At 36.8% G+C, this 144179-nt stretch overlaps 10 protein-coding genes, 1 long non-coding RNA gene and 2 pseudogenes across 14 annotated transcripts in view; 3 read left to right on the top strand and 10 right to left on the bottom strand.

Annotated features, from left to right (window-relative positions):
• Nucleotides 1–456, bottom strand: part of LOC137717914 (strigolactone esterase RMS3-like) — a 1508-nt gene extending 1052 nt beyond the window's left edge. Inside the window, exon 1 of the mRNA XM_068457419.2 lies at nt 1–456. This exon is cut by the window's left edge and continues 133 nt beyond it. Coding sequence (XP_068313520.1) covers nt 1–241 — 241 coding nt within the window. The 5' untranslated portion in view covers nt 242–456.
• Nucleotides 457–22687: 22231 nt separating this feature from the next.
• Nucleotides 22688–24404, bottom strand: LOC137717448 (putative strigolactone esterase DAD2). The gene is made up of 2 exons (XM_068456825.2): nt 23749–24404; nt 22688–23634 (listed from the first exon to the last, which is right to left on the bottom strand). The coding sequence occupies exons 1-2, from the start codon at nt 24120–24122 to the stop codon at nt 23178–23180; spliced, it is 831 nt and encodes a 276-aa protein (XP_068312926.1). The 5' UTR covers nt 24123–24404; the 3' UTR covers nt 22688–23177.
• Nucleotides 24405–28110: 3706 nt separating this feature from the next.
• On the bottom strand, nt 28111–30290 carry LOC148695240 (uncharacterized). Its single transcript, XR_015965781.1, has 4 exons — nt 29955–30290; nt 29750–29839; nt 29155–29221; nt 28111–28331 (listed from the first exon to the last, which is right to left on the bottom strand). It is a non-coding gene; the product is annotated as an uncharacterized LOC148695240 (long non-coding RNA).
• An 11181-nt stretch (nt 30291–41471) lies between these two features.
• Nucleotides 41472–47509, top strand: LOC137718473 (calcium-transporting ATPase 1). 2 transcript variants are annotated; one of them, XM_068458031.2, is made up of 8 exons: nt 41566–41874; nt 41973–42185; nt 43162–43216; nt 43339–45290; nt 45694–45852; nt 46294–46465; nt 46573–46871; nt 46997–47509. In XM_068458031.2, the coding sequence occupies exons 2-8, from the start codon at nt 42012–42014 to the stop codon at nt 47234–47236; spliced, it is 3051 nt and encodes a 1016-aa protein (XP_068314132.2). In that variant the 5' UTR covers nt 41566–41874; nt 41973–42011; the 3' UTR covers nt 47237–47509. The 2 variants fall into 2 exon arrangements, with proteins under 2 accessions (XP_068314131.2, XP_068314132.2); XM_068458030.2 differs by having other exon boundaries at nt 41472–42185.
• Nucleotides 47510–47805: 296 nt separating this feature from the next.
• Nucleotides 47806–49579, bottom strand: LOC137716931 (cyclin-D5-1-like). Its single transcript, XM_068456278.2, has 5 exons — nt 49154–49579; nt 48956–49042; nt 48568–48865; nt 48294–48427; nt 47806–48198 (listed from the first exon to the last, which is right to left on the bottom strand). The coding sequence occupies exons 1-5, from the start codon at nt 49331–49333 to the stop codon at nt 48070–48072; spliced, it is 828 nt and encodes a 275-aa protein (XP_068312379.2). The 5' UTR covers nt 49334–49579; the 3' UTR covers nt 47806–48069.
• Nucleotides 49580–50104: 525 nt separating this feature from the next.
• Nucleotides 50105–51689, bottom strand: LOC137716932 (cyclin-D5-1-like; annotated as a pseudogene). Its single transcript, XR_015965360.1, has 5 exons — nt 51404–51689; nt 51186–51272; nt 50778–51081; nt 50562–50695; nt 50105–50476 (listed from the first exon to the last, which is right to left on the bottom strand). The product of XR_015965360.1 is annotated as a cyclin-D5-1-like (transcript).
• Nucleotides 51690–54937: 3248 nt separating this feature from the next.
• On the top strand, nt 54938–58484 carry LOC137717632 (uncharacterized). Its single transcript, XM_068457053.2, has 13 exons — nt 54938–55341; nt 55670–55841; nt 55967–56047; nt 56160–56242; nt 56332–56447; nt 56563–56673; nt 56773–56882; nt 57071–57380; nt 57457–57534; nt 57631–57681; nt 57813–57902; nt 58025–58102; nt 58205–58484. Exons 1-13 carry the CDS (start codon nt 55332–55334, stop codon nt 58250–58252), a joined length of 1338 nt encoding a protein of 445 aa, XP_068313154.1. The 5' UTR covers nt 54938–55331; the 3' UTR covers nt 58253–58484.
• An 861-nt stretch (nt 58485–59345) lies between these two features.
• Nucleotides 59346–71400, bottom strand: LOC137716933 (uncharacterized). The gene is made up of 18 exons (XM_088698333.1): nt 70970–71400; nt 69809–70548; nt 68859–69126; nt 67593–68747; nt 66832–67489; nt 66648–66729; nt 66504–66551; nt 65855–66057; nt 65416–65441; nt 63545–64039; nt 63262–63421; nt 63106–63167; nt 62594–62688; nt 62387–62500; nt 62035–62100; nt 61526–61623; nt 60871–61289; nt 59346–60766 (listed from the first exon to the last, which is right to left on the bottom strand). Exons 1-18 carry the CDS (start codon nt 71268–71270, stop codon nt 59541–59543), a joined length of 6216 nt encoding a protein of 2071 aa, XP_088554459.1. The 5' UTR covers nt 71271–71400; the 3' UTR covers nt 59346–59540.
• Nucleotides 71401–74255: 2855 nt separating this feature from the next.
• Nucleotides 74256–75378, bottom strand: LOC148695239 (uncharacterized; annotated as a pseudogene).
• Nucleotides 75379–98389: 23011 nt separating this feature from the next.
• On the bottom strand, nt 98390–100435 carry LOC137716909 (uncharacterized). Its single transcript, XM_068456261.2, has 4 exons — nt 99737–100435; nt 99391–99639; nt 99161–99292; nt 98390–98563 (listed from the first exon to the last, which is right to left on the bottom strand). Exons 1-4 carry the CDS (start codon nt 100340–100342, stop codon nt 98468–98470), a joined length of 1083 nt encoding a protein of 360 aa, XP_068312362.2. The 5' UTR covers nt 100343–100435; the 3' UTR covers nt 98390–98467.
• A 13815-nt stretch (nt 100436–114250) lies between these two features.
• LOC137717271 (adenine phosphoribosyltransferase 1, chloroplastic) lies at nt 114251–117706 on the bottom strand. 2 transcript variants are annotated; one of them, XM_068456579.2, is made up of 7 exons: nt 117595–117706; nt 117286–117428; nt 116897–117007; nt 116447–116539; nt 114813–114962; nt 114676–114734; nt 114251–114564 (listed from the first exon to the last, which is right to left on the bottom strand). In XM_068456579.2, the coding sequence occupies exons 2-7, from the start codon at nt 117407–117409 to the stop codon at nt 114508–114510; spliced, it is 594 nt and encodes a 197-aa protein (XP_068312680.1). In that variant the 5' UTR covers nt 117410–117428; nt 117595–117706; the 3' UTR covers nt 114251–114507. The 2 variants fall into 2 exon arrangements, with proteins under 2 accessions (XP_068312680.1, XP_088555001.1); XM_088698875.1 differs by lacking the exons at nt 116447–116539; nt 117595–117706 and having other exon boundaries at nt 117286–117467.
• Nucleotides 117707–126938: 9232 nt separating this feature from the next.
• LOC137717270 (adenine phosphoribosyltransferase 1, chloroplastic) lies at nt 126939–130021 on the bottom strand. Its single transcript, XM_068456577.2, has 8 exons — nt 130003–130021; nt 129505–129609; nt 129080–129193; nt 128829–128939; nt 128446–128538; nt 127484–127633; nt 127335–127393; nt 126939–127222 (listed from the first exon to the last, which is right to left on the bottom strand). The coding sequence occupies exons 3-8, from the start codon at nt 129159–129161 to the stop codon at nt 127166–127168; spliced, it is 552 nt and encodes a 183-aa protein (XP_068312678.2). The 5' UTR covers nt 129162–129193; nt 129505–129609; nt 130003–130021; the 3' UTR covers nt 126939–127165.
• Nucleotides 130022–137571: 7550 nt separating this feature from the next.
• On the top strand, nt 137572–138676 carry LOC137717812 (zinc finger protein ZAT10). The gene has a single exon (XM_068457297.2). The coding sequence runs from the start codon at nt 137683–137685 to the stop codon at nt 138499–138501; it is 819 nt and encodes a 272-aa protein (XP_068313398.2). The 5' UTR covers nt 137572–137682; the 3' UTR covers nt 138502–138676.
• Nucleotides 138677–144179: the final 5503 nt, after the last annotated feature.

Below are 144179 nucleotides of genomic sequence, written 5' to 3'. Positions count from 1 at the left end.
TGAGGAGGTCGTCGACGTAGGCGTCGAGGGTGGTGTAGCGGCGGAAGTCGAAGTAGTCCGGGTTGACGCTGCCGGCGCAGACGAGGTCGTAGAGAATGACGCGGTAGTATGGCGTGAAGTACTGGAGAACGCGCTGCCAGGCGGACTGGTCGGTGCCGAAGCCGTGGGCGAAGACGACGTACTTATCGCCGGAGCCAACGACGCGGACGTTGAGAGCGTCGAGGATGGTGGTGCTGACCATGTTTGACTTTTAAATTTTTGGGGGAGGATTGAAGTCAATGGGAATTAGGTGGAGAGTGGCGAGTGGATTGTGGAGGAGTGTTGTGGTATTTATATTGGTAAGGGAGTATCAAAATCTTTGTTATGGAGGGAAGAAGATTGGCAACATTTGGTTGGTTTGGGTGAGAATTGTGATGGAGATTGTGACAGGTTTGTTTTTGTGTGCAGTGGAGCTTTGCGTTTTATGCAGGAGTGACTGGTGAGCATATATTGTTTTAGGACAAAAGATTTCTATCATGTGTGATAAGGCTTGGAGTGTGATGGTTCTCTCACTTAGTTGGCTTTAAAGAGGTGGCTCGTGTGATTTAGACAAGAGAAATTGGTTAAGGTGGTTTGGCTATAGAGATTTCGGTTAGAAGATGCGACCACGAGACGGAGGCTCAAGTTAAAAGTGATAAAGGAAGACCTAATAATACTTGGAGCTAACAGAATAGTTGGCACAAAACAGAGTGCAGTGGTGTTCTAGAATTCATATAGCAAATGCTACTTAGTGGGCTAAAGTTTGGTTGTTGTTGTTGTTTGTAATGAATATTCAAGTTAGGACGAACGAATCACGTGGTGGTATCGTTGGCAGTCTCAAAAACACGAAACACCTCACTCTTTCAACTTTACGGTCTCTCACTCTTTTGTGGGTTTAATTATATGGCACATGGTCCGTTCATTCTGACTTAAAATTTTCATGTAGCACAAGAGAAATAGGAAACATCAAACCTGAAACGAAAAAACATAAATGTGGACGGATGGCAAATTTGAAAATCACATTGTCATGAGCAGAAGCGAGAATATATAATTATGTGTGTATCTCACTCATCAAAAGATGAAGATATACAATAATGTGAATTCTATAATGTAAACACCAAATTACAGTAATATTGATATTGAGTAGAGAAAAAAGGTAATTACCAACTAAGTTGTATGTTTAGCATCGTATTTTGTGGATAATTTCTCACAAATATATGTGTGTAGTTCAACAAAAACCAAAAGCCAACTTTAATCATGAATGATATGACTCTTGATCATGTAGCAAAGGCATGCTTGTCTCTGGATAACAATTTGACATGTACCAGACCTCAAGCAACTAATCCAATTGGTAGTATTAGTTTATTCTAATCGGGGATTATCCTCATGGTGGACTTCTGATTAGAACTTGAGTTATTGGGTAATGATAAGTTTCATATGGATATTGTTGGTCAAAAGTAAACGTGAAATTAGCTAAAATGATGAAAACACAAATTTCAATCGCTGAAATAATTACTTTTTGAAAATTTGTTGAAATGTCATCAAAATTTAATTGATAACCTCATTAATATTCGATCAATATGCCGTTGTTATTTAATTTTGATTATTTTAACAAATCCTCATTTCGGCCAATTTTCCAAAGTACATCGCTTACCTACACCACACTAGCATTTTTCTATGTGGTCCAGCTTCCTAGTAGCAAAAGGTGTGAGAAAAATATGTCACAACTTGCAGAAAGAAACTTCATATGTTTTTACAGGCTTTATGGCATTGGCATATATGGCGACATCCTGAGAGAGATGGCATTTTGCTCATGCACTCGAAACACAAACCTACATTTCAGAAAAGATCAATAAAAAAATATAGGGTCGTTTGACAATTATACCGCAGTGCAATGGCAAAAATAAAATAAAAAATTATGTTTATGCACCATGATGCGAGTTTTTTCTACCAATCTCCCTCTTCCTAACAAGTAACAATTTAATCCGCTAGTGTCAGTGGCAAAGGCAGCATGGGTCATTGGTTGTATGTGACATCAACAATTAAAAAATTCCATGTATATTTGTGTATTGTATTTGACCCTATGAACAGTTAGGATCAACTAAATTACAAACTTCTCCTTCTACTTCTTCTATTTTTTTTTTATTTTTTATCATTCTTGTCTTTCCTTTCTTTCTTCTTGTGTGCAACTCTATTGTGCACACCAAATACTTGATAAAATGTCTCAGTTGACAAGCATTGTCAGTCTTCAACATTACTCCCTAGTTGTCCGATTGCCACCTTCAACAATCATTGAAGTTGTTTGCATATGTTAGCAAGAAAGTCTACCATGTGCTCAACAAAATGCTCCAAGCCTCCAATAAAGTTCTTTTTTTTTTTTTTAAATCGTGACACCATTATTAAAAAATCATGACTCCGCCCCAAACTAGCTAGCGTTATTCTTTGTCAGAGAAAAAAAAAAATCAAGTCATATATTAATCCATACGTAACAAAAAGGCTCTAAAGCTGTTCCAACATAGAGACTTGCCTTGCAAGCATTAATTACCCAAGTTATAGGATAAGTACAGGGAATGACAGAGTCGTGTGTACTTCTACGGAGCTCAACATCTAATTAAGAAGCTTAATCATGTGCCGATCGAAGTCTTCGTCGTGTGCCACATGGCGCTTCTGTTACCCTAGATCTATTGAATGCATGCCCTAGCATAGTACAATTACTGACAGCTGAAGTGACGTACGGACACCATGCATGATAACGATGCATCGGTGGAGGACTCCTCGGTGTGAAACACATTTGTTCGTGCACGAATTTTGGCTAGGAAGGGTTCTTGGTTCAAGCACGCAGCTTTTCGAGGAGTTGGTATTTTGGTTGTTTGTCGGCCTCCTGCTTGTCGGGATGCTGCAAGAGGATGACAAAGTTAGTTCTGAAATATACCTTTGTGGGGCTTTAGGTGCAAGCCTTGAGGCTCACAATCCAAACTAACTGAGTGCGAGGACGTGCCACTGCCATTTCTGTATGACAAACGTAGAACAAGTGTATTTAAGTCGATTACTTGCGTCCCAAGTTATTTTGACTTCTTGTTATCAAAGGATTATCGTGGACGGGTTAAGTCCACATTAAGTTCTTTTCTATGCCTTGAGACCAAGGAATTTTAGTTTGTTATCTTGTATGCTTAAAGGGTGAAGGTCCAGATCTGATTAAGTCATCAGTTTAATGTATTTCAATCTGCCTATGATGATAAAACCATTAAATGAACCAGATCTGAGAACTGATGAGGCTTTGAGTCATGAAAAGACTAGAAACAACTTGAATATAAACTGGGGAATGCATTATAACACCAAATCTATTAATTGAAAGACAAAAGGAAGAGAGTCAGGCAAGATTTCACCTTGTCGGGCAAGGTGGGTCTTTTCTCTTGGCAGTTATGAAAGGATTGCATGTTACAGGGGATGACTGGAAAAGAGTTTATACATGGGAGATCGATACTACAACATTTAGAAAAAGGTAGCAGAGCTTTTACATAGACAAAGGATGTCTTTCTAAGGAAATCTAAAGCTAAAAGGATACAGAGTCTGGATAAAGTGCGGCTCTCTGGGTATTTGCTTAACTGAGAGGCAAGTTGTATATTTGTTTGTTTGATTGGTTGAGTGTCCTTATCTTTGGGCCCTCTTCCTCCTTTTATAAACGAATTAGCCCGACTACCTGTAGCTTTGTTCTTACCCGAAAGCAATTGAAGGGTAGTGGCTTATTAGTATTTTACTTGTATTGCCACTGAAAAGTACTTTTGGGCTGAAAGTAGGTTGATTTCCATCAATTCACTTCTCTCGTAAGCACCTAGCATTAGCATTAATGGGGAAGCGCCAATTGGTCTTGAGATGGACAGTTTGGGCTTGGTGCGGGGCTCCGGGTAAAACCTCTTCTTATTGAACTCTTTTGAGCTTTCTCTCTTCTAAGCCCAAAGTTAAATATTAACCCAAACAACATTAACTAAATTCTGGATTAGAAGGGAAGATGTGCACATGAAACGGGCCTATCCGGATTGAAGTGTCTGTAACTAGCCAGGCAAGTATCACGCCTTGAGAATGACTCATGCATCAAGTTCATAGTTATTGTGATGTTTTGATGTAATAATGTAATGTTATCTGTAAGCTTTTTTTGCATGACATTAGATTGTTGGGTAGGAACTTCTCACGACGGTGAATTTATTTCATGCAAGTTGCTATTCAATGTTCTTGGTGATCACATGAATTATAACTAAAATAATTTTATCAACATACATTGTGGATATTACTTAGAGTCTTCCGACTCATCTTAGGAATACGAATAATGATTTTCACACGTCTATTTTTATGAGATACTGTAGATAGTACCAGAACTCTCACTTCTATCCTGCCATATGGATGAGATTGTAATGAGTGTCATGAGTCATCTGAAGCAAAGCCAGCGTCCTAGAACAATGGATGATGAACTGGTTTGATGTAGCTATATAGGGCTAGTTACCAAAGAATCTGATTCAATGGGGGGTAGCCTTCAACATAAAGAAAATAATACCATATTGAATGAGAAATGTGGTCCTTCTTTTTCACGTTGCCGCATCCAGAGTCTCCTCGGACTTCATTCAAGATATGAAATTTGGTTATGGCGAAGATCGAATGGTTAAAAAGAAATCACATATGATATTTGATCCATTGCAAGAAATAGAGAAATAACAAAAGTTGTGGATGCTATAGAGACACATGGCCAATAGGGGTATTTATTATTTATTACGTGTCTAGCTCACTAGATATGTTGAATCGGGCATGTGTGTTTTATTATTTTTATACATTTTGTCGTGTGTCAGAAAACTGAACTGGAAGTGTCGATTGTGTCGTAATCGTTATTCATCTGCATATATAAATGTTAATATGTAGTAATATTAAAAATTTGCCTAAAAGCTAGTACCGGTAAACATCGAAATGGCGTGTAACTTGTTAAAACTATAAAATCTTCTTCTTATTTGAGAATTTCATAGGATTCAAAGTCATATATATATATATATATATATATATATATATATATATATATATATATATATATATATATAATTTAAGTGCGTAGTTCAAGTAAAGTACATAAAATCCGGTAAGAAGATGAAATATCAATTACGGGAATTAAAGAGAAATTTTAGGTGACATATGATCCAGCTAATTAGCTTATCTAACTATCTATATGTGTAGCCTAAGAAATAAAGTAGGGTTCCATCAATTGGATGAAGGCATGTGAGCTAGAAAGTTTTGCAGGTAAAGACATAAAAAAAATTTTGGTCCCCAACTCCTTTTTTTTTTTTTTTTTTGGGTAAACGTCCCCCACTCCTTTGATACTTGACAATACAATGTTAATGATAGGAAGAGAGAGTAATGGAAGAAGAGAAGTGAGTACATATATGATGTATTTGTCAATTTGTTTCCTAGAGCTGTGAATTTTCTTCCTAACTTTAATTTTTGTCGATCATCTTTTTGAACTTTTACAATTAACTAATTTTCTCATAAACTTTAATTTTAGCCGATTATCTTTCTGAACTTATATAAGTAGCAAATCTTTCTTTTGGCGTTAGATTTTAAACCTTTCATCCATCCAATTTTTTCATCTTTTTTGCCCTCATACAGTTGTCATATGTTGTCCGCGTGATCAAGATGAATATAAAACCGACCGCATGATGCACGATGAACGAATTTGATTGGAAAATCCTCGGAATCCTCACAAAGAGAATCCGAAGAGGATCCTCTCTCATACTAGTTGTACGTGCAATATCTTTGGGGAAGGTCAAGTTTCTCAGCTTGAGATTGGTGGTGACGAGTCATAAAGCTTATCATCTTATCTAGTTCACTTTAGAGGCCTTTCTTTTCTATTCTCTACTTTGTTATATGTAGAATCTTCATGGTATTCTTGACTTGTCCGTGGCTAATTAGAAAGGGGTACCCTATGCAAGCACATGTACTTTACTTATTAATACTATAGCCTAAAATATAAGCTCGTCACTCACCCACTCTGGCCATAACCAATACTTTTTCCTATGTTCATACCTAAGAATGGATTTATCTAATGCCAAGAATCGAACAATCTCTTTATAAGACTGGATTCACCCATCTAGTAGTTGAAGAAGGTTGAGAGTACGAGTGTTTTTCTAAGATTTATACAGTCAACTCCACTTAGTGGGAGAAACTTTGTTGTTGTTGTTGTTGTTGTACCAAAAACCAACAGTCATTTTTGGCTGTTCTCCTCCGTTGCAAACCTGTTTCATCCAAATTCACCGACTTCACTCAAAGTTCACTAAAACTTGCCCACCAACAAAAAAATTTGGCCAAAAACACCACACCAAGCTTATATACATAAAAATTTTGAATTCTTCACTGCTTACATTGTTTAGCTAAAAGTATATTACTATTTTGGCTATGAATTATTTCATTTTAGTCAATGAGAAATCAATCGATATCTTTCTTAAGCTATCTTATATTCTTAGGCCATCAAAACTCAAAATTCAATGACGTTTATGTCAAGGGAATAGCCACTCATATCATTCATCGAAGTTGTAAGTTTTTGTTAAAGAAAAATATTATTATCTATCTCTACTAATTAATGAAAACATTTTTGTCAACCAAAAAAGAGTGAAAAGACAAATTATCACACAAAAAAACTGGTGGGCAATAATGTAATTTCATATATTCAAATTTTACTGTTTTTATTGAAGTCTCACCCACAGGTGATGTTAAAATACCTTCAATATTAAAAAAAAAAAAAAAAAAAAAAGCCATAAACAAAAACCTCCCATGTTCTCTCTCTCTCTCATTTTCTAAAAAAATGTGTTCATACACATAAAGTGTGTAGGCAAATGTTAGTACTATTATTAAGAAAACCCTCTTTGTCAACATTTTCCCCCTTTTTTCCTCTTTTGCCCTCACTTTTGATACACAATATTTACATTTGGACGGCAAAATAGTAATTTTGTATCTTTTGAGAAAATGATAATCATATCCTTAATTTTTCATACCCTCACTTTTGATACACAATATTTACATAAGATAAAAAATATGCACTTATTAAGAGAAATTGTCTACCATCATTTTTTCATACAGGTAAGTGAAATTATGATGTTTTTTGGATAGTTTGGATGAACTAAAGTGGTTGCGCTTGAGAAGAACGTGAGAGGAGGCAGGTAGTTGAAGAGGCTTTAATTTTGTACATTTTGACAAAATGACAATCATATCCCTATTTATCATATTTTACCCTCATTTTTTTAGAAAATGACAATCATATCCCTATTTTTCCTATAACAAAACAGTAATTATGTAATATTAAGAAAAAAAATATGCACTTATTAAGAGAAATTATCTCATCATCATTATTCCATACTCTTTTTAAAATTTTAAAAATTAATCACACTCCTTAATCAATAACAAAAACTAAAATGAAATTGTTCACACACACAGAGTATGTGCTCATCGGCTAGTTATTATTAAAGAGAAGGAGGACGGTTCAAAATTATTATATTAATTTAAGGGAAAAGAGAGTTTCGAATCTAGGACGCATGATCATAAATCCAACACCATAACCACTTAAATATTATACCACATTAAAGTTGTAATTAGGGTATTCGTCAATAACTAATGTTGGAATTTTGAAATTGTTTTTCTTTCCCACTAAGTTGGGTTTTATGTGACATGCCATCTTATAAACTAACACATCGTACTACCCATAACCACGTTCCCTCAATATTTCAAAAGTGAAAAGTAGCGTCCTTAATTATTGTTGAGCTGAAATATTACAAAAGAGAGGATTATGTATATACTTTTAACTTGTACAAGTCCATGAACCTAGTTTTTGTCATTGATTCCATGTCCACTAAAAAAGGCTGGTTTGGATAATCCATTTCTACTCTTTAGCTTTTCTTCCATTTGCATGGACCAACTTCATTCCACTTTTCAATCCCAACCCTCCAAACATATTTTGAGCAATTTTTGTGCACAATGAACACCTGTCATAGATATATATATATATATATATATTTACATGTTACAATATAAGTGAACGAGACAAAATTAATGCATTATATTTCTATATCAAAAAATAGAATTGAGCACAAAATCTCCCAACCTTTTTAGTGTCATTTTAAATTGATCTCAACTTTTTCAGCATTCCAAACAAGTACTCAATATATTGAAATGTCACATCTATTAGACCCTAGTTAAATTTCTGTTAAATAACTAGGTTTACATTGTCTCAAAAATCAATAAAAGGTTATGGAAGCATGGCCTCCACTAACTAACAGTCACCACCATTCCATTAGGCCATCACCTCCAAATCCAACTCCACCCAAAAACTCAAGCTGCCAACATTCAAAAGAAGGTCATGGGGTTTCGGTAATTGTAGGTTGAGCTTGGACGTGGCGAGACTTGATATTTTTGAATCTTCATTTTTGTTTTCCATTTTATTTGTGAATTTGTTTATTTATTTTGTCATCTTCATGTCTTTTTAAGGTATTTTTATTATTATTTTATTGTTTATGTAAGCTAAAAAGTGAGACTCATCGTTGCCACATAAACATTTAACGGAACAATTAATTGGAGATTAACAGATGTGACATTTCCAATAATTTGGGCAGGGCCAACCCTAAGAATTTGGAGGCCTTAGGCAAGCCTTCAAAAGGGGTCCTAAAGTTCTCTGACCCCCAACTCTTTGTACATTGATATGTATTAAAAAAATATATAAACAAAAATCGCTAAATACATGAAAAAGTCAATTTCTACATCAAATATCATTAAAATGTAATATCAAAATGGGAAAGATATACAAACATTACTTACATATTACCTGTCTTGTGTTTTTACACGCAAATGCAACAATCAACATTCAACTCAATATCCTAAAACAACAATTTGACAGAGAAACAAACTGAAAACACAAATTCCACCCATTACCCATATATTATATATTAATTTAAGCAAAGCATAGGCAATCAAGTAAACGATCAGATATTCAGATTCATCATAATAAAGAATCAAACCACGTTAACCAATCTATTCCACCCATTACGACATTACCCTAAATTTGAATCCATAAACCCCTAAAAGATTGAATCTCTAAATCCCTAAAATATTTCAAATCCTAAGTCCATATAGTAATGCAGAAACCCCTAAAGGATTAACTCTTTAAATTCCTAAAATATTTCAAATCCTAAATCCCCATAGGGAGCATGGAATCGAAAACCCTAATTCCATTTACAAACAAGCTTACAAATAAAATTATAGGAAAAAGAAGACGGAGAAGCTAGAGAAGCAGTGACCTGACTTGTAAGTAGGGAAAGGATAACCTTGCCAAGCTCGCCTGCCAGTCGCCACCAAGTGGGATCGAAAGAGGAGTTCCTACTCAGTACATCAGATCCCAATCATTTTTCTATTGTTACAGTGCTACTATTATGTTCAATAAATGAATGAATGTTTGGATTAACTGCATCTGACGGCTGGGAAAAATACTAGAGTGAAGAAGATAGTAATTTTGTATATGTATGTAAAACTATAGTTACATGTGGGTGCAGGAAAAGAAAAAAAAAATATTCTGTGAAAAATTATTTTATTGCCTATGATATTATTTTATTGGTATTTTTATTGAATTTGAATTGAAAAAATTTGGCGCCCCTCCGAAACGGGGGCCCTAGGTGGGTACTGTCACATCTCGGCCCTGGGCCCCACCTCCACCGTAGCACGATATTGTCCGTTTTGGGTCCCAACCACGCCCTCACAGTTTTGTTTCTGGGAACTCACACGAGAACTTCTAGTGGGTCATCCATCATGGGATTGCTCTCGCGGGTCACCTATTCTAAGATTGCTCTTACTCGAACTCGCTTAACTTCGGAGTTCCAATGAACTCCGAAGCCAGTGAGCTCCCAAAAGGCCTTGTGCTATATGGAGATGGGCATGTACATATAAGACACAACACTCCCTCTTCGTTGGTCGATGTGGGATGTTACAATCCACCCCCTTAGGGGCCCGACGTCCTCGTTGGCACACTTGCTCCACACAGCAGAGTGACTCTGATACCAAATTGTCACATCCCGGCCCCGGCCTCCACCACATCTTGGGCCCCGCCTCCGCCGTAGCATGATATTGTCCGCTTTGGGCACCGACCACGCCCTCATAGTTTTGTTTCTAGGAACTCACACGAGAACTTCTCAGTGGGTCACCCATTCTGGGATTGCTTTCACACGAACTCGCTTAACTTCGGAGTTCATCGTCCCAAAAGGCCTCGTTCTATATAGAGGTGGGCATGTACATATAAGGCATATCACCCCCTCTCCGTTGGTCAATGTGGGATGTTACAGGCACCTACTTCGGCTACCATCAAGGTCAATCTTGAAGTTGAATACTTGTTTGGAATGTTTAAAAAGGTTGAAACCAATTTGGAATAACACTAAAAGATTAGAAGAATTGAGATACTTATCCTAAAAAGTGTATATACACATATATTAATTCGAATGAAATAGTATGTTAATTATGAGTATCCCATATACTAAAAAATCACTAACAATAAAGAAGTTTTGAACAGATTTCATTTTTCTCAGAGAGCACGCGTGTGCATGAATCTGCCTCCCACTGATCTATTGGTTTCCCATGCTAGAATGCGACTTTGTGTTTTGCTTTTGCATCTTCGGTTTTTATCACTTAGATTAGATTAGATTTGATGTACCTGGATAAGGTGGACAACAACGTACGATCGACCAATTTCCTCCTATTTCACAATTTAGAAGATCATCATGCATCAACTCCAAAAGATTTTGAGTGTCTTGATAGCATTGTTCACAGCGTGTTATTAATTTTACATGTTATAATTATACATGAACAAAATAAAAAATTTATACTTTAAATTATAACAAGTTGTATATAATTAATAATTTAATACAAATTGATTGGTATCAGGTGGTGGGATTATGGTCTTACGAAAAATTTCAACCACATGCCCTAACTTCTCTATTATGAATTTTCACGCTCATTTTTTTCTACTCCATCACTCGTCTTTCTTTATTTTTATTTTTTATTTCTAAATTATTATTGTCAAGGAAAAAAGGAGGATTTAGACCTATTACAATAATTTGAGGAGAGAGCATTTTCACATCCAAAACACACTGGTTGAAATTCAACATCTTTTTCACTAAAACGTTGGATCACACACATTTTTTGACTTGATGAACTGTGATATTGGAGTATTATATTATATACAAAATTGTAAAATGAAGAACCAAGTGGAAAGATCGAGAAAGTGAAATGGTTTTGGACCCTTTTGGTTAAGTCTTCCATGGATGTTAATGGTCATGCACGTGTGGTACTTTTGTTATATCCTCTGTCGCACTTTCAAGATCAAACGAGGAGGTCCTTCTCATCGTTACATAGTTCTATTGTATATAGTGGGTTAGCTTTGATATCACATCGGTAACATAAAACTTTTCATAAGAGTTTGAATAATCTTAGAGTTCTATATCGCTAGTAAATTAATTTTAAGTTAAATATTCACATTTTGACACACACGTAGATTATATTAATCTAGTATATTACAAAGAGACAAGGATCTGAATTCTTCTAGCTTCTTCTTTTTTTTTTTCTTTTTTTTTTTTATAATTAAAAAAGATGACCATTTGGTGGTGGAGCCACAACAATCCACTATTTTAAACGTTGAAAAGACTCACAGATACATTTCAGTTTCTTCTGACCACTATCACGCGATTCACCAACGCCAAAAATCGAACTTACGACGAGCCGTGTAAAATACAGACATGAAATTTGCCTCAACCATTGAGCCGCCAGTGGTGGTTTCTAGCTAATATATAAAGTGCTATAATTTGTAGTGTGATTAGATTAGATATGGTGCGCACGCACGCGTGCATTGGAAACAAATGTAGGTCCACACATTTTTGGATATGTAATTGTAAGATTGTTGGATTTCCAAGTTGTTGTCTGCTTAGTGTTTTTGTTACTGTTCTATCTATTACGTGACGATTTCATCTCAAATCTCTATGACATAGTATATAGGTGCCCCTAAAAATGTTATATTTCGTTCGGTATATTTGAAAATTAATAAAATCGGGCCGTGGGCCTTGAGCTAGAATTTTGAAACCCATGAAATCAGAGTCCATGAGTGTTTGAACCCTTTTTAATTTTGGGCCTCTTGGCCTCAATTGAAAAGCACCGTTTCAATGGCCCAAATCTTTGTTACTGCACTTTAACGTTGTGCTTTCATGTGGGGAGCCAATAGGAATCGAGAAGTAGTGGGCGGTGATTCCGGCGAAGAGGCCACCGGAGATGTTATACCGAACATGGGAGTAGTGGTGTCTAAAAACACCATTCCGGTGTAAACAAATTTTCCTTTGAGCTAAATACCAAACCAATCTTCGTGTTTTTACCTCTTTAACCAATTTAGAAACCGTATTAAGGCTATTTCGTAAGGAATGTGCTATCCAAATCTCTTTTTACTTCATACATACCCTTTTAATTTGTGGCTATCGGATTGGCTGAATTGAAGAAGATCAAAGGATAATAATTAATAAGTGTGTGAGAAGTAAAAAGGTGTGTGTGGATAGCACACCCCTTTCGTAAATGCAGTTCATTAAGACCTATCCTAAATTTTCAACCATGATGCAAAATTGGGAACTCATTAAAACGCTTTTACTAGTGCACAATAAAACTACACAACCAATTTGTACAATTGAATAAAAACCATTAGATCAATTAATCTAACGGTTTTTATTCAATTTTGCATATTAATTTTGTTACATATGTCCAACTTGTCTAGAAACTTAGAGAATTTTTCACTAGAAACTGCTTTAGTAAGAATGTCAGCTATTTGATCTTTTGTTCTGATTGGAGGCACTTCAATTATTTTACCTCCTAGCTTTTCTTTAATAAAGAATTTGTCAACCTTTACATGTTTAGTTCTATCATGTTGCACAGGATTATGAGAGCAACCTTATTATCACAAAACTACTTCATCGGTTGACTATGTTTGACACCCAAATCTTGTCGTAGTAGTTTAAGCCATAAAATCTTACAAATACCAAGGGCCATACTTATGTATTCCGCTTCTGCACTCGACCTTTAACACACCCCGACCAGAATCAAGACATGTTGACCGACACCCGAAGGTGACGTAGCCATAAGATAAGTTATGTGTAAATGTGGATAAATTTAAAACAAAGCTAGAATTTATTTAAGCTAAGAAAGAGTGTGCGCAGTAGTAGGAAGAACCCATAAAGCGTAAGTAGTCAAAGCATAGATAACAGTACGACACAAGTAGAGCAATCAAAAATAGTTAAGGTACTTATTACATAACCAGAAATAAGCTCCTGCATTTATTTGGGAGAATGTCAGAATCGCCAAAGATTCCTCATGTGCCACTGAAGATTCATCTATTTAAGTCCTTGAGGGGTGAAAAACAAAAGGTTTATGAAACACATTTCTTTTTCGAACATACTAACCCCTCGCCGTAAATTAAGTATAGTTTCCAGAAAATCATACTACGTATAAGTATGAAATCAAAGGTATTTCAACAATAATTCAAGGACCATTCAAATCATAATATCTCAACTGCGGTATAAGAAAATCAAGTTCTCATCAGTAAAATCAAGTGCTCATCAGTCTATGCTAACACATGATTTCATGCACAGAAATTCTGACATGGACATGACTGGGTAAAATCATGATATTACGCTCTAGTACTACAATCACGTAAAGACTAGCGCTATGCGTATCACATACGAGTTCTAGTTGCCTATTGCAACCTAGGACAGGACTGGCACCTACAATGGATCCAAGGTGAGCATATGGTGTGATGTGAACATACACGTGAAGCCTCGACCCTTTTTCGACGTATCGAAACCGTGTGTTTTCACATTGGCTTAACTTCAAACTTAGGCTAGGGACATCGGGGAGTTGTGTAGTAGCTTCTAAACTTTCCAAAACCTTGTAACTCGAACGGAAAGTCGTCAGAGAATTTACACCCGAGTCGGAGCTTCGAGTTGAACATTCAAAACTTGGTTACTTTTGAATATGTTCGTATGGATGGACTAGTGGGGATGAGAGGAACACGATGATGGTGATTTGAAGTTCGATCTGCTATGTTTGATGATGGTGTTTAGGTTGCAGAGAAAAGAAGAGAGAAGGAGTGAGAGAAAATGTCTGAATGATGAGGAGTGAGTGTCTGATTGCTATAAAAAAAAATTAAATTAATGATTGCTGATAGAAATAATGGGATGAGTCTTCGGTTAGTGTGGTAGGTAGGGTGGATTTCTGACCGATTTTTAAAGTTGGAAAGGATCCAACTTTCATGATTTGAAAATACAAAAATTTAACCCATTAATACACTACACTGTTAATTAATACTGCATAATTTGTACATCCATGTACAATTTTATCTGTTGTTAACATACTTTAACTAAGCGTAACTTTTTCGTTACAAACCCGATTTGGGTTTAGTTAGCCCTCACGCGTCCGTCATAACGAGTAATATTTAATTACGATAATCTAAAAAATAAAGTAAATGCCGAATGACAACGTCCACGTCAGATTTCACTTTGCCAACAAGGGTATAATTGTCATTTTACATACTCGAGATGGAAATTACATAGAAAATTAGGGACGGGTCGTCATAACCTTGCTACTACTCCCTGCTTCTTGATTCTCCAAGTAAGCAGATTTCCACCAACAAAGGTGAAGTAACCTGATGTTGAGCGCATATCATCACTCGAACCGACCCAGTCATCATCCGTATACCCTTCAATACTAAAGTGATTATTCTTCTTAAATAAAATCCATTTCCCCAGACTTCCTTTCAAATAACTCAATATTCTTATAAATGCATTCATGTGTTATTCTCCTAGATCATGCATGTATTGACTAATGACACTCAAGTCATGGGCAAGGTCTGGTCTACTATGTGTCAAATACATTAATCTTCCCACTAACCGTTGATACCTCCCTTTATCTACCTGTACTTGGTTTAAATCAATTCTTAGCTTCATTCCTTCTGCCAACGGAGTAGTCACAAGTTTGCAAGTTAACATACCAATTTCTTTTAACAGGTCAATAATATACTTTCTCTGTGATAGGAAGATTCTTGAGTTACTTCTTGATACCTCAATCTCAAGAAAATATTTCAGAAACCCAAGATCATTCGTCTCGAATTCTGTATTTAAATATTTCTGCAAGGCTACACGTTCAAAGGAATAATTACCGGTAACTACCATGTCATCCACATATACAATGAGTGTTGTAAGCTTTCCATTCTGACGTTTCAAGAACAACGTGTGATCACAGTTACTTTGCTTATATCCAAATGCTTTCATAGACTTGGTAAATCTACCGAACCACGCTTTTGGGACTGCTTCAACCCATACAATGATTTTTGAAGCCTGCACACCTTTTGTCTATGCATATCTGGAAAGTTACTCCCTGGTGGGAGTTCCATGTAAATCTCTTATGTCAAATCCCCATGCAAGAAAGCATTATTCACATCGAACTGCTGTAATGGCCAATTAAGATTTGCAGCCAATGACAACAAAACATGGACTGTATTGATCTTAGCCCCATGGACAAATGTATCTATATAGTCAATTCCATATTTGTGGGTGTATCATTTTGCTACTAGTCTTGCCTTGAAGCGATCCATCGCCCCATCAGCTTTGTACTTCACCGTACAGACCCATTTGCATCCCACAGGTTTTTTGCCAGCTGGCAAGTTTGTGATCTCCCAGGTAGCACTCTTCTTCAAAGACTTCAACTCTTTATTCATTGTTGTTTGCCAATGTGGATCAGCTAAAGCCTCATGCATACTATTAGGAGAAGATCCAGTAGATAATTGATGCACAAATGACTTATTTGATTCTGACAGGTGACTGGTAAACGCATAATTACTTAACAGGTATAACACATTAGACTCAGGGTTGTCCTCGTGCAAAAATATGGTTAGTATAATGGCACAAGTAAGGGTGTCGAACCACAAGAACTGATTGGACCTTTATACATTACTAACTTTGAAAGAACCCTAACTAAAAATGAAAGTAACCAATTGAGAGTAGTTTTTGTGCTGTAAACTTAATTAAATTAAAATGCAATAATGTACCAGCGAATAATATATTGATGTAGAAGCAATGGAGATGAGGCCATGGTTTCGAATTCAACATTACAAAACCAATTCCATGTTTATAAAGTTATGCCATATTCAGCTACCAATCTGCTTCCTGAGCTCGTCTTACATAAATATGATCAACCATATGATGTGTGGTTTTGATCAAATTCTCCTAATATGCAACCTAATTGTGATGTTCAATTTCGGTTCCTAATTAAGAGTCTTTAGCATGCAAGAAAACGTTAAAGAACCAAAGAAAATACACGGCATGATGTTTGCATAGCATTCTCTTCATTCATTCACATGTCTACCAAGATTAAGCATGATGTTTATTATAATCTTGATTAGATGATTTGTAGTTAACCCCAATGGTGATCAAACATTAAAATCAACAAACAAATTTAATAATAGATTCAGTGAATGAAACAAGAAGCATATTGATAAACTGAATACTTTATCTTAAAAACATGGATCAATTGCAAGGCTACATCGAAATCTCTAGTTATGAACTTAGTTACACATCATGTTCACAGAAATTAAAACGAAAATACACAACATGAGTGAAAATAAATTCAGGAGAGGAAACCCTTAAAGCAATTCTGATGTAGAACTTCTCCAAGAACAGCTTTCTACGATGAGTCTTTAATAGTGGTGGAAGTGTATGGAATGGCTAGGTTTTTTAAGAGTGAATGAAAAAGAGAGGGAAAACAGGTAATCAGAATTGTGTAATTCGCCCAAAATAAAAAGGGCATGTAAAAGTGGCTAAAAGGCAAGGTTTTATGGGGTAAAAAAGGCTAGAAGATATTCCAAAGTGATCTCAACAACTTAGCCTTTATTTTGCACGTTTTTGCCTTATTTGGCACCTCCAAATCAGGCTAGATATCCTAATTCCTTTCCCATTATGTTCCTGATCTTTTAACAAGCCAGATTCGTCTTGGATTCTTTATTTGGACTTCAAAACAAGTAACAACTTTATTTGGGCTCCAAAACAGTCCACTAAACTGCTCTCCACGTTTGAATTAGGATCAGCTCCAAAAGGGGCATGTTTTCACTTCCTTTGCCTTCAAATTGATCCTAAAGTACATGTAACTGCACACTAACACAAAATAGGGTAAAATGCAGCTAGTTTAACTCAAAAACATCACAAAGAGACTAGAAATGGATGGTATAAATGCATGAAATATATGAGTTATCAGGTTGGGATTACTCATCGGATACCTAGTTTTGCATTTAGGGGCAACTTCATAAATAAGTTTAGGAATACCTTGGTTAACGCGATCAGGGAGACGACATGGTGGTGGTGCATCCAAGATCAAAGACGATTGATTATGCTTATTGGGACTCAAGATCAACTGTGAGGTAGCTGGCGACACATGACTGTCCGATGGTGAAGAAACTGACAGTGAGTTATCTGGCGACGTCGACTCGTCCTTTTCAAGGTTTTCAACACTGTTTCCATGTGAATGATCACCACTTGTCTCCAAGACATTACCACTTAGTTCAAATTCATTCACATCATTATTTTCATGTGAATGATCACCACTTATTTTCAAGACATCACTACTTAAATCCAAATCATTCACACTATCTATATCTGGAATAATATAATCAAGAGTTTGAACTTCTGCTTGATTCTCCTCTTGAAGTGAAGCCTTAGGATTGGCAAAGTACATATCATTCTCATGAAACGAAACATCCATAATGACAAACAATTTTTTCCTCAGAGGGTGATAACAACGATACCCATTTTAATTTGAGGCATACCTCACAAACACACGTTGTAATGCCCGAGGTTCAAGTTTACTTCTATGTTGTTTATGAAGATGAACAAAAGCCATACCTCCAAACACGTGAGGTGGAAGATTAGGAATTGTATGAGCATCAACATATGAAGAGAAAGTCTGGAGCGGTGTCTGAAAGTCGACTAATCGGGATGGAACACGATTCATGAAATATGCAGCTGAGGTGAGAGCATCTCCCCAAAAAGATAACAGTAGACGCGCCTCTAGCAAAGAAGCACAAACAACCTCTAGAAGCTAACGATTCTTGCGTTTTGCAACACCATTTTGTTGTGAAGTATATGGACATGTAGTCTAATGAACAATACCATGATGATCAAGAAAGACACGAAGTTCAGAGTTTACATATTTGCCGCCATTGTCACTCTTGAGAACCTGTATTTGTGACTTATATTGTACTTATACCATTTTGTAAAACTACTAAAACAAAGAAGTAACTTCACTTTTGGACTTCATTAAACAAACTCAAGTCATACATGTGCAGTCATCAATAAAAGTAACAAACCAATTAGCACCACCAAGTGTAGCAGTTTTAAATGGTCCCAAACATCAGAATGAATTATCATAAACGAGATTGAACTTTTATTCAAACTAGGCGAAAACGAAGTATGATGACTTTTAGCCATTTCACAAACACCACATTTAAAGTTAAAAATATCATGCTTAAAAAATAGGCTAGGAAACAACCTCTGAATATAGCCGAACGAAGCATGTCCAAGTCGACGATGCCACAACCAAATCTACAAAGCTTTATTCCTATCACCCTGATTTCCTTCCACTGCAAGAGCTTGAGTCAACATTCGGGAACTGTTCAATGTCAGCTCAAAGTAGTAAAGCTTCCTCTTCCCAATACTATAACTAATCGTCTTGCGAGTCCGAATGTCCTTAAAAACACAAAAAAAAAAAGCCAAAAATTCACAAGACAATGTAGGACGACTGTTATTTGAGCAACATATAATAAATTATAGTCAATAGAAGAAACAACGAGTACATAATCAAGATTCAGGGCATTAGAAAGTGAGACATCGCCTTCCCCGATAATAAGGGCAACATTACCATTGACAACACTCATAACAGTTTTGGGGGATGATTTTAGCATTTGTACCTGTCTAGAATCACAAGTTATACGTTCAATATCATCATAATCAATTATCCATGTATTATTTGTAACCGATGCAGAAACCTTTAAAGATTTAACTGTATGTTCAGAATGTAAATTAGTTTCAACAATTAATGCACGCGACTTATTACAACAGGGATCATGAGTCTTGTCCCAATTAACAGGATAGCCAATAAGTTTGAAACAACAATCTTTTGAATCCCCTTTAAAACTACAGTGAGAGCACTTGTTGGGTGGACAGTAGAACGAACCAAGAGTCGAAATATCTTCCTTTGGTTTGATCTCATTGCAGGCCTTTAAATTGTAGCGTAAAGAATGGTGAATAACGTGGCTTCAAGAGGAAGGTGGGACAACCTTCTACGTTGCAAAAGAAAAAACCCATTTTTTTCTTCATCCTGGGGTTTTCAAAACAAGCGCAAGTGCAGATGGGAAGCAGTAGCGGGTTCAATTTCAATTTCAGACTGCGGCGGTAGGCGCGGATTTAGATCAAGATGGTGACGTGGGTCAAATTGATTTCAGTCAGATAAGTTTGTGCATCAATGATTTCAGGCGAGGTGTTCTCGTCGATTCAGCAGTAGAAGCAGCGGATCGACAACTGGGTTGGCGTTGGTATTGCAGCAGCGATGATTCGATGTCGGTTCGTGAGCTACGGGGCACGCGAGCTTTGATCTGGGCTTGATGCAACAATGGATCGTGATGTATACGGGATTGGGGTGGTGGACTCGGGTCAACAACGACGGCGACGCACGCTGGTTGTACGGCATAGCACAACTGGCGCGTGACTATAAGTTCTGTTCTACGCACAGCGCGTAGCATTTTTTTTTTTTTTTTTTTTAACCTAGGCTCTGGTGCTAGAGGATTCTTTGAATGATATGTTTATCATTCTCATGAAAAGGTATAATATATAATATTAATCCTGATCAAATAGGAAAGAATAATTACAGGAGATTACAAAGAGATTTCTTCCAAATTACACGGAATCCATCTTAAACTAGGAAATCCTAAATTATAAGAAACTATACAAGTCGACATAGATATTTGAAAGAAAACAAAATTCAATTAGTTATAATATAACAGTTGATATACTGTGCTGTATTCCCATTACACCGAAAATTTGACCTAAAACATGAGCTCAAGGAGAAGCCAACTAGTTCCATCACATCACCATTTGCTTGCACGTTCGGTTCCTTGTGACGAAGAAGCTTTCACATCACATCACTTCACTAAGTCGTCCATCTCTATGCAGCCTGGACCTGGATCTCTTTCGGATTCAAAGGAATTGAACTTAAAGATCAAATAATTTGGATAATTGAAATTTAATCCAACGGTTACAATTATTATAACTTTAAAAGGGTCTTCTATTTGTAGCCGTTGAATCAAATTTCAATGGTCCGGATTATTTGATCCTTAGGCTCAGTTCCTATGAATCCAGAGGAGATCCGGTTACATGCAGCCTAACTAATCATAATTTCCAATTTCGTTTTCATACCCAAAAATAATTAAGTTGGACCAGCATTTTTGAGAAAATTGGGTGTGACGTTCCTTTTTTTTTTGGTGGTTTATTTGTTTGCACCACTGGGCTCATGGGTGGTTCGAAACTGACCAGGTCTTGCTCGAGTCATCCGAGGGTGTGAGGATCTGTGCCCTCTACTTCGCTATTTCTACCCACCCACTCTTTAAAAAATTGGGGTCAAATGAGATTCTGTTAGAAAATTTTATGTGTGTTAGGAATACAAGCATATACGTAATATGTCATTATATAAGTATATGAATATTTAAAAAAAAATTCTTCTACTTGTATAATAACAAATAACTTTACGCGCTAAGTCCCGGACCCCATTAAAAAATTTCTCCACTTTTGGCACCTTTTTTTTTTTTTTTGAAAACTCTTGGCACCCAATTTTGACCACACAAAAGCTCCAGCTTATAAGATCATAATTAACTTGTGTTTTATTCTGTTTTCGACAAGCTATTCTGTATTAGTAGATGTTAATCATGATTAGTAGGTTAATTAGTTGACTTTGGTTACTCCTCTAAGCTTCCCATTAACTTTGCACGTACAAGTTACATCGTTCAATTGTCAAATGCTTAATCAAATTTGATGTGCGGGGGTATAAAAAAAAAATAATAAAAAATAAAAAAAAAGCTTGGTTAAAGCCGTGAAATATTTCTAAATTTGGGCAGGGGACCATCTAATTTTTCGATAATATTTTATGTTATAATAGTTTCAGATACAAAGTCATCTTATTTTTATTGACAAATGAACAAAACGGTCTTTTTTTTAATAAACGATATTATATACACTAACAAAGAGGAGATGAGCTTAGCCTCACAAGGGGCTAACAATAATGTGGTTCAAATTCGCATTTGATGAGAATCGAACCTAAGACCTCTCACTTACAAAGTAAAGATGAATTCTACTAAATTGTAGTACTAAATGACATGAACAAAATGGTGTTACATCTTAAGTAATTGAAAATCAGTTTTTTTATATGCAAACAACAATTTTCATTACTGAAATATATTGGTTAGATTCCTTGTATTGAGCATATTTTTTGGGTCGTGTTGTCACACACTCATTTTTACTTCTCAGACACCTTTCTCAAATTTCGATCGTTTGATTGGTTGAATTGAAGGAGATCATTGTCCAATCCCAAATGACCCCAAAATGAAATGAGAACTAATTTTCACACATCCTTTTGAGCTTATCATACACCCCTCTTGTTTAAAATCATTGGAGGGAATAAATTAAATTAAGCAACCATTGAAAGTACGTAAGATGCTGAAAAGCGTGTGTGTTTATTGTTTTTAATGAAAAAATAAAAGAAAAAATAATTAGTTGGGTGGAGACTTTGGTAAACGGCAAACCCAACAGGATAACGCAACAATTAGATGGCTTTCACAACCACACCTCGTGGACTGGGTTAATTTGTCTGTGGAAACTCCAAGACTGGGCTCTGACTACAAGTGATGCTCTTACACGTGAAAAATTACAAATAAAAGCCCGAAAGGAAAAACGAGCCTAAGAATATTAACAGGATACGAACAAGATGGGTTGGGTTATTATTTTGATACAAGAAATATTGGGCGAGGAGAAATGAATTCGGAACATCGAGTGTAAGAATAATGATCTTAAGCTGCTAAACTACAAGTCCCCCGCAATGAAATTGTGTTCTTTCTTCCCATTATTAGCTTCATTGGAACGAATTTTGTATATGAAGAACAGATACGCACAATTCGATGCTCATCGTATCATCTTCTCTATAGCTCCATTCGATCTTGTAAGGACTTGCTTCACATATAGTGGAGTTGCTGGTCAGTTGATTCGTGTTTAAGAGGAAAAAATAATGGTGGCGGATAACCTTACTCATAATCTCTAGTTATCATGTATAATTTAGGTAGATAGATCTAATTACTTATTGTATCAATATTTCACTTGTCTTCGTTCTTCTTATACAAATGAAACTAGGGAAATGAGAAATCTTTGGAATTTCAAGTGCATAACCACTTCAGCTACAAATTTCTTTCGCAAATTGTTACTCTCAATCATGTCAACGACATCTTTCCGTTAACCAATCATATTCCTCAAGACGAAACACAATCATATTTTGGAGCAAAGAGAACATATTTTTAAAAGTGAAAAGGAAAAAACTGGATATAAGAAGTCGAGTACAATTGCAGAATTAAAGCAAAGATTCCAACCCAATGAAGAAATATCGTAAAGCACAAGAACAATGGAAGAAGAAAAGGAGGAGAATTGGGCCATCGCCAATTGACAAAAGAGGGCTACGTCATCACGTGATATTCACGTGGAGATTCTTATCCTTCCAAAGCTAGTTTCGCTCCAAAAGAACTAATGTCCACAGGTATTGGACCACGTGTCGCTATCTCCATGCGAATTACCTCGCCCTCTTGTACCCGTCTTGCAGGAAAGATTTTTCAATGCGATTGATCGGTACACGAAATAATATTTCACGTATCATTATACAAATAGTAAAACATGTGTGGTAAAAAGTTAATAATTTAAAAAATAAAATTTGTTATCACGTGGTCCCACTTGGATTCCCGTCGGAGTGAAAAAAACTTCGCCTCGCAGCTAGTCCTCCCCTCCGGCCGGCCCCACCTTCGACGCAAGGGCGTGGCGAAGCTTCCGAGCCAGCATACCCGGGGCGCTCAGATGGGGCAAGTGCCCTTCCGTCTCCAGAATCACCACCGTGTTCCGACCGCCCAGGTGGTCCCTCAGGTAGTTAGCCACCGACGCGGGCACGGACACGTCCCTCGCCGTCTGGATTATCCAGCACGGTACTCGGACCAGCCCCAAAACACCCCTCAGATCGCTGTTGAACACGGTCCGAGAGACGAAAAGCGAGATGTCGGGTCGCATGTTGAACAGGGTGCGGCTGAATTCTCGGACCGCTGTCGGGACGTCGGCCCCAACTGCCAGCGGCGCGAAGCCGTTGACCCATGCCTCGTAATTGGCCTCCATTGCCGAAAAGACCTTCTCAATCTCCTCCTGCTCGAATCCTCCATGGTAATCTCGATCGTTCAGAAACCTAAATAAAAAAATTAAACAATTGGGTTCTTCAATTCGGATGAAATATCCAATTGGGTATTAACAATTGAAGAAATTTCTAGCTTTTGAGAAAATGTGCGAATTTTAATTTTACCTCGGGGAAGCGCCGATGAGTACGAGCTTGGAGAAGAGTTCGGGGCGGCGGATGGAGGCTAGGATGCCGATCATCGCAGAGACGGAGTGGCCAACATAGGCGCAGCGGTTGACGCCGAGGGCATCGAGAATGTTGAGGAGGTCGTCGACGTAGGCGTCGAGGGTGGTGTAGCGGCGGAAGTCGAAGTAGTCCGGGTTGACGCTGCCGGCGCAGACGAGGTCGTAAAGAATGACGCGGTAGTATGGCGTGAAGTACTGGAGAATGAGCTGCCAGGCCGACTGGTCGGTGCCGGAGCCGTGGGCGAAGACGACGTACTTGTCGCCGGAGCCAACGACCCGGACGTTAAGAGCGTCGAGGATGGTGGTGCCGACCATGTTTGACTGTTAAATTTTTGGGGGAGGATTGAAGTCGATGGGAATTAGGTGGAGAGTGGTGAGTGGATTGTGGAGGGGTGTTGTGGTATTTATATTGGTAAGGGATTATCAAAATCTTTGTGTGGAGGGAAGAAGATTGGCAGCATTTTGTTGGTTTGGGTGAGAAATGTGATGGAAATTGTGAAAGGTTTGTTTTTGTGTGCGATGGAGCTTTGCGTTTTATGCAGGACTGACTGGCGAGCATATGTTGTTTTAGGACAATAGATTTCTATCATGTGTGATAAGGCTTGGAGTGTGATGGTTCTCTCATTTAGTTGGCATTAACGAGGTGGCCCGTGTGTTCTTAGAAGAAAAAAAATCGGTTAAGGTGATTTAGATACCTGAGCTTAAGACCTATAGAGGCTTCAATTAGAAGATACGATTATGAGACAAAGACTCAAGTCAAAAGGGATAAAGGAAGATCTGAGAAGACTTGGAAAAAGACATAAGAAAATATATGAAGCTAACGGAAAACTTGACGCAAAATAGTGCGCAGTGGCATTCTAGGATTCATACAAAACCAAATCCACCTAGTGGGATGAAGCTTTGTTGTTGTTGTTGTTTGTTTGTAATGAATATTCTTAAGTCAGGACGAACAAATCACGTGGTGGTATCGTTGAAGTCTCAAAAACACTAAACACATCACTCTTTCAACTTTACAATCTCTCACTCTTTTGTGGGTTTAATTATATGGTCACATGGTCCGTTCATTCTGATTTAAAAACTTCACGTAGCACAAGAGAAGTAGGAAACATCAAACATGAAACGAAAAAACATAAATGTGGAAGGATGACAAATTTGAAAATCACATTGCCATGAGCAGAAGCGAGAATATATAATTATGTGCGTATCTCACTCACCAAAAAATGAAGATATACAATTGGTGAATTCTATAACGTAAACACCAAATTACACTAATATTGATATTGAGTAGAGAAAAAAAGGTAATTACCACCTAAGGAATATGTTTAGCATGGTGTTTTGTGGATGATTTTTCACAAATATATGTGTAGTTTCAACAAAAACCAAAAGCCAACTTTAATCATGGCTGATATGACTCCTGATCATGTAGCAACGGCATGCTTGTCTCTGGATAACACTTTGACATGTACCTGACCTCAAGCAACTAATCCAATTGGTAGTATTAGTTTATCCAATTGGGGATTATCCTCATGGCTGACTTCTGATTAGAACTTGAGTTATTGGGTAATGGTATGTTTCATATGGATATTGTTGGTCAAAATTAAACGTGAAATTAGCTGAAATGATGAAAACACAAATCTGAATCACTGAAATAATTATTTTTCAAAATTTTATTGAAATGTCATCAAAATCTAATCGATAACCTCATTAATATTCGATCAATATGTCGTTGTTATTTAATTTTGATTATTTTAACAAATCCTCATTTCGGCCACATTTTTACATTAAAAAGTCAATCCTGGTACTATTCACTTTACCCTTTATTTTATCTTTATCGTTAAAACTCAAAGTTTTCAAACTTTTTTCATTAGTTTTTTGTTTTTGTTTTTTCTATGTAGTCCAGCTTCCTTGTAGCAAAAGCTGTGAGGAAAATATGTCACAACTTGCAGAAAGAAACTTCATATGTTTTTACAGGCTTTATGGCATTGGCATATATGGCGACATAAAGATGGCATTTTGCTCATGCACTCGAAACACAAACCTAAATTTCAGAAACTATCAATAAAAAAATATAGGGTCGTTTGACAATTATACCACAGTGCAATGACGAAAAAGAATCATATTTATATATCATGATGTGAGTTTTTTCTACCGATCTCCCTCTTATTAACAAGTAACAATTTAACCCGTTAGCACCAGTGGCGAAGACAGCATGGGTCACTAGTTGTATGTGATCTCAACAACTTAAAAAACTCCATGTATATTTGTGTATTGTATTTGACCCTATGAACAGTTAGAACAAACTAAATTACAAACTTCTCCTCTTGCTTCTTCTATTATTTTTTTTATCATCCTTGTCTTTCCCTTCTTTCTTCTTGTGTGCAACTCTATTGTGCACACTAAATACTTGATAAAATGTTTCAGTTGACAAACATTGTCAGTCTTCAACATTACTCTATAATTATCCGATTGCCACCTTCAACAATCATTGAAGTTATTGGCATATATTAGCAAGAATCGACAAGTCTACCATGTGCTCAACAAAATGCTCCAATAAAGTTCTTTTTTTTTTTATTAAAATCATGACATCATTATTAAAAAATCATGACTCTGCCACAAACAAGCTAATGATATTGTTTGTCAAAAAAAAAAAAAAAATCAAGTGATATATTAATCCATACGTAATAGAAAGGCTCCAAAGTTGTTCCAACCTTGCCTGGCAAACATTAATTACCCAAGTTATAGGATAAATACAGGGAATGACAGAGTCGTGTGTACTTCTACGGAGCTCAATATCTGATTAACAAGCTTAATCATGTACCGATCGAAGTCTTCGTCGTGTGCCACATGGCGCTTCTATTACCCTAGATGGCTAAATCTATTGAATGCATGCCCTAGCATAGTACAATTGTTGACAGTTGAAGTGACGTACAGACACCATGCATGATAACGATGCATCGGTGGGGGACTCCTAGGTGCGATACACATTAACTAAATTCGGGATTAGATTGAAGGGAAGATGTGCACATGAAACGGGCCTATCCAGACTGAAGTGTCTGGAACTAGCCAGGCAAGTATCGCGCTTGAAAATGACTTATGCATTGAGTTCATAGTTATTGTGATGTTTTGATGTAATAATATAATGTTATTTGTAAGTTTTTTTTTTTGGTATGACATTAGATTGTTGGGCAGGAAAGTAGCTATTCAATATTTTTGGTGATCACATGGATTATAACTAAAATAATTCTATCAACATACGTTGTGGATATTACTTAGAGTTTTCCGACTCATCTTAGGAATACGAATAAGGGTGTGCTATCCACACATCATTTTTTACTTCTCACACATGTTTTGTTGATTTATGTCTATTGATTTTCTTCAATTCATTTGATCCAATGGCCGAAAATTAAGAGGGTGTGAATATCACACCCCATACGAATAATGATTTTCACACGTCTATTTTTATGAGATATTGTAGATAGTACCAGAACTCTCAATTCTATCCTAGTATATGGATGAGATTGTAATGAGTGTCATGAGTCATCTGAAGCAAAGCTAGCGTCCAAGAACAATGGATGATGAAATGGTTTGATGTAGCTATAAAGGGCTGGTTACAGAAGCATCTGATTCAATGGGGTTAGCCTTCAACATAAAGAAAATATACACCATATTGAATGAGAAATATGGTCCTTTTTCATGTTGCCGCATCCAGCAGTCTCCTCGGACTTGGTTCGAGATATGAAGTTTGGTTATGACGAAGATCGAATGATTTCCAGAGAAACAATGTTGATCATTCCGTCTTCATAAAAAGAAATCACATGTCATATTTGATCCATTGCAAGAAATAGAGAAATAACAAAAGTTGTGGATGCTATAGAGACACATGGCCAATAGGGATATTTATTATTTACTATGTGTCTAGCTTGTTAGATATGTTGAATCAGGCATGTGTGTTTTATTATTTTTATACATTTATCGTGTGTTAGAAAACCAAACTGGAAGTGTCGATTGTGTCATAATCGCTATTCATCTGTATATATAAATGTTAATATGTAGTAATATTAAAATTTTGCCTAAAAGCTAGTACCGGTAAACATCAAAAAAGCGTGTAACATGTTAAAACTATAACATCTTCTTCTTATTTGAGAATTTCGTAGGATTCAAAGTCCTATATTTATATACAAAAAATTTAGGATAAAATATAAAAAACTACCTCAACTATTAGTATCACGACTGACACACCCCGACCGAGATCAGGGCATGCTGGCCGTCACACGAAGGTGACGTAGCCATGTGCGCGTGCGGAAGCTAATAAGATAGTAATATAAAAGTACTAATAATTAAAAACCTAATAGCATACAAAGTACTAGTGTATGTGAGACACAATTCAGAGCAAGTCTACAACAGTCCAAAAGGAAAAGATACGACATATTTACACCCGAAGGTGACCCTACAATGGTGAATGTCTGTCAGAAATGCCGGGACGCCCTCTGGGATAAACCACCGAACTTGCTAGACCACTAGAACCTGGAGGGGCGCAAAAACAAAAGCGTGAGTGGGCAAAAACAAAGTTCTTTGAAAACTCTTTAGCAAAATACATTCTAACCCCTCGCCGTAAAACCTGTATACTTCCCAGAAAATGAACATATATACGTATGTATAGATATGTCAATCATGCTCCATGATATGCCATTCATGCTCCATAATATGCCACAACATAATCTCATAATCAAATATAAATGCTCAAGCGTAATTCACATCAATAACATATAATCTGACAGCCTGGAGTCACCTAACGTGACATGTACGGCTGCATCTAGAGCTCCACTCTCAATTCAATAACTGAATCTGCACACAAGTCGGAACCACCTAACGTGGTCTGTACGACAGGCTGGGTGTAATATATATATGTATGCTCTAGTGCTACGATCACGTGAAGCTGTGCGATAAATCGCGGGTCACCTACAAGTCGGAACCACCTAATGTGGTCTGTACGACAGGCTTGCACCTAACTTGGATCCAAGACGAGCATGCGGTGCTGGTGAACATACACGTGAAGGCTGTGCCCTGGCCCTGGACGGGAGCACTAACACCGGGGGTGCAGATTATGAGCTCTCTAAACATCTCAAACTACCATTGCATAACAACATGAATACCGCTTACCTGGCACTTACCTGTGCGTCCACAACACCAAATACACATATATATATATGTATGCCACTACTAATACATGCAATGATGCGTAAACAACATTTATATGATGCATGGCATAAAACAAATAACCTTTTCTATTTAATTTCTGGGAATTAATATGTATATAGGTATATACGGAAAACAAAAGCCCACTCACTGGTAATTAGAAGGGTCGTAGCCCCCCTGCCTCGAGTGTGTACGCTCGTCCTCGGAATACGAATCACCTAAACGCGACAAAGTTACGAAAACGTTAATTTAAAAGCACCTAAGCAACTTCTCGTAATAACTTCTCATACATTGCTCAAATTGGACAATTGAATATACTAACGTGACCTACACAACCTCAGGATCACACCCATATTTTTAGAAAAATTTTTGGACCACGCACGCGCCCCCACGCGCCTGAACAGGCACGGACCTACGCGCCCCCCACGCGCGGCCACGTGCACTGCACACTGACGGCGTCAACAGACGCCGTCAGGAATATTCCGTTAACTGACGGAATATTCCGTCAAATCTAACCGGTTACCGTTAACGGCGTCAGGAATATTCCGTCAACTTTGACGGAATATTCCGTCTCCTTCTCCAATCCGTTCCCGATGCCGGCGCCGGCGACCGTCGCCGGAAACCTGCAAATCACTATATCTCTCTCGTTTTTCCACCTTTTTCCACGTTTCTTGCACCAAAATGAACCCTAAAGCTAGTAGAACATGACCCAACAAGTTTTAAGGCCTAAAATGTCGAGATTATACCTGTCCAAATCTCCAAAACTCGGCCAACTTCGAACCTAGCCTTCCCGATGTCCAAACTCGTCCAACGAACTACTCCCAAGCTCCTGGGAACTTCACAAACACAACTACAAGCTTAGAATCTCCTAAAACAAGCTAGATTAGGTTTGCATGAACAGTGCATAATTCGGACCACTTCGAAACGACGTGAAAATGGTAGTTTTCTTACCTGGAATTGGTTTGGTTGTGCTCCTCACAACCTCACGAGTTCAATGGTGCAATTTGTTTCCTCGATGGTTGATGTTTTGAGTGTGTTTGTGTGTGGTCCGTAAGTTTGCAGAAGGAAGAAGAAGAAGATGGACTCGGGGAGAGAGAGAGAGAGACTGAGAGACAGAGTGACAGAAAGTGAGGGAATGAGGGAGGGAATCCCGGGAGAAAAGAAAACGTATGAGTGTGTGTGGTCCCACAACCCACACAACACAACACTAACGTGTAAACGAACAAATTAGGGGTAAAATGGTAATTTCAAATGTACGTTTCGTTAGTTTCGGGACGGGATGTTACAACGACACTTTTATACCTCATCTTTTAAAATTGACAATGTCATACCTCATCTTTAGAATTTGTGCTAATGTTATACATTTCGTTAGCTTGCCGTGAATTTCTCAATTAAATGCTGATGTGGCTTGATCTGTGACCCATTTTCTATTGAAAAATTATTAAAAACTAAAAAAAATCATTTAATATTTTTTAAATATTAAAATAATAAATAAAAGTTGTATATAAAAATATAAATAAAATTTAAAAAAAAAAAAAAACCAACACTCAGTTCGTCCCCTTTCCCCCCTTCTCTCTCTTCTCCCCATCTTCATCTTCTTCCCCCTTCCTGCAACTGTAACCTAGAAAAAAGAAGAGGAAAAAAAAAAAACCAATTTGTCTTCCCCGCTCCTCACCCCCTCTTCTCCCCGCACCCAACCTCCCCACCTTCGCACCCACTCTCTGCACCCAACCTCACACCCACTACCTGCAACCCAAATCCCATTGAGGTGGAATTGGGAAACCTTCGCCAGGCCGATTCCGAAGGTTAAGAACCTGGGCACGGAGAAAATGGGGGGAATGGGTGTGGAAGGAAGAGGGTGGTTGCCCCCGGGGGGGGGGTGGGGGTGGGAAGGACGAACTAGGTTCCTTTTTCTTTTTTTTTTCTTTTTTTCCCCTTCTCTCTCTCTCTTCTTCTTATGCAGGTTGGGTGGGGGGGACGGACGAACTGGGTTTTTTATTTTTTTGGGTTGCTGTAGTGAGTACGAGGGTGGGTGCGGGTTTAGGGAAGACGGAAGGGGGAAGAAAGGAAGGGGGGGTCGGGGAAAATCGCGAGTGGGGGGAGGGGAAGATAAATTGGTTTTTTTTTTTTTCTTCTTCTTTTTTCTGGGTTGTTGGAAGGGGAAGAAGATGAAGATGGGGGAGAAAAGAGAGACCCCGGGGGGGGGGGGGGTTGGGGGAAGGGGACGTGAGGGGTTTTTTTTATAATTATTTTAATATTTAAAAATTATTAAATGATTTTTTTTTAGTTTTTAATAATTTTTTAATAGAAAATGGGTCTAGATCAAGTCACGTCAGCATTTAACTGAAAAATAAACGGCAAAGTTAATGGAAGGTATAACATTGACACAAATTTTAAAGATGAGGTATGACATTGTTGATTTAAAAAAATGAGATATGAAAATATCGTGACACCAATAATTGAGGTAATTTTTTGTACTTTACCTAAAAATTTATGTGCGTAGTTGAAGTAAACTACATAAAATCAGGCAAGAAGATAAAAAAGATCAATTACGGGAATTAGAATTAGCTTATCTAACTAACTAACTATATATATATATATATATATATAAAGTAGGGTGTTTTCCCAAAAAAAAAAAAGAAATAAAGTAGGGTTCCATCAATTGGATGAAGGCATGTGTGCTGGAAAGTTTTGCAGGTAAGGACATAAAAAATTTGGGTCCCCCACTCCTTTGATACTTGACAATACAAAGTTAATGTTAGGAAGAGAGGGTAATGGAAGAAGAGAAGTAAGTAAATATATGATGTATTTGTTGATTTGTTTCCGATTCTGTATAGAGCTGTGATTTTCTCTCTAATTTTAATTTTAGTCGATTATTCTTTTGAATTTTTACAATTAACTAATTTTTTCATAAATTTTAATTTTATCCGATTATTTTTCTGAATTTTTATAAATGGCCAATCTTTCTTCTGGCTTCAGGTTTTAAATCTTTCATCCATCCAATTTTTTCATTTTTTTTTTTTTTGCCTTTATACAGTTGTTATATGTTGTCTGCGTGACTAAGATGGATAAAAAATTGGATGTATTTTTTAAAAACTTGGTGCAGGGGAATATCGGCTAAAGTTAAAGCTCAATGAGCAAATTGGACAATTATAGAAGTTCAGGGGGTTATCAGCTAAAATTAAAGTTCAAATAAAAATTTGACATTTCCATATAAGTTTGGAGAACAAATCGAAAAATATGCACATATATATGGTAGTAGAAGGCCTTTAATGAGCAATCCCTATATATATATATATATTCATAAAAATGGGGATTAGTTGTGGGTCCCACACCATGATCCGAATAGTCTATTTTTTAAGTTTCAGCTCATAGATCATCATTGCATAATATTAGCCAAATCGGAAATATTCGAGGCATCTAATTGAGTTCAAAGAAATTGACGAAACTTTATTCTAAGAAAACATTGAAATTTCATTATGTTAATTGAATAGGCAAATGATTTCGGATTGGATTGAATTTTTGCAAGAATGTATGAATCGAAACTTATAGAATAACCGGTTCAATTCGTTGAAGTTCGATGTGGAGTAAATCTCACAACTAATTCCCGTTTTTGAATAAAAAAGGAACCCTTTCCCTTAATGGGCATGTGTGGTAGTATACTAGTTGAGTGAGGATCCTCGTCGAATCCTTTTTGTGAGGATCTTGGGGATCCTCAAATGATATTCGTTTATCGTACATCATGTGATCAGAATTTATTGTAAATTATTTTATTTAAAATTAAATATAAATAATACATGACGAAAACTAGTCGTACAATCCACAATAAATGAATATAATTAAAAAATTTTAAAGATCTTTACAAAAAGAATCCGACGAGAATCTTCTAGTTGTAAGTGCAATATCTTTGGGGAAGGTAAAGTTTCTCGGCTTGAGATTGGTGGTGATGAGTCATAAAGCTTATCATCTTATCTAGTTCACTTTCTAGGCCTTTCTTTTCTATTCTCTACTTTGTTATAGGTTAGAATCTTCATGGTATTCTTGACGTGTCCATGGCTAATTAGAAAGGGATACCCTATGCAAGCACATGTACTTTAATTATTAATATTATAGCCTAAAATATAAACTCGTCACTCATTCATTCTGATCATAACCAATACTTTTTCCTATATTCATACCTAAGAGTGGATTTATTTAATGCCAACGATCAAACAATCTCTTTATAAGATTAGATTAACCCAACTAGTAGTTGAAGAAGGTTGAGAGTACGAGTGTTTTTTTAAGATTTATACAGTTAATTCTACTTAATAGGATAAGTTTTTTTGTTGTTATTGTTGTACCAAAAACCAACAATCACTTTTTGTTGTTCTCCTCTGTTGCAAACCTGTTTCATCCAAATTCATCGACTTCACTCAAAGTTTGCTAAAACTTGACCACCAACAAAAAAAACTTGACCAAAAACACTAAACCAAGCTTATATACATAAAATTTCTGAATTATTCACTGCTTAGTGTAGCTAAAAGTATATTACTATTTTGGCTATGAATTATTTCATTTTAGTCAATGAGAAATCAATCAATATCTTTCTTAAGCTATCTTATATTATTAGGCCATCAAAACTCAAAATTCAATGACGTTTATGTCAAAGGAATAGCCACTCATATCATTCATCGAAATTGTAAGTTTTTGTTAAAAAAAAATTATTATTATTATTATTATTATTATTAAAGAGAAGAATGACGGTTCAAAATTATTGTATTAATTTAAGAAATGAGAGTTTTGAACTCGAAACATATGATCATAAATCCAACACCATGACCACTAAAATGTTAGACCACATTAAAGTTGTAATTAGGGTATACATCAATAACTAATGTTGGAATTTTGAAATTGTTTTTCTTTCCCACTAAGTTGGGTTTTATGTTACATGCCATCTTATAAACTAACACACGGTACTACCAATAACCACGTTCCCTCGATATTTCAAAAGTGAAAAGTAGCGTCCTTAATTATCGTTGCGCTGAAATATTGTAAAAGAGGATTATGTATATACTTCTAACTTGTATAAGTCCATGAACCTAGTTTTTGTCATTGATTCCATGTCCACTAAAAAAAAGATGGTTTGGATAATCCATTTCTACTTTTTAGCTTTTCTTCCATTTGCATGGATCAACTTCATTCCACTTTTCAATCCCAACCCTCCAAACATATTTTGAGCAATTTTGTGTACAATAAACACTTGTCACATGATATATATATTATATATATATTTACATGTTACAATATAAGTGAACGACAAAATTGATACATTATATTTCTATATCGAAAAATAGAATTGAGCATAAAATCTCCCAACTTTTTTAGTGTCATTTTAAATTGGTCTCAATCTTTTTAAACATTCCAAACAAGTACTCAATGTATTGAAATGTCACATCTGTTAGACCCCAGTTAAATTTATGTTAAACAACTAGGTTTACATTGTCTAAAAAATCAATAAAAGGTTATGAAAACATGGCCTCCACCAACTAACAATTATCACCATTCCATCAGGCCATCACCTCCAAATCCAACTCCACCCAAAAACTCAAGCTGCCAACATTCAAAAGAAGGTCTTGGGGTTTCGGTAGTTGTAGGTTGAGCTTGAAGGTGGCGAGACTTGATATTTCTCAATATTCATTTTTGTTTTTCATTTTATTTGTGAATTTGTTTATTTATTTTGTCATCTTCACGTCTTTTTTAAGTTATTTTTATTTTTATTTTATTGTTCATGTAAGCTAAAAAGTGAGACTCATCGTCGCCACATAAATATTTAACAGAACAATTAATTGGAGCTTAATAGATGTGACATATCCAATAATTTGGGCAGGGCCGGCCCTAAGAATTTGGAGGCCTTATGCGAGCCTTCGAAGGGGGTCCTAGAGTTCTCTGACCTCCAACTCTTTTTACATTGATATGTATTAAAAAAAAATTCGCTAAATACATGAAAATGTCAACTTCTATGTCAAATATCATTAAAAATTAATATCAAAAGGAGAAAGATGTACAAATATTATTTACATATTACCCGTCTCGTGTTTTTACACTCAAATGCAACAATCAACATTCAACTCAATATCCTAAAACAACAAATTAACAGAGAAGCAACTGAAAACTCAAATTCCAGTCATTACCCATATATTATATATTAATATAAGCAAAGCATAGGCAATCAAGTAATCGATCAGATATTCAGATTCACCAGAATAAAGAATCAAACCACATTAACCACTCTATTCCACCCATTACGACATTACCCTAAAATTGAATCCATAAACCCCTAAAAGATTGAATCTCTAAATCCCTAAAATATTTCAAGTCCTAAATCCATATAGTACTCCAGAAACCCCTAAGGGATTCAATCTCTAAATGCCTAAAATATTTCAAATCCTAAATCCCTAAAGGTAGCATGGATTCGAAAACCATAAGTCCATTTACAAACAAGCTTACAAATAAAATTATAGGAAAAAGAAGAGGATGGAGAGCTAGAGAAGCAGTGACCTGACTTGTAAGTAGGGAAAGGATATCGCCTTGCCAAGCTCGCCTGCTAGTCACCACCAAGTGGGACCGAAAGAGGAGTCCCTACTCAGTACGCCAGATTCCAATCAATTTTCTATTGTTACAATGTTAATATTATGTTCAATAAATGAATGAACGTTCAGATTAACTGCATCTAACGGCTAGGAAAAATGCTAGAGCGAAGAGGATAGTAATTTCGTATATGTTTGTAAAACTATATTTACATGTGGGTGCGGAAAAAGAAAAAAAAATATTTTGTGAAAAAATATTTTATTGCCTATGATATTATTTTTTGATATTTTTATTGAATTTGAATTGAAAAAATTTGGGCCCCTCTGAAACGGGAGTCCTGAGCGGGTACCTACTTTTTGGCTACCCTGAGGTCAGTCTTGAAGTTGATTACTTGTTTGGAATGTTTAAAAAAGTTGAGATCAATTTAGAATAACACTAAAAGATTAGAAGTATATACACATATATTAATTGGAATGAAATAGTATGTTAATTATGAGTATCCTATATACTAAAAAATCACTAACAATAAAGAAGTTTTGAACAGATTTCATTTTTCTCAGAGAGCACGCGTGTGCATGAATCTGCCTCCCACTGATCTATTGGCAATGGTTTCCCATGCTAGGATGCGACTTTGTGTTTTGCTTTTGCATCTTCGGTTTCATCACTTGGATTGGATTAGATTTGATGTACCTGGATAAGGTGGACAGCAACGTACGATCGACCAATTTCCTGCTATTACACAATTTAGAAGATCATCATGCATTAACTCCAAAAAATTTTGAGTGTTTTGATAGTATCGTTCATAGCGTGTTATTAATTTTACGTATTATAATTATACATGAGCAAAATACGAAATTTATACTTTAAATTATAACAAGTCGTATATAATTAATACAGATTGATTGGTATCAGGTGGTGGGATTATGGTCTTACGAAAAAATTCAACTGCATGCCCTAATTTCTCTATTATGAATTTTCACGCTTATTTTTTTTCTACTCCATCACTTGTCTTTCCTTATTTTTATTTTTTATTTCTAAATTATTATTGTCAAAGGAAAAGAGGAGGGTTCAAACCATTTACAATAATTAGAGGAGAGGGTGTTTTGTACCCAAATCGTGTTGATATAAATTCAACATCTTTTTCACTAGAACGTTGGATCACACGCACATTTTTAACTTGATGAACTGTGATATTGGAGTTTTTTATTATATACAAAATTGTAAAAAGAAGAACCAAGTGGAAACATAGAGAAAGTGAATTGGTTTTGGACCTTTTTAGTTAAGTCTTCCATGGATGTTTAGGGTTATGCACGTGTAGTACTTTTGTTATATCCTCTGTCACACTTTCATGATCAAACGAGGAGGTCCTTCTCATCGTTACATAGTTCTTTTGTATATAGTGGGTTAGCTTTGATATGACATCGGCAAAATAAAACAATTCATAAGAGTTTGAACGATCTTAGAGTTTTTTATCACTAGTAAATTAATTTTGAGTTGAATGTTCACATTTTGGCACACATGTAAACTCTATCAATCTAACCGATTACAAAGAGATAAGAATATGAATTCTTCTAGCTTTTTTTTAAAAAAAAAAAAAAAAAAAAAAAAAAAAGGATGACCATTTGGTGGTGGAACCACGACAATCCACTATTTTAAGCGTTGGAAAGACTTACATAAGCATTTTAATTTCTTCTCACCACTATCACATGATTCACCAACGTCATAAATCAAACTTAAAACGAGTCATATAAAATACAAGCATGAAATTTGCCTCAATCATTGAGCCGTTGGTGATGGTTTCTAGCTAATATATAAAGTGATATAATTTGTAGTGTGATTAGATTAGATATGGTGTGCACTCACGCGTGCATTGGAAACAAATGTACGTCCACACATTTTTGGATATGTAATTGTAAGATTGTTGGGTTTCCAAGTTGTTGTCTGCTTAGTGTTTTTGTTACTGTTCCATCTATTACGTGACGGTTTCATCTCAAATCTCTATGACATAACACATAGGTGCCTCTAAAAATGTTATACTTCTTTCGGTATATTTAAAAATTAATAAAATCGGGCCGTGGGCCTTGAGCTAGAATTTTGAAACCCATGTAATCAGAGTCCATGAGTGTTTGTACCCTTTTTATTTTGGGCCTCCTGGCCTCAATCGAAAAGCACCGTTTCAATGGCCCAAATCTTTGTTACTGCACTTTATCGTTGTGCTTTCATGTGGCGAGCCAAGAGGAATCGAGAAGCAGTGGGCGGTGATTCCGGCGAAGAGGCCACCGGAGATGTATACCGAAGATGGGAGCAGTGTTGTCTGAAAATACCATTCCGGTGTAAACAAATTTTCCTTTGAGCTAAATACCAAACCAATCTTCGTGTTTTTACGTCGTTAACCAATTTAGCAACCGTATTAAGATCATTTCGTAAATGCAGTTCATTAAGACCTATCCTAAATTTTCAACCATGGTGCAAAATTGGGAACTCATTCAAACGCTTTTACTAGTGCACAATAAAAACTACACAACCAATCTGTACAATTGAATATAAACCGTTAGTTCAATTAATTTAATAGTTTTTATTCAATTTTGCATATTAATTTTGTTGTGCATTAGCCTAAAATAGTAATTACCAAAAGGACGCCCACCCCAACTGAGTAACATTTAAGCTGTAGGGTTCAAATCTTCTGCACCTAAAAATTTTTGTGATCTTTTTATGACCTATTTACTTAATTGATAATTTGCATCCATCAACCAGTGTTTTGAATGTAGAAGATTTCATCTCAGGCTATAGCGTCTATTTGGCAATTGGGGCTTTTTTCGGATGAGGATCCTCTTTATAGGAATTTTAGAGATCCTTACATCTTAACCGTTCATAGCATATTGTACGGTCAATTATCTTTAAATACTATTTTTGTTTAATTTTAAATAAAAAAATTTAAATAATTTCTAACCGCACCATATAAGATGAATGGTTAGGATGTAAGGATCTTTAAGATTTTCACAATTTGGATCTGGATAGTATCTAATATTTTTATTTTTATTTTTTTCTCATTAGTGTGACATTTACAGGGCACATGCTGCACGACAATAATTTGAAAAGACGTGAACGACCACTCAGTGAACGGCATCTCCTCCACCAACTTTGGTTTTATCAACTTTATTCCTAATTTTTAAAGCCGGCCAGACAGGCATTCTGGAATCTCTTTCGAGAAGGTGTTCCTATAAAATGAAAAAAATGTTTATAACATTTCTTGTGTTATTCTTAACCCATGGACCCTCCATTTTAATTTTAACCATGGAGATAGATGGTATATTGGTGTGTGGGTGTAAAGTTATTAACTACTATAGTTTAATAGTATTCGTTTCATTTGTAAATGAAACATCTTAAGATTCAATTTCTGCAATAATAAGTTTTATACCAAATTATTAAGACAATCTCATTGTGTGGCTAAGTTTAAATCTCCGTTTTTTTTCTTTTTAATATATCAATGAATGGAAAAAATTGATGGGAAGACCTGGAGTGATAATTCCCTAAAGAAGAGTTGCAAACAATCATCGATTGAAAAAAATATGGGTTTCAATTTCACATTGCAGACTCTCCGACCATTTAACGTAGACAGTACATATTAAAAAAAACTTTATGTTACATGAATGACTTTAACCAAGTTAAGAGTAGTATGCTCACCCTTATATATATCCAAATTCGAATCATCCTTAATTTAGATGAAATTGAAAACATTACGAAGAAAATGTTCCTTCCAAAATTTGAGTCACGTTTTAAACCATATAAATGACTTCAAAAATTTCTACTTTACACGAAGGTATTTTAAATTATACTACATAAAGAAATAGATATAATAAAGTGACCAAACTTATATATGCAATTTTACCGAGAAACATCATAAGAATTAGAGTAATGTTAAGGAATTCACATTGTGTAAGGAGTAAATTGTAATAATGGTTTTTTAATTTTAACTCAATTGAAGCAATGGTCCCTCAACTAAAAATCCATTACCATTGGTCTCTCAATTCATCAAAATATGCAGCTATGATCATTCAACTAAAAATTCATTACCATTGGTCTTTCGATTTTAATCCAACTGGAGAAATTGTCCCTTAGTTTTAATCCAATTGGAGCAATGATCCCTCAACTTTAACTCAATTGTAGCAATGGTCCTTCCAACATAACTCATTTTGACAAAATTCTGATGTAGTTGACGAAAAGGACCATAGCTATACGTTTTGATGAGTTGAGGGACTCCAATTATAACAACGATCATTCAAATATAACTTATTTTGACAAAATTCTAACGAAGTTGACGAAAATGACTATGACTACACATTTTGATGAGTTGAGGAACCAATGATAATGAATTTTTAGTTGAAGAACCATTGCTCAAATTTGATTAAAAATAAAGAACAATTGCTACAATTTACACTTTATAAACGACAAATAAACTATTCCTTAATAGAAATAAGACCCACAATATAAATAAGTTCCACCTACAATGATTTAAGTGTGATTTACAAAAATGTGATATTAGTAACATTTTCGAGCACGATTTCGAGGAAGTTGCGATTGCTTGTCCCAACCTCACCCATGTGCATGTGATCTCCATCTTGGCCCGTACAGTCGGGTCCCACTTGTGCACCGTACCTATTACAAAATGGGATACAAAACACATGAACAAGAAAAGCATAAATAATAATTCTTTCTCAAAAACACAAAAAACAGAAGAGAAAAAGTAACAAACAAAAATACTAATGGGCCCCCGCTTTAATAACGTGCTGAGCTGCCATCACCTCATTGGCTCCCAATTCCCCATCAAAGCCACCCCACATGGAACTGGATCCTCCCGGATCCAAAGATCTGAGCTCGCTGAGCAATGCATCTAGATTATTGAAATTTGATTCAACGATTACAAACAGAGAGTCTCTTTCTAGTTATAATAATTGTAACCGTTAGATCAAATTTCAATAGCTCAGATGTATTGCTCAGTGGGCTCATATCTTTTTGTATCCGGATCCACCCCACATGGCCGAAACCTTCTAATCAATTTCCACTGACCAAACACACGGCTTTAGAATATTGTTTAAAGAAAATATTTACATTTTATTAAAATAATATTTTAAAATTGTTTTTATAAATCGTTTAATTGTACATAAATGTCTAATATACAAAAAATCCTGCTTCTATCTGTAATTCAACTCTCATTATTTTTACTCTCCGTAAACTATATTCTATTAAAAAAAAAATTAGATAACATACTAGGAGCATCTCTAAAGAAAATGTCAAATTCAAAATATTAAATTTTAATTTGATGACTGACTTGACAATTTGATATATTATCAATATTTTTCTTTCACCCTATATGCAAAAATTTATTATTTCATTTATGTTTTAAATAAAAATAATAAAAGTTGGACTGTTGTTTGTTTAAAAATAATACTTAAATATGCTATCATTTAAGATAAGAGAGCATTTTTGCTCACCATGCTCACCATCATATTTATCACTGTTAGATGAATTTGAATTTCGAGATTCGTGTAGTAGAAAAACACAAATATCAAAATTCAAGCTCATCTAATGATGATAAGTAGGGTGGTGAGCATACACCATACTAAATGATGGTGAGCAAAAATGCCCTCTTAAGATAAAACAAGTGGAGTACGTTTGAAAATAGCAAAAACCTCATTTGACGCCAGCATCAATTTGACATCTCCTTATTCATGTTAGTTTAGTCTTCTTTTCTATATCAGCTTTAACATCTAAGTTGAATATGGTCTAACGACAAAAAAAAAAATTAAAATAATCTACTAACGGTATCAATTTGACGATTATTTAATTTACACAAAAAAAAAAAAAAACGTTATATATTAAATTTCTGGAATTTCCCAAATTGACCGCTCCCTCTGTTTCCTAAACGCGGTAACTCTGACACCACGCGGCGAAGGCATTACTTTAATATTTTTACCCACTCTGTCACGCTTATCCCTCAACTACTATTCCATGCTATAATGGACCACTACCAGATTATGGTCGTTGAAATGTTGAAACGTTTCGTCCGAAATATTGATCGGAGATATTGAAACGTTTGAGGCCAGAGAGCTGCACAGTTCTACAGATTGGTCAACGCCCAGTCTCTCTCCGTCTTCAGCTTTCCGCCGTAGCCGAAAGCTGCAAGAACAGTAAGAGAGAGAGAGAGGGATTTGGAGGAGAATACCAAGTCAGATTCTGTGGCGGTCTGCGGCTGAATGTTATAGCACATCAGAGAGAAAAAGCCGAAAAGAAAAAGCGATTCCAGGTACTGTCGGTAAAAGCACTTTTGGTTCAGCTTGCGTTTGAGTCTTTGGTGGTGTGCTTGAATGAGTAAAGGTTAGGGCGGTTACTGTGTGTATAAAGGCTAGGGTTTCTGGTTTGCGGTGAAGCTGAGAAGTTGAGATGGAGAGCTATTTGAACGAGAACTTTGATGTGAAGGCGAAGAACTCGTCGGAGGAGGCGCTTCAGAGATGGAGGAAGCTGTGTGGATTTGTCAAGAATCGGAAACGGAGGTTCAGATTCACTGCTAATCTCCCCAAGCGTTTTGAAGCTGAGGCCATTCGACGATCCAATCAGGTATAAATCGGTTACTATTGTGGTTTCTCTCTCTTTTTTTTGTTCTGTTTGGCTCCTGAGAAAATTTCATTTTTGGAAAATTTGTGGTTCTTTTTGTTGATCAGTTGAGTGTGATCCAAGTGCTACACTTAATCTGGATTTCTAATTGATTAATGTTCATTTTCTGCATGCTTATAGATTTACACTTCAGCTGGATTTCTAATTGATTAGTGTTCGTTAATCTGGATTTCTAATTTGTTAGTCTTCATTTATCTGGATTTCTAATTTATTAGTGTTCGTTTTCTAACAAAATCAAAGTGTTGTATATAGAAAGTTGGGAAGATCATCTCTCAATCGAAATTCGATGATAGGCTAGCTAAGAAGGGAAAAAGTAAACTCGCTGTTCGTAATTTGGGATTATGTGTTTCTGGTGCATGCTGAACTATCAATGCTGTTACCAGATCCATTTCAGCTTGAAATAGCCATTTTGTTCTGTCTCATCTTGCTGAATGTCAAAACGAAAACCTTGGCCAAGTACATATTGTACTAGATTTGGTTGATGGTATATCAACTGTTCTATTCTGATAATCTGTAAAAGACTAAAAGGTCTTAAAAATTGATGCATTGCGTGGTATGAGAGTTTGTTCAAGGGGGATGCACGTGAACGTTGGGACTCGTGAATGATTATCAATTCAGAACCATGCACGGTAAATTTTTTAAGCAAACTCAACAGCTTTAAATGACCTTATGCTACATAAATGAGGATAAGTTCAATTCTGTGGTGAACCATAGTTGCTGTTTGATAGACTATGAAATTAAGGTATACCGTCTACCATAAAAAGAAATTGAGCAGATATATTTATACTTAATGGGGGTAGTAACCAGTAAAAAATATATTCATGAGCATACTTCATGTAGAAATATATCTTTTGCTGTCTTATAAAAGAAAACTTTATTTCTTAGTGTGTTGTCCTTCGTTCTTCGGTTGAAATAACAGGAGAAGTTTAGAGTTGCAGTTTTGGTTTCACAAGCTGCGCTTCAGTTTATCCAAGGTTAGAATCTTAACCTACTCGGTTCTAAAGTTGTTTATACGGACGATAGTTTTTATATTTTACAAACAATGTTTCTATTTGTTTTATATGTTTATTTGGTTTTCAATCTTCAATGTGTGCAGGCTTAAGTTTGCCCAGTGATTATACCGTACCTGAGGAAGTCAAAGCTGCGGGTTTTCAAATTTGTGCTGATGAGGTGGGATCGATTGTTGATGGCCGTGATTTGAAAAAGCTGAAAAGTCATGGTGGTGTGGAGACTATCACAGACAAGCTTGGAACATCCAGTATCAATGGAATTTTTACTTCTGAGAAATTGCTTAATAAGAGAAAAGAAATATATGGGGTTAATAAATTCATTGAAAAACCGTCCCGTGGTTTTCTTGTTTATGTGTGGGAAGCCCTTCAGGACACTACCCTCATGATACTTGCTTTTTGTGCCTTTGTATCTCTGCTTGTTGGGATAATGACAGAAGGTTGGCCAAAGGGTGCCCACGATGGACTTGGAATTGTTGCTAGCATTTTGCTTGTTGTGTTTGTCACTGCAACTAGTGATTATAAACAATCTCTACAGTTTAAGGATTTGGAGAAGGAGAAGAAAAAAATTACAGTTCAGGTTACTAGAGATGGATTCAGACAGAAGTTGTCCATTTACGATCTACTTCCTGGCGACATTGTTCATCTTTCTATTGGAGATCTGGTCCCAGCTGATGGACTTTTTGTTTCAGGGTTTTCTGTGCTGATAAATGAATCCAGTTTAACAGGAGAGAGTGAACCAGTTAATGTCAACACTACGAATCCTTTTCTCCTCTCTGGAACTAAAGTTCAGGATGGATCATGCAAGATGCTTGTAACTACTGTTGGAATGAGAACCCAGTGGGGTAAACTGATGGCTACTCTTAGTGAAGGAGGAGATGATGAAACCCCCTTGCAGGTCAAACTAAATGGTGTGGCAACCATCATTGGGAAAATAGGCCTGTTTTTTGCTGTTGTGACATTTTCTGTATTGGTTCAAGGATTGTTCAGCCGCAAGCTTCAACAAGGATCACACTTGATCTGGTCTGGAGATGAAGCATTGGAAATCTTGGAATATTTTGCTATAGCTGTTACAATTGTTGTTGTTGCTGTTCCAGAGGGTTTGCCTTTGGCTGTGACATTGAGTCTTGCTTTTGCCATGAAGAAGATGATGAACGATAAGGCACTAGTCAGGCATCTGGCTGCTTGTGAGACAATGGGATCAGCCACAACTATCTGCAGTGACAAGACTGGGACACTAACGACGAACCACATGACAGTCGTGAAAGCTTGCATTTGTGGTAAAATCAGAGATGTGGGAACCTCCGAGGAAGCTACTAACTTTGCTTCTATAGTTCCTGAATCTGGTTTGAGGCTTATACTGCAATCTATTTTTAACAACACTGGAGGAGAAGTTGTTAAAAACAAAGATGGCAAGACTGAGTTACTTGGAACACCCACTGAGACTGCTATTTTGGAATTTGGGATGTTGCTTGGCGGTGATTGCAAGGCAGAACGGGAAGCAACAAAAGTTGTTAAAGTTGAGCCCTTCAATTCTCATAAAAAGCGAATGGGTGTTATTCTAGAGCTTCCTGAAGGTGGCTTCCGGGTGCACACTAAAGGTGCTTCTGAGATAATATTAGCTGCATGCGACAAATTCATGGGTCCAGATGGTGAGGTTGTTCCCCTCGATAAAGCATCAATTGATCTTTTGAATGGCATCATTGAACGTTTTGCTAGTGAAGCCCTTAGAACTCTCTGCCTTGCATACATGGAGGTCGGCAATGAGTTCTCAGCTGAAAGTCCTATTCCCACCTCAGGGTACACGTGTATAGGCATTGTGGGTATCAAAGATCCAGTTCGTCCTGGTGTCAAGGAGTCTGTTGCAATTTGTAGGTCTGCTGGTATTACAGTCAGAATGGTTACTGGAGACAACATAAACACTGCAAAAGCAATTGCAAGAGAATGTGGAATTTTGACCGATGGAGGTTTGGCAATTGAAGGCCCAGTGTTTCGTGAGATGAGTGAGGAGGAATTACAAAAAATTATTCCAAACCTTCAGGTACAGTTTCTTATTTTTCTTAAAAGACACTTGTGCAGAAACATGTTATCAAAATTTCACAATCCCGCCAGTGAGCTGTCTCAGAAACATTTAATTAAATGAATTTTACTTAACAAATTCCCTAGACTAGTAGACTGTTAAACCTGTTGAAATTCCTTATTCCCCTGTTACCATTATTGCACAGCTAATTATGGTAGATATGCAACTTCATGTCTTTAGTTGGAAGTAGAAATACAAATAATGACATAGCACTAACCATATGAACGATAAATACATTATTTCTTCACTTACAGGTGACGTGCACCTTTAACCATAAATAATAGAACAATTTTCTTGTCTAATTTTTCTGTTCCCTTCCACTTCAAGTGACTTTTCTAATGATGCAATTTGATGTTATGATCAGGTAATGGCTCGTTCTTCACCAATGGATAAGCATACCCTTGTAAGACACTTAAGGACCACTTTTCAAGAAGTTGTGGCTGTGACTGGTGATGGTACAAACGATGCTCCAGCACTTCATGAAGCTGATATAGGACTTGCAATGGGCATTGCTGGTACTGAGGTATTTACGAAGATGTTGCTTCTTTTTGTGTCTTAGTAAAAGCCTCCTCTCTCTCAAATCGTAAAGTCGCACATTTCCACAGTTGATTTTCCCTATTTTCTCTCTTGTCATGCCTGTAAATCTATTTCCTTGCGTTACAAACATTCAATTCCGGTAGATTTTGATTGGAAACTATAGTTGTACAATCAGAGTTGCATGATCTTATTACTAAATTGAGATATCAGAAGAATGCACAAGGGTTGCAAAGTGGTGGTGGGGGTGGTGTTAAGACTAAATTTTATGAGGTTACATTTGGATAATACAAGAAATAAGTGAATCATTTGCCCAAGGACGTCTCATTTACTCTCTTCTTCTTGTGCATGGATACCCTGATCCTTTATTTTTAGATGAGCTTGATCGTTTTTGATATTAAGGTAATGAAGAATGTGCTAATTATATCAGGTGGCAAAAGAAAGTGCTGACGTGATAATTCTGGATGATAACTTTTCTACAATTGTGACTGTGGCCAAATGGGGACGTTCAGTGTATTTGAACATCCAGAAATTTGTTCAGTTCCAGTTAACGGTTAATGTGGTTGCACTTATTGTCAACTTCTCTTCTGCCTGTTTAACTGGTAAGCAGACTGCGATGCATTCTCTCTTGTTTAAGTTTCTTATTCTTTTTTCTCATGAAAATATTTTCTTGGCTAACTTTTTGTTTTGGGGTTGATAATGCTCATAGGAAATACTCCCCTTACTGCTGTTCAGCTTCTCTGGGTCAACATGATCATGGACACTTTAGGAGCCCTTGCATTAGCCACCGAGCCACCTACTGATGATTTAATGAAGAGAGCACCGGTTGGCAGGAAAGGAAACTTCATCACTAATGTGATGTGGAGAAATATCCTAGGGCAGTCTCTGTATCAGTTTGTGATAATATGGTTTCTACAGACCAGAGGAAAAGAAGCTTTTCAGCTTGTTGGCGCAGACTCGGATTTGATCTTGAACACCCTTATCTTCAACTCATTTGTGTTTTGTCAGGTAATTATGAATCATCGGGGGTTGTTAATGAATGGAGTATTGGAAAAAGTAAAATTCAAATTCAGTACATGACTACTCAATACTCATCCACATACATTCATTTGAATGCTACTGTCTTCTTTCAGGTTTTCAATGAGATCACCTCGAGGGAAATGGAGAAGGTTAACGTCTTCAAAGGCATAATGCAGAACTACGTTTTTGTGACTGTACTCTCTGCCACTGTTATCTTTCAAATCATAATCGTCGAGTTCTTGGGTACATTTGCGAACACACATCCTCTAAGTTGGAAGCAATGGTTTGCCAGCGTTGCACTTGGGTTCCTCGGCATGCCGGTTTCAGCAATTCTGAAATTCATCCCTGTGTAACAAGACTGAAATCAACCGGAACTTGAACAGGTACTTCTCCACTTGCCTACCGATGGATGTTTTGTTATGGCATCATTTCAAAGATCATTCTTTTGACTCCGTAAACTCTGAAAAGCTCACAAATTCAAGGCTAAATGATAAACTCTCCCGCTTACAAAGTGATAGTTTTTGTAAACATGAATGCGTAGGACGCATTCCACCTGTTCGAACGTCTAACCAGTTGTACTTTTACAAGGATTTAGTTTGTGCTAACAGGTTGAATGTTTTGCTTAATCGTGCTGTTCATTCCTAAATGCTGATCCTTCTCTTGTAATTGTTTGCGTTATTGTCGATAATTAAACCACCGATTGATGCATGCTGCATAAGAGACTGCTTGTACTATAGTTGGCCATGGAAATTTCCGGGCATATACCGGAAATTTTGCCTTAAAATTTACCATGGCATGCGACTCCAGCTCTTTCGTCGAGAAAACAAATTACATGATATGCCATGCAATCTTCTCGTATCTTCGCTCTCATCCAGACATCAGTCAAAGTTATGAATGGAGGTGTCACGTGATGAGAGAGATATAACACAAGAATTTACTCCAATTACAATCTTTAAGCCAATTACAGTTTTACCAAAGCTGTGAACAAGTAAGAACTGTACACTCTCAACCGATTACGGTTTTACCTAATTTGGTCACCTGTGATATTTACTATTACCAAAGTAATTCCACTCCGCTATCGAAATTTCTTTAGCAGAACAGAATCACAGTTCTCTGATGTAAATGCAACTCAAAAGAATTCTCGACAACATCCATCCACAGGGATCGAATCAAACGGAATCAGCGGTCAATCGGTTTTTACAGACTTCTCGGCTGGAACTGGAGAACTGACTGCAACATTTACCGGGATTGATCGGTCCTTCAGACTCATTAGCTCCTTCTCCTGCATCCGATTGTAGCATAAAAACACAGCTTCCTGCAACACAAAGGCCAATGAGTCCAAGATTAATCAAAATCCAGTCTTTAATCTACTTGATTAATCAACTAATGAGATCAATTAAGAAAACTCACAATTTCCAGAAAATTCAAGTCAGGAACCGATTTTATCTTGACTTCCACTGCTTCCTTTGTTAACTTCTGATCCATTGCCATTAAGGTGGCGGCTGCTGCTACGGCGGACGGTCGATGATGCATTAAGTTAATCTCTGTAAAACATTAAGATTAGAGTTAATTAATAAATTATAATTAACCATCTAAATCAACCAACAGCAAATAAAGTAAAGATTAATTGAGTTAAGTGACTGATCAAACATAAAACATTGTTCATGAAAATTAACAGAAATACCTGTCATTCCAGAAAGGAGGTGTCCTTCAATCCGAGACTTCACATCTGATGCAGGTCCCTGGCATAACTTGAAGATCAAGTAACCGAGAAAAGCAAAGGGTGTGATCAAACTCAGCCTCCAATCTAAGTGATCGAGAAACGCCAACTCCGTCGTCCCAACGAAATGACATGGAAAGGTGTAGTCTCCGACGGCGTATTGTGACAGTGGTGGAAGTTTCACGTCCAACTCCTCCATCTTTGCCGCCAACGACAGGCACACCACCGAAAGCAACCTCTTTGCAGATTTTGGCTCTTCTTTCTGCAGAAAAAGAAGAAGAAAAAACCATAAAAATATAATCTTTAAAACCAGAACTGTTAATCAAATCGAAGTGTAAAGAACAAATCCTACAGGGTCGGAACTCAGCGAATAGAATCGATCGAAATATGCAATGGCCAGATATGCTGTCAAGGGCTGAAACCCAAGTTCTGCACTTCTCTGAATTTCAAGAACACCCGATTAAATTCCCAATTGAAACTTCACAAATGTTGGTTCAAATGGTCGATATTTCGAAAACAAGAAATGGGGTTTTGGAGTTCGGAGACTAACCTTGAGAACCCATTTGATGGATTCAGATCGAGCTTCCAAAACCCAGCTGGGAATGATCACATTTTCGTCTTTCTTGAACCCAAATTCCATCTCTCTGTTGATTAAGTTCTTCAGTTGCTCTTGTTCCAGTGCACTATCGGAGCAGTAGTTCGTGCTGATCAATGCGTTTTCATCTGCCATCTCTCCGTCCAAAAATGTCAGACTTTCGTGGCAACAAGCGTCCGGCGAGAAGGGATCGTAGTTATCACCACCGTCGACCTCCGTTGTTTCTTTCTTGGCAAGAAAGGTGCAGAAAATGTAGTAGAAAAAAGGAATCAAATAGTATGAATTCAGTGAGCCAACCCAGTACTGAAGCCAAAGATTTGGAGAGAGAAAATGGTTGACCAGCAAAGACTGAATACGACTGAATATATTTATAGTGAAAGTGGATGCAGAGATGTGACACCGTTTTGACGGTTGCAGGTTTCGCAGAGTAAAACATAGTATTACAACAAGCATAATTAAAAATAAAAGGCAAATGAAGAAGATGGTTGAACTTTATAAAGTTGTTAAGTGTGTTTAATTTTAAGTGTGTTGTTAAAAAGCATTTGTACTTTTTAAGAATTTAATGGTAGTTTTTTTAGCTCTTTTTATCTTCAAATTAATTACTAAATTTTGTTTGAATCAAATGCACTAGATTGTGCCACGTTTGACAACCCTAAATTTTTTATTTTTTTTTAACGTTGGAAATCCAATGGTTTGCAAGGATAAGGCAACAATCTCCAAGGACTAGGTTGTGCACGTGGGTGGGCCCACTACTGCAATTAATCAACTGCAATGACACAAGCCAAGACAATTCTTGCAAGGGCAACTGAAAGGGTACAAGCCCTTGGCCTAATTGCCCTCCATTTATTAAACCGGTGGACCACCTTTTTTGGGACTAGGACAATTCAACCCAATTACCCTATCAATTAGACCATGAGTGGAAATGCTCTAATGGTGTTTCTGAATTTCGGTCTACATGGCATTTACACAACTCTTTTTCTCCGTGCAAACTTGAAATGTGTGTATTAATTTCTACTTGGTGTATCTGAATTTCCATGTACTAACTGGTACTTAACCAATTCTGTTTACTCTGTGCTAGAATTAAGTTCTGTGTTAAACTAAAAAATTCTTAGTTGCAGACGTCTGGACCATGTGACCATTCAACCGCACATACAAAGCATCCATCCACTGGGCTCGAATCAAGCAGCATCAGCGATCAATCGATTTTTACAGACTCGGTTCTTTAGGTTTCTCCGTCTTTAGCTCCTGCAGTATATTGTAGCATGAAAACACAGCTTCCTGCGACACAAAAGGCCAATAAGTCCAGTACTTAATTTATATGAAACACCAATTAAGTAATGAGAAAACGGCTAAATAAACTCACAATTTCCAAAAGTTTCAATTCTGGTATGGAGTTTATCTTTAATTACAATGCTTCTATTGTTAATTTCTGATCCAGTGCCATCAAGGTGGCGGCGGCTGCTACAGCTGACGGTCGTTGATGCATCAAATTAATCTCTACATTAACATTAAAACATGATTAACTAACCATCTAAATCAACTCACAATTAATTAAGTGATCCAATAGGTATAGAAGTACCTGTGATTATAGAAAGGAGGAGGTCTACAATCTTTAATTTTACATCAGATGGAGATTCTTGGCACAACTTGGAGACGAAGTAATCGATAAACGAGAAGGGTGTGATCATACTCATCTTCCATTCCAGTGCTCCCAACACCATAAGCTCCATTTTCTGAATCAGTTTTCCTTCGAACAAGTGAGGATTTTCGACTTCATATTGCGACAGTGATGGAATGTTCTGCTCCTTCATCTTGGCACCCGGAGATAGACACGCCACTGAAAGCAATCTAACCATAGCAACCTGCAAAAACATGAACTGATTCTCGTTACACAATCACCAAAAACACCGAATGGAATACAGTTTTACAGAACACATTGGCATTATCGTTTAGACATAGCCCGAAAAGGCGAACAACAAAATCTTACAGGGATTAGCCTCAGGGAAATGAACCGATCAAAGTATGTCATGCACAAATATGCTGTTCTAGGATGAAATCCAAGACCCGTTCTTCTCTGAAATTCCAAGAAACACCAATAACAGGAACACAATCAATTTCGATTCAAAACGACTTTATTTTATTTTATTTTTATTTTTATCGAAACTTGGAAAACAAGAAACTGGGTTTTTGAGATTAGAGACTAACCTGGAGAACCCAAGTGATGGATTCCAATCGAGCGTCCAAAACCCAGGCGGGAATCACCAAATCTTCGTCTTTCTCAAACCCAAATTCGATCTCTCTGTGGATTAATTTCTGCGACTGCTCTTCTTCCAATGCAAACGCCATCGTAATAGTTGTTGAGATTGAGGAATGCTTTGTTTTCTACAAAATCTCCGTTGAAGAGAAAGCTGTGACTTTCTCGGCAAGAAAGGTCCGGCGATAAAGGATCACTATTTTGGTTTCTTTTTCTTTCTATCTGTTTAGTGCATTCCGCGCAGAAAATCTAGCAGGAACAGAGTAAACAGAGTCGGATAATATAATCCCGGACTGAATAATCCGAGATTTAGAAAGAGAAAGAATGGTTGACCAGCAAGACTGGAAAGGACCGGAGACGAAATAGGGTTACAGTATTTAGCAAGAATGTGACACGGTTTAACGGTTACGGATTCAACAGAATTGGGAAACGGGAATTGTTAGGGATGAATATGAGATTATCTGTTTGTTTCAGAGCCCCTAGTAACGTGGCTAGATTGTATGGTTAACAAAAACGCTTATGATTAGAAGCAACTTTTTATGTGATCCGGCTTATTTGAGAAATGTTTTTAAATGACTGAAAATATTTTTAGAGATTTTATAGAATCAATTCTTAGTAAAAGTGAAATTAATCTGGAAAAACACTTGACTGCACTAGTGTTTCTTGAAGAAATCACTTTCAAGTGCTTTTGGAACCTAAAAACATTTTCTAAAGCGCTCTTAATATTTTAAAAGCACATTCCAAACGAAATTTAAAGAAGGAAAATAATTTTCACACACCATTTTTAGTCTCTTACACAACCTATTTAATCATGGCCATTGATTCTGTTTCATTTATTCAATCTGATGGCTAAAAATAAAAAGGGGTGTGTGAGTCAAATTTTTTTTTCAAGCACTAGGTAGTCAAGGGGTACTCCACATCTCATAATACAAGTAGAGAAAATAAGATTTTTTATTTTTTTTTTGTGTGTCCTTCCATTTATTTTATGTCACGTGGAGTACTCGATTGAATTCCGGGCACTTGAAAAAAATTTCTCATGTAAGAGGCTAAAAAGTAAAAAGTGCGTGAGAATCACTTTCTTTAAAAAAATGTATTTGCACTTTTATAGAATCAACAACCTGTCATTGCACATCTGAATGAACAGTCATTGATTTTACAAGATGAACACTTCTTTCAAGTAGGTTTAAGAAAACGCTTACGATCAAAAGCAATATCTATGTGATGGTATTTAGAATAAAATATGACACCTTTGAATGAATATATCATTGATTTTACAAGATAAACTATAGCTACAATAAGAATGCTATTGTAACAGAATTTAAGTTATTAATTGCAAATTCTTATGTATTTGAATTTTTATAAATTGGAGAGAGTATTAGTTTTGGTAAAATGTCATTCCCGTCATGCCTTAGTGTCATATACCTATTTTGTAGAAGTCCTTGTATCTGACACTCATAATATTATAGTCATTATATTAGTCATTTAGGATCTCCTAATATGTTTTGAACTCTTGAGATATCTTGTATCTTAAAATTTAGCGATTATACATTGCAGAATATAGAATTCTCCGGAGCACAACTTATTCTTGTAGTCAGGGAGGAGGGTACATGAATATGGATTATGTGTTCCCTATCGTTTGACTGTCCCAGATTCCATTCCAATTCAAACTTGCCACTTACAAAACAAAAACCTTGAATCCACCGGGCAGCCTGCTCACATGGCTAGCCAACTTCAAGCTTCCCATATTTTGTCCACCACCACCACCACCCATTTTTCTGCCAACACACCCTGGACTCTCAAAGGAGGAGGGCTAGCGTAACCTTACAATTAAGGGTTAGCTGTAGGAAGGGTCTGGGCTTGTCATGATCAAGTCCCCTCCAAAACATCTGGGCCTTGAAGTTTATTGTTTAGTGACCTTTCTTTCTTTTTCTTTTAAATGAACAATGATAAAAAACACAAGTAGACTGTGACAAGAAAATGAACAATACTCCCTTTTAAGAAAGACGTCCGCGCGGAGAGCAACTTGTACGGAAGCAGTGTGTTCAAGAAGGAAAAAGATCCTCTCCGGAGTCGTTTTCATCTAATCCACCAAGTTCGGGATCCGAACCGTTGAATTAACAATTCTTATAATTTTTAAAGAGGGATCTCTGTTTGTAACTGTTTGATCAAATTTCAAAAGTTCGAATCACGAACTTGGTAGATTAGTTGGAAAGGGATCCAGAGAAGATCCCTTTCCATTCATGAAAATGTGTGTGAGTGACAAGGAAGCTCAAATGTGACCATTTGTTACGCGTGACTGTCACATTTTATTGTGATTTGACCATTTCATTGAAAACTTTTTTATTCTCATCTTTAAAAGACTTTGATTATTAATCATGGCTATGAAGCAGGCTTGGATTGAATCACGCCTCTAAAACGCACCCTGGTATTGTTAGAAGAACCATAAGAAATTAAAAAATAATTGATTTTTATACTTTCATTTCTTCTTTTTTTAAAGAGGACTCCATGCTCCGATTGTGGGATATGGTTGGTTGAGAAGAGAGGACCCCTTCAAGGTTGTTGACAGGCAAGTCCTCAGGAGTTTCCGATATTTCGAATAATTCCACCGAGATTGGGGGCTTCTTATGTTATGGTCTTTCGATTTTTGACAAGCCAAGAGCTTAAAAATAAGAAAAGAGGAATGGAGCAGTGGAAAAAATAAATCCGAAGGGCAAAGGCCCACTTGTTTTCTATTTTTGTTCTTCTCTTCTTTTTGTAAGATGCAACTTTTGTTCTCAATTTTCATATTGATTTTGAATTATTATTTTTTAGTTGTCCCTTGTACTATCTTAAGAGTTATGATTGGTGAACTAAACAAGATTGAATATTGTATCTTGAAATAGTTAGGCTAGGAAAGGAAGGGATAGATTGAGATATTTTTCCAACGTTTGGTGTACACAATGTCATTTTATGGTCGTCCATTGTAAGGATTGTCATTTTTTGCCTGTTCCTTGTACCATCTTATAGGCTACGTTTGGTGGGCAGGACAAAGATGAATATTATATTTTGGATTGGTTAGGTTAGAATGAGAAGAAATAGGTTGTGATAAAATTTGTAAGACGTGCGAGTTAATCTACCCTCTTTCGGATTTATAGCCTATCAAGTTCAAATTTCATTTACACCATCAAACCAGATTTGAACTTGTAGCCATTTTAATTCGCTATACTCATTCCATTCAGCAGACCAAGCAGACGCATAGTGTTTTTTTAATAAACTATCTATTTGTCAAAAAAAGAAAAAAAAAAAAAAACTAGAAACAAATACCTCCTTTCTTCAGTCACGTGGCTCTTTTAAAATCCACGTGCCACACGCGCTGCACTTTTCTAGCCGCCTCCTGGCGGTCTACCACTCTCCCAAACTCGCGCGTCTGGCCGACATCGCCGACTCCGTACTACATAATATTCCAATACTCTTGTTACAAAGCACGTCAAACCCAACGGTTCACAGCCCGCCACGTCATAACCCACACGACTCCGCGCGCCAGTGTGCCACATGTTGGCACCGAATATTCGATGCCACCAAATGTTCCAGATTTCGATTTCCCCCAAATTTTGATTTCTCAAAAGAAAGAGGAAGCCCCTTCACTCATTTTTGCCCCAAATCAGGAAACCCTAATTCCATTAATGGCTGAATTGGTCTCTGGATTTTCTGAATCGCAGTTTTTTCTCGACTCCGACCAATTCAATTTCGTCGATCTCGTCAGATTTTCTTCTCTTCGGCAGCGCTCTCCTCCACCTTCTTCTTCTCAGATTTTCAGTCGCCCTTGTAACTTTTTCTGACACAGAAAGCGTGCTAGGGATTCAGAAAGTATAGTAGGGACCCCCCATACGACTCACAGTTATGGGGAAACGTAAGCCCTTCATCCCTTTAGACTTTTCAATTTGATAATTTTGTTCATTAGGGTTTTCTTAATTCTGCTAACTCTGATGTTTCAATTCGCTAGTTTTAATTGTAATTTTCTTGTTTTATTGCTTTAGATCCCAATTTTGCAAGCAATTTATTACTTTTTTGTTGGTTGCAATTATTGCAACAAGTTTTGGTTTTGCTGATTTTAATGTTTGTTTGAGCTCATACTACATTTGGGTTTTTGATTGTCTCCCAAAAAAGGAGGAGAAATTAGTGTATAAGAATTGTGGAATTTTCGGTTTTGAGGTTATTGTGGATTTTGGCATTTGCAGGTAGTTCTCAGCGCAAGAATGCTGCAATGATGGATAGTGATGATGATAATAGTAGCGTGAGTTCAACGTCGACTACGCGCTCCGATCATGTTTCGGTGTCTGTCAATGAAGATATGCATGTGGATAAGGATAGTTTACTTGACCAAGCCGTAGATGCTTTGTATGAGAAGAGGTATTCTCTCTTTTAATAATCATATTATGTAATGATAGTAATAATACTCAATACAAAAGTGCGAAGAAGCTCGTTTTATTGTTGCCCATTTTGCTTACTAAATGTTATACTTTGTGTATGTGAAGGGGTTCCACAAGAGAAAAGGCTTTGTCAGCAATTATTGACGCGTTTAATAGCAACATGCAACATCAGTTTGTGGAAAAGAAGTAAGCAACTGCATTTGATTATGTTCACTTATGCTCTTAGGACCCAGAATGCCTTAGCTCTTACCGATTGTATTTTGCATTGATTCTCATGAACTTATTTGGTGTTCATCAGGTTTGCCACTTTATTGCATCAGTGTCTGAATTGCATCAAAAAGGGTTCGTCCAAAGAGATATGTTTGGCGTCTCATGTGATCGGTTAGGTCTTAACTCCTTTTTTGGCCCATTCGTATACTTCTCCCCCAAGTATCAAAATCAGGTTTTAATCTTTTCGTGTGTGCTTGTAGGACTATTGGCTTTGACTGTTGGATGTGGAGACAATGCTCATGAAATACTGGAAGAATCACTACCTGTGATTTCACAGGCTTTCAAATCTGGATCTGAAGTCTCAAAGACATCAGCGGTAGCTACGATATCATACTTCTTTAGGCTTTAGCTTCATATGATTTCTGGTTGTTGGACATATCATGATATTGAACCTGTTTTCCTTTAACACAGAATTTGGTTTCTAATTGCAGTTACTGGAGTGTTTAGCTATTATCACTTTTGTTGGTGGTAGTGATCCAGAGCAAACAGAAAAGTCAATGCAAATTATGTGGCAAGTAGTTCATCCAAAACAAAGTTCCAATGTAAGTAAGCGAATGCCGCATTTATCTATTTTTATTTTGTGTGCCAGCTAAAGGTGCTGTTTCACTATTTGACTGTTGTCTATTCCACAACTTTTTCAGGTAATTGCAGTCAAACTCTCAGCAGCTGCAATAACCACCATGGTGTCTGCGTGGTCCTTTCTTTTGACAACTGTAGATGGGTGGAATCTTAATTTTAAAGATTGGCAAGAGTGAGTAAAATATTGATCACTGATGCATTTCATTGCTTTGCTTTTCTTTCATTTGATAAGGATTTGTCTGCTTGGTAATGTGTGATTCAAACCACATCCCGTTTGTGTATTAAGACTTTGGCTGCGACCAGTTTGATGCAACAACCTTGTGGAATAACTCCCCCATCATTTTCTGGCCAATAATGCAGGTCCATAACATACTTATCTAGCCTGCTAGATAAGGATGACCGGTCTATGCGTATAGCCGCTGGTGAAGCTTTGGCATTAATTTTTGAGATTGGAAGTTTAGAAAAGTTCTCTGCTGGTGCTAATACTTCAAGTGATGCCTCAACTGAAGAAGGAAATAAACCCCGGGAATTTGTACATATACAAGGACTGAAATCAAAGATTATTAATCAAGCCAGAAACCTCTCAGCTGAGGCAGGTGGAAAAAGTTCTGCTAAAAAAGATCTTAGCAATCAGCGGAACACGTTCCGGGATATCTTGGAATATTTTGAGGTATATTACACCATTGTGATTAAAATGGATACTTAATTATATTGATCCTGTATACTGATCTTATTCATCAACGTAGGATGGTTATTCTCCTGAAATTTCAATAAAGATTGGTGGTGAATCATTACACACATCAACGTGGTTGCAGATGATACAGGTCCTCTTATCCTCCTCCTCCTGTTTTCGTTTCAAATTTTTGTTTGGTTAGATAGTTTCAAGTCATTAAACTGTTACTGTTTTGAAACCATTGCAGTTGAACTTTTTGAAGCGTTTTCTTGGAGGAGGTTTTATCAAGCACATGCAGGTTGCTTTCCTTACCCTGCGATATGATTTCTTCGTCATTTTATTGGATAAATTTGTATCTATTTTTAATCATGGCACTATAATTCATCTCTAATTAGGCAAAGGCTAAATTAATACAATTTTCTGAAACAGGAAAATGAACTCCTCCAGGATGTTCTTGGCTTTAATCCAAAGAAAAAGAATCTATCTGATTCCGAACATCGTCTATCTGGTGGTGAAAAGGTTCGTTCGTACAACTAATCCAATTTGTTTCATTAGTTTGATATTCCATAGGTCTGCAGCAGGTGTTCTTATGTTGGTAGGTAATTCTCTAGTCATTCATTAATATTGTTTCTTCGTTACAGAGGATGTTTAGGTCACCGAACTCGGTTCAAAGCAAAGCAAGGACCCAGCTGCTTAACAAGCAGCGAATGTTATCCGAGGTATGTTTGCGAACGCTTGCTTCAACGTGTTCAGGGTAAACATGCTGGCTCTTCAATTATACTTTGCTTCTTACCTTTGTACTCTCTTTTATGCGTTCGCAGGGTAAAAATATCGGCCGCTTTGCAGCGAACATGGGGGACGATGTGTAAAAATCGATGCGCTTATCTTTTCGGCTTTGCACTACTTTTGGTCCCCAGGCTGGATTTTTTTGGTTTGCAACCATCTTGTTTCATCTCTAGTCATGACGTTGGTGGTGAGTTCAAACCAATAGTACAATCGTTGGATAAGGCTATATCTGTCATTTGCTACTCTAGAAAATTTCAATGAAGAATTTTATCTTGTATTTTGAATTTGCTTCAAATGGATTATAATTTTGACCAATGCGCTGCTAAAATCTTTTGAAAACTTGTCATAAGATTATTATTATTATTATTATTATTAGTATTATTTTTATATTTTTTTACAAACGGTATTTACACTTGCAATAGTGTGGCTAACTCGTCAAAAGATTTATTTTCGTGGAAACTTTTGTCACATCTGACGACGTTAAAAAACAAGTAGGGTAAATGTTTGACCGAACGTAACTTCGTTCTGACTTAGTTTTGTGTCCTGCTGAAAATTTTATGAACATTTCTTGGGTCCTCAGCCTCCATGAAAATAATCTGTGAAAGCTCCACGCCTTGTTTTAGATCAATTTATATTTGGGAACTTTAACGAAAAACTTCTGGTACTGTTCACTTTAACAAAAAATTATGTTTTTACATTAAAAAGTCAATTGTGATAATATTCATTTTATTCTTTATTTTTGTCCTTATCATCAAAATTTAAAGTTTTAAACTTTTTTTCATTAATTTTTTTTTTTATATTTTCCGTTTGAATATTGAGTGCGACCTAGACAGGAAGCATTATTGACCAACAGTAAAAAAACGTGAAGTGTGTTGGTTGGTTAGAGTGCGTGGCCCTTAAACACAAGGTCAAAGGTTCGAACCCTTCTTCTAGCGTTTTCTTGTTTCTTTTATTACATGTTAGGCCAATTATTTCCATCCAGTCCAATTTTTTTTCTTATGGAGTTTTTACCCAAGCCAGTTTGAACTTTGGTGGATTCTTTTACCAGTAGAGTGGAAATTCATTTAGTACTATGGTTTATCTGCTGATTAAGTTCGATTCTAATGGATGACGAACTTTGATAATAAGTATTAAGTTCGACTCTAAAAAAATTTCATACTTGTAACAAATCTAATCTAGTGTCAGGGTCTTCACTTGATTAATGCATATGAAACCATAGTAATCGATTAATCGATATAACTGTGGTTTAATCAAACGACAAGTTAGCAAGCAACCAAAATTTACAGTGACCCAAAACTCTCGATAGATCTCACGCTTGAAACCGTTCCCTAAACAAAATACGGGGGGAGATGTCCGTGTTACTCTGTATACCTAGAAGCCACCTAAACCAGAAAAGTGCTTATTCATGGCCCGGTCCTTCCTGAAATTATTTCTCCCACCTCCTCCTCTGCCTCCTCTCCTTCCCCCCCTTCCCCTTTGATTTCCGGCATTCTCTCCGTCTTCACCTTTGGCATTATCGTTGTGTTTATTATCTTGCTCCTCATTGGCCTCCCTTTGTCTTCCTCCCCTCCGTCCTCTGCCCCTAGCATTCCCAACAAACCCTCTCCCTCTCCCATCCATCTGACCTCTCTCTTCGGCTTGAGAATTGTCAAATTGTTTGTCTTGCTCCTCCGAGTATTCTGTCAGCTTCTTAACTGCACCTAGAGGAAGATTGCCACCACGGCCAAGGCCATGAATAACTTCTCGTTGTGCTTCAGTAATTAATGATGCTTCCCCAGCATTTGCAACTGCAACCGAACCTGCAACTTTGTAACTATAATTCTTACCATCCTTGACATAATATTGGGGCTTCTTTCTGGAGCCCCATTTGGAACTAGCTGCATCCTGAGATGAATTTCCAGTTTGTGCTTCCCACGGCCTACCCGTATTTGAGCTGCTTTTTTCACTAAATATCTCACTTTCCCCCACTCCTGAATCCGCAACACTCAGACCCAGATCATCAAAAGAGTCATCATACTCATCATCATACTCAAACTGTGAAATAAGAGTAGCAGTGTTTGCAACGTATTTCTCATTTCTGTCATCCAGGGTATCCGTATCAGGCACGTCTGCTTTAGACTTCCTAACAAACCTTCCTTGTGATGAGGAGGATGAAACCGAAGGGGCACCATTTTGTTTATCCCTCACAACAACTGCTGTACTAGTGGCGGGTGGTGCTGTAAGCTCACCTAGTTTTCCTTTCCCTTTATCATTCCTACCAACAGTCGCAGTCTTGGGTGCTGGCATCGTCTCTAATGACATATCCAAGGACTGCAGATCTTCATGAAGAGTTCCCTCAAGAATCCTCTGAATAACCTCCTCAGGATTCTGGTTATAGGCTTCAAGACAAGCAGCTAAGAAACCTTTTCCATAATCAGGGAACAGGTCCTTTATTTGACTGATTTGCGACTCCACAATTGCAACATCTTCATCTATCTGCACCTTCTTGTTTGTCAAAGCGGCTGTCGTACTGGGCTGCTCCTTAACTATGAGTTTCTGAGTAGACATAAGTATTCCATATACATACCCCAGCTGCTCATCATCCATGATTATCCATCCTGCATGAACAAAGCCGACTAAATATGAATTTGCTTCTTCAAGCATATTATATTAAACGAGCTTGTACAAGTACAATATACTGTAATAGCATGTAATAGCTCACCACTATTTTGTAAATTCTCCATTTTGCTCATAATGTTGAAGTTCTTTTCAATATTTTGAAGAAATGTTTGCCTATTCTGGTTCTCCTGAGCACATACGGAAATTCCATTAATCTCTCTTAAAGTTTGAACCAGTATATCTGATCTAATGAAAAGATCCTCCACTTTGGCTGGAAACATCTCCGCAGCAGCTGGAATGGGGAGGTTATCTTTGAAGGCCTCATCACTTAGATAGCACAAATCCAATAGTTTCCAACCGAATCTGACAATTCTCTTTGATAACATCTTCAAACTTAAAGCAATATTAGACACCATTTTATCTTCTCCATCTGCTGAAATTATTTGAAATCCACGCTGCAAAGATGGAAGTAATGAATCATGCAACCTTGCTAGAGTGCTTAGTAATGCCTCGTTCCCATGACTGCATAGAAAGAGAGAGCAAAGATATACTATTTCATTATTGAAACTTTTGACAGCATTATTGCTAAAAAAACATGATTTACCAAACGAGCAGGTTTCACTAAAAAGACTCCTAGACAACGACCAAAACATGCTGATGAAATTTCCATCAGATACTCAGCTTAGAAAAGCCAAACTATATTCCAAGATAAACCTTCTGATTGTTGACTCAAACAGCCAAGCCCATAGGAAAGATACCTGGTTTCAACAGGGCACAACAAGAAGACAGCAGATGGTTCATATGCAGTTAAGAAAGCATCCATGGATACAACTGCATCATTGATGAAGTCCATAACCTACCAAGAAAGGAGAAAATTCTTAAATAGAGTATCATAAGCATGTCAACATCCTCATGTCTTGTAAAAGTTGAAGCAGAAAACAGCAATGGTCCACTTGAAACATCATAGATCCAACCCGTAGAAGAAAACGATAGGGGTCACTTGAATTCCTTATGAAAAGAATTTCCTTAGCTGTATTTGTAGCAAAAAATTGGTTAATAAAACTTCCATATATAATATCCCCCATTGTTCTAAAAATTTAATTTAATTTTGTACAGCATGTAGCAGAACAAATCCAATATAAAACCTACTATTACTCTAAATCTCTTTAAAGAATTAATTCAAATTGCCACTAAGTACTGAAAAGGAGTAGAGAAAGGAATCAGTTGTACAAATAAGTTCAGTCAATAAGAAGAGAAAGCAACTCACTTCCAATAAATCAGCAAGAAGGCGGCTGGATCCATGTTCTCTAGTGTTTCCAGAGGAAAAAAGGGTCTGCACATGATATCGGGAGTGCTTATAAATCCTTCCAGTAAAAACTAATTAAAATAGTATTGAAGATACATAACTAGTAAAGACTTAACCATTGTTCGTTAGGCAGAAAAGTTCGATCAACATTATTTATGCGACAAATGAGTTTCATTGTTATTTTACTAAGCTTCCTCGAGTATATATCAAGACTATGACTGTAGAAACCCACTTTCGCATCCTTATTAAACAGGATGAACGGAACAAAAGGTGGAATCAGTCACTATTGATTTTAAAAGATTTGAGGGCATACCTCCAAGGCTGAGCTGCTACGTTGGTGCATTGTTTGGACAATGCTAAGGAAATGTGATGCTACTGCAGTCAAATTGTCACGGATCCTAGTATGAGCTTTTACTGCATTGCCAACCTGAAAAACATAATAACAAAGAATGACTGAGTGAGTGAGTGACAGAGAGTGCAATTGGAGAGGGCACTAGGCTGATATTTATGAAATTCCTACCAGCACTCTGGTCAAATCTTCATTTTCATGGCCATATATAGCACATATGTCTAACAGCTTAGGCAAGTCAAGCAACTTCTTCTCCTGCAAAAGAACTACATGTGGAATTAGTGAACAACTGTTATTACGATACAATATTAAACAAAAAAGAGAATCCTAAACGTATTTTCTCCAATGAGATGTATTCAACTCTAATACAAATATAGGACACAGACGCAGACTTTCACTGAGACCTAAAAGCACCTAACAAACTCTAATATGGAAGCAAAAGTCATCTCATCTATGGATACGGTATGGAATTTGTAACGAACTACATCAGTTACCACACTGCACAAATTTTGGAGAAAAAGAAGAAAGCATATGATTTCATGAAGGAAAATGACATATAGTAATGCAAATAATATCCAAAATCTTTAAGGGTTACACTAATCATGTTCTAACAAAATAGATTATCTTGCCCACCAAACTTTATGAAAAACAATTTACAGAGAAAGCATATCTACAGAACACACCTTCATGGTCTTGTGGACTGAGACTATCAGCAAGACGAGCGCCAGGATCCCTATTAGAAGATCTGCATTACGATGACAGAGAAAGTGAATATGAAAAGCGATAATAACAACGCAATAACAGAATATGACGCTATACAGCTGCAACCTCAGACTTACATTCGATATAATACCATAAACACACGGCGGCTCAATTCAAACTCCCCAACAATGACCCCCGCCACCAATTCGTTGGCGCCGCGATGAGGGAAATCATACCACCTACTCCTAAACTGAAGAAAGCTATCCAGAAATTCATGCAACGATGTATCACTTGCCACTGACAACAATGGGGGCAGCAGCAACACAAAAACAGTGAAAATATTAACAACAAATTGAATATTCAGTGTGAAGTTTCCAGCTTTTGCAGGTCAAGATGTAAATGTCATAGCAGTTATTGTACCTTGTCGCCAAAACTCCTTAGGGTTTAACTTCAGCAGGCGGGAGAGCTCTCTGTTAAGAAGATCCACCACTCTCTGCGACTCCAGGGCGTCCAATCCGCCTTCGTCGGCGCCGAGCCCAGCCGCCACCGCCTCATCCTGGGGCAAGTAATTTACGAAATTGCCACCCTGAGCTCGGCCCGGCACCCACTCACCTTTGTCTCCCATCCGAACCCTGCTCCCCGACGGCGGCACCGAAGCAGCGGTGGAAGTTTCGGCATTGGATTGCTGCTTGGATAGGGATTGCCGGAGAGAGGTAGAGAGCGTGGGATTGGGATTGGGATTGATATTGGGCTCTCGAGGGATTGGATTGTTGTGGTCTGGATTCTTGGGGACGAAGACCTTTTGGGGTTTTGTGACACCCTTGCTTCCGGCGGTTCGGGGGTGAGAGTTTCGGTTCCACATGTTCTCCCTCGCACTGAGTCCGATCGGATTTCGATTGAGGGCAAGTGAGACTCAGAGGGAGAAGAAAAGACGGTGTGTCGAACGGAAACCAAAGAACTGGGAGGTCGGTGGCGCTTAGTTGCCCCAAATCCTGGTATTTGTAGGCCGGGCGCGGCGGCTTTTCTTTTATTTCTTGGCGAACACTCACAAGTCACCAGGCATTGGCAACCATATCGACTATTGACTCTTGACATTTTATTTTATTTATTTTCTAATTTTATATATCATTCAATCCTATCCTACAAGTATTTTTACAACTATTAAAGAGCTCATTCGGAAATGCATTTGAAATGACTGAAAGTGCTTTTAACGAAAATATTTTTGGGTTATAAAAGTATTGAAAGTGCTTCCTGCAATAAGCTTCAATTATATGCTTCTTGCATGAAGCACTTTAAATATTTTTTGAGAATTCACTTGCATTTTTACTAAAAATTGGTTTTAAAAACATTTTTAGAATACTTCTAACAGGGGGACACATAGTCAATTACATCCAGTAAGATTAAGGGTTGGTCAACAAAGTATTCAACTTTCTTAGAGTCGTGCATAGGGAAGGAACTGATTTTAGATTATACATAGGGAAATCCATGTGCAATGGGTGTCCGTCGGTGGAGAGAGATAGAAGAATGCAGAGAGCACCGATTGGTTGAAGGGTTACGTTCATTTGCCCTAAGCAGACTGCCGTGATAAGTCGGAGGAACGTGAGGATGATGTCAAGTCATCATGCCCCTTATGCCCTGGGCAACACACATAAATCTATTTTCTTCCCTATGAGTTCTAGTCTCAATAAGAATGCTAGTTCTTACTGTTCATATGTTATGATATGAATATGCCACACCAATTCATTATGTGCTTCTTACATGTAACACTTTGAGTGCTTTTAAATGATTTACTTGCATTTTTACTAAAGATTGGGTCTAAAAATATTTTCACCAGAAGCGCTCTCAGTCATTTTAAAAGCACTTCAAAACGAGCTCTAAATCTTATAATTTTAATTTCAGTCATTCATGAGAAACGTTTTCACTACTATTGGCCAAAAAAAAAAAAAAAAAAAAGGTATCTTGTGGTTATACATTTCTAAGTTCTTTTTTCAAGAAGCTTTCGCTATGAATTTAATAGAGTAAGCAGAAGGAAAGGGAAGGTGATAAAAATTATTTTCCGAGAATAAAAGTATTTTCAGGCAAAAAGGAAACAAGCCGGGCACATTGTGTCGAGGTTTATGTAATTTTGAGACTTTCAGAGGGGTGAGTCTTTAATAGTTGGGATTATTAGTAATCGGACTTTATATCCATTAAATTGGCAAGCAAACAAAAATAGTACTTTCTCAATTCCATCATGACTGTTCATTTCCGTACCAAAAAATAGTCCAGTCTATTAAAGAAAAATTACTTACCGAGATTAAAAACAATGGCAGCATAGCTTCAGAGAAATAATCTTTACACAGCGGTCAGTGATATCTATAATTTTGAACACTAACATTAGAGAAAAGGTTAACATCTTCAGGGAACTAAATTCCACAGAAGCTCCACATGCCAGGGCATTTCTATTCTACAAGAGAAAATTCTGTCGATCGGCCTCTGCTAAGCCGAAACAACCCTTAAAACTATAAAGTTTGCTGCGATATGTACCGTGTACAAAATGATAACAAGAATTATGTCACCGACGATATATAACATTCAAAACTTTCATCATTGCCTTCTTAGAAGAGAAGCAGGAAAGCAAAAACTCAACTAGTTTAGTAAGCATAAAGCATAGTTTCTTCCAATAAGCTATATAGGGCATAAGAAGCACATGTATGCCGAGACTTCCACCCGTATCATAAATTAGAAGATCATACCCACTCGAAGTTTGTTTCTTTAGGTAATATTAGAGCAATGAGACAATCTGGTGGACTCGGTGCAATAGAGAGCATAGCACAAGTGTCATCAGACTGTGGAAGTATGAACAGAAGCCTCGCCCATAAGGATTTCACAGCCGGGATCTTGATCACTCCTGAGCAATCCCTCTGCTTCAAGTATGAAATGAAATCCTGAAACTGGAGAACAGAAATGAAAGACTTAATTTATGCGGGAATTCATTGGCAGTTGAAACAGGATAGCGAATCTTGGCTACGCTTATGTGTTGGGGGTAGATAAACATGTACAAATATGAATCTCAAAGATCTTCATTTACAAATCTTGGAATTGCATGAATCTCAGTTTACTTTGGGATGTTTACGAACTTTGGTTTAGACTGGTCTAAACACCTTCAACTTTTGCTTCCGTGTCTACAAATCTTAGAATATTTACGTGTAAGACGTTTACAAGACATAACTAATGTAATCTCTAACAAACATGCTCTGGAAGTGTTTTCATGGTTAACAGTTCATCTTTTTCCTAGTCCAGATAAACAATACTATCACTTTATCAAGGGGCAGCATAGCTGCCATCCCAAGAGAGAGGCTACAGAACTACAGGACCAATGCAAAAGAGGATAACTTACGCCTTTGTGGTCGCCTGCAGAAGCTGGGATCAATCTGCATACCTCCCTCTGCATCACAAGTAAAAGAAAAGACAATAAATATAAATAAATTTTGGAAATGAATGACAGATACTGAGTTCAGGATAGTAATATCAATGGACTTACTTTATGTGGTGGGGTGCTAGTAAATGTTGACTTCACATGCCGAAAATCTGTACGCTTGGTCATGTCTAACTTAGCAGGCCATCTGAACCAATTAGCCACAAATTATGAATAGATATTTAGTTTATACTCAAAAAAACCTTAATGAGATTTCAGAAAGGAAACTGAGGAAAAGAAAAGAACTTACTCTATAGGTTCAGAAATGGCATTCAAATATTTGCATATATCTGAATCCACCCTATGCGCATAAACAGTACAGTAATGAACACCACTTTTGCATAACATTCCCTGCCACTGATACTGAGAGCATTGTCCAGAACCTTCCACACCAGATGATTCTGGAACAGGTGGAGGAGGTGAATGGGGAGGAGGAGGAACATAAGGCGGCTGCGACTGAGGCAGAGGTGGTGGAGATGGGGGCACTGGAGGTGGCATTTCAGGTAAAGGAGGTGGTTGAGATGATAGCGGTGGTGGAACTATCGGTACTGAAAACATTTGGTCAAATTGCTGTGCTGGAGTTCCCTGTATTTGTGCAAGTGGAGTCACAGAAGCAGGAATGAAGGGAGCTACAATAGCATTCCCATGAAAATTGTTGGGCATTACACCTGGTGAGATTGGGTTCAAAGGAGGATTATGATTTACACCCCGTGGATCCCAAGAACAACTTGGAGGGGGGTAAACAGGCCGTATAAATGGAGATGAGTGAATTTGGAGTGGAGGTGGGACACAGGGTCCCTGTGTTGGCACAGGAACACAAGGAATGCTCCCTGGTGCGGAATGCAGCTCCATTCCAGGTTTTGCATACATCCACTTTTGTTCAGCAGCACGAGAAACGGCATGACTACCTATAGTAAAACCATTCAATATACAATTCATTTAGTATCAAAGGACAGAAAAGGAATGAGAAGGAGGCTAGTTTCAAATAAATTTCTACCAAAAGCATTTCACCTTGTGAAGGATCCACAGGTGAGTTATTGTCATAACCATCAAGCTTTGGGGTGCCAGATTCAAGCATCTCCGTAGAGCCAGTAGCTCTCTTTGACTGAAATAAATATCCACCCTGTACAGTATTCCCCTGATTCTCGGACGTTACTCTAGGGGATGCAAGCTCCATGGGGTGGCTCTCATGATTTACTGAAAATGGTGCAGCAACATGACTACTGGGCATGTTTCCAGGGGTGCTGCTTCTTATGTCAATATGAGTAGGGGTAGGTGCAGATCTTGCACCATCAGTTTGGGATATTACGACATTAGCTGACCCTGCACCATATGGTGGCCTGTGGTTACTCCTTTCCTTGCGATGTTGTCTGAGATGTGCCATTACCGCAGCAGCTTCTTCAGGAGTATCAAATTCCATCAGTAACGCACCTTCATTGCTAAGATCAGTGACCGTGTAAGGACCCTTGTAAATCACTTTTCTTGATTCATGCAGAGTCTCATCCTTGGCCCATTGACTTAATATATTTCCCACATAAACATGGCAACTAGAACCAACTGCAATGCCATTCATGGTACCTCTAGTTCCCAGTCCTATATCCATAAACTTCACGTGCCAAGGAAAATGTCCACGCATATATTCCCGAGCCTTTATGGCATCCACAATGTTTCTGTACTCTACCAAGGCAAACCCTTTGAGTGGGAAGAAAATAAATTGTTCTACTGCACCAAACCTCTCTAACTGAAACCTTACATGAGCTTCAGACACATCAGATCCTGAAAAGCCCAGCCAGAGCTGTTTAGAGGCGGAGAAAATATCCATGGCTCCAATATCCCCATCCGAATACCAAACACTTTGAGTTGTTGTGGAAGTATATGGTGACACCAAATGAGGTCTAGGAGATTCAAAAGAACTATTTACACCACCACTTAAAGATCTCATGAGAGGTGAGCCAAAATCCATTGCATCTTGATTCTTGTCAAGATGACCATGTTTTCTCCCATCAAATGAATTACTCCTGAAATTTAGTGGAGATCTTGTGACAGGTGAAAGAACCTGGTGGTTCATTAGGTCCCTTGGCACAGAAGACCTGCCATGTGACATATCTCCATGCTCCCTAATCTCAGAGTTTGTGGACCTTGTTCCCCAGCTCTCCTGATTGGAACCTGCAAGAGTAGTTTCAAGAGGGATTATAGAGCTGTAGGGTTTCAGATGTTGACCTGAAACTCTGTCAGAATAAAAAACATGATAGGATCCATTATTAGTTCTTAACTTACTATCTTTTCCATACAGTTCACTACAGGCCTCATGTTGGTTAGAGAACCTAGGAACCAGATATGCTCGTTCAATAAATCTGGATGGATCAGAATCATTCTCATCACTATCCACTTGATCATCTCCCACATCCATTCGCCCTAAAAATGAATTAAATACATCTTCCAAAGAAGATTTAATATCATTAAAAACTTTGGAAGATGACGATTTACATAACTTTTTATACTTTGAGAACATCCAACTTTGCAATGACAGATCTTTGCTAAGAACCTGCAAACGTTAAAAAAAAAAACGAAAAGAAAACCAAAAAAGGCCCCAGGGCAAGAGACAGTCAGCAATATCAGAAAAGGAATTATTATAATTAAACAAATCACTACACAAAAGGAAAACACAAATTTTCATCTTCAAACCAAATACTTGAGAAAATTCAACTTATTTCTACCAATCAGTCAGAAGTACAAGGATAACCATTTTAGGAATGTAAAAGATCCCCATTTAGTGGTGTCTGCCCCAAATTACTGCATCTCCTCTACATATGTGTTGGTTTAACATTTCATTGGCAATAGTACCTAAATTTCTAGAACTTAGTCAACTCAACAATCACTTTCCTAAAGAAATTTGTTGCATTCAACTGAAGCTGAGTTGCAATTCCAAAACAGATGGTACAGAAGGATGCATGTGATGCATCATGCATATCAATACGCTTACTATCATACCCTACTATTACATATTATCTGTTTTTGTTATACAAACAATATATGGCATAAAATTTTTCCAAATTCTGTTATAAAAACCAATGGTCAGCAACTGATATTTTCTCCACTATCTTGAAAATATTAGGATTTACAAGTACACTATCAGAAATCAATAGCTTATACAGCAAAAAATTGGTACAACAATCAGAATTGACAATGACATTACATATAAAGCATGGGAAGCTCAAAAGAATTACCAGTCCTAACAAGCAGCTCTCTGAAACTGTTGATGCATCCCCACAGACATGATTGCCATCAGATGCTACCTGCTCAGAGCTAACCTCACAGCCTCTGGTGCTAGATTCAGTATAATCTGTACTTGATTTAGATTCATCACCATTTTTACCGAAAGGATAGCCACCATCATTATCAAGCCTGCTTGTCATTTGCCTTAGAAAATACTGCCCCTTCAGAACTCCATCCGATGCACCGGATTTAAAGAGTTCAAACCAGGCTGCGAGTAATTTTTGTGGATAACTAAAGAGAATCCATATTAAACTGAGAGCGCATAACTTGGATAATTTAATAGGTGAAGATTCATTTTCATCTAAAACCTTTTGCTTTAGCTCAGAAAAATTCTGAGAGGAATCTTGTATTCTCACAGTTTCTTTCCCAACAATAAGAAAGACATCCTTTCCCTCACAGGAGGATATGAAGAAGGTGAGCACATTCTGGAAAACTGCAGAGCAAATCCCCCGAATGACGGATGATGTTGGCGCCACTGAAGATGCAGTGTAGCAAATATCAGCTAGACCAAGAACACAAGATTTAGCAGTCTGAAATGCAACACCATCAGCATCCTCTCCTCTCTTTATTACTGCCATGCTCCAGTTATACATATTGATAACAACTTTCCCTGCAGCTTCAAGGGCAGTTGGACATTTTGAAGCATACCGAGGAATGAGATCAGCAACAATGCGTTGTACACTCGTACAACCTGTGAAGTTTAGACTGAGGATTACCACATTGAAGATAAAAAATTTATAATCTAAACCCTAAAGTATGAATGTTACTAATGAGGGTTCGAACGAACAACCTCGTTCATTGCAAAGCATTCTCTTTTCCATTCACTAATTCAATTTTACGGGCAAAGTACAATTCAACTAGCAGCATAGAGTTGTTGAACACATAATCAGCACCTACTTTATCTGCGCAACATTCCGATACTACCTACTCGATCTCATGTAATGCAAATTTACATAGAACACGAAAAAGAAACCCTAATCATGAATTTTTCTTTGATTCTTCACTAAAATTTACACAACGCGAACAATCATCACATACTACTTGCTCTTCACATGAGAAAAAAATATATAAATCGAAACCAACAGGGGCAAAAGAGTAAAAGCAACACCAACCTCTGGAAGCAGTGATGAGAGAGAGATAAGCTTGCTCGAGCTCCGGCGTGAGAGCAGAGTCATTCTTCGAAAGGCAAAACTTGATCCGCTTGTAGCAATCGTATACACTTCGAATCTCGTCTCTGTGTCTCCGTTTCTTCATAATCTCCTCCTGAGATAGAGATTGCGGAGCGCCCGCGCTCCGCGGCGGGGCTAGGGTTTGTAGTGGTGGTGGCGGTTGTAATAATGGCGGCGATGGCGGCAGTTCTGGTTGGGATTCGTGCAGCTTCCGCTTCTTCGGAGGTTGCTCTCCCGAGTCCATGGCCGGCGAGAGAGAGGGAGGACGGTGGCTCGCTGAGATTCTGGTGAAAAAGCGATGGTGGCCGGCGGTCCAGTGCAGGAGTCGATGTCGATGTGGGCGCAAGATTAGGAACTAGTTCTAATCAGCGAGAAGGGACCCACCGTTTGTGAAACCGTTGGATGTACGCGCGGAGAATTTGTGGGTCACACAATAACTATTACCGTTTATTTGTACAAGGAGGTCCTTCAATTTAGAGTTATTTGTGGATTTTCTCCGAATTGTAAGTAGATGTCAAGTTTTTCCGACTTCTAATTAAAAATTCAATTTAAATTCATTTTGTATATCTTAATTTTTTATTAACCAACCTCTTTCAAAAGAAAAGAAATAAGAACCAGTATCTCAGAAACAAAATTAAGATAAATTTATTTATTTATTTTTCCTATTGCGGTTTTAATTATAGGGAAACAAAAATTAATGAGCTTTTGTTTTTTATTTTTGAATGATTACCCAATTTAATTAGACGTTAAAAATATATCATTGCCTAACATGGGAAAAACTTTTTCCATGAGTGGATTATAAATTTCTTATGAGCTGCCAATTTTCCTCGTTAACTTTAATTTTAGCCTATTGTCTTTCTGAACCTTTTATAATTGGCTAATTTTTTCTTGAACTTTTATATTTGACCAATTTTCTCCTTAAATTTTTATTTTAGCCAATTACCCTCTTAAATTTTTATAATTGACAATTTAGATTTTGAAAATTTTCATCCATCTAGTCACGTGCACGACACATGACAATGTCTGAGGACATACACAAAGGTAATTTTATTCCTTAATGTGACAACAAATTGTTTTTTTTTCTTCTTCTTTTCCGCTAATTCACTCCATACACTTTTTGTTTGAATTTTATCCTTAAAGTAGACAACTATCAATCTTCCCTATAATCTTGTTTTTTCAACAACACTGGGGTTGTGATGTCATGTCATTAGCCTTCATTGTGACTTGATTCACATGATGTCTTGGTTCACTTATTTCAATTCAAGACCCAAATTCACATAAAAAATTAATTACTTATCTCCACAAATTCATTACTAGAAACTGGCTAATTATAAACGTTTAGGGGTAATCAGCTACAATCAAAGTTCAAGAGGAAAATTGGTCAATTATAAACCTTATTATGATTTGATTCAATCTGATTCCTAAATTTTAACGAAAATTGAAAATATTGTTTCTGATCCGATTCTTCCGTAAAACACTCCTAAATGAGAGAGAGGAAGATGTCAAAAGAAAGATTGTAAGGGGGGGGTAGTCTAAGGAAAATTAAATCATGTGTTGGAACCAAATTTGCGCACCACCGTGAAGGGAGGAGATGCACAAACTCGGCTACTTGTAAAACAATAAACAAACCATAAAGTAACCTTCGCACCGTTAGGGTGCTGGTCTTCGACTGTCAAGTTGGTAAGCAATAATTGCGTCTAGGGAGGGGACTCAAGCAGTGGTTAGATAATAAAGTATGCGATAATCGTGTTACCCATGATGAACCTTAGAAGGGTACCAATATAGAGAGAGTCCTTTTAGGATATAGAATTCGTACTAAATCGAGAGAATCCCAGATGATTTCTAGAATTAGATATTAGGAGTGTGGTTACTTGCAGCATATGCCAAATCCCTAGATTGTAGGAATCTCTAAGAATATAGAAAACTTGACTGATTTCATATGATTAGTTTATGTATCTTGCGGAGCAAGAATGGTCAATCTCAGTTAAGTCAACAGACTTCACCCACTTATCCAGAATAGGGTGACGATGGCATCGTTCATTTGTCTAGCAGCTATATGATAAAGGCTATCGAGTCCTTGACCAGCCTTATGAGGTACTTGTATTTCCATCCATTTTACTCTGACCCTGAAAAATTGTGGTCTTAGAATATGCACAACCATGTGAATTATTCGGCCAAACACACAATTCCTAAGCTATTATATTTGGAGAATGGCATAAATAGAAGGTATTCATTGTCACAATCGCGTTCTGAGTTAATAATATAATGTTATTTATAAATTTTTCTCCACATAATATCATACTATTAGACTGAAATACTATGCAGTGATGAACTTGTTTCAAGAATACAACGTTATTTACTAGCTTATGTCCTCATGCAGTCACTCAGGGTCGGTCTTGAGAATTTGGGGGCCCTAGGAGAATTTTCAAAATTGGGCCCTAATATTCTTTGATTTCTAGTTCTTTGTACATTGATATGTATAAGAAAGAATTCGTTAAATACATAAATATTCTATTTCCACATCCAATAGCATTAAAAATTAATATAAAAAGAAGATAAATATACAAACATTACTTAAACATTAAACGTCTCATGTTTTTAGACTCAAATGTGTAGTCAAGAGTCTAAGATTGAGAGTGAAGAACAATAAAACTTGATTGATGAGTATAATAAATTCAACAACGCCAATTGTTTCTTTTGTGTTTCTCATAGGGAGATTGGGAAGTTGAAAGAAAAAGAGATTGCAAAGGGAATTGAGTTTTATAACTTTATATGCATTTGGACAGATGGATTATGAGTTGGACAGATGGATTGGCAATAAATTTTTGAAAAGTAAGAAAAATTTAGTGACTAAAAAAGGCTGTGTTTTGAACTCAACACGCCAAAGAAAAAGAAAGCCGAACATTTCCACTTCACCAACAAATGAATTATATCTCTTACTTTTTTTTTTTTTTTTTTTTTTTTGTAATTATATGTTATTTACAAGATGTAAAATTTTTTTGGGGGCCCCTTTGAAGTGGGGGCGCCTACTTGGGCTACCCTCAGGGCCAACCCTAAGAAATTGGGGGCCCAAGGCAAGCCTTCGAGTGGGGGCCCTAAAATTCTTTGACACCCGACTTGTTGTACATTTATATGTATAAGAAAATGTTTCGCTAAATACATGAAAAAAGTTCATTTCTACATAAAAAATCATTGGAATTCATATCCAAAGAAGAAAGATATGCAAACATTACTTAAATATTGCACGTCTCGCATTTTTAGATGCAAATGAACTAATTAAGTTTACATAATCTAACTTTGCAACCAATTCCTTTTCAATTGACAAAATAGCTAACCCATTCAATCTTTCTTGTGACATAGTTGATCAAAGATACGATTTGATCAACTTTAATTTTGAGAAACTTCTTTCTGCAGAGGCAATTGTAATTGGTATGGTTAACAAAATATGATAAGCAACCCATGCATTTGGGAAATAACCATCCATTTGTCTTATATATTTCAGCACTTCCATTGCCCGATTTATTTCCTTTGGCAAAGTTTCTCGCAAGATTCTTAGCTCTATAAATAAGTCTTTTCCATCAATATCAGAATGTTCACCATGTTTTAAAAATCCTTCAAGATTGATACAAAATGTCACATCCCGGCCCGGGGCAGATCACTTCCCGGGCCCACTCCACCACCGTAGCACGATATTGTTCGCTTTGGGCTTACCATTCCCTCACGGTTTTGTTTTTGGGAACTCACGAGCAACTTCCCAGTGGGTCACCCATCATGGGATTGCTCTAGCCCCCTTCTCGCTTAACTTCGAAGTTCCTACGGAGCCCGAAGCCAGTGAGCTCCCAAAAGGCCTCGTGCTAGGTAGGGATGAGAATATACATATAAGGATCACTCCCCTGGGCCATGTGGGATGTCACACAAAAACCCTTCAAGCTATCATTGTCTACATCTTTTAACTTCTTCAAATTAAACAAAAGCCTAAAAGTTTCTTCGTATTTCTGAAATTGTTCAAACCTGATATGAAGTGAAGTACGAGCTTGATCAATTATATAAATAAAGTAATCAACTCTAAAAGCTTCAATTGCTGATTGTGTTGCCGCTTCGCTAGCACTCTCATCAAACTGTTTCTTTCTTCGAATGATGCGTTTCTCAAGAAAAATAGGCTTAATCCCCAATTCACTTGCTATTTTCTTAGCTTCATTCATTGCCTCTTCAAATCCAGTTTCTCTATACTGATCAAGAACAGATATAAGCCCTTTCAATTGATTAATAGCAACATCAATATATATGTCTTCTTTTTGAAGAGTTTTGCTAACAATATTAATAGCAAACAACAATTCATGCCAAATAACCATACCTAACAAGAACTCAAAATTCTTCAGCTCATAGATTGCTAGGGATTCGGCTTCACTCTTTAACTTAGGATCTTCACTAGTATTTGCCAAGTGAATCAAAGCATCTCTTATATGTTGAGCACTTTCTCTTATGGGTTTAACGCTTTCAATATGACTTTCCTAACGAGTTTGTAACAACGGTTTGAGGTTGTGACTTCCTTGCACATGATCTGTAAAAACTTTCTATCGCTTTGTTGAGGATGAGAACAATGTATATATACGTTGTACCACTCCAAAAAGAGACATAGCTTTAGGGCAACAGTTGACCATATCACAAAGTGCAAGATTAAGGCTATGATAGCCACATAGAGTGCATAATGCTCTAGGATTTATTTCAAGCACTCTGTTTTACATGCCTTTATTTTTGCCTTTCATATTTGAACCGTTGTCATAACCTTGTCCCCTTATGTCATCAACATCAAGTTTAAGAGTGTTCAATGCACCTAAAAGCAAATCAAATAATGCACGCCCCGTTGAGTTATGTACATTCAGAAATTCAAAAAAGAATTCTTCAACCTTTATTGGAGTTTTTGTAACATCTACACACCTTATTATAAAAGACATTTGATCTTCACGACTGACATCTGGAATGCAATCAAGTATCACTGAAAAATAATTTGCTTCTCTGATTCTTGCTATGATTTCACTTTTGACCTCACTTGCCAACAATTGTATCAATTCATTTTGAATCTTGTGACTAAGATAATGGTAATGAGTCTCATGTGTATCAAAACGCCCAATGTGCTCTTGCATTGTAGGATCAAATTCAGCAATCATTTCAATCACATTTAAAAAATTTACATTATTCTCTTCATACAGCTTTTCATCGTCTCCACGAAATGCCAAAGTAACTTTTGCAAGTCTTTTCACAACATAATTATCCTCCATAACACTTGTCTCCAATGTCCCTTTTCTTTGCTGATTTGTTGTTGCACACTTTCATCAATTGTTTTACATTTTTGCAATCTCCTTTCCAATTCAATCCATTCACTCATGTAATGAATGTGTTCCTTGCTAGTTTCATGAGTTGTAAGCCTGTGACCAATATTCTTCCAATCCTTAAAACCCTCATTATCTAGGTAAGTCTTGATTCCAATTTGCTTGAATAACTTGCAACAAAAACAAAATACTATCCAAAGAACATGAGTACACTAGCCACTTCCTATCTTGCTTCTCCCCATTAGGCAATTTTCTAATGTAATGTACAGAAGAAAAATGCCTATCTGAATTATTTTTCGGAAATGCGACATCATCAACTCTTTTAGGACCTCTTTCCAATAACATGTCCCTAAGATTTTGATCAATCTTATCCCAATTCCGTGGATCATCAATATTCAAAGGAAAGACAATTTCATTATCTTTACCATTCTCATTAGCGTGATCATGTTCAATGTCAGTCTCAATCAGAGGTTCATCTTCTTGCACTTTACTACCATCGTCATATATAGGCTCATATCGCTCATCTTGCTCTTTGTTATCAGTCTCAGTCGTGAATTCATCTTTCTCCTTATTACTGTCACGATTCCCTTGTTCCTTATTTACTGAACTATCATCTTGTTTCTTGAAAAACTTACTAAGAGATCCAGCCTGAGACTTTATTAATGCTTCTTCCGTTTTCCTTATTTCTTCTTTTTTGACACCCAGAGAGATACTTTTTGTTTCTGTTAGTGGGCTTACTAATTCTAATAGGAGGCATGATAACCAACTCTTTTTTAATCAGGAAATCACAACCCCACAATCAACAATCAACTCAATATTCTGTAAACAACAAATTGACAGAGAAAAAAACTAAAATTCAAATTTCACCCACTACCCCAAAACAAAAGTTTGATACAAATGACATAACACAAAATGAGGCGCATAAAAAATACGGTAAAATTCAACATCGAAACTTTGCATTATCTTGAACCAAAACTAGTTTGGAAGCAAAAGTAACCAACCTTGTTAAGTGCATCCATAATCCAATTATCTTCTTGAAGGGATTTAACCACTTTGTTAAGTGCATCCACAAGTTCGAATTTTATAACTGCAATATAGACACTTGACAAGTGAATACTCTGATTTCGCATAAACAATACGCATTAAAATAAACAAATCATAAACCTTAGAATCAAAAATCCTAATTATATTTACAAACACAACACTCACAAATTAAATTATAGAAAGAAAAAAAAGCAGAAGAGAAGAGAAGCATTGATCGGTGAGGTTACCTAACCTCTATAAGTGGGAAAGAACCGATTCGCAGGCGTAGACTCGCCTTGCACTTGCTACCAGTATGTTGTGTGTTAAATTCCAAAAAAATAGTTGAATTGTTGCTAAAGTTGCACCCCACCTCAAGACACTTTGTATGCCAAGTTTCAAGACAATTGTATGATTTATATTTAAATATTTTATTAAATTCAAACTCTAAATATATATATATATATATGCACATATTTTTAAAAAAAAATTTTGGGCCCCCCCACCCCCACCCTATTGGCACTCCAAAATTCTCATTCTACATTCCAAACTTTCTATATTTGGAAAGAAAAATACACTTGCGAAGAGTGTAGGATGAGAGTTTTGGAGTGTCAATAACACTTATATATATATATATATATATATATATATATATATAAAATAAAAAAAAATATTTTTGGGGGGGTGGGGGGAGGGGGACGCCTACTCGGGCCACTCTCAAGATCAGCCCTGGCTTATGTCAACAATTACTATGATATGTAGAGGCTTGTCAAAGGTGGCTACGTACAAGAAACTGTAAAGTAATGTTAAAGATTGCCAAGACTTGTCAACTAAGGCAATTAATCGAGCATTGGATGCGCTCACACACAAGAAGATAGAAGTAAGACATGGATGTAAAAGTAGAAGGTGGAGGTTGTAATTTAGTTTGCCCGAGCTGTTTATAGGGTCAAATACAATAAATGTACAAATGTACATAGGGTTTTGAAGTTGTTGGGGTCATGCACAACCAATGACCCCATGCGACTCCACCACTGTCATATATGTGGATGCAAATTTTTGTTTTCTTATTCTTGGACAAAATTGCACCTACAAAACAATTAATGCCTCATGCGCCCATGATGAATTTGGGGGGGGGGGGCTTTGGCCGAAGAACCTCCGATGGTAAAGTTAGAATTTGAGGAAAACGTGTTTAGAGAAATTTGGAGAATTTTGCAAGAGAGTTGAGATTAGAAGGTGGTGTTTATAGGGGTGTGGCAGGCCCATTTGGAGAGATGGGAACTGGCCACATTTGCTGGTTTTTGGGTGTAATTGCAAGATATTATGTCAAAATAATATCTTGCAATCAATTAAGAAATTAATTAGAAAATTAATTAATTAATTAGGAAATTAATCAATTAATTTAGGTAATTAATCCTATTTTGAATAAATAATTTGAAGGTTACCTTGTGGAGAGGATTTGATGAGGATGGATGAAATAGGTTTTGAATAAATACCTATTTTGATCACTTTTGACCTTGATTGAGTCGGGATTATCCGCTGCTTGCGCGTAGGAGTTCCGGTGTGCCTCGAGGGTAATTTTGTCTTTTTTACCCAAGAATCCACGTGTTGTCTCGATATTTTCTTAATTATTTTTGGCTCCACAAATGCCTCTACACCTGTTGGGCTGCTCGCAAGAAAGGGCAACAGGTGTAAAGATCTTCTTGCATTAGGAAACATAGGATTGTTTCTTATTTTGATGTAGATTCCCTCTTTAATAGGAAATTAGATCTTTCTAGGAAAGGGAGATAAATTTCTCCCAAAGTTTATTTAAGTCTACCTTAAGTAGATTATTAAATCAACTTTAGAGAGCAATTATTCTACCCTACAAGAGAGAGAGAGCTAGAGGATATTTGTTCCCTCTCCCCTTGCAATATTCTACACTTGCCTGTGCAAATGACAGTCTTTCGTTGTTTCCTTTGTTTTCATGCCACACCAAGATAAGAAGAAATTAATTTTTCCTTGTCTTTGTAATTTTTAGGAGCCTTGAGGCTTGAAATTTGGCTCAATGGGGGTCGAGGATGTGTGAAAAAGAGCTTGGAGAAGTCACAGAATTGTTGCCATGAGTGGTAAAGTGCGGCGTGGTGGCGGCTCGGCTCGGCTTAGGCCGAAGGTTGGCGTGGTTGGGATTGGCTAGGAAGCTGGGCTGGATGAATAGGCTTCGGCCTGCAAGAAGGAGTGGAATAAGGAGGCGTGGGGCACTAGCCACTTTTGCTTCTATTTGGGCCGTGGGGTCTGCGGACTGAGGAAGTTTCGGGCCAGGCCGTAGAGCTTGGCATAGTTGCTGGCCTTTTGTGGCTTGGGCAATGAGTAGGCTTTTTTTTATTTTATTTTATTTTATTTTGAATGCTAGGCTCGGGCCCGTGCATGAGAGGTGAAAGGGAGAGTAGTGGGCTGCTGGGCTTGGCCCGATTGATTGGACCAAAGATTGCTTCATTTTTTTTTTTTTGGTGGCTAGGCTTATGCCCGTGCCTGAGGGAGAAGAGAGAGAAAGGCCGAAAGCCTTGTTCGGCCATGCCTTTGTAGATTTTTTTTTGTGTGCAGCCGTCTAACGAATTTTCATCGCGTCTTTGTAGAATTTCTTCAAGCATGTCTTCCTCAAGCCACAAGAATGACGATGGTGTGTCGCCATTGTATCATCAAGGTGAATCCTTGAGCAAGATGGGCTACTTCAAGGATGCTTACTTCAAAATTAGCTCCGACGATTCATTTAGATACTTCCTTGAGACATATAGGCATGCCATTCCGTCTAGGGTGTATGTGAGACACGTCAAAGAAAGTAGCAGCCGTGAACTATGTGGTCGAAATCAGAGAGCCATCAAGTTCCATCCTTATTACTTCATATTGGGATTCACTTTTTCCATGCAACGTTTCTTCCAAAAGATGCTCTACTCCATGAAGTGTGCCCCTGCCCAATGTTCTTCCAATGCGGTTCGCGTGATGGTGGGATTTCACAATCTAAGCCAATTCTTTGACTTGGATTTGACTGTCAATGAATTTTGGTATTTCTTTGACATTGGCCACATTGAAGGAGTTAGGTAGCTGCGATCTCGCCATAAGCTCTTTGACCACTCAAGTAAGGGTAACCATGACTGGGCCAAGGAGACTTTGGAGATAAGCGGAGAATGGGAGTCTGATTTTTCCTTATAGTTGCATGTTCCAACAGTCTTCATCCCTAGTAAGTAGACTGCTTAGTCCTTCGGCTACTTTGTACTTTTGTTAGGCTACTTTCTGGTTTACTAATCATCTTTCTCCGTCCTTGTAGATTCAGAATTCGACTCAACTCCTCAAGCTTCTTTAAATATGAAGAAGGTATATGTTGTCCTCGGTATCCCTTCCAAGTACTATGAGTAGTCTTGGTTGCTTAGTCCTCTTCACTGGGAGAAATGTGGGTTGCCCTCGAAAGAGAAGATAAAGCGAATCAAGGCTAAGGCATTAGCTTATCCAATCACCATTGTGGAGCCTGCTGCGAATGAAGGTGGGAAAAATAGACATTCTTCGCCTGCTTAAGAGATGTCGGCTAAAAAAAAGCAAAAGACTTCTTCCGCTGCTCGAGAGGGTTCGCCAGTTGCCCTCAAGCTTGTGATCAACTTGACTTCCTCCAAGGGTGAGAATGATGAAGCTGCTAAATTCGTGCTGGTGACGCATGTCGTTCTGAAGGTGGCTAGTTTGATTGCTGATAGGATTGCTCAACGTAAAAGTTCCGATGTGCCCTCAATGCCAAAATTTATGCCTAAACATCCGTCTGGGGCTAAGTCTAGTTCACATTCGAATAGGCTTGCTACTATAAAGAGCAACAAGATGCCTTTGCTTGCTAAAGTGGTGCCAAAACTCATTCCTTCCATTGCTAAGACCAACTTGTCTGTTGATAAGAAGGAGACTGCTTGTGTGGGCAGTTGTGAGAAATCCACAAAGTCTGCTTCTGGAGAAACTGCTAAGATTTGTGTGCTCTTGAAACCAGATCAGCTTGAATACATGGATGTGTGTGCCAAGTTTATTGATGGCGTCAAAGGGGTTGTTGGCCTAAGTTCCTTTGCGAAGCGCATGACTGAGTATATGAGGACTGCTCTGCTGGTTATGATGCAGAAGACGACGATTCTAGCAGCCGAGTCTATGCTCCTTGATCAAGAGGATACCAAGGCTGCCAAGGAGGTGGTAAGAATTATGGAAGCCGAATCTTATTCCTCGACCGAGAAAGTCAAGAAGTTAGAATTTGAGCTTGCTGCTTTGAAAAAGTCTAATATCTCTGTGAGAATCCAAATTTTTTTTTAATTAGTTAGTAGTTCAAGTGTTTGATTTAACTCTCTAAATTATATAGTTTAGACTAATATGTAAATTGGTTCATATATTTGAGATTCATTATATATATTATATACTATATACTTTTAACAAAAAAAGAAAAAGAAGACAAATACAATATTTTGTTATTAATTTATTGATTTATATTTTTTTTATTGTTTCCTTCTGCTGGACGACAACTCCAATAAGGAGTTCACAATCTCCTTATCTCCTTTAGTCTAAAAGGGGAAAAAGAAACCCTAGCTTTTCCTCTCTTCGAATTTCAGAAGCAAGAAATAAGTTTTTTTTTTCTTTTGGTCTTTGAGTCTTCAATTCCATACTTATCTATAGTCAAATTGGAGTAGCCAACAAGTAATTCATAAGGTAAGTTTGTTTTTGTTTCCTTATGACTGTACATTGAGCTTATGTTTTACATGCTTCTTTCTCTCTTACCACCACACAGGAATTTGAAATTAGGAGGTGTGTTATTTTCATTTGCTAGGATTTTCATCTCAATCTAGTTACCATGTGGGTAGTCAGGTAAATCCTCCTCTTACTGCTAGTAAGCAGGAGGTGTTCAATTTTTGTGGCTTGGTGGCTTGTGTCACCTGAGCGTTAGTTCCAGGAGAGCTTGTGGAGTCGATGGAAGCAGGAGGTAGAGGTCTAAGAAGCAGGTGGTGAAGCGTCTAGAGTTAGGTATCATGATTGTTAGGGATAAGTACGAGTTTTTAGCCAGTTAAAAAGAAACAAAAACCTGTATAAATAGGGAGTCAATAGTTCTTTTGAGAATCAACAGTAATATAAATGCCAGCCAAAAAGCTTTATAGTTTCAGAAGGCTAGTGAAGGAGAAAGGATGCTAAGAGTTGAAGTATTTTTCTTTTGGTTAGACTTCTCATTCCTTTTATTTGTTTCATTTCTATTTTAGGGGGGCTTTGAAGAGGTTGGTTAATCAATAGTCAATCTCTTTCAACCAAAAACCCTCATAATTTTTTTTATAGAATGTTCAGTTTCCCTTTTGATTTCAAATATAATTATGTTCTGTTACTGTTTAAAATAGAGAGCTTTCATAAACTCAAAAAGAAAAAGTCTTTTAGGTTGAGGTTTTGGTTATGGATTGGTATGAAGGAAGAGATGTTAAGGTGAATTCTTGAATCATGAAACTGTTGAACTAGTCATCCAATTCAATAAACAAATTTTGGTGTTGGAAACGAGTTTTGATTGTAATAATATATTTAGATATTATTGTGGATTCGTACAGATATCCAATATTAATTTTGCATAACAAATTTCCACCATACAAAAACTTTTAGTTTTAAAACTATTTTTACTAGAAAACTGAAGTATGTTTTGTTTGGGTTATTATTATACATACTTATTAAAGTATGTATTCTACAAAGTCTATTTATAATACGAGTTATATTGTATGCTTAAATAGTGATAGTTTATACTTTGAATAGGAACTCACGAGTTGGACCAAGATACTTGATCAGTTTGGCAGTTACGTGGACTTACATTGTAGCTTTGGAACCAGGTAGGGGGTGCTTGGGAAACCTTATAAATATTTATTTGTTTATTATCTTATTAATACATATTGATTGATATTTATCTCTGTGGTTGGATTCATAAATTCATTGCCTACACGATTACTTGGATGGATTGATATACATGTTTTTCATTCATTTGTTAAACAATGAACTGATTACCTTGAGTTGAGATTCTTGCGAAGGAGATAGGGAAATGGGCATTGAGGAAGGCTTTTGTGTAGTTGAGCCTAATTCTTAGCAGGTACCAAGTCTCAGGCTAGCCCCAAAGTGCATAATAATTTAAGGGTAATACGGGACTGGCGAAAGGGAATTAGGCATGAGCACTAACAAAGGGAAAATAAGGTGTTTGGGTTTAGGTTAATAGGGTTTGAAGAGAGAAACTTTGTGCATTCATACATATCATTTTTCTAATGTGTTTTAACTACATAAAAATAATATACTCATGGTTATATATATATATATATATATATATTGAGGTATAATGTCCCTACTGAGCTTTATGCTCACCCTAATTAAATTTGTGCAGGTTCAGAACCAGAGAATTAAGTCATGTGTTAGAGATGTTACTTGTTGTATGATATGTGTAAATAGAAATAAAATAAAGAGCTTGGTGGTGTTTGCTCTTTTGTTTGAATAAGGAACAAGAAGCTTTATGTAAATTTATGTAAAGTGTACTTTGTAAAACTTGAGAATTATCTCTTGGTGAATAAATGTGAATTATGTTTGAACTGATTTATATCTTCTAAATAATTTTTTTTTCTTTTCTTTCTTCACTATTTAACTATGGATTAATCTATTCTTAAATATTTTATTCCATATTAAATTTTGAATCATGCCTTAATTAGAGTTTTAAGTTAATACTCCAATTAAGGTGTGATAATCTCTGCCCTTACTTCTCTGCAGCTTAAGGCCATTCGCCAAAAGATCGTGGATTTGAAGACTAGGCTTGATGCGATCCAAGTAAAGTATGAAAGTGTAGGGAAGTAGATCGGGTGTTACATACCTCAGATTCAAGACCTTGAACGTGCCATTTTTGAGTTTTGCCCTGCTGCTTACACAAAGGACGAAGAACTGATTGCTGCTTACAACCAAGTAATCCACTCCAAGAAGGTCGTTGACAGGCTTGAACCTCAAGTGTTGGAACTCCAAGGTGCATTGAAGATCAACAACAATCTGAAGAAGGAAGTGGAGGAGCTGCAGTAGGTCCATGCTGGTCTGCTCAAGGAGAATAAGCAGTTGAAGGGTGAGAAGGCCAAATCCGATGCTTCACTTACTCAGAGTTAAGTCGATTTATACAAGCTGAGATATGTAGAGTATTACTTTGGGAGGCCATCTAACTTTGATTTTGTTGGTAAAGACTTTGAGACATTCTCCATTTCTCCAGAAGACTTGCTCACCTTTACTTTTGAGGCTTCCATCGATGAGGTAGTCAGAGAAGCTGATGCCCAGGTAAGAGCAGCCAGGGGTGAAGCGTCAAATGGTGCCGCTACTGAGGATATCGCAGCTGCTGAAGGTGTGGTGACCGAGTAGTCGTAGAGTGTCCAAGCTACTGAAGAGTAGTCTTTTAGGTATTCTTTAGGGTTTTTTTTGTTTTCCTTGTTGTTTTTTGCTTGAACTCCTTCAATCTTTGCTAGTAGTTTACCAATTTTGCTAGAAAAATTAATAAACTTGCTTCATTCGCTTTTCTCCATCTTTGCTTCTTTTGTTCATACCCTAACCTTTAGACTTTATAAACCAGTGGCAAGCGTGCTACTTTTTTATAAGCAGACAAGCATGCGTAGCCCATGCAGCTAGTATGTGTTGGTGTAGAACTTTGCAAAGTTATTAGCTATAGGGTTGGTAGTTGTATGCCTTACAGAAGCAAACAAGTTTGCGTAACCACAAGGTTGTTAACCCTGACTTTCTCTAATTTCGTAGGTTGAGTAACAAGTATCACAATACTTTAGGACTTAGAGTAGATCGTTTCACGCTTTGGCAGAAATGAAGCCCATCGATTGCGTAGCATGTCGACAATGAATGAGGTTCGTATATGCGCGCTTAACGTTTAACCTCCCACAGAAACGTGCAGTTGTATAAGTTTAGCGCAGTTTACTGCTTGAAGGGCAAGTCATAGGCAGTCTTTTGGAAATCGTAGGCTACATTAGTGTACTAGGTAGCAGCCATAAGGCATACTGCGTTATGTGCCCTCTCCGTCTCTAGGGCCCGGTTCACCGCAAATTAGGTCAAAAAATCAAGAATCCTTTAGTTAGCTAAGCATTGAAAAAGACCATTGTGGCCATTTCTAGGAATCCCAGCTCAAGCCATCGTGCATCTAGTTATACTAGGGCAGTATGGCTCGTCCATGTCTGGATATTCAAAATGTTGAGTTTATCCTCTCGCGTTAGAGAGCAGACCCATATGGGTGTCAAGGAATTGGTTTACTGTCACATCCTGGCCCAAGCCCTCACCACATTCCGAGCCTGACTCCACCGTAGCACGATATTGTCTGCTTTGGGCCCCTATCACGCCCTCACGATTTTGTTTCTGGAACTCACACAAGAACTTCCCAATTGGTCACTTATCCTGGGAATGCTCTCGCACAAACTCGCTTAACTTTGGAGTTCCGATGGAACCCAAAGCCAGTGAGCTCCCAAAAAGCCTCGTGCTAGGTAGAGATGGAAATATACATATAAGGCTTACATGATCCACTCCCCCGGGCAATGTGGGGTGTTATATTTACCCTCTCATGCTGGAAAGCATGGTTGGTCCCTCGAGGGGTGTAATTCCTGCAATGAGTCCTTAAGAAGGGCGCGATCTTCTTTTGAAGTGCATGAATGATCAATTTTCGTAAACATGTAGTTGAGCCAAGTTATAAATTACTTCTCAATTCCTCATTGAAAAACAAGTGAAATGAACGAAAACTTAGCAGCAAAGTAGAGACTGCATAACAACTGGATAATCGTTAGCTCCCAAGGTGGTACCCGTTGAGCTGCTTGAGTTCTTCGGGCTTTAATGTGGTGGGAGGTCACACATGGTACTTCCTCAGATTGTAGGCATTCCACTGCTTTTCGATCTCTTTATTGTTCTTGGTGGCGATGATGTAATTACCCTTGCTGCCTACTCTGGTGATTTTATACGGCCCTTCCAAGGTGGGATCCATCTTTTTGGAGCTTTCTCTGCTAGTAGTGATGAAGGCTTTTTTTAGGACTAGATCTTCAAGTTGGAACTGCCGGATCTTGGCCCTTTTGTTGTAGTTAGAGAGGAGCTGCTGCTGGTATGCTACGATGCGGGTGATGGTCTACTTGCATTTCTCTTCTGCTAGATCTAAGCTTGTGGCTATCTCCTTACTATTCTTCTCAATGTTTGGCAATAGAGTGCTGCTACTTGGCACGATGACATTGGGAGATATGATTGTTTCTGAACCAAATGCCAAAGAGAAAGAAGTATCATTGGTGGCTAGTCGTTTAGTCATGCAATATGCCCATAGAGAAAGAAGTATCATTGGTGGCTAGTCGCTTGGTCGTGCAATATGCCCATAGACACCCGGGGAGTTCGTTTGGCCACTTTCCCTTCTTGTCGGAGAGGGATTTCTTGAGGCAGTTGAGAATCATCCTGTTGGATGCTTCGGCCTACTTATTGCCTTGAGGATATCTCGGCATAGACATGTGTTGCTTGATGCCATATTTTTAGAAGAACTTCGCCAAATCTTTGCCTACGAATTGCAAGCCATTGTCAATGACAATGGATTGAGGGATGCCAAATCGGTAAATGATGTTCCTCTATATGAAGCGCTCTATGTTTGCCTGAGTCGTGGTTGTCATAGGCTCCGCTTCTACTTATTTGGTAAAGTAATCAGTTGCCACGATTATCATGCCTCTGCCTCTAGTAGCAGGCGGCTTGGCCCTACCATGTTGATTGTCAACTGCATGAACGGCTAAGGACTCGTCTGCAGGTGTAGTTCGCTGACAGGCAGTATGGGTACCGGCTTGTAGCGTTGGCAGCAGTCGTACTTTTGTGCTAATTCTTTAGCATCTTGATGCATGGTAGGTCAGTAATAGCCTACATTAAAAGCTTCATGTGCTAAGGATCGGCCTCCAGAGTGATTTCCACAAACGCTTTCGTGGATTGAGCTTAGAACCTTTAGGTCATCGGGAGGCCCTAAGCAACGAAGATGTGATCCAGTGTAGGATCTTCTGACTAGAATGCCGTTCTATATATAGTAGCATATTGCCTTTATTTGGAGCTTTCTAGACTCCAACTTTTTCGTGGGGAGTGTATCATTGACCAGGTAGTCTATAATAGAACTTTGCCAGTTAAGAGTTATACTAACCTGTGACACTTTGGCTGCCAGCTCCGCCTCTATGCTTGGCTTGTATAGTTAGTCCACCAGAATAGAGTGTTTGAGTTGGTGATTGAGGACGGAGCCTAGGCCGGCTAGAAATCTGCATGGGCATTGTCTGCCCGCGGAACTTGAGTGAGGGTGTAAGTCTGAAATGCCTAAAGTTGCTTGCGTACCTTCTCTAGGTAATACACCATTTTTGGATGTTTTGCCATGTACTCCCTAATAGTCTGGTTGGTGATTAGCTAGGAATCGGAATGACTTGTGAGCTTTTTCACCCCCAAGTCTCTTGCCATTTGAAGGCCTGCTAGCAGGGCTTCGTACTCCACTTTGTTGTTGGATGCTTTGAAGCTTGGAGTGATCACCTGCTCGAGCATCGAACCGTCTAGGGTGACAAGGACCACGTCTACTCCTGAGCCTTTGTTGTTGGATGCGTCGTCGACATGCAAATGCCATAAGTTTACATTAGGTGGAGTAGGTGACGCTAAAGTGTGCTCGATTGCCTCCAGGGCGTTGTTGGGCCGCTCTGTTATGTTGCCTAGGCTATGCGTGAATTCTGCTAAGGTTTGAGCCTTTATCGCCGTGTAGGGTCAGAAAACTAAATCGTATTGGCCAAGTTCCAACACTCATTTCATCACTCGTTGAAAATTATCCAAACCATGTAAGATTGATAGTAGAAGATATTAAGTCATGAAGTATGGTCTGAGCTTCTGAGCCGTAACAACTAGCGCCAAAATTAATGTTTCAATCTTCAAATATATAATTTCCTCATCGAGAAGAGCTTTAGAAGTGTAGAATACTGACAACTGGGCCCTCAGCTCTTCTCGTATGAGGACAGAGCTCATTGTTACTTCTGAGATTTCCAAGTAGATGTATAAGTCCTCATCTGCTTCCGACTTGGATAATAAGAGATGTGATGTGAGATACTTCTTCAAGTCTTGGAAAGCTCTTTCACATTCATCATCCCATTTGTCTCATTGTGCCCTCTTGAAGGCCTTGAAAAAGGGTTTACATCGATCGGTGGATCACGAGAGAAAACGATTGAAAGCGACTGCTTGTCCGGTCAAGCTTTGAATCTCCTTCAAGGTAGATGGAGATTTCATCTCTAATATCGTTTTGATTTGCTTGAGGTGTGCTTCTATTCCTCGTTGGGTTACTAGGTACCTTAAGAATCTGCTTGAAGATACTCCAAATGTGCATTTGGCAAGATTGATTTTCATCTTGTACTTTCTAAGGATGTCGAAAGTTTTCGCCAAATTACCGATGTGATTTGATCGCTGTTTGCCCTTCACCATGATGTTGTCGATATAGACCTCCATGGTTACTCAAATTTTCTTTTTGAACATCATGTTTACTAATCTTTGATAACTGGACCTTACGTTCTTGAGGTCAAAGGGCATGACCTTGTAGCAGTAGGTGCCTTGCTCGATCACAAACACAGTATTTTGCTTGTCGGGCTCGTACATGGCTATTTGGTTGTAGTCAGAGTAGGCGTCCAAGAAACTGAGCAGCTGGTTCCCAGAAGTCGAATCTACTAATTAATCGATTTGGGGAAGTAGATAAGGATCATTTGGGCATGCTTTGTTAAGGTTGATGTAGTCTACGCAAACTCTCCACTTGCCATTCTCTTTCTTCTTCACCAGCACGACGTTGGCGAGCCATGCTGAGTACGCTACCTCTTCTATGAATCCGGCCTCTAGTAGCTTGTCAATTTTCGCTTCGATGATTACCACTCGGTCGGGTGCAAAATGTCTTATCTTTTGGATCACCGATTTGGCAGCGGGGATCGACGTGCAGCTTGTGGTAAGCTAGCTTGGGGTTGATGCCGGGTACGTCGAAAGGTGACCACGTAAAGACGTCACGATTTTCCTTAAGGACTTCATTCTCTACTAGATTCAATCTTTCAGACGTAAGCCAATTCTAACTGTCTTTTTTGGCTGCTGGGTTTCCATCCTATCTCATATGCTGTCGCATTGGTTTGGACACCATCTTCTTAATCCGCTTGCTATAATTGTTATTGGGTAGCTTCGTCATCCTTTCAGACCTTGGTAGCCTCTATGGGGGTAAATATCATCTTCTTTGATTCCTTCAATACTTGTCATCGAGATGTGGCCTGGTCAGACTTGATTTCTCTGACTCCTCATCCCGGGATGCGGAATCAGATTTTTTGATACTTGACGGAAGTGATGACATCCAGCTTTATTAGCCAAGGTATTTCTAGAATCCTATTGTAAGGAGACAGGTTGGTTACTATTGTGAACGTCTGCTTTGAGACAACTAATGGTGTTTTCACATCAAGTGTGATATGACCAATGACAGTCGAGATATGTCCGTTGAATCCGGTGAGTACCTCCGCTCAGCGTATGATTGTGCTTTCCATGCGTATCTTCTGAATGAATGAGAGTTGAAGTAGGTTGACTGCATTTCCATTGTCAACCATCATTATGTCGACTATGGCATAGGTTAGTTGGACAGATACCACCAACGTGTCGTCGTGTGCAAAGTCGACACATTCGGCAGCTTGCTCGGTGAATCCAAAAATAGGTCCAGGTTGGGTATCGACTGCTTGGACTTACGAGACTAGTAGAGCCTGCTGGATCTTCCGCTTCCTTGAATTGTTGGTGGCCCCCAAGTGTTCAGATTCGGCGAAGATGTCGTAAATCTGAATCGTCTTGTTGGGCGGTTCTTCGTCAGCATCTGCATTCCTTCTAGGCTGCGCAGTTGGCTTGTCCAAGTACCTGTCGACTTTGCCTTCTTTCACGAGCTTCTCTAGGTAGTTCTTCCAAGTGTAGCAATCGTCAGTTGTGTGATCAGAACCTTGGTGGAATACGCAGTACTTGGTGTGATCTAACTTGGAAGTATCTCCATTTGATTGTTTCGGCAACTTAAACCATGGCTCGTTCTTGATGTCACGAATGATTTGGTGGATCGAGATTGAGAACTTACAGTAGTTCTTGATAGTCGGGCCTTCTTTGGTCATAGTTCAATCCCCACGTTTGGCCTCCTACCTATTTTTGTTATACTGTTTCCCTACCTTCTTCTTTTGAACCACTGCTGACTCTTTTCGAGGCTGCTCGGGTGCATGGTCTACTCGCTAAGCCTCGTCCCAAAGTGCGTGTTTCTCTGCCAGAGCGAAATAGTCTACCAGGGTTAAATCTTCATTCATGATCAATTCTCCAAACAGTGAGTGGTCTATTAGGAGTTTTTTTTGGAAGGCTGTGTTTGCTATTAAGTCGCCGTATCCGACTATCTTCGCCTTGTCTGCTTTGAACCTCTTCACGAGTCACGAAGCCACTCATTGGAGATCTTCTTTACGTTAAACAAGTGGTCGGACTTTTCTTAATTGAGTGGTAGGACGAGTATTCTTTGGTGAAAACCAAGGAAAGATCATCAAAACTCCAGATAGATCATGGGGGTAGGGTATGGAACCAATCTTGCGCATCGTCTTGTAAAGTGGTGGTGAATATCTTGCACATAAGAGCATCATTGTTCCGATAAAGGACCATCGTGCTTTGGTAATGCTTCAAGTGCCTTTCCGGATTTCCATCTCCTTTGAAAAATGTGAAATATAGTATGCTAAACTTACATGTTTCGTTGAAATGCTTAGTTGGCGACTTCGTTACATTGGAAATCACGCAATCGCTCGTTTAAGAACCTCTCTACCTCTTTCCGAATCTGCCTTTGTTGGGGTAATGAAGTTCTCAGCTGCCCCCGGTCTTGACCTGCTGGTCTGGCTACTATTCTATGTATTCAGCTCGTATACACTGCGACTGCGGTGCATATGGTTCGTTCCTAACAGGCGAGGGAATCCCTCGTAGGTTGCCGATTGAACTTAAGTCAGATTGAGTTACTGCTCTTCTCCGTCCGTCCTGCTGTCTACTCCATTGTGAGGTAGAAGATACTTCTTGCGGGTCTAGCCACAAATGAACACTTCGACTTGAAGGTTGCTCACGTTGATTATAGGAATGTGGCCCCAATCATGAATGTATACTCGTCTGTGGGCCTAGTCGAGGGTGCACGCTTATCCGCAAGCTAACACGAGAGTATATGCTATCTCAGGGGCCCAGTCGGGAGTGTACACTGCCCAAACACTTGGTTCGTGGCTGGTCGAGTGGCTGTTTGTTGGGACGTCACTGGAGAGGTTCTTCATCTGCCCTTGTCTTACTTCGGGACACCTCGTCTGGGGCACGTTGCATCTCGGTGCGCTACAAGAACTGATTCACCAAGGTTGTTTGCTGTGCGAGGGTACTTGTCAACTCTATGACTTGTCGAGACAAGTGTTGTTCTCCATTTGGGTTGAAAGCGCTTGGAAGGAATACGTCTGCTTAAGCAGTGGAAGTGTGGTAGACTCCGAGCATGAGATTTAAGTTGGGGAATGTCAAATCCGTGGAGAAATAAAGTGAAAATGCCCCCAGTTCAATTGTCGATCCAGAAATTTGGAGCTGGGATGGTTGAACTAGTCTTGGACTGATTTGGGTTGCTTGGAAGGCCACGAGAGTGGGCTGCTTGGCGTACAGCGTATGTGGGTACGAAGCTAGGGCTCGGCTCGACAACATGTTAGCCTTGTGTTGGGCTTGAATGGTTTGAGCTGGCTCGCCTTAAGCTTAGGCCCATGTGGGCTTAAATGGCACGGCTTGGGCCGTGGTTGTGGCACTGTGGACCTTGCCAAGGGTGGCTACCATGGTGGCCATCATGGTGGTTGCCATGGTGGAGCCCCGTGGGGGTGGTATCGCTCAAGTCATCGTCATGTTGAGTCTTGTGGATCACCATGGTCCTATTTCTTGAACATTGGAATTTCCATTCGTCAAGGCTTCTGAATCTCTTATCATTATACTTCTCTTTTATGTTTTATCTAAGAATTTTTATAAATGAAAATTCCAAGAATAACAACATACAAAAAATCTACAAATGAACAAGAAAACGAAAAACCTTGAATGTGAGAATCTTTTACGAGTGTGTGACTCAAACTCTCGATGAAAGCACCAATTTGTGGATGCAAATTTCCGCTTTCTTCTTCTTGGACAAAATTGCACCTACAAAACAATTAACACCTTAGGTCAAGGCCAAGAGCCTCATGAACCCACGATGAATTTTGGGGGGGGGGGGGGGGGAGGGGGGCTTTGGCCGAATAACCTCCGATGCCAAAGTTAGAATTTGAGGAAAAAGTGTTTAGAGAAATTGGGGAATTTTGCAAGAGAGTTAGGATTAGGTTTTTGAAGAAATGAGGTGGTATTTATAGGGGTGTGGTCGGCCCCTTTTGGAGAGATAAGAACCGGCCACATTTTGTGGTTTTTGGGTGTAATTGCAAGATATTATGTCAAAATAATATATTAAAATCAATTAGGAAATTAATTAATTAATTAGGAAATTAAACAATTAATTTAGGTAATTAATCCTATTTTGAATAAATAATTTGAAGGTTACCTTGTGGGGAGGATTTCATGGGGATTGATGAAATAGGTTTTGAATAAATACCTATTTTGACCACTTTTGACATTTATTGAGTCGTGATTGTCTGCCGCTTGTGCATAGGAGTTCCTGTATGCCTCAAGGGTAATTTTATATTTTTCACCCAAGAATCCATGTGTTGTCTTCATATTTTTCTTGATTATTTTATGCTCCACATGTTAGAGATTTCAATAATAAATATATAAAAAAAATATATATATATATAATATATATAGATATATATATATATATATGACTTGGCTGCGTTGTGCAGCATGTGTGTGTGCGCGCAGAAAGGGCAGCAACCTTACAAAAGGTTCTGTTTTATTCAACCTTTTAGGGTTGTACATTTTTTGAATGGTTGCAAGTTTTGGTTAAAAGACATGATGCTTACTTAAATTATATGAATAAAATTAAAAGATATAATTAGTCAATATTTATTTTCTGAAAATTCTAAATAGAAAACATGTCTTTTGAATCAACACTTTTAAGAAGAGTTGTATATCTTCAACTAAAATGAAAGGACTCGATGAACGGGTGCCTTAATGCCTATAAATACCTATTGTGGCATAATGTTTCACACACAATTTCAGAAATTTGTTTCTACATTCCTTGCTCTCTTTTCTCTCCGTCACATTCATACAATTTCTTTCTAGTTATTTCTAAGGGAATACAATTTGGTTTTGCTAATCGAATATTCTATACTTTGTTGTATCCTAGAAGTGATTTGCCAATAACCCTTTAGCAAACTCATTCAAGTGGGGACAAATAACACTTTAAGGAAACAATTCAAGTCGTACCTCAAAGTCATCATTCGGATTATTCTCTATATTTCTACATTTACTCTAACACCACAATATACTACTAATTGATTAATGTACAATGAAATCTCAGCTTTCTTCTTTAAAATTATATATTCGAATATCAACATTCTGTGGTCAAGGGCAAACAAATTTCCATGGCCTTTAGCTCATGTGGGATAAAACAAAACGACAACTTCCTTCCATGTTGCCAGGGCCGAGAGCAGACAAATTTTCCATTGCCAATATTTATCAATGTACGTAATTAAATACAAGATGCAGCAATCGATCAAACGTGGTTTATTCTCTTTTTATTTGTATTAATCATTAATTTAATATTGATTAGAAATGGTAAACAATGGCGCACATACGAGGGCTAGCAAGAAAGCCTGCAGGCAGCTCAGCTGCTGAACGTGTTCAACATATATATGTTCTTCTAGATCTTTTTCAGAATCTGAGAGAGTCAGATCAATGATTATGCTATTTTTAGAAGCTTAAATATTCAGATTAAAGATACAAAATTTTATTTTATGTGCACATTCTAGTTTATGTGATTAATTTCTATATTTGCCCACGTATTTATAAGGTAACCACCACGACTTCCTTATGTGTAATGATCTATACATCTGCTGAGGAATATTGAGAAGGGTTATATAAAACCAAGTTCTGTTTAATTAAGAACTACAAAGGGGGTCACCTTGTCGAATACCCCCTTTCTAGTTTCTGTTTGTGTTATGTGCGGAAGGTTTTTCGGCTCTTTTTTACGCTTGGGAGAAGCAGGGACGGATTAGAGTGGTCAAAGTGTGTAAGGGCGCTCCGGCTTAAATCATCTATTGTTTGCAGATGATAGTTTCATTTTCGCCCGGGGCACAATTCAGGAATGCCTACAGGTGAAACATTTGTTGAAAACAATGAAGATGTATCAGGACAAGCTATTAATTATGCGAAGAGTTGTGTAGCTTTCAGTGGAAACTTGACCGAGTATGATGGACAGTTGTTGGCAGATTGCTTGGGTATGCCGCGGGTAATATTCCATGATCGCTATCTTGGTCTACCAGTTCTTGTGGGAAAATTGAAGAAGAATATGTTCGCATACATTAAAGATCAATTGTGGAAAAATTGAATGGATGGAAATGAAGCCTTCTGAGTCGCGCCAGGAAAGAGATATTGATAAAAACTGTAGCCCAAGCTATACCCCTATACACCATGCAAACCTTCATGGTACCAAAAAACTTTTGTGATGAGTTGAATCAAATGGTGGCACAATTTTGGTGGGGAAAGGAACAAGGGAAGCGACGGATACATTGAATTCGGTGGAAAATTTTATGTAAACTAAAGGGAGAGGGTGGTCTTGGCTTTAAGGATATCTATGCCTTTAATCTAGCTTTGTTGGCAAAGCAAGGGTGGTGGTTGATACATGAACAATCCTCTTTGGCATCCCAAATTTTTAAAGCCAAGTATTATCCATGAACTGATTTTCTTTCGGCACCGATGAAGACGTATTCATCTTATGGTTGGAGAAGTATAGTGGAAGCCTGCAAAGTAATTAGGGCTGGAGCTCGAGGGAAAGTGGGGGATGGTGCATCCATTAAAATATGAGGGGATAGTTGGCTACCGAGGAAACGTTTCTTCAAAGTGCTCAGTCCTATACCCTTGGGGATGGGTCGGTCAGACACGGTGTCTAAGTTGATCTCACAAGAGGAGAGCGTTAGTTGGAATCTGGACATTATAAATGAGTTATTTTGGGAGGTGAAGCTCTCTTGATTCAAAGTATTCCCCTTAGTACACGGAAACCACCGGACCGGTTGATTTGGAATGCAGAGCCGAATGGGAAATTTACAACAAATGCGGACCAGTTGATTCATGGATGAGGTGCATGGTCAAGTAAGTAGTGGATCCTCAATTACCGTAGAAATTAATTTTCTATGAAAGGCCTTGTGGAAGGCTCAATTACCTGAGAAAGTGAAGATTTGTATTTGGAGGATTTGTTGGAATGCTTTACCAACCTGTGATAACCTAAGAAAAAAAGAAAATCACCATGGACGATGTGCACATGTTTTGTAATAGAGAAAATGAAACTTTGGTGCATTTGATGCGAAATTGTCCAAGAGCGGCGTCGGTGTGGTTGTCTTGTCCGTTAGGGCTACGGAGTCGGACGAACACAACAGAGCATATGATGGATTGGATAGCTAAACTTGCAGGTAAGTTGTCAAGAGATAGTTTCGATCTATTCCTTATTCTTCTTTGGAGTATGTGGAAAAGAAAAAAAAAAAAAAAAAAAGGAACTCTTTTTTGTGGTAAGAAAAGGCACTCGAACCGACAGAACTAATTTGTCGGGCAATTAGTTGGATGAAAGAATTCCAAAATTGGCATGGGAAAAATATGAAAAACGCAGCTGTAAAGTTTCTCAAAAATGGACGAAGCTGGGAGAAGGATGGTACAAGTGTAATTTTGATGCGGCTTGGGATGAAAATAGAACTATTGGTGGCGTTGGGGTGGTGATTCGGAACGATATGGGTGATTTTGTGGTACCCTTGGCAAAGAGGCATGATGCTATTCTTTCCCCTCTGCTGGCCGAGACTGTGGCAACTAGGGATACGTTACTTGTGATGGCAACTCTTCAACAGGATGGTCAACATGATCACTCGCCATTTGGAAATATTCTAAATGATACTCGCTCGATGATTCAGGCATTGCCCAATGGAAAGTTGTTTTTAGTGGTAGGGAGACGAATAAAGTGACGTACATATTAGCACGAATGAGTCTGAGTTGTGATAATCCTATTCTTTGGTTTAAAGAACCTCTTGATGTAATTGTGAATCTTCTCTTTGAGGATAGTAATTCCTAATTTGTTTGGTACTGGACACTCTTTTTCCTTTCGATCAGTTTGAAATTGTCGGCAAGGTTTTATCGAGGCCCATTGTATGCACCCTATCCCCATTGATTGTATGTATTTCTATTGTTAATGAATATCGTACATTTTCTCAAAACAAAAAACAAAAAAATTTAAGAACTAGGAATCAGCTGAGGAAAAAAGTACTATTATTCAAATTTAAAAAAAAATAAAAAATGATCTAGGGTTCTCCTTTCGGTTGAATATGTACAATATTATTAAGGGAACTTTAACGAAAAACTCCCGGTACTGTTCACTTTAATGAAAAATTATATTTTTACATTAAAAAGTCATTCCTAGTACTATTCACTTTACCCTTTATTTTATCCTTATCGTTAAAACTCAAAGTTTTCATGTCATTTTCATTAGTTTTCCTTATTAAGAACCCATATTACAAGTTGTTATTAAATATATATATATATATATATATATATATATATATTATAAATTAATTATAATTAGGGAATGAATGATTTTGCATTCATTCTTTTTCGCTCTTCTTGTAGATAAGTTTCTCAAACTGTATTTCGTAATAAACAAAAAAGGTTTAAAATAAAAAACCAGTTCGTATAGAAAGCCCCCATTTCCAACAGTTGTTAGATGAGGGTTATTTTTGTCTGTAACTTGATCCTGAAATGGTTAAGTGCTTAAAAGCAACAGATTTCTGCTGTGTTGCAGAACTAGAGAATTATGTTAAGATCATTTAATCATTCATACGTAGCATCATAAGATGGTAATAAAGAGAATAACTAGTTCTGATTATAATTTTTAGACGGTGACAATTTATTAATCGTAAAGGGGGACAAATAAATTCTCCAATAAAAGACACAAACATTATCCTTTTAGATTGTCACAGATCTAGCTACTTTTTTCATGTAGCTAAAGCTGAGGGAAGACGAACGTCGCTTGGCATTGATCCACATATATATACTTACATGCAAGATCAGAAATATATACCAAGTTTAAATTCCCATCTCATAAATATAGTGAAAGAGAAAAAACACAAATGCCTTGCTCTTTTCATCTTCTCACAGCAAATGATAACCCTAGATTTATTCTTTTTTGTAATTGATAACCCTAGATCGATTCTATTTTGAATTAATTAATTACATTATTTTCTTTATTAACCATTATCGTTGACTGCCAATACTAAACAATGTCGCACGAAGCTAGAAATCCATCTGCCAACTTCCAATGAACTGTGCACTTTCACATATGTTTTGGATCTTCATCATCAGCATCTGACATCAAAGATTCTATTCTCAATATTTATGCAAATTAGAACCATTAACGTGAAGATAGTTATTAAATATAATTTTATTGTGTATCCAAGGGGTCGCATGTCTTAACGTTCAGTACATTCGAGATTTTTCATTGTGCCACGAACATGGTTCGGTACATAAATTGTAATAATATAATATGTTGAAAACTTGATTAAATAACCAACTATATTATGATACTTAGTGTATCGGCTGTATTCTTGACACATTGAACAATTTTTCCACCCTATAATGCTGAGGATCAACTGAGTCCATACATGGTCATAAAAATCTGATCAGAGGATTTTCCTCGTGATCGAAACTGGAATTTATTTAACTTAAAAACCCCCATTACAAAGTTAGGGAATTAAATTAATTAGTATACATTCATTATGTTCATATATATATATATATATATATATATATATATATGTCGATAATAATTAACAACTAGAAAAAAAATGAATAGGGAAAAAAAGAGGTAGAACAGCTTCCTGCTGCTGCTGCTGCTGTGTCATAAAAGTGGAGAGAGCTTTTGCAGGTCGAGAGCAATATCCATTCCATTATAAGCAATGGGAGCATACATCCACATATCATCTGAGCTTAAAAGCTGCAATATACAACAAGACAATTAATTAATAATCAAAGCCATATGACGAAGAAATTTTACAATTTAGTAAAAGAGTAACGTTCAAAAATAAAATCGGTTACAAAATTTTTAATAAGAACTATAACCTAAATAGATCATAAACTGCATGTAAACGATGAATTAGTAGTGTTTTATTGCCTGTCTAGTTCTATTTTTAATTAACAGTTTGTCACTTGTTCTGTTTGTGCATGAGTAATGTTATTCTTACCATAATTTTATATCATATTTCTTTACCATTTTAGGTGGCAAATGAGTTGGACAAGCTGCATCATTTAATTTCAAATTTTTATTAAATAAAACACTTAAATAATCTTAGGTGATAGAATAAGACTCCCCGTATACCACAATCATCATTTAATTAACAATCTTTTTATTAATTATTGATTAACATTTTGAAATTAAATGCTAATTAATTTAGATAATGCGACTGTCCACATCAGATGGCACCTAAGGTGGTCTACAATTGTGGTACAAAAATATGGTAAGAATAACATTATTGGTTTGTGCATGCTTCCGTAGTTAAAACATAGAATTGTAACAGTATTTTTTAATTATTACCTTGATTTGGAGCTGCAAAAACTTGACATAGTGAACTGCTTCTTCAAGCATTGTGCTAATGTCAACCTTTGTTCCATTAGGGACAAGATGCTGTAGGGTTCTTAGTCTCTCATTGATTCTCTCTCTTCTTTTCTGCAAGATCCAATCAAAACTTGACTCGTAAGAAACTGTATAGGCATGTTTGGTAAACATTTCGTTTTTTACTTTTGAAGATATTGCGTATTACTTACCCTAGCATAGAGGCTCTGGGGATCAGTTGCAGACCCTCTATTGGCTCTGGTCTTCCCATTCAAGTTAAGGGTAGATGAAGCTTTGGGGTCTGAAGTTTCTCCTCCATTGATCTCCAGAGAACCATTATCACCCTCAGAGGTGCAAGAACTTGTGCTCTGCAGCCTCTCTTCTTCATCTTTGAATTTCACATCTGAATTACCCTTTTGCCCCTTCTTTGACCTTACATTATTTTTCTTACTTTTTTCTACCTGCAATGTGTGGAATTCACAGTTAGAAAACTGCTTCACAAATACTAGCCAAGAAACAAGTTTTTATCAAAAGTTTGAATTTTTAAATGATGCTTACATCTTTCGATAGACGAGGCTTCTTCTTCGGATTGCTGTCGGATGTGTCGTTGCTGGATTTTTCCGGCGCATCATGCACCCTTTTGAGCTGCAATTCCTTTTCAGGAACCGGAACAATAGCCGGCTGGCTATCACTGCCCGAATCCTCTTTGTTGCACTCACTTCCATGCATCACAATGTCGGAAAAAGCCGGGACGAAGGAGGCGAAACTCTTCCCATCACGATTCATATAAACATCCATGGATTCAGAGACATCAATATTACCCACTGGGAAATTGCAAGAATTACTAAAGTAGCAATTTTCCTGGTTCAAAATGGTAGTAAAAATGCCATGATTATGGTCACCATAGTTACAACTTTCCTGAGAAGAAAGATAGTCCACATTAGAGTTGGGACTCACTGAAGAAGGATGGTGAAAAAAGGTTTCAGCTCCAGGAATATTGGGGTAGAAAGATTCTCGGGTTTCAAATCCCATTCCCTCATTGTGCTGGAAAGGGAATGAATTTCCCTGGGAAAGAAAATGTGGTGTGAACTCAACCTCTTCGGAAGTAAACAACCTGCTCAAGGATTCCCATTCCCCATCGGCAAAAACACCAACAGATTCCATTTCTTTTCGGGAGAAAAGGAGGATCCCAACAAAATCGATGAAATGAAAAAAGAAAGAAAGAGTAGTGGACTTCTGTATATTTTTTTTGCTCAAATGTTTGCACTGAGGACAAGCAAAGGAGTGGAAACACTTATATACTCAACCCTAGAGGGGGGCCGTCACAAGAGAATTTGACTTGCAATTGTAAAATGTAATTGTTAATTCCCAATTATTGTTGTTTGGATGGGGGGTTGGTGCTATCAGGAGTTCACTGTGGGCCCACAACCAGGCAAATTACAGCTCATGAGAAAGCCAAGTTCATGCAATGATGTGATTAAAATAAGAAGATGGTTCAATGGGATTAAACCACATAAGACCACGAGAAAAACTCAAAACTAGCGTCATTAGGAACAAAAAACCAGTCCAAAGCAATGATTTGTTTAATTATTAGGTTAAGGGTTCTCTAAACTAATATAAATCATACATGTACACTAAGGGGTGAGGGATTTGGATTAAGCTACGTAATGAGTCAATCACAATAATTTGGTTTTGAACTCATCATCTGCCGGAGTTTAACTTAAGACTTCTCACTTACAAATAGAGAGTAATATCGTTAGATTGTAATACGAAGTGGCCACATCAAACAATTAGGCTATCCAGTTTAGAGTTCTCTAAACTAAATTAAGTTGTGAGAATGCTTAAGACTGAATTGAGAAAGTAATTAAGAACAGCATGCGTAAAATAATTAAACAATCAGAACGTGGATGGTGTCTTGCTGAACATTATAATACAATAGAAACCATTGGATTGGCGGAATAAATTAAGAAAAATATGGAGGCAGAGGACGGCCGATTTTGGAGAAGGACATCGTGGGAGCTGAGTCGGACATTCTCTAAAGCATTCAAAATCCCGACAAGGGAACCGCCGAACTCGTTCTTTGTCTTCACCTCGTAAACCCTAAAAAACTCACAGTACTGTATGTATATATCTAATCTACCGCGTCAAGTTAGCATTATACAATTAATCTGTGAAGTTAAATATCTGGTTACAACTCATTATCATCTCTTCCATATCTCTAAGTACTTCAAAAGTCAGCATGTGTTTTTGGCCTGCCATTTGATCTACTGCTTTATATTAGCTAGGTCTTATCATTGTTCAAAATTAGTGGTGGCTTCAGAATTTTTTCTTTACGAGAAAAGATATAAAACCCTAGGAATGAGTGGCAAGGATCGTAGGACCATATATGAGGGTTATTAGCCACACTGCCTCCAATGTGGATTTGCCAATGATCACAACCTTCAAGATTTTGAACTTGGTTGCATTGTTTAAGAGCTTAATCAACCCTTGTTAATGTTGGTGGAAATTGGAAGCAGAATGATTTATTATGGAAGTATTCTTTTACTAAACTGTCTGACACATAAAAATTCTCTCTTCTCACAATCACAGCTTTTGTTTTCTTAATAGAATGTATGGCAACATAAGCATTTTACTTTAGGAAACCATATATGAATCAAAACTATCGACGAAGTTAAGTCTTATCTGAATGTGTACACATGACCAAGTTTGCTACATAAACAAAAGATACGATAAAATTAGCATGATGTTGATTGGGAAATTATCAGAGAGGTAGCCAACAACATATATAATCTAGTATAACTCGATCTATAGATGCATGGTTCTTTTGTATTTAGACATAGAGTTTTACTTTCAAGATTCGATTAAGCAGACAAATGCAAAGCCTCTAGGGTTTGGGGAATGAACAGAGAGCATGTACCCACCTGTCCCTCACTAAAACTTTTGTCCAGCTGCGAGTCTTGCGCTCGAGTTCTCAAGTCTCACGCGTCAGAAAGAGACCATTTTTCTGCATATATTATTTGAAACTACATATCTGTTGTTGGGCGAAAGTTCGATAAGGTCTTCGTTATTCTTTGGAAATTTGGCACCGGCCATTGCACGACCTTCGAAGAAACAAAAATAAAAACTTTATACCCTAACACATAAGCAAAGCAATTGTTTTGGGGAATAAAATCTACACACCCATATTTTGAAAACACCCCAAAAATCTGATTTTATTCCTTAATCAGAGATCAATAAAACTCTGTCTGGCCAATGCATTCTCCTCCTCCCACGATTTCAAGGGTTGGAAGTTTACCTTCTCTATCGCATTAATCCAAGGAATGACAACTATATTATCTTGTTATGTTTCATCAACTACCAAACTAAACCTAATTCATTCATGGTTTTTGTCCTAAGCTCAAGCCACGTGACCCTTGCATGCCAATGATTTCATTTTTTTTGGGAGTGCATTTTAGCTCACCCTCTTAAGTGGTGGTAACGTTCACCATCCTATTTATCATCATTTGATGAGTTTAAATTTTGAGAGTTTTGTTGATTCACTGCACAAATCTCGAAATTTATACTCATCTAATAATCATAAATATGTAAGCAAAAATATTTCCCTTTTTTTGGTTTTTTCTCTTTTCATTTTATGAGAGAGAATGATAAAATTGTAAACTTGCATTAGGATTTACCTAAAAAACATGCATAACCATTAAGCATCTTGGCTTGGTCATATACTTCTATCAACATATGTTTTTAGAACGGATTAGTGATTTCTACACACCCTTATTTTCTTTCTACACATCTATTCTATATCGATTTCTCGTAGTTGGATTGAATAAATAAAGGAATGTGTTGAAGAATAAATATGACGTTTCCTTTTGGAAAATATATAGTAGGACTTCAGTTAAATGAGAGGAAATTGTCATCTATCTTCAATTAAACACATAGGGACTTTAAAATAAAAAAATCTGTAGCGAGTAAGATATTTCTTGTAGTGGCTAAAAAATGGTTTCACTATAATATTTATTCTGTATATTATATATGTACACATGAAGTTCGTGATGAATATATTTGTGTTCATGATTGATACCATTTTAATGCCAACATGGGAACACCACGTTGTTGTTTGTGAGGAATTTGTGTTCATTATTTGACACCATTTTAATGGTACTTATTCACTTATTATAATTTGAGAGAACCATGCATCGTATCGCATCATGTTATTACTTAATATTTATCATATTTAATGTTACTTATTCACCTTTTATAATTTGAAAGAACAATCGTATCGCATCGCTTGATGGTACTATACTATTACTTAGTATTTATCATATTTAATGTTACTTATTCACTTATTATAATGTGAGAGAACGATCGTATCGTATCACTAATATTAATGACACTTAATATTCATCATTGTTTACAACAAATTGCAATTTGATTCATTGATTCAACATCATGAACTGTCATTTGATGGTTTCTGATTTAATTAGGTCATTATTTGCATGCATAATCCTTCAATCGGTAATTGAAACTAGATTAGTCAAATTATTAAATTACAATGAAAATGGATCCTATGTCTCATATTTTTAGTTACCACTTAAATGTATTACTTATAAATGTGCCAAATGTTGAAATGAGTAGACATGGTAGTCCAAAAGAAAAAGTTACTCGGATCAAAAGACAACCAAGTGTCCCAAACAATGAGCATCTAGTATCTACACACACCCAATCGACTTGAACATGTAGGATATAACCAATTTTCTTCCAAGGTACGTACCACTAAGTGACTTAGAAAATTAACGATTACATTTTTGCATAAAAGGATCTAATTGATCTTTACAAACAGTTAGATCTTGCATAAATTAAATTCGTACTATCGAAATCTAATTAATCTTTACATAGTTAGATCTTGCATAAATTAAACTCGTACTATCGAATAATACGCATCATTGTAACCAAACCCTAATATTACTTGACTTTGAGCATCAAATTTCATTAACTCTTGGTTGGAGAAAAACATGACTTTGAGCATCAAATTTCATTAACTCTTGGTTGGAGAAAATTTAAAGTATATAGACGTATAATGTTTAAGTAGCTTGTATTTTTAATTCCTCTAACCAGTTAATTAAGAACCACACGTCCATTGCACTTTTAGCTTGATAGAGAGTTAGAGACCTAAAACAACTAATGGAGACTTAAATTAGGCGTAAAGATGCACTAATCCTTCCAAACTAATCACAAGGATAAACTTTTTTTCATAAGGAAATAAAAAGATGCGTCAAAGCTGCACTAATCTTTTGTTTTTTGTTGCTTCACCTTCGTATATAGCACATCAATTAAGTATCAAGGTTAACAGTTAGTTTGACAAAATGCAGAGTCACGGAGATTCTGGAAATATGAAATGTCAAACTAGCTTAGTCATCGGTAAAATGATAATACTTAGAAACTGACTAGCCAGTAATCATTATAATATAGAACCTTTAAGGGAGGAATGTAGTGGGGCTTACATCATATCGAATTTTAACAATCTAAATCATCTATTTTTCAAGTTGAATCTCATAGATCATCCTTCCAAAATATTAGCCAAATCAAAAATATTTGAGGCATCCAATTAAGTTGAAAGAAATTGACGAACACTATTTTCTACGAAACACTGAAATTTCATCGTGACAATTAAATAGGCAAATGGTTTCAGATTGAATTGAATTTTTGCAAAGATAATCTATTAATTGAGACTTATTTAATAAGATATTTGGATCATTGAAGTTCGATGTGGTGTGAGCCCCACAACTAATCATTTTCCTTAAGGCTCTGCATTATACTATATTCACTTTGTGATGTGGCCACATTCACCTTTTTGCATAATAGAATGGTGATTAAGAAACCGATTAAGAAACCTGAGACCTCAACAGCAATTAATGGAGACTAAAACCCACCACATAACTTAATACATATATAATTAAGTTTACAAATACTATAAACACTTCGAAGTCAAAGACTATTCACTTTCTTATTTTGTTTTTTTTTTTTTTTTTCTGGAACTTTCTCGTCATATTTAATTTGTACAATTGTGAGTTACGATAATAATCAACTCGTAATTAGTCATCAATCTTAACATACGCCTAATCATCTCCAATTTTTAATTTAACTTTAGGCCTAATTGGATAAATGGTCCTTGTGGTGACAAGGTAATCGGAAGATAGCCCTCATTGTAAAAAAATTAGGATTTAAACCCTTGTGGAATTAGTCTGTTAGCAAATTTAGTCCAAAAGTAATTTTTTTGGTTTAATGTCTGTTAATTAAAGTGTAAATACGTACTTTAACTTGTGCACCTTCTTCTTCCTCGCCTCTCTAGTCTGTCTGTTACTTACACTCTACGATTAGGCCTTAACTTTATACCAAAGTTGTCGTGCGTTTAAAAGAAAACAAGAAAATAAAATTCATGGTATTTTGTTTTCTTTCTGAAAAGGCAATTTGGCTGCTGCAAAATGCTTTGATTGGTTTGAGGAGCCCCTAATATTATTCAAAATCTCTCTTAGATCGATGGTAATTGTAATAGTTGAGGCGTGTGTGGTATTCTTTTTCTTTCATCAAGCTTTTTTCTTTATTATTAACTCAGGAAAAGTTTTAATGAGGCCAATCTTTTTCTTTCATCGAACATTTTTTTCGTCTCGGATAAAGTTTAATGTCGTCACCTCTTTTGTATATGTGAGGTTGTTGTTGTTTATATTAGTGACCATTTTTAAGTTGGGCTAACAATACTCTCAAACCTTTGAATACTGTTGTATAATCGACGGTGTGTGTATAGTGGAATAAATAAAATAAGACACAAAATTTACGAGGTTCCTCTACAGTCAGTGTGACTGGAGTACGTCCTCGGGCAGCAGTGGTGCTTTCATTATAATTTGAATAACAGGAGTACAAAGATAACTCTATGTATTCTCTCATTTCCTCTTTTCTTCCTCTCTTTCTTTCTCTTTCTTTCTCTGCTCTCTCTGCATTCATAGCAGTCGGAGTGCTCTATTTATAGAGCAACTCCGTATTATTACATTTTGAATATTTACACCACACCTTTGACAAATGATCTCCACATATCAATATTCTGCCAAGGTTTTCAATATTGTGGCAATGTTTTCAATGTTGTGGCAAGGTTTTCAATACTGTGGACATTCATTACCCACTAGTATTTTCAACACTCCCCCTTGAATGCTCACATATCACATCAGTTGCCTCATTAAAATCTTGATCTATTTTTGGATGTTCCCCCTTGATGAGTATCTCCCCCTGATTTCAAATTCCTTAGGCTGATCATTGATCCTGCTACTTTAGTTTCTTAACAGTGATAGTTGCCGAATGAGGTGGTTTACTTGTTGTTAACTTTCCACAGACTTGTTCTTGAACTGGGTTGGAGGGCCTTCTGCTAGACTTCCTCCAAAGGTCTGAATTTACCTATTTTATCTGGAGCTGAATTTGATTCAAGGATGGTGGACACTTGATCTTGAATCGGACTTGTGATTTCTTCAAAAGCCGTCTAGACTTGATCTTGAATGAAATTGGATCATGAGGAGCTTCATGTGACAAGTGATCTTAGGCTTTGTCGGGGATGAACTGACATGTGTTTGTTGTGGTTGTCTCCACATGCTTCAATGTATCATTTTCACTTGCCTTACTTGCTCTCCTTGCAGAAGTGGTATTTTCCTTATGCAGGTTTGGCATCTTCTCTTGTAGTATTTGTCCTCTGATACAGGAGTGGAATGCAAACCTTGCATTTGAATGGACCATCACTTCTTGGTGGCAACGAAAGTTTGAGTGGAGGTTCCGACATATTACTTTCTCTGTCCTTGTCTTGGCAGGTAAGAACAAGGACAAAGGAAAGAACAGGGAGATTGCATGATATGAGATACACTTGCTCTCGTCCCTGATGATATGAGATACTCTTACTCTGGTGTGACTTGTTTATAGAGGTATTCTCAGAGAGGAAGAAAACTGAGTATTTAGAGATACTTTGTGAAAGATGCATTCTCGAAGATGAGGAAGAGTTAGATATTTTTCAGTTTGCCTTGCCATGGAGGACAGAGGTTGACATATATATGGATTTCCCAATAGCAGGTAGTAGTGATGTGCCTTTACTCTTGTCAGCAACTATGGTGTAATTAGAACAGTAAGATTCACGCGTTTTCAACTTTATCAGAGATCTTTGACAAAGTTGCACGCGATATCCAAGAGCTGAGATTGTGTCTGAGAAATGTTGACAGACGTCATGAAGGGAAATCCAGCTTTTGAAATTCGAAAATCAGTGTCTCTTCGATTTTTGAATAAGTGTTCATGTTACCCCTCATTTTATAGAGATATCAATTTTGTTCAGAAACACTCAGAAAATTGTTGCCTGCAGAAATTTCTCTTTCTTGCACTTCTGAGATTTTATCTGACTTCCTTCATCATTTCTGAAAATGGCTTGCCCATCTAACATTTGCTTAGATCTGAGTCTAAAGATTGATACAGACGAGCAGCGTCAGGATAACATATGGCGCATGTCCTTCTCATCTTCTAATGGTCCTCTTACGGTTGGGGACTTTGTGATAAAGAATAACATAACCGCTACAGTGGTAGCCATAAATCTTCTCACTCCAAAGGACAACAGAATCCTTTCAAACCGGTCTGATGAGGCAGCCGTTCAAGACTCATTGGCTCTCAGTGTTCAATGTGCGGGCTCTGTAGCCAATATGGGTCAGCGCCTACTTGCTCGAACTCACCAAGTTGAATCATTAATGGCTGAGGTGGCAAGTTTTAAACAAGATATTAGAGGGCTCAAGCATGAGAATAGAGTGTTACACATGCTTGCAAATAATTACTCTACGAGTATGAAAAGAAAACTCGACCAGCTACTGGAATTTGAAGGTCGGACTCAAAATGACAATCGGGGGTTCGAGTCTTTATTCCAAAGACATCCATTGTCTTAGCTGTCTGGAGTTCCACCAAGTATTGAGACTCCAAATAATCAACTTCTGGTGTCTTCCCCTTCTGGGGTACTTCCGAGTACTGAGGCTTCACATGAGCAACCTTTGTGAAGGTTCCCTCCTATTTGTTTGTTTTAACTCATGTGTATGTAATTTCTCGGAGACATTAATATATATATAAGCTTTATTTCATTCAGTGTATTGTGTTAAATACAATAAAGCATATATTTCACTAAGATGTGGTACTTCTGGACCACATATCAATTTATCTTTACCCTCGCGAAGATAAATCATCATTCTTAGTGTCTAAATCATTTGAGTATTCAACGCATGATCTTCAATCCATATGATTCTTTAATATCATAAACATCATGGATAAGATTCGTGTTGGCATATTGTTCGATTCTGCAATTCGAGACAATATTTCTCTCAACACTTTATAATCTTTCTTGACTCTTCAAGAGTCCCAATTTAATATCATCAACTCTTGCAAGAGATTTTAGTATGGTACAACAATACCATAACGAAAATACTCACTAAGGCAATTTATATCATCTATTGGTATTGAGTACATATTTTATACTTTACCCTTCCGGGGCTTACTTCAAGCAATTTGAATCCTTCATGGATTTTCTACACTTCATGACACATTTTACTTTAGAATTTATACAGAGCAATTCACTTCCATGTATATTTGACGGATTTACTTATGGAGATATGATGTGGGCGATTCATAACCCTTCGTATATAATTCTCCATTTATACGAACTCGTTTCTAACCTTGTGTCATATCATATGGATGTATTTCATGGTATTACAAATGCTCATATGTAACCTTCTAGGTTCAACATCTTTTGGCTATTTGTATTGTATTCAAGTATATAGGTCTATTTTTCCACGTTCTTACAAAATTGTAATGGAATTGCCTTTCTCCATTTTGGTCCATAATTTGTTGATGGAAAAAGAACGGGACTCAATATCAACATAGCTCATTGATGAATTTAGTAGCTACTTGTAAAAACCAAAATTACCATTGGTTATCATCAATCTGTGATCCCATATTCTCATGCGCATGCATAAAAGCTTTTCATTTCTTTTGGATATCCATTGCCTCTTCAAGGGCATTACACTATCTCTTCCAGGATAGTTATAATTTAGAGAATGCGGATCATAACCTCCTTTTGAGCGTTATAGAGCTTGGATTTTAATCTCCACTTTTGGAGTTGAGTCATTGGAACCTATACGTCTATCATGCTTCATGCATGATACATCAATATTCCCATGTCCACGAATTGACCTTTTCGGAACAAGTATCCTTGCGGCAACTGGCATGCATCTGGCATGCGACAGTTATGCTTCGAGAATGCAATAGTTCAGTAGTGCTATATTCTTCTTCTTTCGAAGGACTGAACCTTTTGAGTCTTAGGGGCTGCCACGCTTCAGGCATGCAACAAATAAATCATTTGCTGCCATATTATTTTGTCCAACAGGGACATTAATTCTTGTAGGCACATTTGCAGCAAGTATATGTGATTTCATCACTTTCGTTGCATCATTAAATGCACCATTCAATTATTCTCATTTCATTTGTATATTGATTGCTTCATGAATCAAAATAAGACAAATTCTTTTCGTTCTTCTGGAACGGTTTTTTCTCATCATTCTTCTGGAATGATATTTTTTCATTGTTCTTCTGGAACGAAGTTATTTTCTCCCCCTAACGGCGGGAAAATTGTCTTATCAAAATGACAGTCTGCAAACCACACGGTAAATATATCCTCAATCAAGGGTTTCAAATGTTGAATGATAGATGATTTCAACATCAATGCTTAATCCGCAATGATGCTTCATTTCAGTATGTTGTAGCAGTGCAATAGGCACATAGATAACATAACCAAAAACTTGTAAATGTATAATGTTTGGCTGGTTCCCAAACACGAGTTGTACTGAGAAGTATTGATGGTTATCAACAGGTCTCAACCAAATCAATAATGCATCATGTAAAATGACATGTACCCATGTAAAAACTGGTAATTTTGTTTTCATGAGCAGAGCGCGGGTAATCTATTTCATCCGCTTAAAAAATGCTTCTGCTAAACCATTTTTGAGTATGGACATAAGGAACTTCTGGTCCTTATTTAATAGTTTGTAGACTGGGACTTTTATGGCTTTTATTGCAATTAAGTTGAGACACTGCGGCACTTCAAACTTAAGGTACTTATCAAAGAACTTCATGTCCTGATCTTGAGGATCAAGGGACTTCATGCCCGATCTTTTTGTTTGATGGAACTTCAGGTCCAATCATTTTTATATAATGAGGATCAAGAAACTACAGGTTCTGATCTGATCAAGGAACTTCGGGTCCAGTATGTACTAATCGTAACAAAAAGAAGTACAATAAATAAATTAAAGCAATAGGCGGTAATTCCAGCCATAATGAATAAATTGCATTTAAGTAAATATAGCTTGTGACAAGGGCTTTAATTCAGCATCATTCACATAAATCAAAACTTAAAGCAGTATGCGGTAAAACCGTACATGATAAATAAATTGCTTTAAAGTAAATAGAACTTGTGAAAGGGTTTTAAACCAACACCAATTCACATAAATAACAAGAAGTATCATACCTCTTTTTATTATTTTTCTTTCTTTTGTCAGCACTTATTCAAACCTTATTATTGTTACTTTTCTTATTTCTGCAGCATGGTGCCATGCACCAACAGAAACCATTTATATTATGTTTACCAAATGGTGCCATGCACCATTCAAATCCTTTTATATATATTTTTCTTAGGTTGCAGTCAACATCCTTTTTTTTTTTTCTTCTTCACATGTGCCTTGTCATTCCATCAATCCCCCTTTTCTATTTTTTATTTTTTTTCCTTCTCTGTCTCTGCCAGTCTCGAAACACAAGGTCAGCTGGGTAGTTATGGAGATTGCCCAAATTCAATTCAATCCAAAAGGCTACTAGAGACTAGCGTTGTTCTTGCATGACCCAGGGAACATGGCATCGTTAAGCAAGAACCTCCATACAGAGACATAGATGACAGTGGGGTTGACGGAGGCACAAGAGAGGGAGGCCTGTGTGGATTCATTATTGCCATCACCATCTCATACAACCAAGTATTCATGGGAGTTCTCAAGATCTGTCGAAAACAACGTGATCTGAGTTTCCAAGTCTGATAAGATTCTTTTGGATCTCTGGAAACCAGTTGTCAAGTACGAGTTTTCTCATCTCGTGACGACTTCAGGTCGTAAATTTCAATTCTCACCGAATTCGGTAGGGCGCTTCTGGCGCAGTGGGAGAGACGAAAAATGGACATAACTTTTATTCTGTGAGATTTTAGATGACGGAGGTGAGAGGTGGATAGTGCTTCACCAGATTTATGGCGTTGTGCTTTCCACTAACATGAAAGCTTCTCGTGCTGATAACGTGTTGTATAATCGACGGTGTGTGTATAGTGGAATAAATAAAATAAGACACAAAATTTACGAGGTTCCTCTACAGTCAGTGTGACTGGAGTACGTCCTCGGGCAGCAGTGGTGCTTTCATTATAATTTGAATAACAGGAGTACAAAGATAACTCTATGTATTCTCTCATTTCCTCTTTTCTTCCTCTCTTTCTTTCTCTGCTCTCTCTGCATTCATAGCAGTCGGAGTGCTCTATTTATAGAGCAACTCTGTATTATTACATTTTGAATATTTACACCACACCTTTGACAAATGATCTCCACATATCAATATTTTGCCAAGGTTTTCAATACTGTGGCAATGTTTTCAATGTTGTGGCAAGGTTTTCAATACTATGGGCATTCATTACCCACTAGTATTTTCAACAAATACATTTTTTTCTCTTTTCTTTGGGAAGTTTCAAGCATTTTCTTTTGTTTCATGGAAAGCTAAAAATAATTTCATTTGGTTTCTGTAATTAAATTTTAAGAGAACAGTGAAAGATCAGTTCCAACTTCTAGATGAGTAGCAAAAAGACAAAAATAAACTTCCAGGTCGGACATAATGTACGAAATACAATATTTTTTAATAGTTACAGATGGGCACAAGAAAGAGAATCTTTACTAGAGAATGAAGTGGAACAAAATTAATTTATATTAGTTTTTTTTTTTTTTTTTTTTTTTTTTTTTTGCTTTGATATTTTGTTGCGTGTATAATGATACAAACTCACCTCGTAATTGTAAACACCATGATTCCTACCCTTTTCATTTCATTGGTCTCATTTGTGGTCACGTCGTTGCCTATAATGATTGTCAAGAAAGGAGCTGATGTTTACTTCAAGGAAAGCAGCATTCACTGGTGCCAATCCAGTTGGTCGAGACTGATGATTTTTCATCAAAAGCTCATTGTTGTGCTCAGCTACAAGGAGTACTAAGATCAATTGATTGTACTTTATAAAACTACGCTCTCTTATTGCTATTGCATGAACACATTAATGGCATAAAAATATTGAATGTCTTTCCAGCATGTATGCTTCAGTAACATTCTCCCCACAAAGATTTATTTGGGAGTTGATCCTAAACATTGCAAAATTATACTGAGCGGCTAACTTAAAATCCTTGATTCGTAGGTATGTCCAGTCATAACAAGCTCTTGGGAGAATCACCACCTTCTAGTGATTATATCTATTTGTCAAGGCATTCTAGAGAGCCAGTGGGTCCTCAACCGTTAGGTATTTTCAATCCTTCATGGATGTGGTGACCAATGATCATGGCTTTCGCCCAACCTTGGGAGGATGTAGTGCTTCCTTCCTTGATAGTGTCCCAAGATTGTATGCCTCAAGATGGATCTAGGCATCTACAATCCAGGTAAGGCAGTTCTTTTCAATGATGTCAAGGGCGACAAAATCAAACTTTGCAAGTTTACCATTTTCTTTTCTAAAAAAAAATAAAAAATAAAATAAAATAAAATAAAAAATAAAAAAAAGAAAAAGAGATATGCAAGAACTTGCATTAATTTGGATTCCGGGGAGCGTAATGCTTTTTTTTTTCTTTTTTTTTAACTTCTGGTTCTTACAAAATTTTCATATTTGATCTTCAAGTGAAAATGACAAGCACTCGAAACTTTACGCTCAAGGTTTACTTAACTAAGAGATAAATTAAAAACGTTAGGTAGCTAATGAACAAGGAGGGCAATTGTATCGCATCATTCTAAAGTTAGCATTAAAATTAAATATAAATCTTGGGTTAGTAGTCAAGACGGTCCATTCAAGTTAGCAATAAAATTAACATAAATAAGTACTGCGTTAGAAGTTAGGAATTGCACCAAATAAGAAGTAAAAGATATAAGTGGTTATTAACATGAGGAATAGGAGAATGCATGGTAGTAACAGATCTTCATTGTAGTGGTGAGGGATCACAAAGCAAGTGATGAAGAGAAGAAGAGAAACAGTAAAATCCTTATGGGAATCATTTTGATGTGAAGGAAATGAAAACTGGTTAGAGTTTAGAGTTTTGTACTGAAAACGTGTTATAAATTGGCAAAAGAGAGATATTTTTTGTTAGAGGATGAAGTGGAATAGGATCAATAAAATTATTCTGTTTTTTTTTTTTTTTTTTCTGTTATGATATTATGTATACAATACGAACGTCCCTCTTCATATACAGGTTTTTCATAGACAAAAATGTAGCAAAAGTTTGAAAGCTATTTTCTTTACACAAAGTCTTCAAATGAATAGTGAAATATGAATTTAACATGAACCGTCTAATTTTTTCAACACATTTTGTGTTTCCTGAATTTAAAATCTTCATGTGGACCATCCACATATTTACAACATCAATAATATGCTAGGTTGAACAAATTTGTAAACTATATGATGTGTCTCTAATAAGGAATAAATATGTTAATCAACCCTTAATTAATAATCAAATCATCAACAATCAAATTATTTAGTTTACAAAATTTGATCTCCCTAGCATAACATTAATCTTAATTAAAAACTTAAAAAAAATGTTGTCCCAGCCAGATGGCCTAAACCTAATATGCTTAATTCCCGATTGATGATTTAGATAAAAAGAATCTACCGAGAACGGAGGGATGCAATTCGAGAATACTAATTTTTTATCAAGGGTAGAAGAATATTCGAACTTGAGGTCTCTTTATGTCGGAAGAGAGAAATACGAGATAACCAAGATAATTTCACTTTGGTGATTTGATGTTTAATTCATCCGTTAACAAATATTACCAGATTTATAAGTGAAGACAGGAAAACAACTTATTTCAGCAACTTATTTCTGCATAGTATATAGTACGTACATATACCAAGTTTGTTTAGCTCTTCAATCACCCAACGTAAACAAACCGATAACAACCGTACGCCGCTGCTACCAATCAAGTTGCTCTTCTGAAAATCTGCAGCCCAACAGAAACCATGCTCATGCGTCTCCGCTAACTAGAACAAACAATGGTTTCTCCCCCAGTCGTTCCCGACCCTGAAACAATCCATATAAGCACATCAGTAGTGCATTAAAGTACCAAAAAATGCAACGAAATCCAGATTCCATCTTCGGCACCAACTAATCAAAGGTGTTTTAATGTCATACCTTTAGTTCTGGTAATTCAATTACACAGGCACACTCAACGACATGCACCCCTACACGCTCTGCAACAAAAAAAGCAGACATGTGAGTTGTGCAAGCCATAAGCATTTAGACATGAAGTTTGTGGTTTGATAAACTACCAAGTAGCTTGATGGCAGCACCCAAGGTTCCCCCAGTTGCAATGAGGTCATCTATGATCAAGGCACGTTCACCCGCTTCTACAGCTCCCACGTGCATCTCCATAATATCTGTTCCATACTCCAAAGAGTACTCTTCAGAAATAACCTTCCCTGCAGAACCATAAACATATGAGATTACATGCCATCTTGAGAATTATATTTATTGAAAGCACATCATACTTGATGGGTAATAAAATGTAAAATAAACTTCACATCCAGAACCACACTGTTCATGATTTCTTAAATAATTGGTGGTTAGGAAAAGCCATTAGATACAATAACACTTCTTACCATGCAAAGGAGCAAACTTTCTGAAGTAAAAAAACATATATTTAACACAGCACTCGTTATTTATTCGTTGTGATATTTTTAAAGCAACAGTGAGTTTTGGCGTCTACTTATTGGTTACCATATTAACTTTCACTCTTTCTACCATTTCCTAATCTAAAGTCAGAACAGCAAAATTAGTGTAACTAGACTGAAAATCATAATATGAATGTCTGCTTTTGATCTAATTTATGCGCGTTGAGAAGATTACTCTTGTATTATCGAGAGTGATGCAAAATCACTATTCAAGGGCATAAACACTGATTACTGGTACTCAGAATTTCTCAACATAACTGGGTATAGCACTATGTCTAACATATGGCTAAGAAACTAGCCTGTAATTGGATCGGTTAACATTTGCATTGTAAGGAAAGATGTATAGATGATCAATCCATCCTGTGAATTAAATAACAATCATGTTTTGAATTACATCACGAAGACTCTCTATCGAGATGGGGTAAAATGTAAATTAAACTAAGAGTTAGTTTAGCATTGTTGTGCTTTTTGAAAAAACTGATTATGCTGGTGTGGTGAAAATAAATAGCTGTAAAATAAGTTGTTAAAGAGTTTGGTAAATTTTTTTTTTTTTTTTTGGTAAAAGTGCTTTAAATAAAAAAAAATAGCATCTGAGTGTTTTATAAACTTTTATATAAATTGTTTTGAATATATTAAAAGGAAAACTAATGAAAATGACTTGAAAACTTTGAGTTTCAATGATAAGGACAAAATAAAGGGTAAAGTGAATAGTACTAGAATTGACTTTTTAGTGTAAAAATATGGTTTTTCGTTAAAGTGAACAATACCGTGGGCTTTTCGTTAAAACTCCCTATATGATTAAAAAGGATATAGTATTAATGTGATATAATAATTGTTAAAGACAATAATGTAGGGGTAAAGATTATAATTTTGTAAAACATGTAAACGTAGACTTACCATTTTTAAATTCATTAAATGAGCATTGATTACTATGCTTTGAAAAAAAAAATCATTTTTTTAGAAGCAGGGTAGACCCTACTTTTGCTTTTCTACTTTCATTAACAACAATTTTTTATAAAAACACTTTTTTTGTTTTACCAAACATATTTAATGTTTCAAAATTTTTAATAAGCTGTTTTTTTTAAAAGCACCACAATCTCAAACCAACCCTAATTCTCCAAGTAAGCCAGTCACTCACCAATGATTCCCTCGAATCCTGCTATAGTGAAACTTCTCAAAGCTCGAAAATTTATGCAGTTTAAGAGGAGGTAAAAAAAGGTGTGATACATTACCAGGCAACTTGTTTGGTTTCCTCATGGGCACAAATTTTGCGCCAATGGCCAAGGCAATAGGAGGGCCAAATATAAACCCTCTAGCTTCAACACCTGCATTATGTCATAATAAAACTTCAAAATATAAACATAAGAGATTTTTCAGTGTGATTAGAACACGAAATTATGCACCATGTGTCACTATACCAATGGTGAAATATGCGTATTAAAAAGTTAATAACTTAAAAAATACAATTTATCACCACTTATATAAAAACATGTAGTATACTATCCATATTCTCATCAGAGTAAAAAATTTCTCCATAAACATAACCCAACATTCAGTATATACAACACAACGAAACAGTCACTAAATCAGTAAGAATGCGCAACTGAGCTTCCGTTAAAATTTTGTGAACATACTAATTCAGGATAAACTGGCTAAAAGTGAGAGAGCATGTATTTAATTACCTGCAACAACAGAGATTTCTTTGTCTTTGTACCTCTCAACAAACAAATCAATGGTGTCCTTGAAAGCCTTGGTATCCAGGAGCAACGTGGTAATATCATAGAACAAAATCCCTGCCATAATAAGTGAAGCCAAGCACAACTCACACAATCGAACTCACAAAAACCTCCATTCGAGACCAGAAATCAAGTAAAACCCAAAATTAAACACTCCCCAAATGACAAATTGGACCCAACAGCAAGTAAAAATCTCGAAAAACCGATTGAATCGAACCCAACAAAGAAAAACACATTTCTACTAACTTATCAGAAAGCAAAAACTAAGATAATGAAAATCAATGCAAAAGAAATTGAATACAAACAGCATATATGTATATATATATAAAAAGTACCTGGCTTGGGGAAGTCGGGGATGACTCTGATAGCAGATGAAATTCTAGCAAGGCGAGGATCCTGACCGTCTTCCGCTGCCATTGCTTCAACTTTCAGCGCTTCACTCTTACGCATTTCGGTCATTCGCAAATTTGGCGCATGTCTTATAGGCGTTTTGGCACCAAGAAAAATGTTAGCAAGACTCTCAAAAAAGTGAACTCTCAATAGATTCTCTGCTACTTAATATTTTTAAGTACAATGTGTTGTAATGTTGATACATAAAATGATATTAAAGTATGAAGTGATAAAAAGTTCATAAAGAATCATACTTTAAAAAAGTTCTCTTAGCATTTCTCTCATTATTGGGATGATTTCTTTTAAGTTAACTATGTATTCTCACAAGAGAAAGTTAAAAGGTCACAATGATCGTTTAGAAATTAGGATACAACAGTTGTAAGATAAGGCAATTATCTTATTGTATGTGAGGAAGATTTTTTGTGACGGTAACGCTATAATGTGGTGCTATTAATAAAATGTTATAATATAAGTATATAATTAAGGTTCGTTTGGAAAGTATTTTTAAAATTACTGAAAACACTTTTAATGAAAATGTTATTAGAGTCAATCCTTAGTATAATGCAAATGAATCTTGAAAAAACACTTAAAATGCATAATGGCTTCTTTCAAGAAGCACTTCAAGACATTTTTTTTTAAAAACATTTTCGATCATTTTAAAAGAACTTCCAAATAAGTAGTTCGACTATACGGTTGATATGATAATTTAAAAACATATGATACAATATCTATAAATAAATCCACCTATTAAAATATATGTAAATTCATATTAGCTGCTTGTATGCAAAATTTCTCTCGAGAGAAATAAATGAACAAAATAATTGAGTTTGAAATTAAAAATAAAAGCGCTATTGTTTTAGTATGTTGGTTAACATTTACAGGGAATTTTTATTTACACTAATCTAATATTTTTCTACACTTAACTGAAATTTAAATGTTAATTGTCTATTTTACCTTATTGTATAATTACTATTAAGTACAAAATGAAATTAATAATAAAAATCAAATTTATCAATAGACCCACATACTATAATTAAACCCTAGCATCACCCTTTGTTTACCTTACGTTTATTCCGACTAAAACCCTAATAGCTCTGATAGAGAAAAACAAGTTTTTCTATTGATGGATGGTGATTTCGAAGTTTTAAATCGTCCAACTAAGGTATGACTCGATTTATGGTTATTTTGTTTGTTTGCTTCTTCTTTGTATTAAATTTCATACTTTTTATATTATATTGTATTTTTTTTCTTTGCCGTCTGTATGCACCCCAAAATACGAATGCAAGGACTTTTGATTTGTATTGCAAAGACATAAAACTTGATTCTTGGTGCAAATAAAGATTGCTCAACCTTAACCACGAACTAGCAGGTGGCATGTCTTGCACCTTTTTTATTCGAAATAGCTCCAATTTGTTTATTTGTTTATTAACATAGCAGCAAAACACTCAGCCCTATGTCACTTCAAAGTTTCTTAAATACTACATGAAAATACTCAATTTAAAAATGATTGAACTAGAGCTTGCATAACATTCTCTTGGTAAATTCAAGTCTATGGAATGATCTCTTGGATCCCAAGTCCATGGATGGGTTGTGGTAGCAGAAAGAAAAAAGCAACCATGGAAATGCTAGTCCTATACTGCATATGTAATTATAGAGGGGCAAATGACGCCTATTTGAAAAGAAAAAAAAAATCAATTAGAGATGTTATTTTATAAAGGAAATAGGTGTGAAGATAATTTTACATTTTGAATTGGGTTAGAGAGAGTAGTTTAAATAATAAATTTGAGTTTAAAGAGATATTAATTCTTTAATAAAAAAATAATATAGATGAAGAGAGTAAGTTAAATGTAGAAAAAAGTTAGATGTTTTCAAATAAAATTTTCCAAATTTAAATATTAAAAGGCTGCCGTAAGTAGAACCGATAAGTGATTTTTGTCCACTTACTAATAAAAATAAACGGAATCGTGCAGAAAGTACACAAAATTGCAATTATGATTTCCACTATTAGAAATGCCACTTGTGTGTGCTAACACTCTGGGAGATGTGAAAGACATGCCATCTTTACGTCTCACTTTCGATAGGAAGTAGCAAAACTGATCGCATCTATATGCAAGTTGCCGATGGAAAATGGTCTTCATAATTTAACAATTGAGTGTGATTCTCTTCAGATCGTGAAAGTTTTGAACCAGAGTTTTCCTAACATATACGGTGGGGGCATATTGTGAAAGATTCAAAGGCTTTGCTTCTCAGGATCATTGGAGCTTTGATTGCCCATATGTGTTGCGAAGCTAATGGTTTTGCACATTGTCTAGCACGCTATGCTCCTCACAACGACTCTACCTTCTTTTACTGGTTTGAGGAACCGTCCGATTTCATTTCGAGTTTTTTATTGATGTGAGATGTAAGTGCAATGGATTTCGATCAAGAAATTAGGACTTAATTGTAATTACCTCATAGTCAACCCACAAGTACAACTCAATAGGCCCACCATGCCCAACTTAAAGGCCCACTTATGCAAATGCAAGGTAAGGATGAAAAGGGTTCAGTGTATGTAGTCAATGTAAGTGTATTAAAACACGTCAACATATCTCAAAGCAACCCTCTTTCTTAACTTCTTCCGCATGCAAATGCAAGGTAAGGATGAAAAGGGTTCAGTGTATGTAGCCAATGTAAGTGTATTAAAACACGTCAACATATCTCAAAGCAACCCTCTTTCTTAACTTCTTCCACATACAAACCCACTATCACATGCTTCCAAACACACCACTATAACCATCATGGAGTAGTTTAGTAGTTGGAAATGATTTCAGGCTCGTATTTTACATGGGATGTTTTGAATTTGATTTCTATAGCTAATAAATCAAATAATACTGGTGAGAGAGAGATTGAAATGTCTCTGAGTCTTTCCAACCCTTATAAAAGTGGATTGTTGTATAAAAGACAGCAACTGGTCTTCTATTTTATAGAAGAAAAAAAAAACCACCACCACTTTTCTCATCACATTTTCTATTTCCTTAGTAGTTTACACTAGTAAGAAATTTTTTAAACTCCCCAATTTGTTGTAGGATGCCTTATGTCAATCTGAAGTAAATAAAAATAACGATATATTTGTTATAACTTTGATATTTAATAGGTTTTTTAGTTAAAATAGTTACTAAGATTATCCATCATCCATTATTTTGGTCATTCCATTAAAAACTCTGCTAAGTATCTCGCAGTTCTTGATTGGAAGTTTGGACAATTTTTAAAGCTTCATAACTCAATAGTTTATTAACCCAATTAGACCCATAATATATCAAAATGAAGATAGAAAAGTATAAAACAAGTTTGGACAATTTTGAAAGTTTCATATCTCAGTGACCATTTCTATTGATTTTCAATATCAAAAATCAAAATGATTTGTTATTCAAATCTCATAAATCATTTCAGCTAAAAAACTTATTTAATAATATCATAACGTATTGTGACACTATGAGCGCATCGTAGACCTTTTTGTAAATTTACTGTTTACAAAAATGACTTTTAAGCTTTTGACATGAAAAGATGTCTGCCGCCTGCTATGCCAAACAACATCGTATGTAAGCAGTGACTTCACCTTGCGAGTTCTACCTATTCACTAGTCTTAACGCTTATCTTTGCAGCCTAGCTGGCTGGCTCGAACGTAGGATTTGACATACTGATTCACTATTTGTACTATTGCGGCTGCTAAAACTTGTACATTGAATTGGAAGTGGTTTAGGGAAAAGGATATGGCGTTATCTCATTTGTTCATTGTATATCGTACGATCAGAAATTATTTTAAAGTTTAAAATTTAAAATTAAATATGAATAGTACATAACTAAAATTGAGATCATAAGATCGTTCGGATCCTTAGGAAAAAGATTTGTATCGTGCGGTCAAAAATTATTTCAAAATTTAAAATTAAATATAAATAGTACCTAATGAAAACTGATCGCACGATATACGATGAACGGATGAGATCATGAGATCCCTAGGATCCTTAGGAAAAAGATCCGGCGAGGATCCTTTTCTGTGGTTTAGGATAAGGTGTGTTATCCACACATTTTTTTTATTTCTCATACATCTTTGTTAATTTCTATCTTTTGATCTTTTTTAATTCATCGTATCCAACAATAAAAATTTTAAAAATTGTGTAAAAAATAAAAAAAAGTATGTGAATATTACACCTTCTTAGGATATTGTGGCAGCTAAATTCCCGATGCATGATTTGGATAAAAAGCATCTACCGACAATGGAAGGATGCAATTCGAAAATATTATTTTTATGTCAAAGATTCAAACTTAAAGTCTCTTTTAATATTAGAAAAAAAAATACGAGACAACTGAGATAGTTTCACTTTGATGTCTTATTGGGTATAGTCCAATTTTATTTAATTATTGAATTAAGTCCGATGGCTCATCGTCCACATCAATTTATTGTTAAATTTTTATCAAAACTACCCCTTAATGATTAGTAAAATAATTAATACTATTGCTTAATTTTAAGCTTACTTTTTTTCTTCCCACAATTTGAACTTACTGTATTGTGAATTAATAATAATTGATTATTTATCTTTAAAATAATTTCCTACTTGTAGAATTAGTTTTAAAGCATATCTCTTCTTCTATAACTCCGGTATACAATTTGTGTTGTGTTCTCCTCCCCTTCTTCAATCTCCTTCTTTCTTCTTTTAAGCTCTTATGATATCTTCGTCCTTTTTGAAATACAAGATCACAATATCTTTTATTATTCTTGTCACATCCCGGTTCGGGGCGGATCACTTCCCGGGTCCACTCCACCACCGTAGCACGATATTGTTCGCTTTGGGCTTACCATTCCCTCACGGTTTTGTTTTTGGGAACTCACGAGCAACTTCCCAGTGGGTCACCCATCATGGGATTGCTCTAGCCCCCTTCTCGCTTAACTTCGGAGTTCCTACAGAACCCGAAGCCAGTGAGCTCCCAAAATGCCTCGTGCTAGGTAGAGATGGGAATATACATTTAAGGATCACTTCCCTGGGCGATGTGGGATGTCACAATTCTACTTGTATTATAGATTAATTTTATTTTATCTAACTATATATCACAAATTTTTCTATCTCGAAAATAATTGTGTTATCTATAACAGCCCGTCCCTAAAAATGATGATTTTATAATTTTAATACGTGATTTTACGAAAATACCCTTTGAGGTGAGGGTGTTTGACTTCTATTGACCGTTCAAAGTCACAATTAATGTTTCCGATTAGATTTTGAAGCTACGGACGCATAGGTGAAATCCGTTTGTGAGTCCGGATTATAACGGTTTAACCACGAACATTAGAAATTGTTTCACCAAACTTTGGATTTAAAGGAAAATTAAATCCCACCATGTGGGAAGTGTAACCAATTAGAAAATTAGGGAGGAAGGAGTGGACCAATCAGACAAAAAAGGGAAATGACCAATTAGGAGAAAGGGGTGGACAGCCAATCAGGAGAGGGGATTTCCCTCTTCTCGTCAGCCACACCCACGCCCACGACCAAAACCGGTTTCGATCCGGTTTTAATTCCGGGTGATTTCCACCAAGTAATCCGACAAAATTTACCCATTCTCCACCTGGAAATCATCCCTTGACCTCACTTCTTCCATTTTCACCCAAGATTAGGAGGAATTTGGTGGTAAATTGTTCTAAAAACCGGCGGTGGGTGCCGTGAGACATTACTCGGGATTTACTAATTGTGAATCAATCTCCTTCAATTACCGCTATCAAAACACTTCCCTGGAACCCAGGAACAAAGCCCAGACAGTGGTGGAGGCGTCGGAGCAAGTTTGGAGGTCGAATCGAACACACCCAAGTATAGGGTTTCTGACAGATTTTAACAAAATTGAAGCTCTTCCCGGCCTAATTGGCCTTGGCCACAGGTATGAAAGTTACTCTACTCATTGAGATCTTTATTCCTGTAAATTTTGGTAATTTTTGGAAATAGTTGAATTTTCCAGCGAGTCGGGGCGGCCGACTGCCATCGGTGGCGGCGCGTGGTCAGTGGGCCGCCAATACTATTTTTAGGCTATATTAAATGTCTTGAATTCAGTTTTGATATTTGAATGACATAAGTTGATCATTGGAACCTAAATTCTCTACGATACGTTATTAGGTATTTATGTGAATCGACGATCCGACTGTTGGGTCGTCACCAACCTTTGTTGGGAACTTACAGATTGGGAATCCGACGTACGGATCTTCCTGAATTGGATTTGTAAGTTAATAAAATAAAACGTTAACCGCTAATCAGTTTTGAAAATTGGCAGAGATCCGACCGTTGGATCGTAATGAAATTTTAGTATGTTATTTTAGAAACATAATGTGGATCTTTGGAAGTTTCGAATTGGAAATTTGATATGCGAAACTTCCGGATCGAGTTATACAAAGTTGTAAACCCTATCGACGGTTAACTTGTGGTCAATGAATCTCAAACTATTTTAGAATGTCCTTGAGGATGTGCCTTATGTGAATTATGTATTCTATTAATAAGAGTTATGAGATGTGATTCGATAATTGTTATAGGCGCCAATCGTTCGGGACGCTTCGATGTGTGGGCTAGTGAATCATAGCGTGGACTCCAGGTGAGTGGATCTTTTCCTTCTTATCATATGTATATAACTGATAGTTCCACAAACGTTTCTAAATTGATTTATGCATGTCACATGCAAATAATTAATGTGAACTACGAATGGCTTGATCCCTATTTAGGGTATATAGGTAGTCTAATGAAACATTGGATGCTGCTATATAATAAATGAGACTAAATAATTGGGACAATAGCCTTGTTGGGGAATTGAGCAATGTGAGGGAGATTGGTGCAAAATGGGAGATTTAACCTTATGTTTTAGTGGTTAAATGTTGGTTATAAATCAATGTATGAAGAATCGAGAAATTGAAGTAAGGAAACGTAAGTAGTGATAGTTAATTAAACTAGTGTCTAGTTGAGCTTATCACCAATAATTATTCCCAAAACTAAGTAGTTTAGAAGTGGGGCTTACAGATTATGCATTTCACGTTATGTTATATTATATATATTTGGAAACACTATGAAATATTTGGGTTTAGATTGTATCATGGCATATTCATATATATATTACCTGAATCTAATTATTATGAATGCTTTGAAGTGCCAAATGATGTTGCGGATGCTCAGGTGAGATTCAGGTAAGTACACTTTGATGATAATGATGGTAGTAAGTACGATTGTGTTGAGATATATTAGAGCTCATAAACTTGCACCCCGGTGTTAGTGTTGCCGCCCGTGGCCAGGGCTAGTCTTTACATGATCGTTCACTTCCCGCACCACACACTCGTAGATGATTTGCGATACTTCACATAGCCTTCACGTGATCGTAGCACTTAAGCGTATTTATTTACACCCAGTCTGTCATACAGACCACTATAGGTGGTTCTGACTCATGTGCAGGGATATGTGATGAGCTATGGGTTTAGCCTTATAGGTGACAAGAGGTGGATCCGGCTGACATATTACTGAGATATGAATAAGTCGTACAGGTCACTATAGGTGACTCCGACTTATATGCTAGCCATGATTAATGAGATATGTGATGAGATATGAATAAGTCTATGCTAGCCATGATTGATGAAATATGTGATGAGATATGAATAAGTCGTATAGGTCACTATAGGTGACTCCGACTTATATTCTAGCCTTGATTGATGAGATATGTGATGAGATATGAATAAGTCGTACAGGTCACTATAGGTGACTCCAGCTTGCGTGCTAATATGGTTTATTAAGCACATGATTATTTATATTGCTAATGAGATGCTGAGTAGTATTATACTTCTGAGTTTACTGTTAGTATACTTTTGATTTCATACTTCTACGTAGTATGATTTGCTGGAAACTATTCGAGTTTTACGGCGAGAGGTTACTACCTTTGATAATGGAAATGATTTTGAAAATCATTGTTTTGACCACTCACACTTTCTATTTTTACACCCCTCCAGGTTCTAGTAGCATGGTTCCGTATCGACGAGGACATGTGGCACTGCCAGTTCTGGTGGCTTATATTGATGGTATAATTATTATCTTTGTTCACTGTACTTGTCTTATGCTCTGTATCACGTGTGAAATGAGTCCATATACGCTCACCGCGTAGTTGTGTATATAGGCACTTTTAAGTTTAAATTTATTCACACTTTACACATTATCACATTCTATGGCTTCGTCACCTTCCGGGTGTCAGCCAGCACAGCTCGATTCGGAGTCCTAGTGGACTTTCCGGGTCGGGGTGTGTCATTATCTACCTATACGATATGTTTTTGCTCATAGTGTATATGTAATTATGTCTCACAGATCATTTTGTATTATCTATCTATACGATACGTTTTTTATTCAGAGTCTACCTCTATCGTAGATTAATTAATACTATCTACCTACTGCACAATTTTTTTTTTAAAATTTTTTATCTACCTTGACAATGTTTTTTTAATTTTGATTAGGGTTATTATACAAAAATGGTCCCTGAGATTGTCTACCATCCATGATTTTAGTCATTCCGTTAAAAACGATTTTGGGCAATTTTCAAAACTTTGTAACTCAATCGTTTCTTAACCAAATTCGACTCATAATATATCAAAATGAAGATAGGAAAGTGTAAAATAAGATTATACCTATTTGGAAGCCCAATGGTTACTGGAGATGGTCGGAAAATAGCCTGAAATGTGACTGGTCCACGGAAAAACTGGAAAACTCGCCGAAAACTGGGTAAACTTTAAACGTTCATAACTTCTTCAATACTTAACCAAATCGAGTGATTCAAAAACGAAAATAATACTTCTTGACGAGACGAAGAGAATGGTACATTTTTCGAAGGCTAACTCACGTGTGGTTTGGTCGGACAACGGCTCAAAAATGGCTAACCATTTTTGAGTTAGCCATTTTCAAGCAATTTTCCGGCCAAACCACGGCGAGTTAGCAGTAAAGAAAGATAATATTCTCTTCGTCTCGTCGAGAAGTATGATTTTCGTTTTTGAATCACTCGATTTCGTTGAGTATTGAATAAGTTTTGAACGTTTAAAATTTACCTAGTTTCCAGTGAGTTTTCCAGTTTTCCCGCAGATCAGTCACCTTTCAAGGTATTTTCCGACTATCTCCGACAATCATTAGGCTTCCAAATAGGTATAATCTTGTTCTACACTTTCTTATCTTCATTTTGATATATTATGAGTCGAATTTGGTGATATATTATGAGTCGAATTTGATTAAAAATCAATTGAATTACGAAGCTTTGAAAATTACCCAAAGAGGTTTTAACAGAAGGACCAAAATCATAGATGGTGAACAATCTCAGAGACCATTTATATTGATTTTCAATCTCGGGACCATTTCTATTCATCATGCAAATCTCAGAGATCATTTTGGATAATAACCCTTTTGATTAACTTATAAGATTTGTTGTAATGTGTTTTTAAAATGTTATTAATTAGATAATGGGTAGATAAAGGTATTTGAAGATTAAAATTTAAATTTAAATATTTTAAATATTTTTTATTTTCAAGGAGCAAAACAGGTGTAATAACAAATCAAATAAAACTGGACCCAATCCGAAAACGGCTGAATTTTTTGGACATAAATCAAACTGAATCAATATTACCAGATTTATAAGTGAAAAGAGAAAAACTACTTATTTCTACATAGTACGCGGTACATACATCTACCAAGTTTGTTTAGCTCTTCAATCACCCAATGTAAACAAACCGATAATCAACCGTACGCCCCTGCTAACAATCAAGTTGCTTTTCTGAAAATCTGCAAGCCCCAACAGAAACCTTGCTCATGCGTCTCCGCTAACTAGAACAAACAATGGTTTCTCCGCCAATCGTTCCCGACCCTGAAACAATCCATATAAGCACATCAGTAGTGCATTAAATGTACCAAAAAATGCAACAAAATCCAGATTCCGTCTTCAACATCAACTAATCAGGGGAGTTTTAATGTCATACCTTTAGTTCTGGTAATTCAATTACACAGGCACACTCAACGACATGCACCCCTACACGCTCTGCAATTAAAAAAAAAATAAAAAAGCAAACATTTGAGTTGTGCAAGGCCATAAGCATTCAGACGTAAAGTTTGTGGTTTGACAAACTACCAAGTAGCCTGATGGCAGCACCCAAGGTTCCCCCAGTTGCAATGAGGTCATCTATGATCAAGGCACGTTCACCTGCTTCCACAGCTCCCACGTGCATCTCCATAGTATCTGTTCCATACTCCAAAGAGTACTCTTCAGAAATAACCTTCCCTGCAGAACCATAAACATATTAGATTACATGCCATCTTGAGAATTATATTTATCGAAAGCACATGATACTTGATGGGTGAATAAAATGTAAAATAATATTAGCACACCCAGAACCACACTGTTTATGATTTCTTAACCAATTGGTGGTTAGGAAAAGCCACAAGATACAATAACACTACTTACTCATGCAAAGGAGCAAACTTTCTGAAGGAATAAAGATATTTAACCCATCACTCGTTATTTATTCGTTGTGATATATTTAAAGCAACAGTGAGTTTTGGCATCTATGTATTTGCTATCGGATTAACTTTCACTCTTTCTACCATTTCCTATTCCAAAGTCACAACAGCAAAATTAGTGTAATTAGACTGAAAATCATAATGTGAATGTCTGATTTTGACTTGATTTATGCGCCATGAGGGGATTAATCTTCTTGTATTATCAAGAGTGCAAAATCACAATTCAAGGGCAAAAACACTCATTCCTAGTACTCAGAATTTCTCAGCATAACTGGGTATAGCACTATGTCTAACATATGAATAAAAAAACTAGACTGTAATTGGATGAGTTAACATTTGCATTGTAAAGAAAGATGTATAGATGATCAATCCATCCTGTGAGTAAAATAACATTCAAGTTGTATTTAACAAGATCTACAACGAGATGGGGTAAAAAGTAAATTATCCTAATTCTCCCAGTAAGCCAGTCACTAACCAATGATTCCCTCGAATCCCACCTACGGAGAAACTTCTCAAAGCTCAAAATTTTATGTAGTATAAGAGGAGGAAAAGAAAAAAGGTGTGATATATTACCAGGCAACTTCTTTGGTTTCCTCATGGGCACAAATTTTGCCCCAATGGCCAAGGCAATAGGAGGGCCAAATATAAACCCTCTAGCTTCAACACCTGCATTATGTCATAATAAAACTTCAGACCATAAACATACCCCCAATGTTCAGTATATACAACTAAACAGCCACTGAATCAGTATGAACGCCAGAATGCTGAAGACCATGCTCTGGATACGGTTTGATTCCAAAAACCGACTAAATTTGCAGATATATGACATACTTATCCATAAAAGTTTATCTCATAAGTGACCAACATAGGTGGCGCGCAACTAAACAGCCGTTAAAATTTCGTGAACAAACGAATTCAGGATAACTGGCTAAAAGTGAGAGCATGTATTGAATTACCTGCAACAACAGAGATTTCTTTGTCCTTGTACCTCTCAACAAACAAATCAATGGTGTCCTTGAAAGCCTTGGTATCCAGGAGCAATGTAGTAATATCTTGGAACAAAATCCCTGCCATAAAAAGTAAAGCCAAGCACAACTCACAAAACCTCCATTCGAGACCAGAAATCAAGTAAAACCCAAAATCACAAATCGAATCGAACCCAACAAGGAAAAAACACATTGTGTGTGTGTATATATATATAAAGTACCTGGCTTGGGGAAGTCTGGTATGACTCTGATAGCAGATGAAATTCTAGCAAGGCGAGGATCCCTACTGTCTTCCGCTGCCATTGCTTCAACTTTCAGCGCTTCACTCTTACTCACTAACCACACAAGGGAAAAAAAAGAGGCCCAGAAACTATAGTCACAATCTTGCATTTTTTTGTTTTATATGAGAAAAATAAATAAAAATATCCACCAACCCCATAAAATTTATTTTTCAGATGACCAAATTACTCATTGCTTGACGAAAAAAGGAAAAAAAAATTGGAAAATTTCTGAAATTTCTGAGAAATTAAAAGCTTAGCGATCTACCCTTCATCACAACAAGACCGACAATTAACATGCAAAAATGTACATTTTATAATTCATCGACAGATTCAGGGCTGAGGATTTGCAGGGTTTATAACTTTACCAGAGCAGCGCGCGGGAGGGCGAGCGGATCTGTAATTTGGGAAACGAATGGAGGGCAGCGCGGCGGCGGAGGACGAAGTTCTAGCTGCGGGAGGGCGGAAGGTGACTGCGTGTGAGAAAGTGAAGGAATTTGACGAGAAAAGAAATGAGGTGCTTTGAAACATCATTACAATTAGGGGTGGTTCGGTATGGGATACCGAAACAAAACTTAATGCCGATTCTCAAACCGAAATTTTTGGTATTTTCAATTTCAAGATCAATTTCAAACCAAATTTTTTGGAATCCGAAATAGTTTCGGTATTTCGAGACAATCGGGAATCCCGAAATATTTATGGGCTTTTCGGCTATAATATTTGGCTGGGAAGTGAGCATTATATGAACTCCACAGGAATTGAAATAACATACACGAGGACCTAATCAAAGAAAATAATTGTTCTAAAATGCAATATGCCACAAGAAATGCAACTTTGTAAGGATTGTGAAAGCAGCAAAGCACCACCTACTAGAGGAATGACAACTTCATTGTATTAGTGTAGTCTTCTTCCATCCCCAACATAATTGACCCATAGACTTCAAATTTTATACATTCATAGACAATCAACCACTTATAACTCAAGAGGCTTAAATACATAAGGTTCACAAGGACCAAAAAGCGCAAACCATACAGTATTTGAAAACTCTGCCAACATCTTGTACAACATTCTAAAAGTTCAGGTCACTCTTTTCCAGTCTAGCCCATTGGCATCACAAATGTAGGAGACAAACAATTCTAATCCATAAGCCTATATCAATGTTTCCTGATTACTTTATCCCCAAGCAATGAACAAAATATATTACGACTAGGTTAAAAGAACAGACATCGAACATAAGTTCTAATCCATAAGTTCCTGATTACTTCATCTGAGAAATTTACCTGTTGGTAAATAAAACTCCAGCACAAAAGCTGCAGAAGCAAAGCAAAAAAGCCCAGTTCTTTCGGACCTTCACCAATCTGCAAAAACCCAAGAAACATTAAATCAATTAAATAGAATTTGTGAAACCAAACAAACCCTAAATTTACAAACCCTAATTGAAAATTAAATTTCAAAAACCCTAAAATTACAAACCCTAATCTAGAATTCATAAATTAAATTTCACAAACCCTAAATTAATTCCCTTATTTATTTACCTGTGTCTGAATCTGAGAGAGAAAATCACATGAGAAAGTCAGAGACTTCTGAGAAAGAGAATCGCGAGAAAGAGTCAAGATAGAGAGAATCGCGAGAGAGAGACCGGTGGTGGCTGTGGCTTTGTGTCGTGAAGGAAGGGTCCACCGTCGGAGAGAGAGCGGTGGATGATCCGTGTGGTAGTGGGCCGGTGATTGGCTGGCCGGAATTGGATTTGAGACAGAGAGAATGAGGTGAGGGCTCTCTCGGTGGCTGAGGCGCTGAGCTGAGAGATTGTGTCTGAGTGAGTAAGAAATGAAATCGAAAGTTCGAAACGACACTCGAGTCCTCGACGGGGAGAAAGCATAACAAGGAATGGACGACATAGATTAATTTGAAACAATCCAACAGTTCAAATTAACTCTAACTATAATTTAAAATAATAATATATATTATTATATGTGTAAATATATATAATAATAATAATTAAAAATATATATTTTCGGTTCAGTATGGGAATACCGAGATATTGGGAAGACAATCCTGATTCCCATACCGAAATTTCGGTATTTTTTCAGGATAGCATACCGAAAATTTTGAGAAATTTGATTTGGGACATTTTTGGTTTAGGATCGGTATTTTTTCGGTTTGGTTAGGGATTTTTGGGAATTTTTTCACCACTAATAACAACACAGCAATGGGCCCATCAACTCTCTCAGGTCAGAAACCCAAGAGGCAGTCGCAGGCTTTTCGGTTGGACTCCCAAATTTGACACAAGTCCTATGGGCATATTGATATTAGGAGAAATGCTAAGAAAAGAAAGTGAAATTTTCTATAAATTTTATGTTATTTCGTATTTTTAACATAATATTTTATAATGTTGATATGGAAATTGACATTAAACTGTGAGATGACAAATAGTATATAACGAGCCTCACTTTTAAAGTTATTGGAACCAATCCTTAGTAAAACTTTGAAGGAGAGTTCTCCTAACATGTCCGTTGGTGGCATATTGAGGAAGATTCGAAGGCTTTGCTTCTCAAGATCAATGAAACTTTGGTTGCCCACACGCGTTGCCAAGCTAATGGTATTGCATGATGTCTGACATGCTATACTCTTCGCAACGACTCTAAATTATGTTCCTGATTCGAGGAACCACCCGATTTCCTTTTGAATTTGTTATTATCTGAATGTAATTGATTATGGCAATAGGTGAGATGCAGATGCAATGGGTTTCGATCAACAAATTTTGGATTGAATTGTAATTACATCATAGCCAACCCACAAGTACAACTGAGTAGGCCCATATGGCCCAACTTAAGGGCCGACTGGCGTAAATGAAAGATAAGGATGAAAAGGGCTCAGTATATGCCGCCTATGTAAGTACTGATTTGCTATTGAGGTGCTTTTATAAAAAGTGAGTATCAAAAAAGGCTAAGCTCAAAAAGGTGTTTGGTAAACACTTAAAAACAACTTATTTTCACAATTCTGGGTGAAAAAAAAAAAGTTGAAAACATGAAACAACAAAAATGAGCTTATTCTCATAGCATAGCAAAAGCAGTTTTTTTTTTTTTTTTCAAAACACAGCAATACCAAACCAGCCCTAAGTGTATTAAAACACGTCAACATATCTCAAAACAGCCCCTTCCTAACTTCTTCCACATATAAACCCACTATCACATGCTTCCAAACACACCACCAAAACCATCACAAAGTGGGCCAGTAATTGAAAACGAGTTTTAGGCTCGTATTCCACATTACACGTTTTGGGTTTAGTTTCTAGCACTGGTAGATCAAACGACTGTGGTTAGGAGAAGGCTGAAATGTATCTGAGTCTTTCTAATCCCCTACAAGAGTGGATTGTTGTAACAAAGCCACTAGTTGTGCCTCATTTAAAGGGAATAAAAAGCATCCCACCACTTTTCTCATCACATTTTCTGTTTTCTTCTACTGGTGATCACTAGAAGTTTCCCCTATTAAGATTTTTTTTAAACCACTCAGTTTGTTGTAGGAGGTTTTCTGTCGATCTCAAGTACATAACAGTAACGATGTATATATTTGTGATAACCTCACTATTTAGCAATATCGTAACTTATTGCGGCGCTATGAGTGCATCGTAGACGTTTTTGTAAATTTAGTCTGTTTACCAATAAAACTTCAAGCTTTTGACATGAAAATATATGGGCTGCGTGCTATGCCAAACGACATCGTAGGTAAGCAGTGACTTCACCTTGCGACATGGACCTATTCACTACTTTAACACTTATCTTTTCATGCCCAGCTGGCTCTATTCGTTTTTTTTTTTTTTTTTTTTTCCGTTTTTTCTGTTTTGTTTTAGATAATTGTTTAAACAAGTGATTAACCACATATTAACTGATGTTCTTATGTCTGGCTTTAAAAAAATAAATATAATTAATAATTCTTAAATAATTGCTAAACAACATCTACTTTTGGGGTGTCCCTGTATGTATGGTAGCTTAGCAACATCCAAAATGCAAAACACGATTTGAATGACATATGTCATCGTCCCCAACTCCGGAGAAATATGTATTTAACACCGGAAATTATTATTAATTTCATTTATATTATAACACGTGATTATAGTTTTATATATTAGAAAACTCTTTTTTCATCTCTATTGTAACAGACCAATTAGTTATACCGCACTTCAGGACGGTGCTCAACGATTTCTTCCTAACTCATGGGTGTCAAGGGACTCTTTACTTGTACGTGTACTTTTATCTTTTTTTATAATGCCAAACTCTACGTCTTTGGTCTACTCTTACTCATCATTCTACTCACCTTAATCGTTAAGCTAATCCCAGTAACTAATCCCACTTCTTGTTAGCCACAAAGCAACTTATTAATCATTTTGTTTTAATTAGACTTAAGAGGAAATTTAGATAAACTCAAAGGGTAGGCCAGTCCTCTCTCTGTTGAGTGTCCTCATTTTTTAAGAAACATTAACGAAAATGACAAAATAAAGGTGTAAGTGTCCTTATTTTTTAAGAAAAACTAACGAAAATGACAAAATAAAGGTATAAGTGAATAGTATATGAAGTGACTTTTCAAAATAAAAATATCATTTTCGTTAAAAGTGAACAATGCAATGCCGAAAGTATTTCATTAAGATTCTCTATTTTTTAGTGCAGTTGGCAAAAGGCAGCAACCTTCCTGGTCTTTAAGTATTAGGCCACATGGCAGACTGAATCCTACACACCTCCACCTAAAACTCTTAGGCGATAAGGCATTTATTTCTTTTAAGGCTGATGCTATCTATACCTTTATTTTACTTCTTTCATATTTTTTGTTAATTTCTGTTGTTTGATTTTTTTTAATTCATTCGATCAACACAGTCAACAGTGTGAATAACACCACCCTTCCTTCAAGTAAGAAATTCACACTACTCTTAAAGTTTGATTATTCACGTATTCATCAAAATATAACCCCAAATATAACCCCACATAACAAGACCAAAATAACTAACATCTCTTGACCACGTTGTTCTAAATTATAGTATCTGTGACGAATTGTTCTAGTGATGCGATATTTCCTTTAGCACACTCTGTTTCAAATACAAATGATCTCCGCTTCTCCATTTAGTTTAATGTAATATTAATTGTGATATTAACCCTTCACTAGGTCAGTAATCCAGATGCTTTGCAGATGTTCTTGTTGCTTTCTAGCAAGCGCAAGAGCCAACCATCCCAGAAAAGCCGTCTAAATGGAGGAGTCAAATTCAAACATAATCAAAAGGTCCTTCCACAAAGTACAAGTGGGCGACACAAATTATATTCCAGGTCAACATAAAATTTGTAATACGAACGACGAATTAGAAAACTGTTGAGTGTTGAGTTAGTACACGACAATTTATGGGTCTTTTGTGCAATTAACTTAGCAAGTAGTTTAGGATATTGTGGCTGCTAAAACGTGTACATTGAATTAGAAAGCAGGATTTGACATACAGATTTACTAGTTTGTACTTTAAAATAGAGGCCGATGAAGTTGAAACACACAAACAAGAGAGTAAGTGATATATACGATGAAGTACCTTAACAACGTATCACTTAAATTTACATGATCGTTAGTAAAATTGTTTTTTATTTTATTCAAGATTGCTAAGTGGAATATCACACTATCAAACTATATCGGACAATCATGCCACGCCATCTAGTTATTCTTACATCCAAGACATAAAAGAACTTACAAATGATACTAACACTACGTATTCGGGCGCCATTCACTCACTTACGATCCAACTTAATGAGTCTCGGCTTGACAACTACGTGGTACCGACGTCCAATTAAGAAGGCCTCTCATAAAGTGAACCAAATTTAACTTAATTCTTGAACCAAAATAATGCGGTAGTAATTAGAGACTGTCTCAAAGTGGACTAACCGTCGCCTCATAGTTTAACGTCAATTCTCGTGCCAACATTATAAAACGAGAAATACCAAGGATACTCTCTAAAAGTGAGATTCCCATGAACTCTATGCCACCTCATGGTTTTTGACACAATATTTTATAATGTTGGCATGAGAATGGACGTTAAACTGTGAGGTGACAGAGAATCCATGTAGAGCCCAACTTTGAAAGAGTGTCTTAAGCATTTCTCTTATAAAACAATGTGCCAAAAATATAAGATGATAGATATTTTATGTTAATGCGCACATGAGAGAATTTCATTTATATGATTCTGGTGTGCTCATTAGGTGATTGAGAAAATTAATGCGCACATGAAATACCAATCAAAGTTTAATGCTTCACAAACCACAGGCTAATTAAAGTAATGTGATATAAGAATTTTTGTAGTAATCAGATTACAAACCCCAATTAAAGGCAAAGATTTCCTCAACATTTACAAATGGGGTGCCTAAAATTAGGCATGCACAAAAGACCCCTCATCCGCAGTCTCTGTGCACCACTAGTTAAACACAGTTAATCTCCACCACACTAACTAAACACCCCACGGGATTAGGCCTTAATCACCCCTAATTAAGCAATGACGGTGGTGCTTTGACTGAGATTTCAAGTTGCCAACTTCCAATTTGACAAACCCATCTCTGAAGTTATCAACTAATACAGCGTGAGAAGGAATCGAAAGTACCAGGAAATGTCGCTGCGGTTCCTTGAATGTGGGGAGCAAATACAACGTCGGCTGCTTTCTGATTGGAAGTTGGAAATTAGATTGGACCCGACCGCGTTTACTCATCTTTTCCAATCTTATAAAGTAACAAAGTAACAAAGTAACAAATTTTAAATTATCCTAATTTATGCTACAGGGATTCGAAATTGAGTGCGGTGTATATTTATAATGTTCTAATCGACCGCTTAGTGTTTTTTTTTTTTTTTTTTTCCTAACAAACGATGTCTACATTAAGAGAGTAAGGAAGTAGACTAAGTCCCACAATAGATTAACAATAATATGGTTTAAATGTAAGGAAAACTAAAAAAAATGACTTGAAAATTTTAAATTTTAATGATAAGAACAAAATAAAGGGTAAGGTGAATAGTACATAATTGACTTTTTAGTGTAAAAATGTGATTTTTTATTAAAGTGAACAGTACCAAGAACTTTTCCTTAAAGTTCCCTTAAATTTATGCTACAATGATTTGAAATTGAGTGCGAGTGTATATTTATAATGTTCTAATCGATTGGCTTAGTTTTTTTTTTTTTTTTTTTTTAACACACGACGTCTACATTAAATTCGCCTTCAGCAAGAAATCTCATACTTACAAATAAAAATGAATACCACTAAATTGTAGTATTAAGTGACATTGACTGACTTGGTTATATTTATTATTTTGTGAATTGCATATGTTATAAGACAATCGAAACAACTAAAGGAACCAAAACTAAAACAGATAAAAGTCGCAAAAATGTTTATACATCCCAAAATAAGGAAAGGGATCATCTTCGGATCTCTTCCTCCGAATCCACCAAGTCTAAGAATCCATACCATTGAAATTTGATTCAACGACTAAAGTTATTATAACTTTTAAAGTGAACCCCTATTTGTAATCGTTAGATCAAATTTCAACGGTCTGAATTTTCAAATTTGATGAATTAAGAGAAAAAGATCTGAAAATGATCCCTTCTCCGAAAATAAAGCATGAAATCGTACTAAGGCTTGGTTTGTTACTGAGGTGATTCTGAAAAAAGCTGGTATCAAAAAAAGCTGGGAGTTGTTTTTGTGTTTGGTAAACATTCAGCTTTAGCTTTTTTTCACAGTTTTGGGTGAAAAAAAGCCAAAAACAAGAAGCTGCAAAACCCAACTTTGAAAAACCGGCTTTTTTTTCACGTTTTACATAAGAGTTTACCAAACACTATAATACTGCTCTTTTTTTTCAAAAGCACTTTTACAAAAAAGTTTACCAAACACTCTGCTGCTTTATTTCATAGCTGCTTATTCTCACAACACAGCAGAAGCAGTTTTTTTTCAAAGCACAGCAATACCAAACCAGCCCTAAGACATGATACTCGGTACAACTGAAACCCCAAAACAACACGTAAACCCGGACCGCGTTTGTTTGAGAAATTAGAAAGAAGATTTAGAAAGTGTCCACTCTCTCTAGACCCTTGACTTTGAAACCGTCTTCGGTATTTGGGCCCCAAGTCTTCTGTAGTTAAAAAGTTAAATAAAAACCGAGTCCAGTTGTGGGCCCACACACCCAGGCGGTAGGCACCCCTTCCGTTCTTTGACCCACTCCAGTCCTCCTTGGCCATCAAGAAAACTCAACCCCCCACCCCTCCCAAATATAAACGTGGTAAATTTCGTTGCCCTCAAGTCTCTCTTTTATTTCCCAAATAATTAAAATAAAATAAAAAGGAGGATATTTAATTTTAAACGGACACTACTACTTCCTCCCACTTGGACCGCAACTTCCCCTCCCTTCCTCGTCGCTTTATATACCCCCTTCCCCTACTTCTCACTCTCACTTCCAACTCTCAAGTCTTTCACCTCTCCATCCTCTCTCTCTCTCTCAAAAAAAAAAAAAACAGAATCTCTCAAATTTTCATTAGCAAGCATCAGATGGCTCTGCAAGCTCTCAACTCGCCAACACTCGCCGGATCGTCTCCTTTCCAGCTCGAGACCAAAGCCTCGAGCTTCAGCTATGTCGAGCCGTGGACCAAACGCAAGCGTTCCAAGCGTCCACGCCTTGACACCCCTCATACCGAGGAGGAGGAGTACCTCGCCCTCTGCCTCATCATGCTCGCCCGCGGTAATAGAGATGGAGACCTCGCCGATACCATGGCCACTAAAGCAACAACCTCCGCCGCCTCACACCAGATCATCACTCAATCCCCTTCTATGGAGCCCTCCACGTCAGCAGCGCCGCCGGCTAACCTGAGCTACAAGTGCTCTGTTTGCGACAAGAGCTTCTCTTCTTACCAGGCCCTCGGAGGACACAAGGCCAGCCACCGAAAAGGCTCTGCTGCCGGATCGGCCGTCGAAGGCCCGTCCACGTCCTCAACCACCACAACCTCCGCCACCACCACCGCCACCCCTTCGGGAAGGTCCCACGAGTGCTCCATATGCCACAAGTCTTTCCCCACCGGTCAAGCCTTGGGCGGCCACAAGCGCTGCCACTACGATGGCGGCGCCGCAGGATCCACCGCTACCACAAGCGCTATAACTTCCTCTGAGGGAGTCGGGTCAACTTCTCACGCGGTCAGCCACGGCCACCCCCGAGAGACGTTTGACCTGAACCTGCCGGCGCTGCCCGACTTCTCCCGCGACTTCTTCGTATCCGGCGAGGACGAGGTGGAGAGCCCCCACCCGACGAAGAAGCCCAGGCTCCTGCTGATGGTGAAGCCCAAAATGGAGATTTCACAGGACCAACAAAATTAGGACGACGATTCAGACCGACTCCGCGAATCAGTTCCCGTAGGCATTAAATTAGGAAATTAAATATTTGAATTAATATTCGGCGTGTAATTTTCTTTTGTGGATTTGGATTATTTTATTTATGTATAAACATGCTGTGGAAGTAATTGGAATATTCAATTAATTATTTTTCCCAAAATTCTATCAGCTCTGCGGATGTTATTCATTTTTTTTTAATTTTGTGGCGCGTTATATACGTTTTTGGATGGGCGGCGCAACCGAGTCAAAACCGAGTCGGCGTGAGTTGGTGGCGGCAGAGAGCCAGAGAAGACCCACTTGCGCACATTGGTTTTGCATGTCGAGAGAAATGGCAGAGTGCGTGTTTCTGTGACGGTTTTTAACTGTAAAATATTCTACACACATTTCACACTCAATCGTAGTGCTCACTATCCAGCTACAGTAGTTCACGCGCAAATTCTAATTCATCCCTCTGAATTTCTAACACGAACCAATTTACTCACGTCATTAAATTTACCTTATTTTTGTGATTTCGATTCGCCCCTCTGAGTTTCTAACACGAGTTAATTTACTCTCGTCACTAAATTTACTTATTGGGATGTTAATAACTCTCCATTTGTCAAAAAACTTGTCAAATTTGAACTAACCGACACGTTTTGGAAGACTAACAAACTCGAAATGAGATGGAACATTCATGAGCGAATTAGAAGAAGGTTCGATATCAAGTGGATGAGTCAAAAAAGTAAATGTCAACTGGCGGTACCAAAATTTTCCTTTTCTTCAATTCCTTATTATCAATGGTATTTTACTCCGGTGACACAAAAAGGATGAAGTTGTACATAGTCATAAAAATTAGTTAATGATTCTACCAAATATGTTATTTGTGAATCAAACTCAAAAAGTAGCTGTTTCATTTTTCTAAGAAAAATATTAGAAAAAATATTTTGTTTGACCATATTTTATGAATTACATAATGTTGTAGTTGATGGTTAAATTACATCAAAAAAGATATTCTTACTACTTATTTGTACTATCTTTCTAATAAAACTGGGACTCACATATGTTGGTGAACTTTAACATAGTTAATGTTAAAAAGATGGTATAAATGATGATACAACTAGATAATAAACCTAACATTCCTCGAATTTCATTTTAAAAAAATTTAAAAAAAAATTCACTCATCAACCGTCATATTATATAATCTGCTAGATATGATGTACAGAAATGACTAACACCCTTTTCAAATTATTATGAATGTTAAGGTTGCGAGTGGGGACAGACAGGGAAGAGATCAACAAAGGAAAAAACGAAGGATTGGATAAGAAGAAGGATAGAAGTTGGGGGAAGGTGGGGGCTTCGGATGTGCTATCGTGTGGAACTCGTGGAATAGATTTGGATGCCAGGTGGACCTTACCTTACCTTACCTAAAATGCTTCTCTACTTATTATATTTTTCGAATCAAGCTTCTCCTCGTTCTTCGTTGCGAAGATTTCAAAGATTCGTAAATTATATTTGTTTATCAAATATCATATGGTCAAAAATTATTTTAAATATTTTTATTTAAAATTAAATATAAATAGCATCTGATAAAAATAAACTGTATAATGTATAATAAACGTACACAATTTTCGAATTTTTAAGATCCTCATTAAGAAGGATCCAGGAAATATGCTGTTGGTTATTTTTCTTCCCAAATTTTCAGATAATACATCACAGAGTGACACCTGTTACGGTAAATGCCAGCAGAACTGCCACGACCACCGCCACATATACCTACATACCTCTTGACGCGTTTACCATGTGTTTAAAAAAGTAAACATTCTGTGCCGCGTTGCCATGCTTAAATCAATCTTTTATATTTCTGGTAATTAAAAAATATATATTTATAAATGGTGGAATGTTTCTTGATGTAATTGCAAACAGCAAGTGACCAATTGGCCACATTCATCTGTATATTTTACATGTTTATTTATTATGTTATATTTAGTTAGTTGCCAACTTCCCCTTGCTGTGGCGCGATCTGGCGCTTCCTAGTTGTGCCCATAAACATACGGGTATGCCTTGCCTAGGTGCAATGCAACTTTGGGCGTATCTGACTTTCTCTACGTTCAAAGCTACCAAAAGTCATATAACCCAATTGTCAACGGGAAACTGAATGTAAGTAGCCATTTTTTATGGTTCTCTCTCCACTTTTTTCCTCTTCTTTTATCTTCTCGCTTGTTTGAACTGTTAGGATTAAACTACATCAATATCAAAGTGTTGACTTATTTATAAGATGAAAAATAGGTGGTCGTGCAAAGACAAAGTGAAAAGTGTGGAAGAAAGGTAGAGAAGGGGAGGAAAATGAATTGAAGGGAAGAGAATTCTACTTCGTTTCTTATTGTGATTGCAATGAGATACATTTACACTGATATGGAAATACGCCTAATTGTCAAGAGGCGTGGCTTTAAGAAACATGACAGAAGTTCTTGTGTGATCATCAGTCTAATAGAAGGCATTGTTAGGAACCTTATTTTCTATGTATATATGTGTCAGACATTAATTTACACATAAAGATTAATGACGCTTTATTGGTTTTCTAAATTCTCTCTTTTTGAAAGGAAGAACGTGACATTCTTCACGACGAACGTCCCTGCTGATCGATGCAATTGGAGAAGAGCATATACAATGAATGTACCTAAGATAAAAAGATAAAATACCACTTGCGTACAGTGTTGGCCTAATTAAGCCAAAACTTTTTCAATCCAACTTTAAATTATACGTTGCTTAACTTGAGGAACTAACCGACCAAGGCAAATAACCGTAGCTTTGAACATGTTCTCTGCTCAACAGAGGGGAATAAGATGGAGAATAATCCGGAGTATGGGTTACATACGACAAGTAGCATTTGCGTGTGGGAGGAGAAGATATATTTGGATATTAATTTACAACATTATTTCAGTACTCATAATCTAATTATATATAATAACTGATATCGCATACTACTATTAAGGAATAATGTATGAAGCTCTCAGTCAACTTGCTAGTCACTAGTAAGTAACTATAATACTAGTGGCGGATCCATGCATGGGCCCGAGTAGTTTTGGACTACCTCCAAGTCTGAAGAAGCGCTTGTGAGGACATACAAGGACCACCTAATGATCTGGACAAGTGATAAAAGAAAGAATACCATGGTTGTGCAATAGAAGCTCTGAATTAAGAAAAAAGATTTATTTTCAGATGAAGATGAACGTAAATGATAAGTGCCTATAGTACCTTAATTAAGACCACACAATGTTAGAATCCTGATCCGTCGCGGTATAATACTACACTTGTATATCTCCCTTTATTAAAAAAAAAGGGTCCGATTCGATTTAATTTACATCTCAAAATGCAACCGAACCAATGCTAACTTACTGTTGAAACTAGTAAAAGCCAACTTACTTGTTTGGATAGGTTTAATTTGGCCGGTTTGACAATTTAGATATTTTACATGTCTAATAAGTTTTCTAACTTATGATAATGGGGATTGCAAATAAATTATATAAAAAGTTAAAATATTGATCCATCAACTAGGATTTAGATTCTATCCGAATTCAAATTGCGGGGATCCTCATATTTTAGGTATTCATCATACATTGTGTGGTAAGAAGTTATTTGATTTTTTTATTTAAAATTAAACACAAATAATACCTAATAAAAACTGACCTCAAGATGTACAATGAACGATTTGAATATAGAAATTTCTAAGATCTCTACAAATTAGATCTAGAGATAATCCTCTTCCCATCAACTAACTCGGCAAAGGCCCCACTCCACTTCTAAAAAGCCCTAAACTCCTTGTGGCTCTTATCTCTTGCTCATGCAGTGTGTAGAGTTCAACTTCAAGAGAACATGTCCACTTCATCACGCGAGAGGTGGTGAATTAATAATTTGCTAGCTAGCTCAGCTAATTGCTATCCCAATGATTTATTAGTTGGTCGGCTAACCTACTAGGCAACTAAACCGAGGTAGACCCCCTTTAGCTATTCTTCAATCTCGAATGGAAGACTCTCTTAAAAGTGAGACTATCTAACATTTCATATTTTTTACTCAATATTTTAAAATGTTGGTATAGAAATTGACGTTAAAATATAAGGTGGTGGAGAATCCATGAAAAATTTCACTTTTAATAGAATCTCATTAGCATTTCTTTTAGGATATAACATTGAAGTTTACTATGCCAACCTAATAATAATGTTTTTTTTTTTAATCAGATAATAATAATGCTTTCAAATGTGCTGGCTGTGGAGTGGAGCTCACTAATTGTCAATTTTTCATGAAGTCCAAGACTAAGTTTTTTTTTTTTTTTTCTAGACAATTTAACGACAGGTCGTTATACACAATAATAAGTCACAAACACTCTTAACTTAATACATAACTCACTACAATTATACATATACATGGACAATACTTCGCATGTTTTCTTGAATGTAGGCATTCTTTCATTCATGTCATTCACAGTTTGACATGTAGGACTCAAAAGTCAAACAATGTGAAATTGTCACAATGATCTCTCAACTTTAACCTAATTGAAGCAATGATCATTCAACTAAAAATTTGTGACCATTGTCCCTTAATTCATCAAAACGTGCAACTATGGTCCTTTTCGTTAGCTTTGTCAGAACATTTGTAAAAATGAGTCATGTTAAAAGAACCATTGTTATAATTAGGTTAAAAATGATGGACCATTGCGCCTATTAAGTTAAAAATGAGAGACCATTTCTCCAATTAGGCTAAAGTTGAGAGACTATTGCTACAATTTTCTTATTTAGTTTTTCATATTGCCTCTTAATTCAGCCTCACGCACGTGACACATGACTTATTTTTATAAAAGTTCTAACGGAGTTGACGAAAAATATCATAACTACACGGGATAAGTTAAGGGACTATTAGTCACAAATTTCCAGTTGGGAATTATTTCTTTAATTAGATTAAAGTTAAGGAACTATTACTATAATTTTCTCTTTTATATATTACCCTCACATTATTGTGCGTTGAATTTAAATTTTTTTCTTTCTAAAAAAATCGAACGTCGTTAGACTAAATGGTTATGTATGTTAAAAAAAAGTATTTTGGTTTGCCCGCTTGATGGCTTTGACTTTTGTTTTCTATACGTATGTAGACATGAGTAGATGACCTAATTTTTGACGTGTCATGGGACTGGATTCATGGGTCGTGCGTGTTGATGGTAATTAATAATCTTGTTGGTGTTCTGGTGTGCTGGGTCAAATTTTGGGAAAGAAAATTAGCCCAGTTCGTACACCTAAGCGTGTACGTTCAAACCGCCAAACGTTGGATTCTTCCAAGAAGCTTCATCGGGTCAAGTTCTTTGTATTATTTGATGACTGTAAGGGTAGACTTTTGAAGGTGCACGGCGTTCTTGTTTGGTAGGCGGATCACAGCAGTATCCAAACACCCCTCAACCCAGCTCCGTCGTCTCTTGTATGTGTAAGTAGGGTTACTGTCACAATAAACAATTACTCCGTCTCGCGTCAAACGCGATATATTTATAAATTGAGAAACGGAAATATTTCATAATTTATCAAGAGTTTTTAACTTCTCACCGACGTAGGAAAAGTATTTATTTATAACGGATACACCACTGTAATGAAATCTCAAATTATTAAAATAAATGATATGTGAAAAAAAAAGAGTTAAAATTT

Source organism: Pyrus communis, chromosome 8 (assembly GCF_041283825.1).
Source record: "Pyrus communis isolate YQ-2024b chromosome 8, ASM4128382v1, whole genome shotgun sequence".
In the NCBI taxonomy this organism is placed as follows: Eukaryota; Viridiplantae; Streptophyta; class Magnoliopsida; order Rosales; family Rosaceae; genus Pyrus; species Pyrus communis.
This window is presented reverse-complemented; position numbering and strand designations above follow the sequence as displayed.

Excerpts from the sequence above, each read along its gene's own strand:
- LOC137717270 (XM_068456577.2), bottom strand. The coding sequence starts at position 129,161 with ATGGCAGCGGAAGACAGTAGGGATCCTCGCCTTGCTAGAATTTCATCT. Across the intron at positions 128,940-129,079 it reads ACCAGACTTCCCCAAGCCAG|GGATTTTGTTCCAAGATATT; the intron begins GTACTTTATATA and ends TTTTTATGGCAG. Across the intron at positions 127,634-128,445 it reads GAAACCAAAGAAGTTGCCTG|GGAAGGTTATTTCTGAAGAG; the intron begins GTAATATATCAC and ends ATGGTTCTGCAG.
- LOC137716931 (XM_068456278.2), bottom strand. The coding sequence starts at position 49,333 with ATGGCAGATGAAAACGCATTGATCAGCACGAACTACTGCTCCGATAGT. Across the intron at positions 48,428-48,567 it reads CCTCCTTTCTGGAATGACAG|AGATTAACTTAATGCATCAT; the intron begins GTATTTCTGTTA and ends AATGTTTTACAG. Across the intron at positions 48,199-48,293 it reads ACTTGAATTTTCTGGAAATT|GAAGCTGTGTTTTTATGCTA; the intron begins GTGAGTTTTCTT and ends TTTGTGTTGCAG.
- LOC137717632 (XM_068457053.2), top strand. Across the intron at positions 56,883-57,070 it reads AATTTTAAAGATTGGCAAGA|GTCCATAACATACTTATCTA; the intron begins GTGAGTAAAATA and ends CCAATAATGCAG. Across the intron at positions 58,103-58,204 it reads AGCAGCGAATGTTATCCGAG|GGTAAAAATATCGGCCGCTT; the intron begins GTATGTTTGCGA and ends ATGCGTTCGCAG.
- LOC137717271 (XM_068456579.2), bottom strand. The coding sequence starts at position 117,409 with ATGACCGAAATGCGTAAGAGTGAAGCGCTGAAAGTTGAAGCAATGGCA. Across the intron at positions 116,540-116,896 it reads AGAAATCTCTGTTGTTGCAG|GTGTTGAAGCTAGAGGGTTT; the intron begins GTAATTAAATAC and ends GACATAATGCAG. Across the intron at positions 114,735-114,812 it reads TGCTGCCATCAAGCTACTTG|AGCGTGTAGGGGTGCATGTC; the intron begins GTAGTTTATCAA and ends TTTTTGTTGCAG.
- LOC137718473 (XM_068458030.2), top strand. The coding sequence starts at position 42,012 with ATGGAGAGCTATTTGAACGAGAACTTTGATGTGAAGGCGAAGAACTCG. Across the intron at positions 43,217-43,338 it reads TGCGCTTCAGTTTATCCAAG|GCTTAAGTTTGCCCAGTGAT; the intron begins GTTAGAATCTTA and ends CAATGTGTGCAG. Across the intron at positions 45,291-45,693 it reads AAATTATTCCAAACCTTCAG|GTAATGGCTCGTTCTTCACC; the intron begins GTACAGTTTCTT and ends TGTTATGATCAG.
- LOC137716909 (XM_068456261.2), bottom strand. The coding sequence starts at position 100,342 with ATGGAATCTGTTGGTGTTTTTGCCGATGGGGAATGGGAATCCTTGAGC. Across the intron at positions 99,640-99,736 it reads AGCCTCGTCTATCGAAAGAT|GTAGAAAAAAGTAAGAAAAA; the intron begins GTAAGCATCATT and ends CACACATTGCAG. Across the intron at positions 99,293-99,390 it reads CCCAGAGCCTCTATGCTAGG|AAAAGAAGAGAGAGAATCAA; the intron begins GTAAGTAATACG and ends TGGATCTTGCAG.
- LOC137716933 (XM_088698333.1), bottom strand. The coding sequence starts at position 71,270 with ATGGACTCGGGAGAGCAACCTCCGAAGAAGCGGAAGCTGCACGAATCC. Across the intron at positions 68,748-68,858 it reads TGAACTGTATGGAAAAGATA|GTTCCAATCAGGAGAGCTGG; the intron begins GTAAGTTAAGAA and ends CTACTCTTGCAG. Across the intron at positions 60,767-60,870 it reads GGAGAATTTACAAAATAGTG|GATGGATAATCATGGATGAT; the intron begins GTGAGCTATTAC and ends TTGTTCATGCAG.
- LOC137717448 (XM_068456825.2), bottom strand. The coding sequence starts at position 24,122 with ATGGTCGGCACCACCATCCTCGACGCTCTTAACGTCCGGGTCGTTGGC. Across the intron at positions 23,635-23,748 it reads CTCATCGGCGCTTCCCCGAG|GTTTCTGAACGATCGAGATT; the intron begins GTAAAATTAAAA and ends TTTTTTATTTAG.
- LOC137717812 (XM_068457297.2), top strand. The coding sequence starts at position 137,683 with ATGGCTCTGCAAGCTCTCAACTCGCCAACACTCGCCGGATCGTCTCCT.